We start from the raw sequence: 133,576 nt of genomic DNA, 5'->3' as shown, positions 1-133,576 counted from the left end.
CCTGGGGCTCGGCCGGGCCCCTCCGAGGCTTCCTGCTCCCCGCCGGCCCCTCGGGGAGGGTCTGCCCAAGCACCACCCTGCGCGGCCGCGGGCCCCGGGCCTCCAATCACAGGCCCCGCCGCCCGGCCCGGCCCGGCCTAGCTCGGGGGGCGCCCGGGCTGCGCCCCCTCCTGCGGGCTCCGGCCGGCGCGGGCCCGGCGGCATCACCCGGGCGCGGGGCGGGCGCGCCCGGTCTGCCAGAGGGCGCCCCGGGGCGGCCGCGGCCCGGCCCGGCCCAGGACAGGGCCAGGAGGGCCCGCCGGGCCCGGCCCCGGGAGCAGCCCCTCAGCATGGCTCCTCGGCAAGGCCTGCGGTCCGTGATGCTGAGGGCCCGCGCCACTCACCGTGGGGCACCACGCAGCGTCCCGCTCCCTCCTCCCCTCCCTCCTCCCTCCTCCCTCCCTTTCTGCTTTTTGCAAGACAATTGCGGCTCCGCGGCTTGCCCAGGGCCACACAGCCAGTTGCTTACTGAGTGTCTGATTGCGGATTTGAACTCAGGGCCTCCTGACTCCAGGGCCATCCGCTGCACCAACTAGCTGCCCTGGCTCATCCTTTCTTTTTTGTTTCTTTTTAGATTTTGCAAGGCAGTGGGCTTACGTGGCTCGCCCGAGGCCACACGGCTAGGTCATTACTAAGTGCCTGAGGCCGGATTGGAACCCAGCTCCTCCTGACTCCAAGGCCGGTGCCCTATCCACTGCCACCTAGCCGCCCCTCATCATTTCTTAAAGTAAAATCGTGTTCCATCGCACTCAAATACCACATCAGTCTTCAATTGATGACCATCCCCTTTATTTCCAATTCTCTGCCATTATAAAAAAAATAACAAAATATTTTGCAAATATAGGTCCCTTCTCCCTTTACCATCTCTTTAGGATACAGAGTTAGTAGTGCCACTTCCGGCAGGATATGCACAGTCGTCAGTTCCAAATGGCTCTCTAGATTGGTTAGCTCAGTCCAAAACTCCACCAACCATGCCTTAGTGTCCTAACACTTAGACTTCTCCTTTTTTGTCCTATCAGCCAGTGTGCTAGAGGAGAGGTCGTATCTCAGAGTTGTTTTCATTTGCATTTCTCCAATCAAAAGTCATATAGAACATTCTCCACAAGACTCCAGAGAGCTTTAACCCTTCATCTGAACGCTGCTTGTTTATAGTCACTGACCATCAGTTGGGGAATCAACTTGGATTCTCACAGATTTAACCCAGTCCCCCATCACTTGACTAAGAAGATGTCTTTGAGAGAAAGCTGCTGTAAGTTTTTCAAAGCTTCCTGCTTTCCTCCTGATGGTTTTGTTTGTGCAGGACTTTTACAATTTAATATAATCAAAATTATCCATTTATATCTTCTAATGCTTTCTATCACTTGGTTTACCACAAATTCTAAACTTCTCCATCTATCTGTCAGGGAAACTAGTCTGTAGGCCTAATTTCTTGATGGTATTGCCCTTTATATGTAAATAATATACCTGATTTGATCTTTTCTTTAAATATGGTAGATATTGTTTATATCTACTGTTTGTCATTTTCTTTTCTAGTTTCCCCAGCAGTTTTTGTCAAAAAGTGAATTCTTGGGGGTGGCTAGGTGGTGCAGTGGATAGGTCCCCGGCCCTGGAGTCAGGAGGACCTGAGTTCAAATTTGGCCTCAGACACTTAATAATGACCTAGCTGTGTGGCCTTGGGCAAGCCACTTAACCCCATTCCCCGCCCCTAAAAAGGGGGTGGGGAATTCTTGTCTAAAAAGAATAGGTCTTTGAGTTTAGCAAACAAGAAATTCCAATAGTCACTTATTACTCTGTATTTTTACCTATTATGTATCACTGCTCCGACATTCTATTCCTAAACCAGTAATAGCTTGTTTGAAGATTACAGCTTTATAAAAGCTTAAAATCTGACATGTTTAAGCCATCTTCCTTCACATTTTCCCAGTCACTCCCTTTTTTTAACCCTTTGTTCTTCCAGATGAATTTTTAAATGGTTTTTCTAGATCTATATATTTTGTTGGTAATTTGATCAGTATGGATTAACCATATTTACTTAGGTTGGATTGTCATTTTTTTTCCTGCATAGCAACCCCAAGCAATTGATATTTTTCCCTGTTCTTTGAAATTGTTTTTGAGTGAAAAGTGCTTTGTAATTGTGTTCCTATAGCTCCTGAGTTTTTCATAGCAGATGGACGTCCAAGCATTTCATAGTGCTGCCCTGAAATGGGTTCACCCCAAGAGAGATGGCTGAAACTTGGAAAGTATTTTGGTTCCACTAGGTCTGGTGAGCTTGAGTCTGGGGAAGCTTCTACAGAGTTGAGCAGCATAGACCCCTGAGTGATGGGTAGCTTTGTGCCAATCTCAAAAGCTTGTCACCAAAGTGTACCACAGTGACGACTCATCCATCAAGAGACAGGTTAGACTATCACCCCCCAAATCACCCTAATGATGATTAGATTATCTAGAGATAGGTTTGGACATAGCAGGTGGCCACCAATTTGTTACCAAAAATCTTATTCGGGCATTTTTCCTGGTATTTCCTGCAGTGTGGTGGCACCTCACTGATAGGGGAAGGAATCACATCCACAAGACCAGGGACTCCAACAGCATCCAGATCTTATTGTAATATCCTGGACCATGGGATGATATCAGTTAGGAAAAAGGCAATGCAAAGGTTGTCTTTGCACAACACTTCCCATAATGAAAATGATGTGCAAAGTATGGCATCATGCATTTGATGTCATGGTTTTCCTTGACTGTGAAGGAAAACAATAATTACATATAGTTCAATTCTTATTTCACTTTTTTCACAGAATGTGCATATTTAGCTTAGAAAGGATAAGTCTGTGTTCAGTCCAGCGCCTAATAGATGCCAATGTTTGCTATGAGGGTGCTTCCAGGAAGTTTTATTGGGTTTTGGTAAGCAGAAGACAGTGTTTGGGATAACATGTTCAAGTCTTCAATAGAAGATGACCATAGGGGTGGCTAGGTGGTGCAGTGGATAGAGCACCGTCCTGGAGTCAGAAGTCCCTGAGTTCAAATCCGTCCTCAGACACTTAATAATTATCTAGCTGTGTGGCCTTGGGCAAGCCACTTAGCCCCATTTACCTTGCAAAAACCTAAACAACAGCAAAAAGATGGCCATTGCTGTTGCTGTTTCCAACTCCATTCCTCCCAAGGACACCCTGTCATGTCTAGTAATTTAAACCTGCTCAGGAACATGAACTGAATTATAAACTTGTCCTCTTTTAGTACATTGATGACAAGTTTCTTCAGGTCTTCATAAAATTTTTCCTTAACTTCATCTCTTTTCTTCATGGTGGGAACATAGGCACTAATGATAGTAGTATGGCATTTTTCTAGAAGGCAATGTCATTTTCATGAGCCTATCATTCATTCCTTCGGTAGACAAGAATGTTGACTAGATTAGTTTAGATTGCAAAACCTACCCTACAAGCAAAGCTTAGAGAGATGCAAAATTCTTGACTTAGTAAGAAGACAGATGAAATTCAATTGTATGCAGAGAGTAACAAACCAAAATGCTTTTACGATGCCCTGAAAGCTTTTTATGGGCCAAAGACTTATGGTACACCTCAACTACTTCAGTGCTGATGGAAGCACATTAAGTAACAATAGGGACTTGATCCTAGGGAGATGGGCTGAACACTTTTCTTAATAGACCATCATCCATCAATGCAAAAGCCATTGAGAGTTTACTTCAAGTTGAAGTCAGTCCCTAGCTGAAGTTCCAAATGAAGAAGAGGTTTTGACTGCTATTATGTTCCTTTGAAGTGTCAAAGCACCTGGTGGTTCTATTCCAGTTGAGATCTGCAAGGTGGAGAGTCCATTGCTCATCCATAAACTGACTGAAATTCTCCAGGTTATATGGCATGGTCATTCCCCCAAGAATTAAAAGATGCCTCCATTGCCCATCTCATTAAAGGTAAAGGGAATAGAATGTCCTGTGACAATCATCAGGCTATTTCTTTTAGTTACTGCTGGTAAAATTCTTGCCAGTCCTAAATAGGCTGATCCCTTCACCTTGGAAGATGGTCACATCCCAGAAAACCAGCGTGGCTTCACAAGGTAGAGGAACAGTCGATACGGTGTTTGCTACCCAACAACTCTAGGAAAAATGCCAGGAACAGAACAGAGGTCTCTATACACCATATCTAGATCTGATTGAGGCCTTTGATACTGGAGGATTTATGAAAAATTATGTCAAAATCTGGTTGCCCGGATAAGTTCATCAGTATTGCATATCAAATTCATGATGGCATTCATGCACAGGTTCTGGATAGTGGATGATGCTCTCCACATTTCCCAGTCCCCAGTGGAATAAAACAAGGAGGTGTCATTGCTCCCATACTTTTAAGTATGATGTTTTCAGCCATGTTTATCAAATGGCTTCAATGAGGATGAACATGGCCTCAAGGTCATCTACTACCCTGATGGCAAATTCTTTAACTTGAAAAGGCTACAAGTCAAGACCAAAGTGGAGGGAGTGATGGAGCATGATCTTCTGTTTGCAGATGATTGTGAACTCAATGAAGTCTCTGAAGCTGAGATGCACAAAGTACGGATTGATTCTCTGCTGATTTTGCTCATTTTGGTCTAGCAATGAACAACCAGGAAACACAGGTGCTCCATCAGTCAGCATCACACCATCCATATGGTGGAACCAACTATTACAACAAGTGGAGAACTTTTGAGTACTGTAAACAAGTTCACTTACCTTGGCAATGTTTTGTTTTTTTTCCCAAGGAGGTACACATTGACCATGAGGTGCACACACGTATTGCCAGAGTTTAGTGCAGTTATTTGGGAGGCTCCAAAAGAAAGTGTGGGAGAGAAGAGTATTATATTGTCTACCAAACTGAAGATCTACAGAGTCATTGACCTCATTATATGCTGTGAAACCTGGACAGTCTACCAATGGCCATGTCAGGAAATGGAATCGTTTCTATTTAAACTGTCTTAAGAAGATTCTGAAGAGGGGCAGCTAGGTGGCATAGTGGATAAAGCACCTGCCCTGGAGTCAGGAGTACCTGGGTTCAAATCCGGCCTCAGACACTTAATAATGACCTAGCTGTGTGGCCTTGGGCAAGCCACTTAACCCTGTTTGCCTTGCAAAAACCTAAAAAAAAAAAAGACTCTGAAGATCACCTGGCAGAAGATACAGTCACTCAAGCCCTTTCTCAAGCTAAACTGCCTAGCATTCCAACATTATTACAACTAGCACAACTATGATGGACTGGACATATTGTTAGAACGCCAGACATAGGCTTGCCAAAAAAACTATTTTATAAAGAACTCACACAGGAAAAGCAGGGGTCAGAAGTGATCCTAAGACACCTAGAAGATTTCATTGAAGGACACCAAGCCCTGGACTTAGGAGGACTGAGTTGAAATCTGGCATTAGACACTTAATTACCTAGCTGTGTGACCTTGGGCAAATCACTTATCCCCATTACCTTACAAAAACAAAACAAAACAAAACAAAGAAATCATGAGGGATGTGATTTCAGAAAAGCCTGAAAAGACTTGCATGAATTGATGCTGAGTGAAATGAGCAGAACCAAAGAACATTTTACACATAGACAAGAAGGGGTGAAGGTCAACCATGATGGACTTCTTCATTTCAGTAACATACTAATCAAAGACAATGTTAAAAGACTTGTGATGGAAAATGCATTTGTATCAAGAGAAGGAAATGTGAAGTTTAAATGAAGACCAAAGGTGATTATCCTCAATTTTTGAAAGTTGTCTTATGTATTAAGACATTTTTTTCTCATATTTTCTTTCTCCCATTTGGATCTGATTCTTTTTTCACAAAATGATCAATATGCATGCTTAGAATAGTTACAAATATAGAGCCTGTATCAGATTGCCTTCTGTCATGGGAAGGGAGGTGAGGGGGGAAGGAGGGAGAAAAATTCAAAACTCAAAACCTTGCAAAAAAAAAAGGATTGGTAAAAACTACAATTGCATGAAAAGAAATACTTTGAACAGAATTGATGTCATTTGGCAGTTTTGCTTGTTATTAGTCCATAACATTGTTCTGATGGACATAGAAATGTTTCTCAGAGTTAAAGCCTTTCTATATTGATTACATTCATAAGGTTTCTCCCCAGTGTGGATTGTCTGATGTTCAGGAAGATGGACCCTCGGAGCAAAAGTCATTCTATATTCATTACATTCATAAGGTTTCTCTCCAGTGTGAATTCTCTGATGTCCAATAAGATTGGTCCTCTGAGTAAAAGCCTTTCCACATTGATTACATTCATAAAGTTTCTATCCAGTGTGGATTCTCTTATGTTCATTAAGATGGACTCTCTGAGCAAAAGCCATTCCACATTCATTACATACATAAGGTTTCTCTCCAGTGTGGATTCTCAGATGTCGGGTAAGACTGAACCTCTGAGTAAAAGCTTTTCCACAATGATTACATTTATAAGGTTTCTCCCCAGTGTGGATTCTCTGATGTTCAGTAAGATGGACCCTCTGAGCGAAAGCTATTCCACAGTCATTACATTCATAAGGTTTCTCTCCAGTGTGGATTCTTAGATGTCGAATAATATTGAACCTCTGAATAAAAGCCTTTCCACACTGAATGCATTCATAAGGTTTCTCCCCAGTGTGGATTCTCTGATGTTCAGTAAGATGGACCCTCTGAGCAAAAGTCATTCCACATTCATTACATTTGTAAGGTTTCTCTCCAGTGTGGATTCTCTGATGTTTAGTAAGACAAGCCCTCTGAGTAAAAGCCTTTCCACACTGATTACATTCAAAAGGTTTCTCTCTAGCATGGATTCTCTGATGTGCAATAAGGTTGCCCTTACATATAAAAGCCTTTCCACAGTGTTTACATTCATAAGGTTTCTCTCTAGTTTGGATTCTCTCATGTATAGCACAGAATTCTTCCCAGGTAAAGTAATAGGGACTGTCATTTATGACTCTTTGCTTGTGAATTCCTTCCAAAAAGAGGCTCAGCTTTCCAGTAGTCTCCTTCATTTCAGGTCTGATCTGTTTTTCTAAAAGAAACAAATATACTCAGACACAATACACACATATCAATATTCCCTGCCATTGGTGGAACCTAAACTCATTTACTTTTTTTTTCTTTGAGGTAAGGAAAAATAAAACTTCAGCTTTATGTAGGCAGGATCAATTATTTTCAGATGCCTGTAGCTCACATCCAAAGAATGATTTAAGATTTGCACACAAAATCGCAGTGTATACTGAAAATAAACAGATGACACAGGAAAGGCCAAAATTCTCATGACATTCACAACTCGGGCCATTGAGCTCAGAAATGACCTCGTGACTTGAACCACATCCCAGCAGCTGAGACTACAACACAAACTCTGTCAATGGACATGTTCTGTTCACAGCACTCAACAAATTAAATCCACTTTCAGTCTTTCCATTTCCCTTTCATTGGCTGCATTTTCAATCTTTTCATTATAACCACAATAATACTGGGTACACATATGCTAAATATTCAAATTATTTCATGATGCACTCTATCTAAATGCATAATGTAATTTATCCCATGATTATTTTTAATCTTTTTTTTGTTTCTATTTCAGTTTCTGAGATTACCTGCAGAATGTCAACATTGTTTTTGGTATTTACCTGAATCATAAGATGGGATATCCACAACTTCTTTCTTTTTTTAAAAAAACATCTTTAAATGGTCCTGCTCCCTAAAGAAAAATTGAAATCTTCTAAAAAAACACAATTTACAAAATTCATGGAATCTCCTTTATGTGAAAATATGTCTGGAAGAGGAATTTGAGTTAATCGCCCTTTTGTAAGGAAGTTGACAGCATGCTTCTCAATTAGTTCTCTTGCAGCTCCTCCCATTTAGAGGTTCACACACCCCTTGAAGGATTGAGACAATGGCCCAAGATAGTTGAATTAAAGGCTTGTCAATGGGAAGTGAAGCAATAAACATATTATTGGGCTATTTATTCTCTGGGACAAGTGTATCTATATTTGAACCTTAACATAAGTGTTTCTGTATTGATTCCAAAGTATCATGATCTGGAAGATACATTTTTTGTGATATGTAGTGATTACATCAAAATCTGACTGTTTCTGATAAAATACAACATTTTCTTTTACATTCTCAATGATTATCAAGTTATTTCTAAACTTCAAGGAAGGTTGAATATTCATGTACAAATGATCACAGTCATGTAACGACCCTTGAAATGCTAAGTTTGTTTTCTAATTTGAACTTATCTATGTGACTCTTTTCCTTTGTAGAGAATTCTCAAAGGAATTAGTAGGCAATATGAGTTAATCATTCAGTAGAGTTTCAGGGAAAGGGCAACCAGTTTATCATTAGAAGAAAAACAAAACTGCATCTGAAGAAATTCTACCCTTTCAAAAATTGTTTTGTAAATGTGTTTTTAAAACCAATATTTGCTACTGACCTGCCAGTATAGTTGTCAAGAACACTGCTTCTCAAGAGTCAACAGAAAAAATAAATCATTTTAAAGCATTTAGCCATTCACTTTGAGTGGTCTGAGAGTTGAAAAAAGATGAATTTCCATACCTCAGAGGGAGTAGGCTCAATACTAAGTCCATTTTTCCATTTCATGTGTTTGACATTTTCATGACATTCTCTTTAAAAATTAAAATGGAACTGGTGATGAAGTGAATATAATTGTTTTTTAGTGTATATATAAACTATTAAAAAAACAAAAAAGAACAAGATATTTGCAATTGACCTTCAAATACATTGGTCAAGGATACCACTTGTCATTAGGCAATAGAAAAATAAATCTTTTTATTGGCAATAAAGCAATTCATTTTGATTAATTATAGAGTTTAAAAATTCCATCCCTCATTGGGAGCTTGCTCAATTTTCCATCCATTTTCTACTTCATACATGTGTGAAAATTTTCAACATATTCTCTTTAAAATTCAGAATACTACTGATAGAGATGTGGATAGATTGCAGGACCTTGAATCATGAAGATTTGAGTTCTGATTCCAAATCAGAAATTTCCTAGTTCTATTACCCTATAAAAGTCACAGGACCTCTGCTAACCTCAGTTTCTCTAGCTGTAAAATGGTCATATAAATAGCACTAGCTCCTAGTATTCTTTTTTTTTTTTTAGGTTTTTGCAGGGTTAAGTGGCTTGCCCAAGGCCACACAGCTAAGTAATTATTAAGTGTCTGAGACCAGATTTGAACCCAAGTACTCCTGACTCCAAGGCCGGTGCTTGATCCACTCTGCCACCTAGCTGCCCCAACTCCTAGGATTCTTATGATAAAATGAGACAATATTTATAGAGTAGTTACTATAAAAATGCTAATTATTTTTGTTTTATTTTTATTATTTCCTCCCCATTTCTGCTCTCCTTCTTAAACTATTGTTATCCTCACTCTTTATAGGCCCTTATTTTCCTGTTGCACTATATGAATTTCTATCCATGAACATTCTCCTTTCAGTACATCAATTCTTGTTGGTAAACTGGACTCTGAACTCTGTGACAATTGGTCTGGGGGCAGCTAGGTGATGTAGTGGATCAAGCACCAGCCCTGGAGTGAAAAGGACCTGAGTTCAATGCCAGCTTTAGATACTTCATACTTACTAGCTGTGTGACCTCAGGCAAGTCACTTAACCCCAGTGTCCCACAAAAAGCTTGTTAGCCTCATATCTTGGCACAGTGTCTAAAAATAGAAGGTAGATTACAGCATATTTTCCAGATCTTTTCACTCCTCCCTAAACCTCTATAAGCTTGCTTCTACCGTTCTTACCACTGAATAATTATTTATCAAAGGTCATCTTTTTCTTCTCATCTCATATAAATCAGATAAACCTTCTCCTTTTTAACCTCTATATTAGATGAAAATATTATTCTTCTGCTTGATAAAGAAAATCCCTTTACTTGTGTACATGATCTCATTTTAACCCTCCAATTGCCCTATATCTAGGTAAAATGATTCTATACACATTTCTAGGTTTGTTCTCTGTAAGCAGATAGCATCTTCCCTAATTTGCCCTTTATAATCAATTTGGATAATTATGATACTCGTAGTCTAGCTGCTTCTCTCATTGATTGACTGAAAGAAATCTCTCAAAAATTACAAACAATCACAAAAATAGCCGAAACTCAAAGACCATCCCAAAATCCTAATAGTTCTTGACTTCTCTGCGGGCTTTGGCACTTTTCTTTATTCTTCTTTCTCTAGATGTGAGGGACATTACTCTCTACTGGTGCAACTTCTACCATATCAAAGGGAACCTCTCATTCTTTCCCCAAAAAACTTCTATATTCTTAACACTTTATCTAAGATCTCCTAAAAGTCCAGGCTCAGAAATGGAGCCCTATGCTACCTCATTAGCTCCCACACATACAATCTGTTGGAAACTTCTCTTGATTTTTCCTCTCTGCCTTCTTTCACATCTGTTGCTCTCTCAATACTATTGCTTTCGTGATTGAGACTCTAGTCAAACTCACAGCTGAGATATTCTAAGAGCCTGATGCTTGGTCCAGCTGCCCCAGTCCAATCTTTCCTTCACCCAGTTGTCAAATTCTTCCCAAAGCTCTCATGTGATATCACCATCTATTCAACAATAGCTTTGGAGCAAAAGGATGAGATATAAAGCCCCATCTAGAACTGTTAATGCACTGAATCACCAACCTGTCTCCTACTCTGCCAATCTTCTTTCACCCTGTTTCCATCATTTATGCTACAGTTCAGTGATATGGTCCACTTCTAGACTCTTGTCATTCCTGGAATGCTCTCCTTGGTTTCCCTGCTGTCCCATCTAGAGACTACTTTATACAATGTCTTTTCTCATTCTAATTAAATTTATGTCCTATGGGTAGTTAAGTAGTACAGGGGATAGAGCACAGGGCCTAGAGTGAGGAGAAATTGAGTTCAAATTCAGAATCAGAATCTAGATCCTTATAACTTGTATGAACTTAGGCAAGTCACTAAACTTGTTCACCAAAGTAACAACAAAAAATTGTGGCCTAATCTCTCTTGAGCAACTCCAATTGTCCATTGTGAATTTCTCCATAGTTGTTGGACTGTTCTCTTTTTCCAGCAGACAATGAGCCTTATGGGAGCAGATAAAGTCCCTTGCATCTATTTATGAATTTGGTGCTTTGCATGGGGCATCATAAGCACTTAGATGTTTGTTGATTTGTAGGAAGTCTAGGAAAGAATTCAGATGGGATAAACAACCACCTTTTGCACTTACAGAAGTCATCTCTGCCCCCAAATTTAAAATAGTGACTTCTTTTAGGATTATAGATGGACTCTTGAGAGTTGACTAGGCCATGGAATCAAACTCCCTCATTTATACAGAAAGAAATTGAGGTTCAGTGGTTCAGTGAGTGCCCCAGGAAGCTACTGCTATGAAATATGTGAAAAACAATCCCAAAGCAGGTCTTCACATCCCCAAATGTAGCACTGGCTTGATTATAACTCATAGAAACCTCTTATAATCAGAGCTCTCATCCAGCTGCTTCCACCGCACTCACCTGGGCAGCGGGTCCTCAGGTCTTCTTGCTGTAACATCCATGGCACTTCCTTTTGTTCAAAATAAGAGATCACATCTTGATTGGTAACTGGAAGTCCTGGGAAGAAAAATCAGTTAGGAATGAAGAAAAACCCTTGCAATTTAGTTTTATCTTTGAAAAGGAGTATATATAGGGTTGTTGCATTTTTTGAGAATCACTCCATTTTGTTAATAGTAATAATGCAAATAACCCCCAATAGGATGTATTGTTCTGAAAGACAGCCAAACCCACTGCCCCCAAGTCATTTTTTTTTATTTTTTATTTTTTTTTAGATTTTTGCAAGGCAAACGGGGTTAAGTGGCTTGCCCAAGGCCACACAGCTAGGTAATAAGTGTCTGAGGCCGGATTTGAACCCAGGTACTCCTGACTCCGGGGCTGGTACTTTAGCCACTCCGCCACCTAGCCACACCCCCCAAGTCATTCTTTCAAGTTTCACAGGGTTATTGATCAAGACTGATCTTGAGTCCCAGAAGCAGGGACTTGAGGAACCAACTTTCCCCTATTGTCTACCCTGAGACTCACTCCTAGAAACATGTAGAATTGTAAAACTCAAATAATAACTTTAATAAAAATAAATTAAAAAAAAAAGAAATCTGTTTCCTATTCCTCAGGGGAGTCTTTGCCTGCTAAGATGTAATTCTGTTGCTGGCAAATTCAAGAAACCTTTCTTCTTCCAATTCTCTTTCTTGGCCTGTCTGTTCTTTCTGGCCATTCTTGGAGGTTGTAAGAAGGAACTACAGGGTGTTGGTCCCCAGGACTCCTGAAGGACAGTCTCAGAGCATTTATTGTTTGAGTTCTGGGGAGAGGTGGGAAAGAGCATCATGGAACCCTGGAATCAGGAAATTTGATCTTGGGGAAAGTTCTTCACAGAATGATGAACACCTCATAACTTTTCCATTATTGAGAAATTAGAGGCAGCTGATAGAGCAGTGAAGAGAGCCCTAGGACTCAAGTGAGAAAAGCCAGACTCTAAATCCAACCTTAGACAGTTACTAGCTATGTGCCCTGAAAAACATTTCACCTCCATTTGTCTCAGTTTCCTCAATTATTAAATGGGGATATTATGACCTAATAATTTTTTGCAAGGCAATGGGGTTAAGTGGCATGCCCAAGGCCACACAGTTAGGTAATTCTTAAATGTCTGAGGCCAGATTCGAACTCAGGTCCTCCTGACTCCAGGGCTAGTGCTCTATCCACTGAGCCACCTAGCTGCTCCATATTATGATCTAATTTGAAAGGTTATTATTAGGATGAAATGACATATTGTAAAGAAAGCACTTGGCATATCAGCTGGCCAATAGAAAAAAATAAATGCTTGTTTCCTTCCCTTCATTTCCCACTCTCTGTCCTAGATTTTAGAGGCAATATGAAGGAAGATTAAGGACAAATTTGCTGTACAGAGGAAACTGAACTGTAAGTTACATATTTATGCTTATTAATAAGGAAAATTTTTCAAATACTAGACTTATCCAACAGAGAAATTGTTGCAATGGAAAGCTGCCTGAAGAATTTTCAGAGATTTGGCGGGCAAAACTCAAGTCCCAGTAGACTTTAAACTGAACTGTCTCTGAGACTGGTTCCACATCAGGGATGCTTCCAAAATGATTTGATCTTTGACCTGAAGCTACCTAGAACTGGTAAGAGATAGCTTCAGAAAGAACAAAACAGAATCTCAGGTTCCTGTAACAGAATGTAAAGTCATTTTACAGGAATGTCAGCCTTCTGAAAGACCCAGTAACTTGACCACAGGAGACCTGCACTTTTCTCTCTTTAAATCGATCTAACCTTCCACAGAAAGGAATGAAGATATTCCCATTGATTGCAGACTCAATGATACAAGTTCTACCAAGAAGTATCCTCACCCATAGAGAGCAGGTTCCGGGCATTCTCCAGCATGACCTCCTTGTACAACTGCTTCTGACGAGGGTCCAAGAGGCTCCACTCCTCCTGGGTGAAGTCCACAGCCACATCCTTGAATGTCACCAACTCCTAGACCATCAAGATCATCAAATGGAGATTTGAAAGACTCCTCAGAATTAGAGTCCAGTCCCCCCAGATTCTAAGGGGAAACTGAAGCACAGAAAGGGATTTGCCCAGAGGTCACACCCTATATGAAAGCCCGAGTCAGCTCTAGGATTCGCAGTCATTAAGAAATGGATGGACTTATGAGAAATGATTTTATGTATTCAGTGAAAATCAAGCTGATTTCAGAAATGTCTTACAATGAAATGTATTTCCCTTTGGCATTAGGGGAAAAGTTTGTGTTCTCTCTGTGAGGAGGTAGGTGAATCTGTGGAGGAGAAAGGAAAAGGATGAAAGGAAATGTCTTCCTTATAAGATCACACAGGAGATGTAGTTTGGGATGATGGCAATGTAATTCAGAAAATTTCCAGGCTCTCCAGATTTCCTCCACAAACTGACAGAAAATCACCAAGAAAAGAAAGTACAGTTGCAACTATAGAAATGAAATCAGAATCTGGAATGAGGTGAGTTTTAAAAAGTATTTTTTTTCCTGCAGCCATTATGATGGTAATCTAGAAAAATTCCAAAAATTCAACTAAAAACAATAAGTTTTTCAAAGTAGCAGGATTTAGAGTAAATCCACATAAATCATCAACATTCCTTTACATCATAAACAAAACCCTGTGAGAAGAGATAATAAAAACTATTCTATTTTAAATAACTCCAGATCTTATGTGTTATAGTGAATAGAGCATCAGTCCTGTAGTCAGGAGGACTTGAGTTCAGATCCACTTCAAACACTTAGCACTTACTGTTCCTCACATATAGGAGTATCAGTCATCCTGATTCAGATCTGGTCTTTGGGCCCGGGTGGCTATGGGAGAGAAATTGAGGCTGCTGACTTAGCAAAGCATCCCCTCAGTCAAAATCAAATTCACTTGTTCGTCATGACATCACCTCCCTGATGTCATGGGCTTCTTTGAGAAGGACTGGCAACCATCAACAAGACCTTATAATAAATGGGGGTTTGCCAGTTAACATAAGTCCAAGACTTCTTAAATAAAATTATAAAAACAAACTTGATACAAATAAAATAGTTTTCAGTCATTGAAAAGATATTCCCAATGGTATTGACAAGACTAATATAATAATTTTTCCAAAAATGATTTATAAATTCAATGCCCTCCCAATTAAATTGCCAAATACATGTTTTAATGAATTAGGAAAAAGTTTATTAAAATTCATTTGGAAAAACAAAAAATCAGGAATACTAAAAGACATAATGAAACAAAAAGTTTAAAGGAAGTTGGTTTAGCAAAGTGTCCCCTTGAATCTGTATTATAAAGCAATAATTATCAAAGTAATGTCATGCATGCTAAAAAAATAGAACAGTAAATCAGAAGAATTTCATAGGCAAAAAGAAATTTATAGTAGCAAATAGTCTTAACAAAGTTGAGAAGAGGAAAGACTTTAGATTTTGGAATAAGAATTCATTATTGGGTCAAATTTGTTGGGAAAACATTGTGGCAGAAACTGTACACAAACCAATATTTCAGACCACGCTCAATGAATACATGATATGAAGAGAGTCACTACATGAAAATTAGAAATGTAAAGAATATATTACTGGGGCAGCTAGGTGGCACAGTAGATAGAGCACCAGCTCTGGAGTCAGGAGCGCCTGAGTTCAAATTTGACTTCAGACACTTAATAATTACCTAGCTGTGTGGCCTTGGGCAAGCCACTTAATCTCCATTGCCTTGTAAAAAAAAAAAACCTAAATAAAATAAGTAAATATTACTTATCAGACACAAAGATTGATAAACAATTTATAAATTAAAAAAGGAAAAAGGAAAATTAGGTATAAAACAGATACATTTGATTATATTAAATTAAAATGTTTCTGGACAAATTAATCAAATATAGCCAGGATCTGATGGAAAGCAGAAAATTGGAGGGAAACTTTTATAGACTGTTTATCAGGTAAAGGTCTCCTATAAAAAAAATATAGAAATCTTGGGGGAGCAGCTAGGTGGTGCAGTGGATAGAGCACTGGCCCTGGAGTCAGGAGAACCTGAGTTCAAACCCCAGCTCAAACACTTACAATTACCTATCTGTGTGACCTTGAGCAAATCACTTAACCCCATTGGCTTACAAAAAGAAAAAAAAATATAGAACTCTTGTTAAAGGATGGAAGTGGCAGTTTTTGAATGATAAAATTCAAGCCTTTTATAATCATATAAAATACCATATTTTTCCATGTATAAGACATACCTTAATTTTGGGACCTGAAATTTGAAAAAAAAATGTATTACATAAAGTTATTGAACTCAAGTTTTATTCATCATAAAATTCATACAATTCCTCATCACTGTCCAAACTCCCATACATTAGCTTGCCCTATCTGTGTTTGATGGTGAATTACTATCTTAGGAGAGGCTCTGACTGCTCTCCTACCTGTGCTCTGGTCTGTGGTTGACCATAAGGTCTCCCTGGGCTAGTGTGAAGAGTGGACGCATTCTAGATGAACCTTTGTCCTTCTTTGTAATCAGTCACCTCTTTTTCTTCAGTAGTTCTTGCCTCCAGCATAATCTTTGTGGACATAGCAATTTGAATGGCCCTTTGCTCTTTCATCCATACCTTCAATTCCCTCTCTAACTCAGGCCATTTGGCCAACTTGCCTCTCATGGCCTTCTTCTGCCATGGTGTTTTCAGTTGGGTTTCTCCTTCCTGTAGCCAGTCTCAGAGTGTTTCCTCAGATGGAGGAGGACCAGACTGACATTCAGCAGCACAATTTCCATTCACTTTGGCAAACTGAATCATTTTGAACTTGAATTCAGCATTTCTGGCAGAACATGGTAAAACATAACCTAATATACTGGTAGCAAATGTGGAACAATGAACGCAAAGACAACAAATGGGAAAAAAGTGGGAAAAGCAAGTCAAAAAATCTCCAACCACTCTGTAAGACACTCCCAGGTTTTAGACCTCAAATTTTTTGAAAAAGAGTGCATGGGAAATATGATCATCTAAATCCTTAATAATTAGATTAATGCAAATTAAAACAACCTTGAGATATCATTTTGTGCCTATCAGATTAGCTAAAAGAATAGAAGGGAAAAGTGACAAATGTTCCAGAGCATTTGGAAAAATTGGGGGGGGGACAAAAAGAAAAAGAAATTAAAAAAAGAAAAATTGGGATGCTAATAGTGTTGGTGAAATTGTAAAATGGTCCAACCATTGTAGAGAGCAATCTGGAATTTCGTCCAAATAGTTTTAAATCTACCTTATTCTTCAACCCAGCAGTATCACCACTATTTCTGTTTCCAAAAAATGATTTAACATAAAAGAAAACCACCTGTTTGTGCTAAAATTTTGTAGAAGCTCTCTTTGTGGTGGCAAAGAACTGGAAATTGTAGGGAGATCCAGTCCTTGGGGAATGGTTGAATAAATTATAGTCTATGAGTTGTGACAGAATCCTGCTGTGCTTTATGAAATGATTTTAGAAAAACACGGAAAGACTTGCATGAAATAATGAAATGAGATGAGCAGAGCCAAGAGATCACAAAACAGAGCAACAGCAATGCTGTTTTAGGAATGACCTTGAGCAAAAAAGTTACTTTTTCCTAGTATAAATATCCAAGATAATATAAATGACATACATATAAAGAAATAATCTGAGAGAAGAGAAAGAATGTGTACCTAACTATCTTCAAGAGTAATTTGGAACTAACGCCAAACTGCTAAAAATTGTGCAGACCCTTTGACCTAGCAATAATACGGCTCGTTCTAAATGTTTCGAGCTGCTCTTTTTGTGGTGGCAAAGAATTGGGAAAGAGGAGGATATCCATCAATTGAGGAATGGAAAAATAACTGTGTTCTATGATTGGGATAGAATATTACTGTGCTCTAAGAAATGACAAGCAGGATGACATGTACAAAATGACTGATAGGGTAATGGTTTACATGACAGCACATAGATAGCCCCTATCAGATTGCTTGCCATTTCAGAGAGGGTAGTGAGGAAGGAGGAGGGGGATGACTGCAGAACTTAGCAAACTGTTTCAAAATATAAATTTGGGAAATAATATGTTTTCAAAAATGAAATTGTAAAAGAGAATCCTGAGAAGTGTTGTGTGACCTGAGGCTTCAGGACACGAACAGAACCCAGAGCACAATTTCTACTCTGAGGTCAGTACCACGAAGGACAAGAGCTGGTTCTGCCCTCTGGGCTCCATCAGTTGATACAAAGAAACCAGGAAGAAGTGGGGATGGGGGTAAGGTGAAGTGTGTGCGTGTGCGTGTGTGCATGTGTCTTCATGTATGTGTGAGCGAGTACTACTATCTAGGCAGGCATGGAGAAGAGGACAAGATCACTAGGAAATAATTATTCATGAATGATATAGTCCTTGAAAGTGAATTGTAATAACAGAGAATTTAAAACCAAACAGGGAAGGCACCCATTTCAGGTATGGGGGCTCAGTTCTCAAGAACCCGAGGACCAACTGAATGAGTTTAAACAGCCGAATAAGAGAGCAGAGCAGTATGGTTACTCCTGTGTTCAATTTCATAATTACTTTTTGTAAAGGACGTGATCCATGAGGAAGACATTGCCAAATGTCCTAGAACATTCCCAATGTCTATGGAATTGGATTGGTAACTCCTCTTGGTCTAGCCTGGGGACACACTGAACTCACCTGAGGTTGGGTGCTGAGTCTCCCACAGGCCATTCCCTCTGAATCCAGGCACACTCTGTAGGCAGCAAAATAATCAAAGTGGCTCCTTTTTTCAGGTTCCTCCATCTTAGGGGCAGCTACATGGCACAGTGGAGTCAGGACAGGAGTTCAAATCCAACCTCAGAGATTTACTAGCTTATGTGACCTTGGGCAAGTCACTTAATCCCATTGCCTTAAATAGATAAATTTTTTTTAAAAGTTTCTCCATCTTGTTCTTGATCTTAACCTACCTTGGGAACATGCTTCCCCCACATTTTGTGGATGCAAAAATGTAGCTACAAAGTTCTTACTTACAGGGCTCATACCTAACCAAGAAAGGTTTTAATTCTATGCCTTTTAATAACCCTGGAAAGCTTCTCCCTTTGGTGAATTTTAAAAAACATCTACCCCACCCATAACATTAGCCCCAGGCTGCCTATCTTTGTTTGCTATTTTTGAACCTTTATAATAAAACTGTTCTTAGTTCCTACTTTGACTTCTAGATTTTCCATAGTATCTTCTTGGGCCAGGCCTTGGTCCTCTGGATACTGGGCTAGGGAGGTGTAGGATCCCAGAGACAGAGAGTTTTTCCCTTCTCTTCCTGGAGACTAACAGGGATTTATAAGGGGCAGATCCCCAAGAGTTTCAAAGGGCCAGGCTCTGCCCTCAGGGTTGGGATTCCAACCTACAAAGGAAGGGAGGCAGGCAGATGGGGGGGGGGGGGGGGCAGGCATTGCAAAGAAGATGGTCTAAAAAGGAAGTCTACTTCCCTCCCTCCTCTCAATCCTTCCCTTCACCTTCCCCCTTTGCCCATCCTCCTACAGACCCAGAATCCATAAAGGGATTGGCATCCAAGTTAGCAAGAGTCCAGGCAGAACCTTTAAGTGTCCTGGGACAGAGCTCTCCCTCCAACTGCCCCTCTGTCTTCCCCAAATCTTCTCTTCCCAGCTAACACACCTAGTTTCTGACCAACAGACTAGATAGGAACAAAGCTAGGAAAGTCTGAAGATGGGAAACTTCAGGAATGGAGCCTTCAGGGAATGGCCAGGGTGGGCAGCGGTATGAAAGGGGAAGCAGAGGTGGAGAGGTTCAGGTTCAGACCTACCTGAGACATGCAAGCACAGAACTGGCTTCCGAGAGGCAGTGAGATATATGCTCCAAGTGAAGAAAAAAAATTTGAGCTCCAGGGAAAGCAGAGCAGTTTTAGTTCAAAGACTTCCTGCTTCACACCAGCCCTCTTTGGGAGGGTCTTCCTAAGTACTATCCTGTGCAGCCCCTGAGGCCCCAGATCCTCCAATCACATCCAGGGCAAGGGCTCCAGGACCCTGACCTAAGCCTTACCCTGCAATTTATTTCATTGGTTAGGGGTAAAGACCTAAGCATATAGCAATATGGCTTCATGTTATTCCATTCCCATCATAAATAAGACCAATTTCACAGCATCAGTAATATGAAGTCTAGAGATTGCAGGTTTCATGACAAACTCATGTCAGTCATTCAGTAATTCAGACTGAAAAATAGATAAGACTAAGATGAGAGAAGTTAAACAGACAAATTGATTGAAAATAAGTTTTTCAGGATCAGGAACTCTGGAAATTATATGTATTTATGAAAGTGTAAAAGGTGATTTCTCTATTTGAATAATATTTTATCTTCCCTACTATATGTGAAAAATTTAATATTGTTGTTTCTTAAATTTTTAATTCAAAATTATCTTCCTAACTCCCTCCCTTCCAACTTCCCTGAAGCAGTAAACATTTTTACACAGCCTACACATAGGCAATCCTACAATACATATTTCCATATAAGTCATGTTTTGAAAGAAGACACAGACCAAAAAAACAAGATTCATGAAATCATCCAATGAAAAATAGTATATATTGATCTACATTGAGACTCCCATCAGTTCCATCTCTGAAAATTGATAGCAGCTTTCATCATGTTATCTTTGGTATTGTCTTGGATGTTCATGATGCTAAGGAGTGATTAATTCAGAGTTGCACATGATACAATATTGCAGTTATTATACAGAATGTTCTCTTTTTTCTCACTTCAGTTTGTATCAGTTCATGGAAGTCTTTTCAGGTTTTTGCTGCAATCATTCTGCTCATCATTTCTTAAAGTAAATAGTATTCCAGGGGCGGCTAGGTGGCGCAGTGGATAGAGCACCGGCCCTGGAGTCAGGAGGACCTGAGTTCAAATGTGGCCTCAGATACTTAATAATCACCTAGTTGTGTGGCCTTGGTCAAGCCACTTAACCCTGTTTGCCTTGCAAAATCCTAAAAAAAGAAAAGTTTTCCAATGTACTCATATACCACAACTTGTTTAGCCATTCATCAAGTGATGACCATACCCTTAATTTCCAATTCTTGGCCACCACAAAAAGAATTATTATATTTTAGAAATATAGGTCCCTTCTCCCTTATTATCTCTTTAGGATACAGATTTAGTAGTGCCACTTCTGGAAGGATATTCACAGTTTGGAGTTCAAATTACTCTTTTTTTTTTAGATTTTTGCAAGGCAATGGGGTTAAGCTAGGTAATGATTAAGTGTCTGAGGCGGCATTTGAACTCAGGTCCTCCTGACTCCAGGGCTGGTGCTCTATCCACTGCGCCACCTAGCCGCCCCCAAAGTACTCTCCAGAATGGTTAGATCAGTTCAAAACTCCTTGAACAATGCATTAGTGTCCTAATTTACTGACACCTTCTCTCTTAACATTTTGCTTTTCTTTTGCCATTTAAGCCAATCTGATAGATGTGAAGTGGTATCTCAGAGTCCTTTTAATTTGCATTTTTCTAATCCATAGTCATTTACAGGATATTCCCCAAGACTAAAGATAGCTTTAATCCTTCATCTGAAAGCTACTTGTTTATATTCATTGACCATTTATCAATTGAGTAATGATTTGTATACTTATGTATTTGACACAATTTTCCATACATTTGAGTAATAATATTTCTATGAGAGAAATTTGTAATGTCTTTCAAAGCTTTCTGCATTTCTCCTAATGATTTTGCTTATGCAAAACTTTTACAATTTAATATAATCAAAATTATCCATTTTATATCGCCCAAGCTTTCTACCACTTGATCTGCCAGTTAAATTCTTAACCTCTTCGTATTTCTGTAAGCCCAATTTATTTATGGTCTCATCCTATATATATATTTAAATCAGATGAATTTTTAAGTTATTTTCTAGCTCGCTCTCTGTCTCTGTGTGTGTGTGTGTGTGTGTGTGTGTGTAATTTGATTAGTATTTCATGGATTAGGCTTTTTCATTTAGGTTGAAATGCCATTTTATCATGTAGCTACCACAAGCAATTGATATTTTTCCCCATTGTTTAGAACCGTTTTGAGTGAAAAGTGCTTTGTAATTGAATTCCTATAGCTCCTGGGTTTATCTTGGCAGATAGACTTCCAAATGTTTCATAGTGCTGCTCTGCAATGGGTTCAGCTGAAGAGAGAAGACTGCAGTTTGGAAAGTACTGTTGTTCCACTAGGTGTGGTGAGCTTGAGTCTGGAGGCAATGGAGCAACATAGACCCCTAAGTTACAAGGACGCTTTGTGTCCTACACTCACAAGCTTGCCATCAAAGTATACCATAGTGATGATTGGTCTATCATGAGACAGGCTAGTTTTATCTACTGGCTAAATCCTAAAATCCTAAACCCTAAAATCACCCAAGTGACAATTAGACCATCCAGAGACAAGTTTGGATAAAGCAAGATGACACCAATTTGTCACTAGAAAATCTTATTCTAGCATTTTCTCTGGCATTTCCTGAAATGTGGTGGCACCTCCCTGAAATGGAAAAGAATCACATCCATAAGGCCAGGGACTCCCACATCATCCCGGTCTTCCAGTATTGGCCTGGACCATGCGGTGATATCAGCTCTAAAAAAAAGCAATGATAGGGGCAGCTAGGTGGCGCAGTGGATAGAGCACAGGCCCTGGAGTTAGGAGGACCTGAGTTCAAATTTGACCTCAGACAATAATTACCTAGCTGTGTAGCCTTGGGCAAGCCACTTAATCCCATTTGCCTTGCAAAAACTAAAAAAAAAAAAAAAAAAAAAAAAAAAGGCAATGAAATAGGTTGTATTTGCACAGCACTCCCCTCACTACAGTGAAAATAATGTGCAAATCATGTCATCGTTTATTTAATGTCATAGCTTTCCTTGATTATGAATTATTATGCATATTTATTATGCATAATTATTTCAATGTCATTCTTCTTTCTATTGTTTATTAGTAGACTTTGTTGATAATACATAGAAATGCTGATGATTTCTGTAAATTTATTTTTTATCCTGAAACTTTGCTAAAGTTTTAACGCGCCACCTGGCCATACCTACAATTATTACTATTATTTTTTTAATTTTAATTTTTTCTCTCCCCCTTTACTTTATCGCTCAAACGAGTCAATATTTTGTGGGGGAAGGGGTATTCTGTTTACTCTTAAACAAGAATATTTTATTAATGTATAAAAAAATTATTTGTACAAAAAGAGAATAAATAAATATTTTTAAAAATGGTTATCTCTAATCTTTTTATTTGGTTCTCTAGGATTCTTTAAGGCCATCGTCATTTCAAGGGGCATCTAAGTGATATAGTAGATAAAGCACTGGCCTTGGAGTCAGAAGTACCTGGGTTCAAATCCTTTCTCAAACACTTAATAATTACCTAGCTGTGTGGCCTTGGGCAAGCCACTTAACCCCATTTGCCTTGCAAAGAAAGAAACCCTAAAAAAAAAGAATTAGTGTTTTTTGGTCAAAAGCTTTTCTTCATCTGTAGAGATAACCATATGATTTATGTTGGTTTTATTATTTATATGGTCAATTAAACTAAGAGTTTTATTCCTGTATTCCCAGTTTAAATACCTTGTAGTCATACTGTATGATTCTTGTTGTATATTGTTCTGATTTCCTTGTTACTGTTTTATTTGAAATGCATTATAAAAAATTTATTTAAAATTTAAAATGACTATTTTAGATTAAAATTATAATAAAATTTTTACATCAATATTGGTCTAAAGTTTTCTTTTTGCTCTTTCTGATTTATGAATCAGCATTATATTTGTATCATTATAGTAATTTGATAGCATTTTTTCCTTTGTCTAATTGTGCAAATAGTTTATATATTCTATTTAATTGTTTTTATCTATTTATATATTTGGTGGAATTCTCTTTTGAATCCATTTGACCCAGGAGATTGTTTTCCTTAGGGAGTTCATTGATAGCTTGTTCAATTTATTTTTTATCTAAGATGGTGTTGTTTAAGAAAACACCATATATATATATATATATATATTCAAACATTTAACTGAGATTTTCAGCTTTATTGTCACACAGTTGTTTAAAATAGTTCCTAAAATTATTTTCATTTCTTCTTTATTAGTGGTTATTTTATCCTTTTTATTATTAGTACTAATTATTTGGTTGTATCTTTTCTTAATCAAATGTACCAATGATTTCTTTTATTGTTTCTTTAAATAAATCCCATTTTTAGTTTATTTCTCAGATCAATAGTTTTTAGCTTTTCAATTTTATTAATCTCTTCCTTGATTTTTCAAGTTGTCTGATTTAGTGTTTAGTTGGAGATTTTTAAGTTGTTCATTTTGTAGTTTTTTTTAGCTGCATGCCTACTTCTTTGATCTGCACTTCACCCCCTTCTATTGATGTAAGCAGAAACTTTACCAATAAATGATTTTTTTCTGTATCAATACATTTGGATATATTTTCTCATTGTTGTCATTCTCTTCTTAAATTATTGATTTTTCCATATTATTTGTTCTTTATTCAGTCATTAGTATTAGATAATTTTGTCTCCAATTAATTTTTAATTCATCTTCCCATGGCCCCTTATTGAATGTAATTTTTATTTCATTATGTTCTGAAAAGGAAACATTTAATATTTATGGTTTTAATTGGGAGAGTATTTTTTCAATTTTTTTAAAATTTATGAGGCAAAGGGGTCAAGGGACTTGACCAAGATCACACAGCTAGTAGCTATCATGTGTCTGAAGTTGGATTTGTACTTAGATCCTCCAGACTCCAGGGCCATTGTTCTATACACTGAACCAACTAGCAGCTCCCTGAATGGGAGATTTTTATGTTTTGATGCAAGGCTAAATTTCAGAAGGTACCATGTACTTCTCAGAAAAAAGCATGTTCCTTTCTTTGCCAATTCATTTTCCTCCAAAGTAGATTATTTCTAACTTTTCTGAGGTTCAGTTGACCTCCTTACTTTCTCTCTTGCTTGTTTTCCTTAGAATTATTTATTTATTTCTGAGAGGGGAAAGTTGGTATTCAGGATGAAAAAAGACAATAAAACTATACTAGTGAAAGGCCATTTGCCTTCTTAAAAATTTTAGATACTATACTACTCAGAGCCTATTTCTTTAGTACTGATGCCTATGATGCATTTTAAGAAGATGCAGTTTCCTTTCTTTTTCATTTAATTAGATTTATATTTGTTTTTGCTGGGTCTGGGATTGTGTTTGATATCCCTGTTTTTAATTTTGTTTGTTTTATTACTTCAGCTAAAGCATAAGATTCCCCTCCAGTTCCTAATCATTATTTTATGTGTCTCTTTCCTGCAAACTACATATTATAGGAGTCTGGCTTTTAATCTACTCTGCTATTTGCTTCTGTTTTATGGATGAGCTCATCCCTTTCACATTCACAGTTATGATTACCAACAATGTGTTCTATTTTTCCCTTGCTTATCTCTCTCTCTCTCTAATTTTATTCTTTTTCTCTTTGTCAGTGTTTTGCTTCTGACCATTGCCTCTGCAATTGAAATTTAAGGTCAACTCAAACCCCAGTATATATAGAATACAAAGAAACAAGATTTTCACTTATTTCCCCTATTTTTTTTAGGTTGTTTTTTTTTTTTTTGCAAGGCAAATGGGGTTAAGTAGCTTGCCCAAGGCCACAGAGCTAGGTAATTATTAAGTGTCTGAGACTGGATTTGAACCCAGATACTCCTGACTCCAGGGCCAGTGCTTTATCCACTGTGCCACCTAGCCACCCCAATTTTCACTTATTTACAGGTGATAATATCAGAGGACATGATTATAATCTATATCTACTTGATTACAAGACAAATCATATATCCACTTCTCTGTATTGTTTCTCTTGCTAAGTATAATGATTTTAATGAGGTATATCTAAGGGGAGAATTCCCAAAATGACTCATAAAATCCAAGAATTAGAAGATGTCTTAAAGGCAGTTGAGGTCAATCCACTGACTATAACCTGAATTTATCCCATCATTCCTTTGATTCAATACTCTCAAGTATTTTGACTATTAAAATATATCCAAATGCACTACTGTGGGAAATGTGAATTGATCCAACCATTTTGTAGTGTTTTTTGGAAGGTTGATTAAAATGATATGAAACTGTGCATACCCTTTGATCCAGCAACAGTATTCAAAGTCTCTATCCCAATAAGATCAAAGAAAATAGAAAGGGATCTATTTATACCAGGATATTTATAGCAACTCTTTTTGGGATGACAAAACCCAGAAAACTGTAGTTAAAGCCCTTCAATTGGGGAATGGCTGAACAAGTTGGGGTATACAAGAATAATGGAATAGAACTCCACTAAAAATAATGACTAGGAGGGGTGAGGTCAGGAAAAAAAAGTTGGAAAAACGTTCATGAACTGATACAAAGTGAAACGAACAGAGCAAGTAGAACATTTGAGACAATCACAGTGATATTTTACAATGAAGACTGTGAATGACTTAGCTAGTCAATTTGCATGAGGCAGGCTTGTGCGAAGTCATAATTCTCTCTCTCTCTTCTAGTGTCATTTGAGGCCAGTGATGTCAAAATGACAGATGATGGATCAGGAGCTAGTGGATGACCTTAGCATCTTCAGTGTCTAACCAAATGCTGTGTCCTCCACAGCATCTGCTTCAACTAAATGAATTGCAGGAAGATATTGACAGCAAAACTCTACTGGTGGGAGACCCAAACTCCCTCTCTCAGAATTAGATCAATCTAACTATAAAATGAACAAGATGGAAGTTAAGGAGGTTAATAGAATGTTAGAAAACTTAGACATGATAGACTTTTGGAGAAAACTGATTGGTGATAGAAAGGAATATACCTTTTTTGCTGCAGTACATGGTACCTACACAAAAACTGACCATTTTTAGGGCATACAAAGTTCATAATGATGCAGAAACACAGAAATATTGAATACTTCCTTTTCAGACCATAATGCAATAAAAACCACATGCAATAATAGGCCATGGAGAGATAGACCTAAAACTAATTGGAAACAAAATAACCTCATTTTAAAGAATGAATGGATCAAACAACAAATCATAAAAAGAATTAATGATTTCAACTAACACAATGACAATAACAAGACAATATAGCAAAACTTAAGGGATATAGCTAAAGCAGTTATTGGGGAATGTATTATAACTAAATGTTTACATGAATAAAATAAAAAAGAGGAAACCAATGAACTGAGTATGGAATTAAAAACATTATACAAAATACAAACTAAAAATCCCCAATTAAACATTAAATTAGAAATTCTAAAAATTAAAGGAGAAATTAATAAAATCAAAAGCAAGAAAACTATTGAACTAATAAATAAAACCAATAGTTGATTTTATGGGAAAAAATAAAATAGATGAACCTCTGGTTAATTTGATTTTTAGAAAAAGGAGAAAACCAAATTACTAGAGAAAGGAGTAATGAACAATGAGAGGTACTTTACTAACAGAAGACTTCATGAAGTGCATCATAATCTTGGAAGGAAGAAGATTATTATAGATGAAAATGAGGATCTCCAGGAGAGAGACATCCAGGGATAAGTGTACAATAACCTGTCTGAGGAATAGGAAGCATTCCAGATTTATTTCCACAGTACCTGCTAGCAGGTGAATTCTAAGTGTTTAAGCATCAAGATTTGATCTCTCCTCACCTTTTCCATTTTAATGTAGGGACTGAGAAAAGCTAAAAATTAAAAAAGAGTAAATTACTATCAAGAATTTAGTCAACCAGTCCCGAAGTAACAGATGAGAACATTTTGTATTCAAGTCAATATGTTTAAAAATATTTACAATGCAGATGGCACATTGGATAGAGCACTGGCCTTAGAGTCAGGAGGATGGGAGTTTGAATCTGACCTCAGGCACTTCACTCTTACTAGCTGTATGACCTTGGGCAAGTCACTTAACCCTGATTGCCTCACATCCAGGGCCATCTCCAGTTTTGTTGATTCATATCTGGCCACTGGACCCAGATGGCTCTGGAGGAGAAAGTGAGGCTGATGACTTAACATACGTGTGTTCTTGGCATCACCTCTCCTGATGACATGGTTTTCTTCAAAAATGAAAGACAAATACGATCAATCTATAAATGAACCTAAAACAATTAAATAACAAATAAAACCTGCAGTGGCTCCATGGATAGAACACCAGTCCTGGAGTTTGGAGTTCAAATCCTCAAAACCTGAGTTCAAATGCAGCATCAGATACTTAATAATTACCTAGCTGTGTGACCTTGGGCAAGTCACTGAATCCCATCACATTAAAAAAAATAAAATTTTTAGAAAAAAATGCATATGCATATGTGAGGTGGCTAGGTTGTGCAGTGGATACAGCACTGGCCCTGGAGTCAGGAGTACCTAGGTTCAAATTTGACCTCAAACACTTAGTAATTACCTAGCTGTGTGGCCTTGGGCAAGCCACTTAACCCCATTGCCTTGCAAAAAACCTAAAAAAAAAAAGAAAAAAGAAAAATATGTATATGCAGGTGGATGAATGTTGAAAAACTTTCATGACATGTAATTGGAACAATATCAATTTAAGAAAAAATAAAAGACTTGTATACACAGTTGAAATTGCTGCGACACCCTCCATGACATGCCAGTAGAGAGCAGTCAAATTGTCATATTACAGGGACACTGCATAACTAGACATTTTAGTCTAAACTTTTCACTGCTGGTGGCATGTGTTTTTTCCCTACCTTGACCGTACCACAAGGCACTAATACCCTTATATTCAAGCAACAGAAACAGATCAGGAGAGGAATAGAAGATGTCCATGTACACATTATGTCCACTATTTTCAAACTTGGTCATCTGAATGGGTCATTTGTGAAGTCAATGGTAAGTCAATGGAAAATAGCATTGTTTTTGATTTCTTGCAGTGGGCAGGAATGGCTGTAATTCTCCAGGAAAACTTCCCTGATGTTTTAGAAGCCCAGGATAAAAATAGAAATTGAAAAAATGCACTGATCATCTCCTATAAGAAATCTCAAAATAAAAACTGCCAGGAATATTCTAGTCAAATTTCAGAATCTCCAAGTCAAGGAGAAAATATTACAAGCAGCCAGAAAGAAACAATTCAAATGATGAGGAGTAACACTCAGGATAACACAAGATTTAGCAAGTTCTGCATTAAGGGATCAAAGAACTTGGAACATGAGCTATGCAGGAAAGCAAAAGAGCTTTATTTGCAACCAAGAATCATCTATGCAGCAAAACAAAAATATATATATTCTTTCAGGGGAAAAGATAGACATTTAATAAAATTAGGGACTTTCAAACTTTTCTAATGAAACAACCAGAATTGAATAGAAAATCTGATCTTCAAATAAAAGACTCAAATGATGTATTATAAAGGAAAACAGAAAAGACAAATTATGAGGGGGTTTAATGATGTTGAACTGCTTATATTCATGCCTGGGAAGATGATACTAACTCATATGAGTTTTCTCATTTATTAGGGCAGTTAGAAGAAGCATATATGGACAAGGTACAGGTGGGAGTTGAATTTCAAGGGATAATATATTAAAAAGATGGAGTTAATGGGTGATACAAATGTACTGAGAGAAAGGGGGAGATAGAATGGGATAAGTTATTTCACATAAAAGAGGTTAGAAAAAGCATTTGTGGTGAAGTAGAAGAGGGGTAAGGTGAGGGAGAACTGAGTGATTTAACATCAGAATGGAAATCACATACACATTCAATTAGGTGGTGAAATCTACCTTACCCTAGAGGAACGAAGGAGGAGAATGGCATGGGAGAAAGGGGATGGACATAATAAAAGGGGGGGGTGGCTAGGTGGTGGCCAGGTGGCCTAGTGGATAAAGCCTTGGAGTCAGGAGTACCTGAGTTCAAATCCGGTCTTAGACACTTCATAATTACCTAGCTGTGTGGCCTTGGGCAAGTCACTTAACTCCATTTGCCTTGCAAAAACCTAAAAACAAAAAAAAAGGGAGGGAAGATTGTGGGAGTGGTTAGTTAAATGCAAAACATTTCTGAGGAGGGACAGGGTGAAAGGGGAGAGAATAGAATAAATGGAGATGAAGGGAATAAGTCAGCTAATAGTAACTCTGGGAAAAAATGTTCAAACAAGTTTCTCTGATAAAGAACTCATTTTTCAAACATAGAGAACTGAGCCAGATTTACAAAAATTAAGAGCTATTCCCAATTGAAAAATGATGAAACACTAGGAACAGAACAGAATCCCACAATATACTGCTTAAAAGAAACTCATTTGAAGCTGAGATATACACACAAAGTAAAAGTAAAAAGTTGGAAAAGAATATACTATGCTTCAATTGAAGTGAAAAAAGGAGTAGCAATCCTTATCTCAGACAAAACAGTTTCAAAAACAGAGATCTCATTAAAAGAGATAAAGAAGGAAACTACACCCTCCTAAAAGTTATCATAGATAAGTAATTTCAGTACTAAACTTGCTTGTACTGTGTGAGCTAGCTTCAAAATTCTTAGAGGGAAAGCTGCAAGAAGACATAGACAACAAAACTCTCCTGGTGGGGGACCTCAACCTCTCTCTCTCTCTCTCTTTCTCAGAAATAGATGAATCTAAGCATATGTAAAAGAAAGAGTTACAAACTGAACAGATTTTTAATAAAGTTGGCTTGAATCTGTCCCCATAATAACATGCTCACTCTGTCTTATATTTAAGTGAGGATTTAATGATTACTATACTTATAACCTGAGAGATGTACAATTTTATATATTACATGCATATAAGTGTACATATATATGAAGGAATATATCAGTATAGATAAAAGAAAGGAAAGATAACTGTTAAAGAAGAGAAAAGATAGGAACTAAGGAAAAGAGTTACCAAGTGTGAGGAGGCTCCAACATCTGGAAATCTTGCTGACTGGGCAGTCCAGTCATAAGCCTGACTACAATCATTTTCTCCAGGTGTCTTGTGGCAAACACCCAGGGACAGGCTAGGTCCCCAGGTGTGGACCCAAAACATGTTTTTCAGGAATGTTCCTTAGCACTCCCTGCCCCAGAACATGCTTTGATCAATCATGATTCAGTTCATTGTGCTAAGGAAGTTCCTTCTCCTTGGACCAAATAAAAAGGAAGGAAGTTAAGTTGGTTAATAGAATGTTACAAAACTTAGATATGATAGACCTCTGGAGGAAAACGAATGAGGATAGAGAGTAGTATACTTTTTTCGGTGGTTCATGGCATCTACACAAAAACTGACCCTATTTTGGGGTATAAAAACCTCATAATCAAATGAAGAAAGGCAGGAAATAATGAATGCATTACTTTCAGATGAGAATGTAATAAAAATCATGTGCAATAAAGGACGAGAGAGAGAGAGAGAGAGAGAGAGAGAGAGAGAGAGAGAGATCTAAACCTAATTGGAAACTAAATAACCTAAATATAAAGAATGACTGGATCAAACAACACATGACAGAAAGAATTAAAGATTTCATCTAAGACAATGAAAATAATGAAACAAAATATCAAAACTTGTGGGATACAGTTATCTTCAATTTTTGAAAGTTGTCTTATATATTGAGACATTTTTTTCCTCTCTGTTTTCTTTCTTCAGTTGGGATCCTATTCTTCTCTCCCAACATAATCTATATAAATCTGTTTAGCATGGTTATAAATGTAGAGCCTATATCATATTGATTCTGTCATGGGAAGAAGGGAAGGGATGGAAGGAGAAAAATGCAAAATTCAAAACATTCAAAAAAAAAAGACCATTGCATGTAGTTGGAAAAAAAATATTTAAAAAAGTAAAAGAAATGCATTGAAAAGAATTGATGGTTTTTGGTACTGGTTAATGACAGAGTGGTGGATCAGTGCAATAGACTGGGTGAGAAAGAAACAGAAGTAAATGAATATCATAATATTCTGTTTGATAATCCTAAGATTCCAGTTTATGGGATAAGAATTCATTCTTTGATGAAAATTGAAGGGAAAACTTGAAGAGAGTATGGCAGAAACTAGGGATAGGCCAGATTTAGACATAAAAGGTAATATAATATGCCAATTAAGAGAATACAGAATAGTCTACCTGTCAGATCCATGAAAGAGGAGCAGTTGATAACAAAAGATAAAATTATAAAAAACAAACTGGATAATTTTGATCACATTAAATTAAGTTTTGCACAAAGAAAACCACTGCAATCAAGATTACAAGGAATGTCCTAAGAAACAATTTATATAATTAATAAATGGTCAAAGGATATGGAAAGACAATTCTCAGACAAAGAAATCAAAGTTATAATTTTAGATCTGGTGTTAGGTCATCTTCCATTGCATTTTTTTCATCAATTCCCTTGAGATTCTTGAAATTTTATTCCTCCATATGAATTGAGTTACTATTTTTTCCTAGTTTACTAATGTAATTTTTTTGTAAGTTTGATTGGTATAGCACTAAATAAGTAATTTAATTTAGGTAGAATTATCAATTAATTAGATAGAATTAATTTGTGAGAAAAGTGTTTTATAGTTGTTTTCATCAAATTTCTTAGTCTGCCTTGGCAAGTAGACTCCCAAGTATTTTATGTTTTCTGAAGTTGTGTAAAATGGGATTTCACTTTCTTTCTCTTGCTGCTGTCTTGTTAGTTACATATAGAAATGCTGAATATTGATATGTATTTATTTCATATTGTGTGACTTTGCTAAAGTTGCAACCAAATTACAAGGAATATAGTAAGTTAAGAAACAATTTATATAACTGTTTATGACAAGGGATTCATTTCTAAAATATAAAGAGAACTAATTCAAATTTATAAAAAAAATCAAGTCATTCTTCAATTAATAAATGGTCAAAGGATATGGAAAAGCAATTCTCAAAGAAATCATAGCTATCTATAATCACATGAAAAATTACTCTAAATCAATGATTTGAGAAATGCAAATAAAAACATCTTTTAAATATCACCTCATACCATTCAAATTGACTAATATGACTAGTAAGGAAAATGGTCAATGTTTTCAAGGAATGTTGGAAAACTGCAACACTAACATATTGTTGATGGAGTTGTGAATTGATCCAACCTTTCTGGAGAGCAATTTGGAATTATGACCAAAGGGCAATAGCAATTCCACTCCTGGAGCTGTATTCTGAAGAGATCTTGAAAAATGCCACCTGTACAAAAATATTCATAGAGGCTCTTTAAAAAGTGACAAAGATTTGTAAATTGAAGGGATGATCATTAAATGGAGAATGGTGAATAAAATGTAGTATGTGTATGTGATGAAACACTATTGTTCTTTAAGAAATCTTGAGGGATATGACTTCAGAAAAGCCTATAAAGATGATGCTGAGTGAAATAAGCAGAACCAAAGATCATTCTACCATCTAACAACATCATGGAGTGATGGTCAACCATGTTGGACTTTTTCATTTCCACAACACACTAATCAAAGACAATTTTAAAAGACTTCTGATGGCAAATACCATCAGCATCCAGAGAAGAAACTATGAAGTTTAAATGAGGGCCAAAGGTTATTGTCTTCAATTTTTTGAAAGGTGTCTTAAGTATTGAGACCTTTTCTTTTTCTATTTTCTTTCTTCCAGTTGAATCTGATTCTTCTCTCCCAAAATGGTCAATATGGATTTATGTTCAACATGTTCATAAATGTGGAGCCTATACCAGATTGTCTACTGTCATGGGAAGGGACAGAGAAAGAAAAATGCAAAACTCAAAACCTTGCCAAAAAAATGATTGATGAAAAGTATCATTGCATGTAGTTGGAAAAACAAAATCTTAAAAAAAAGAAAAGAAATGCATTGAATGCAATTGATGTCATTTGGCAATTTTGTTTATTTTCAGTCTATAACATTGTTCTGATGTACAATAAGAAAGTTCCTCTGAGTAAAAGCCTTTCCACATTGATTACTTTCATAAAGCTTTTCTCCAATGTGGATTCTCTGATGTTCAGTGAGAAGAGCCCTCCAAATGAAAGCCTTTCCTCATTGATTTCATTCAAAAAGTTTCTCTCTAGTGTGGATTCTCTGATGTTTATTAAGACAAGCCTTCTGATTAAAAACCTTTCAACACTGATTATATTGATAAGATTTCTCTCCAGTGTGGATTCTTGGCTTCTAATAAGACTGGAACTCTGAGCAAAAGCCTTTCCACACTGAATACATTTGTAAGGTTTTACACCAGTGTGGATTTTCTGATGTTCAGTAAGATGTGCCCTCCAAATAAACTCCTCACTGACTACATTCACAAGGTTTCTCCCCAGTGTGGATTCTTTGGTGGTCAGTAAGATGGACCCTCTTGGTAAAAGCCTTTTCAATTTGATTACATTCATAAGATTTGTCTCCAATGTGGATTCTATGATGTCCAGCAAAGCTGCCCTTCCTTGCAAAAGCCTCTCCACAGTGCTTGCATTCATAAAGTTTATCTCTACTTTGGATTTTCTCCTACGCAAGGACAGGATTCACTCCGGGTGAAGTCACAGGGACTGTCATTTATGACTCACTGCTTGTGTGTTTCTTTCTAGTAGTCTCCTTCATTTCAAATCTTATCTCTTCCTCTAAAAGAAACAACTATCCTCAGACACTACACATGTTTATATTCATATTCCCTCCTCCCCACTGGTAGAACCTAAACTCATTTACTTTTTTTATTTTGGTTATTACTTTATGTGGACAGAATCAATCATTTTTAGATGCCTAAGGCTCATATCCAAAGATTGATTTAATTTACAAAGAGTGGCACACATATTCATGGTGGATACTGAATATAAACAGATGACACAGGAAGGGCCAGCATTCTCATGACATTCACAACTTGGGCCATGAACTCAGAATGGCCTCATGATTGGCCCAAAAGCTGAGACTACAACACAAGCCCTATCAGTGGACATGCTCCATTCACAGCACTCAACAAATTAAATCCACTTTTAGTCTTTCCATTTTCCTTCCATTGTCTGCATTTTCAACTCTTTCATTATAACTATAATGACTTTGGGTACACATATGCTAAATATTCAAATTATTTCATGATCCATCCTACCTGAATGCACAAAGTAATTTCTCTGATGATCAATTTTAATCTTTTTTGTTTCTGTTTCAATTTCTGAGGTCCCATGCAGAATATCAACATTGTTTTTGGTATTTACCTGAGCCATAAGGTGGAATAATCATTGTTTCTTTCTTTTTAAAAAAAATCTCTTGAAATTGCTGTACACTGTTAAAATAAAATTGAAATCTTCTAAAAAAACAATTTACAAAATGCTTGGAATTTCCTACGTATGAACATGTGTCTCATAGAGGAAATGAGTTAATCATCCTTTTGTAAGGAAGTTGACAGCCTGCTTCACAATTTGTCCTCTTGCTGCTCTTCCCCCTTTAGAGGTTCACATGTGCCTTGAAGGATTGACATGGTAATCCAAGGGATTTGAGTTCAAAATTTATCAATTTCAACTGAAGCATAAAATAATTGTCCAGTGGGGCGATTTCTCCTCTGGGACAACAAGTGTCTGTGTATTTATATCTTAGCACAGGTATTTCTGCACTGATTCCAAAGTATCATGAACAGGAAGAAAAGTGCAACATTTTCTTTTACATCCTCAACTACACCAAATTATTTCCAGACTTTCAGGAAGATGCTCACAGTTCATGTGCTCAGTCATGCAAAGTCCCTCAATGGCTCACATTCATACAAAGTCACAGTCATACAAAGACCCTCAAGCACATCACCAGGGGAATTCTCTCATTCCTAGCTTACCTTGTAATCATATTTTAACAAACTTATACCTACCAGATCGAAATTACTTGGACTTGCAGGTTAATGGAAAACCATGGTCATTGGCATGCTCAGAATAGGCCATCATGAAAACATTATGGTCTTCCACATCTTTCCTTTGATAGGAGACCTTAATGTAATACCCCCCTCAGCTATCAAATGGGAATAATAATATGGCCTAACTTAAAAAGTTATTATTAGAATGATGTAACATATTGAAAAGAAAGCACTTAACATAGCAGCTGGCAAAAAACAGCTGAAAACAATTGCTTACTTCCTTCCCTTTTCCCACTATGAAGGAAGATTAAGGACTTTTAGAAGGGAGTCTGGACTAGGCAAATAGATGAGGGACTTTTAAGGGAGTGGGCAAAATAAGAAATAAGAAGATAAGCATAGAAGATAATAGGGAGAGGGTGAAGAGAAAAGATGAATAGTAACAAAAGGAAAATAGTAACCACAACATGGAGGGAAATTCTTACATACATTTATAACATTGAAAGTGAATAGGATAATTTCACTTATAAAATGGAAAAAGATGTCAGAATGGATTAAAAATCAGATTGTAACTATATATTGTTTCCAAGAAACACATTTCAAAATGAGAGATATATACATAAAGTTAAAGAGAAAGGATGGAGTATGTATGTTTAAGCTGATGCCGAAAAAAATAAGGAAAGCATTAATAACTGTCACGATTTCATATAAACGGTAGCATAGACAAATAAGCTGAGTCAATATGGACAGTTGGACAGCATCTAAATTTTAATAGACTTTTTCATTAAAACCAACTCTTAGTTTGATTTATGAGATCAATGGTTTCTTGCTTTCAATTTTATTAATCTCTCCCTTGATTTTCAGAATTTTTAATTTAGTATTTAATTGGAAATCTTTGATTTGTTCTTCTAGCTTTATTAGTTGCATACCCAATTCATTGATCTCTTTATTTTATTCATATAGGCATTTAGAAATATAAAATTTCACCTCAAAATTGTCTTGGCTGCATCCCATAACTTTTGGTATGTCTCATTAATATAATTTTCTTGGAGATAATTATTTATTATTTCTATTATTTGCTGTTTGATCCACTTATTATGTAAGATCAGGTTATTTGGTTTCCAGTTAGATTTTGGTTTATCTTTCCATGACCCTTCTGCCTTTCTGCATTTGATTATAAGTTTTTTTTGTGCCCTAGTTACATGGTCAATTTTAGTATAGGTGCCATGTACTACTGAGACAAGGGTATACTCTTTTCTATTCCCATTAAGTTTTCTCCAGAGGTCCATCATATCTGTTTTCTAAGATTTCATTCACCTTCTTAACTTCCTTCTTATTTATTTAGTGGTTAGATTTATCTAGTTCTGAGAGAGGAAGGTTGAGGTCCCCCATAATTAAAGTTTTGCTGTCTACCTCTTCTGGTAATTCACTCAGCTTTTACTCTGGGAATTTAGATGCTAAACCAGGTGCTCTCTTTTGTGAATAAAAAAAAGTCAACCCCACCTACAGTCTTAGTCCCAGGCAGAGTCTGTCTTTGTGCTCTTTCCTTGAGTGATTGCTATTTTTTTTTAGGTATTTTGCAAAGCTTGCCCAAGGCCACACAGCTAGGTAATTATTAAGTGTCTGAAGTTGGATTTGAACCCAGGTATTCATGACTCCAGGGCCCGTGTTCTATCCACTGCACCACCTAGCCACCCCTATTTTTAAACCTTTATAATAAAACTGTTCTAATTTATTTCCTACTTTAAGGTCTGGATTTGTCCCAATACCTGCTTGGATCAGTCCTTGGTATTCTGCAGACTGGCCTAGGGAGAGAGAAGGATCCCAGAGAGGGAGAGGCCTTTCCTTTCTCTTCCAGGAGACCAGCCTACAAGGGGCCAGGTCCCACAAAATTTCAAAGGGCCAGGCCCTGCTCTGCCCTTAGGGCTGAGATTCCAACCTATGGGGAAAGGCAGAAGGGAGGGTGAGGTATAGCAAAGATGGCCTAAAAAAGGAAGTCTACTTCCCTCCCTCCTCTTAAATTCTTCCCTTCCACCTCCTCTACCCATTCTCCTACAGACCCAGGAAATGCCAGTTGGTATGAGACCAGGTAGAGCCTCAATGACTTCTGGATCAGGGCACTGCCTCCAACTGCTCCTCTGCCTTTCCCACATCTCTACTGTCCAGTTAATACACACCTCATCTGGACAACAGACCAGACAGAAATAAGACTAGAAAATTTGAGGATGGAAAGCTTCAGGAATGAAGCCTCCAATGAATGGGCAGAGGAAACCTGAGGCTAAGATTCATCCTGAGAACTCAGAAAGAAATTGAGGCAGGGAAGCAGGAGACCTGGGTAAGGGCAGGGCAGAAGGAGGGTCTTGGAGATAAGACATTCTAACAGAGCTCAAGGCAAGGAGATCAGGGACTGGGGAAACAGGATTATGGTGTTCTGATGTCTAACTAGGAAGAAGAGTGGATTCCTGGGATCCCCTGGGAGAGACTCAGCTAGAAAACTGGAGATAGGGAGTTATATGTCTGGGATCTGATGAGGAAGCAGCCCAAGAGTTCAGATGAGGAGGGGAGTAGGAAAGCACTTTGGTAATTGTGTGCAAGGTGGGGTCCTGGGGGATGGAAAGCAAGAGTCCAGAATTCTCCAAGGATTCTGGGTTTGAAGGAAGGATAAATGAATATGTAACCAATAGATGGAGACCAAGATGTGAGGAATATAGGGGTATTTGGGTTGCACAAGAATGTGAAGAGAGAATTGTTAGTTTACATTACAAAGACTGGGGTCTACTGGTATTGTTTGCCTTAGGGCAAGTGCTGAGTTAAAATTTTAAGATTTAGCCTCAATCTGATCAAAAACTGAGATTAGGGGCAGCTAGGTGATGCAGTGGATAGAGCAAGGGCCCTGGAGTCAGGAGTACTTGAGTTCAAATTTGCCCTCAGATACTTGATAATGACCTAGCTGTGTGGCCTTGGGCAAGCCACTTAACTCCATTTGCCTTGCAAAAACCTAAAAAAAACCTCAACAAAAAAACCTGTGATTAGTCTGGGTTTGGCCCACCTAGTTTGAAATGAATCTAGGGTCTTTGACCTTCTCCTTAGAGCATGCTCAAGGAATTAGCTGTTCTTATTTATTACTATAATGAGCAGGGAGTGGAAAACCAATGGGGACCAACGTACCAATTTGATTGTGACACCCAACCAATGATTGGCATGAAAGGGCAGGAACAAAGCCTTTCAAACTGCATAGAAGACCTAACATTTTGGGGATTCCTTGCCCCTCTTCTACCTTGAGAGAGGCGTGCCCTTTTTTTTTAAGATGTCTTAATAAAAAACCATTTTAATCACTGGCCATTTATAAGGGAGACAGGACACCTGGGTCCTGATAGGAAGGCTGCAATCATGACTCCTAGATTCTTATGGGCAAAGTCTCAAGTATGGAAAAGTGTGACTTAATCTTGCATGGAGGTATGGTGAACCAGGAAGTCTGAGAAGGGATCAGCACTGTAGAAAAGAATTGGGGGGATGGAGGGGGGGGACTCATACTGCAACCAGTTTTGAGAGGGAGGTTGCTACAGGCAGACCTGGTGGACTCACCCTGAAATCAGATGAGAATTAGACCCAATGGCAAGAGTAGTGAGCAAAGGCCAGGAAACATGAGGGGGGCAAGGAGGAAGAAAGGGGAGGTAGAGGTGGAGAGGTTCTGGTTGACCTACTTGGGACATGCAAGCACAGAATGGGCTTCCAGGTGGCAGAGAGGTCTCAGCACCAAAGAAAGAAAAATCTGAGCTCCAAGGGAAGCAGCAGTTTCAGTTCAAAGACATCCTGCTTCTCACCAGCCCACACTGGGAGGGTCTTCCTGGTCCCAGAATGTAGTCCCTGAGACCTCAGATTCTCTAATCACCACCAGGGTCAGGACTCCAGGACCCTGATTGCCTCTCCTCCCTAAGCTCTGCCCTTCAATGTATTCCCTTGGTTGGGGGGGAAGGTGTAAGCATCTGGCAACATGCTATTCCATTTCTATAATAAGTTCAGTCAATTCCACAATATGAATAATGTGAAATATAGTGATTAGAACAGGTATCATGACCAGCTCATGTCAGTCATTCAATAATTCAGACAGAAAAATAAATCAAAGAGAAGATCCAGAAATAGATAAATTATGTTTCTCAGGCTCAGGTACTCTGGAAATTATACATATTTATAAAAGTGCAAAAGGAGATTTCTCTTTCTGAGTAGTATTTTATCTTCCCTACTATATATGAAAAATGTAACATTGTTTTTAAAGTTTGAATTCAAAATCATCTCTCTAACTCCCTTCCTTCCAACTTCCCTGAAGAAGTAAACTTTTTGTTCCCATAATCTACACATAGACAATCCTGCAAAACACATTTCCAAATAAGTCATGTTTCAAAAGAAGTCATAAGGGGCGGCTATGTGGTGCAGTGGATAGAGCATGGCCCTGGAGTCAGGAGTATCAGAGTTCAAATGTGGCCTTAGACACTTAATAATTACCTAGCTGTGTGGCCTTGGGCAAATCACTTAACCTCATTGCCTTGCAAAAACCTAACAAAAACAAAACAAACAAACAAACAAAAAAAGAAGGCAGCAAAAAAAAATCATGAAAACATCAAGTGAAAAATAGCATGTATTGATGTACATTCAGACTCCCATCAGTTGTCTCTGAAAATAGCACTTCCATGATTCCTTGGTTATTATCTTGGAGCTCCATAAGGCTAAGGACTGACGTCTGATGTCGTCACTCAGTTGTACATAATACAATATTGCAGTCATTTATAGAATATTGTTTTTCTCACTTCACTTTGCATCAGATGTTCATGGAAACCTTTTTCAAGTTTTTACTGAGAGCATTCTGCTCATTTCTTAGAGCAAAATACACCACAACTTGTTTAGTCATTCATCAGCTGTCGACATCCCCTTAATTTCCAATTCTTTGCCACCTCTAAATTAACTATATTTTGCATATATAGGTCCCTTTTCCCTTCTTTCTCTTTAGGATACAGATTTAGTAGGGCCACTTCTGGAAAGATGGGCATAATTTCTAGCTGTATGACCTTAAGTCACTTAACCCCATTGCCTTGTAAAAACAACATTAGAGTATTTTTTTTACAAGACTATAGAGAGCTTTAATTCTTTATCTGAAAACTGTCCATTTACCATTTATCAGTTGGGGAAGGACTTGTATTCTTATAGATTTGACAGTTCTACATATATTGGAGTAATAAGATTTCTCTGAAACATGCTAGAAGTTTTTCAAATCTGCCTTTTTTGTGCAAAACTTTTACAATTTCATATAATTTCAGATAATCATCCCCTAATGATTTCTATCACTTGCTTTACCAAATTCTTGACTTTTCCATATATGGGACAGGTAAACTATTCTGTAAGGCCAATTCATCTATGGTAACTCACTTTATATTTACATCATCTACCCAGTTTGATCATTTCTTTGACTACTGTAATGCCTTTTTACCTATTAGACATCACAGTTCCAACATTTGATTCCTTAGTAACACACTATTTGATTATAGCTTTATACTACAGCATGAAATCTGATCTGTCTTGTCATCTTTCTTCACATTTTTCCCCATGAATTCCCATGATTTTTTGTTCTTTCAGATGATTTTAAAAATTATTTTTCTAGCTCTATATTTTCCTTTTTATAATTTGATCAGTGTGTAATGGATTAAGCATAATTATTTAGGTTAAATTGTCATTTTATCATATAATAATTTGGCAATTAATTGGTCATTTGGCGTAAGAGGAAATAAATAAGAATTTAAAGATGACTTTCAGGTTGTGAAGAAAAATAGGGAAATATTGAATGGGGGAAGGGTTAAAAAGATAATGATGATGATTTTATGCCTCTTCTATAAGATCCATCATAGAGTAACCAATCATGTCTACCATATGCCATTTTATTACTTCCTGGGAAACTCACAATTTTAATTTTCTCAATAGGAGTCTGTTCATCTATAACTCACATTTAGAAATTATTGGAAACAAGAGATTGATTTATACAGAAGCTATGTGTCTGAGATCTTTGTCCACAATGAAAAATTTCTCACATGCTATATATCCTTGTTTTCTTCTCATTGCCAATTTTGGAAATTTGGGGAAATGTTTTTCTGTAAGAAAAAACACAGAAAAGACTTCCATGAAATAATGAAAATTGAAATGAATGGAACCAGGAGAACACTGAGCACAGGAACAGTGTGATCTTGTTCAAAGAATAGCTGTGAACAAATAAAAAATTCTCAGTATTATAAATATCCAAATTGATAAATAGAATTATGCATAGCATAGTTAGGTGTATACGTGTATGCACACACACACACATGTGTGTTCAATAGTTCAGGATGGGGAAAGCAAGAGGAAAAGGGGACAGTTTGGAATATAAAATATAAGAAATAAATTTAAGGAAAAATTATTCTAGATTAAAATATAATTTTGAACTATTTTAGAATTATTCATGGTAAGGATTTCAGTTAAAAGGGCCAGAGCTAGAGGTGTTCATTCCTATCATAAAATGATATTTGAAATCATGTAGGATATCTCAAAAGCCAAAGCTCAGTTAATAACTTCTATCTCATAAAACTACATTAAAAATTTGAGGACATCTTACACAATATCAGAAAACTGACCCCTCCCCTCCAAAAAATAGTGATAGAGAATGCATTTCAGACATAAACCAGTTACCATTGCAATTGTTGCTTCAGGATGACTAATATGACTTTCATCTGTTGTTTCTGACCATAAGAGAAAACTTAGTGGATTGTCAGACCTTTAGTGGATGAGTTAGAACATTTAAGTAACAGAAATAAGTGCATTTTCCAATGAGTCCTTCCCCTACCAGAAATACCCCACATGAATCTTTCCATCTCTTTTTATGAAAATGCTCTGATTGCTTAAAGAGGCTTTATTTTAACATTAGAATGTCTCCTTTTATATTCCTGTAATATGTCATTTGTATGGATCTCCAATTCACTTTAAAAAATTTGGACAGTGAAGACTTTGTAGTTGATTAGTCAATTGGTGGTCAATCCTAGACTGACAAACCAAACACATCACTATGTTAACGGCATTCTGCTAATTTCTAGGGACGTAAGTGATAGATTATGCCCAAAAGGAGTATACACTAATAAAACACCAACATGTAATGGGAAGTTAAAGATATAATGCATACCACATGGGAAGGAGATGACCAGAACATGTGGAAATCATATTCTGACAAAGATAAATGAAATAGCTATCGTATGTGAGTCGGGAACCCACAAGCAGGGTTCGGGTTGCAATAGTAAAGAGAAAAAGGGGATATCTCAGTAAGGGTGAAGATGAATTCTGAGGTCTAGGCAGTCATTCAGGAAGTGGGGACATAAGCATTACAATGTTCTTTCATATTGTCGTGAAGATTGAAAGAATGAATTTGAAGCATGATCCATATAGTGCTATAAAATATTATATAATTATTATGACCGCAAAATTAAACTCAGTAATTGTTCATCTAGAAAAATAGTCATGAATTTTCAAGAACAAGTCATGCCAGATCAAAATTTTTTTTTGCCCAGTTAAATGAGAGTTCAACAATATTTGAGCCCACTTTGATATACTCTTTCATATTATTGTATTATTAAAAACTTAGGTAACCATAAAAACAAGACAAAATAAATTTGTAATAATTATGCATATTTATAAAACATTAAGGACAAGACAAAGGAATGTGCATTGGATGATAGGTACATGCAGACCTGGGTAAACGGCAGAAGAAAAAAAAAAGACAATTACTTGGAAGAAGAGTCTTGGGATTTGCTTTTTTGGATATTTGCTTGATGCAGGGTTCTTTATCATTTTGATCAATGATTTGGTTAAAGACATAGATGGCTACTTTACCTTTAAAAATTTTCCTTTTTTAAAAGAATTCTTTTTACAGTCTTTCTTAACCATTTCTTTTTCTCTTTGCTTTAGGTGGCTATACAAAAATTACCCACAAGCCCTGACCATCCTGTTTGCTGTAGAGGACATCAACAAGAACCTAACCCATTGCCCAATCTGACTCTGGGAATCCCACCTTTACTATACCTACCACAGGGTTGAGAGGACCTTGGAGAGATCCCTGCATTGGTAGGGAAGGACCAGTTCATCCCTTCAATTGGAAAAAGTAAATAAATAAAATATATTTTTAAAAAAAATGCATTGAACAGAATTAATGTCATATGGCAATCTTGTTTGCTTTCAATCTAAAACATTGTTCTGCTGTATAGTAAGAAGTTGCCTCTGAGTAAAAACCTTTTCACATTGGTGACATTCTTAACATTTCTCTCCAGTGTGAATTCTCTGATGGACAGTAAGATGGGCCCTTCCTCTAAGAGCCTTTCCAGTGATTATATTCCTAAGGTTTCTCTTCAGTGTGGATTCTCTGATGTTTCCTAAGACCTGCCCTCCAAGAAAAAATCTTTCCACATTGATCACATTCATAAGGTTTCTTTCCAGTGTGGATTCTCTGATGTAAAGTAAGAGTCTCCTTCCTTGCAAAAGTCTTTCCACATTGATTACATTCATAAGGTCTTTCTCCAGTGTGAATTCTCTCATGGGCAGTAAGACAGGGCCTCCGAATAAAGGCCTTTTCACATTGATTACATTTGTATAATCTCTCTCCAGTGTGGATTCTGTGATGATCAATAAGACCAATGCTCTGAGTAAAAGCCTTTCCACACTGATTACATTCATAAGGTCTCTCTCCTGTGTGGATTCTCTGATGTGCAGTAAGATTGTGTTTCCATGTAAAAGCCTTTCCACATTGATTACATTCAAAAGGTTTCAGTCCAAGGTGGATTCTCTGATGTGTATTAAGATGACTCTTTGCGATGAAAGCTTTTTCACATTTATTACACTCATAAGGTTTCTCTCCAGTGTGGATTCTCTGATGTAAAGTAAGACTTTGCTTCCATGGAAAAGCTTTACCACACTGATTACATTCATAAGGTTTCTCTCCAGTGTGAATTCTCTGATGTGCATTAAGTTGGGCTTTCTGAGTAAAAGCCCTTCCACACTGACTGCATTCATAAGGTTTCTCTCCAGTGTGGATTCTCTGATGTTCAATAAAAGCATATCTATGAGCAAAAGTCTTTCCACATTGATAACATTCATAAGGTTTCACTCTAATTTGAATTCTCGCGAGTGCAGCACAGTATTCTCTCCATGTGAAGTCACGAGGACTGTCATTTATGACTCTTTGCTTGTGAGTTTCTTCCACAGAAAGGCTCAGCTTTCCAGTAGTCTTCATTTCAAGTCTGATCATTTTTTCTGAAAGAAACAAAAACGTTCAGACACTACAGAGTTCTAGTCCCTTCCCACCATTGGTAGAATCTACATTCATTTACTTTTCATTTCCCCAGGGAAAGAAAAAACCAACTTCAACCTTATGTGGGCAGAATCAGTCATTTAGATGCCAGTGGCTCACATCCAAAGAAGGGTTATACACAATATCAAGGTGGATAACAACAATAAACGGGTGACGCCAGCAGTGTCAGCATTCTCATGACACTTAAGCTTGGGCCATGGGCTCAGAATAGCCTCAGGACTTGACCCACATCCCAGCAGCTGACACTAGAACACAAGATGGGCATGCTCTGTTCAAAATGCTCAACAAATTGAATCCACCTTTGGGTCTTTCCATTGTTCTTTCATTATCTGCATTTTCAAGTCTTTCATTCTAACCACAAGGACATATGTTGCAAAAATATTAAGTATTCAAATTATTTCATGAACCACCCTCCCTGGTGATCACGTTTAATCTTTTTTTTTTTTTTTTCTGTTTCAGTATCTGAGGTCCCATGCAGAATATAGACATTGTTTTTGGTATTTACCCCAAGCATATGCCAGGATAACCACGACATCTTTCTTTTTAAAAAAAAATCTTTAAATGTCCCTGCTCCTAAAGTAAAAGTGAAATCTTCTAAAAAGCACAACTTAAAAAATGCATGGGATATCCTATATCTGAAAATGTGCCTCCTGGAGGAATAGAGGTAAGTATCTTTTTGTAAGGAAGTTGACAGTGTGCTTCACAATTAGTCCTCTTGCAACTCTTTCCCTTTGAACTCAGGTACTTCCGACTCCAGGACCGGTGCTTTATCCACTGCACCACCTAGCCGCCCTGCAACTCTTTCCCTTTGGAGGGTCACGCATCTCTTGAAGGACTGAGACACAATGATCCAAGGGATACGAGTTAAAAACTTGTTAATGGTAATTGAAGCAGTAACTGTTCAGTTGGGCTACAGAGGTATTTGTCCTCTGTGACAAGTCTGTTTATTTGAACCTTAATAGATTTGTTTCTACAGTGATTCCAAACTATTATGAGCATGAAGACACTGCTTCTTAGTGATTATGTGGTGATCATACCAAACTCTGTTTTATGCATCATTTCTTTTTTTTTATTTTTATTTTTTAGGTGTTTTTTTTTTTTTGCAAGGCAATGGGGTTAAGTGGCTTGCCCAAGGCCATATAACCAGGTAATTATTAAGTGTCTGAGGCCAGATTTGAACTCAGGTACTCCTGACTCCAGGGCCGGTGCTCTATCCACTACGCCACCTAGCTGCCCCCATTTCCTTTTACAGTCTCAATTATACCAAATTATTTCTAAATTTCCAGGAAGGTTGAACATTTATGTGCAACTGCTCACAGTCATGCAAAGACCCTCAATGGCTATCTTCACTTCAGAAGAATATTCTCATTTCCAATTGACCTTGTAATCGCATCTTATCAAACCTGTACTCACCAGATCAAAATCACTTGAGTGTGCAAACTTGCAGGAGTAATGGCAGACTAATGGAAAACCATGGTCCTAGACATGCACAGGAGAGGCCATCAGGAAAACTATGGCCCTCCACAATTTTCCTATGAAAAAGACCTTAATGTGATGCCCATTGAAATACTAAGGTGGTTTTCTAGGTGGAATTTATCCTCTGTTTATATAACTCTTCTATGTGAGAATTCATAAAGGAATTAGTTGGCATATGAATTAATCCTTCAGTAGAGTTTCAGGGAAAGGGTAGCCAGTTTATCAGTAGTAGAAAAACAAAACTTAAAGGAATAATTCTATTCTTTCCAAGTTGTTTTGTAAAAAAAATGATATTTTTATGAAACAATATTTGCAATTGACCCACATATACATTTCTCAAGTCTACTGCTTTTCATGAGCCAACAGATAAATAAATCATTTTAAAAGCAAGTCATTCACTTTGAGGTCTGAGAGCTTTAAAAAATGGATTTCCATCCCTTATAGGGAGCACATCCAATACTACATTCATTTATAAGTCCACTGCTTGTCATGAACCAACAGAAAATAAAACATTTTAATTAGTCATTCACTTGGAGTGGTTGGAAAGTTTGAAATGATGGATTTTCATCCCTCAGAGGGAGCATGTCTGGTACTATGTTCATTTCCACCTCATATGTATGAATATTTTCATCATATAATCTTTAAAAGTCAGAAAGAAAATAGGAGTGAAATAGATATAATTGTTGTTTTGTGTGTAAATGTTATATATATATATATATATATTTATATTTATATATATATATATATGTACACACACACACATATATATAAAACAAACAAGATATTTGCAATTGGCCTGCAAATACATTGGCCAAATATGCTACTTATCTAGCCAATAGAAAAATAAATCTTTTTATCAGTAAGCAAGCAATTAATTGTGACGAATTTGAGCTTAAGAAAATGTATCCCTCAATAGGAGCAATTTTCTATCCATTCCCCCCCTCATTTATTTGTGAAGATTTTCACCATTTTCTCTTTAAAAATCAGAATACAACTGATGTTGCATTGGAGAGCATGCAGGACCTTGAATCATGAAGATCCCAGTTCCTGTCCCAAGTCAGAAACAGCTAGTCCTGACTCTAGGAAAGTCATAGGACCTCTGCTTGCCTCAGTTTCTCTGTCTGTAAAATGGGCATGATAGCACTCACTTCTGAGGATAAAATGAGAATATTTCTGCAGTAGGTACTGTAAAAATGCTAACCAATTGTTTATATTGTGATTATTTCCTCCCCACGTCTTCTCTCCTTCTTAAATGATTATTATCCTCCCCCTTGTAAACCCTTATTTCCAATTTCTCTACATGAATGTCTATTCATGAACATGTCCTTTTCTGTACATAACTTTTCTTGGGAAACTAGATTCTAGGCTCTATGACAGCTGACATAGGGGCAGCTGGGTGACGCAGTGGATAGAGCATCTGCCCTTGAGTCAGGAGGACCAGAGTTCAAACCTAGTCTCAGACATTTCAAACTTACCAGCTGTATTACTTTGGACAAGTCACTTAACCCCATTATCCCATAAAAAACATCCTAGCCTCATGGTTTAGCATAGCAACTAAAGTAGAAGGTGTTTTACAGCACTTCTTCCAGATCTTTGAATTCCTTCTACCCACCCCACCACCCTATTAAAAGCTTGCTTCTACCACCCCTACCACTGAAAAACACTGGATATTTATCAAGGGTCATCTTATACTTCTCCTCTCAAATGAATAAGATAAACTTTCTTCTCCTTTTTGACCTCTAGATCAGATGGCTAAATTATTTTTCCTTGATAAAGAAAATCCCTTTACTCATACACATAATCCCATTTCAACCCTTCAATTGCCCTATTTCTATAAAAAATGATTTTATAAAATTTTCTATTTATCAGTTTCTTCTCTATATTTAAATAACATCTTTTTCATTTGCCCTTTATATTCAATTTGGGTAATTATAATGGTCAAGAAAAAAAAAGGAAAAAAGAAACTCTTTGCAGTCTAGCTCCTGATTTCATTATTTGACTGAATCCCATCTCTCAAAAATTACAAATAACCACAAAATCGCTTAATTTGAAAGGTCATCCCCTAATCCTAATAGGTCTTGACTTCTCTGCAGTCTTTGGCACTTTTGTTTATCTTCGCTTCTCTAGATATGAGTGGCATTACTCTCTTCTGGTGCTACCACATCCATAGGGAAAACCATTCTTTAGCCCCAAACTTCCCATCTTCTTATATTCTTTTTTTTTTTTAAATTTAAGGCAATGGGGCTAAGTGACTCACCCAAAGTCACATAGCTAGGTAATTAGTGTCTGAGGCTGGATTTGAACTCAGGTCCTCCTAACTCCAAGGCTGGTGCTTTATCCACTGTGCCACCTAGCTGTCCCTTCTTATATTCTTAATGCTGTATCAAAGGCAGCTCCCAAAAGTCCAGGCTCAGAAATGAAGTCCCATGTCCTTCTCATTAGCTCCCACACATTCCCTCTCCTGACACACAAACATACAATCTGAATCAAACTCCTCTTGATTTTTCCTCTCTGCCTTCTTTCACATCTATCTGTTTCTCTTTCAACATTGTCCTTGTCTTGGTTCGGACCCTTGACATTCTCACAGCTGAGATGTTTGTAAGAGCCTGATGGTCCAGCTGCCCCAGTCCTATCACTCCTCCAGCCAGTGGCAAATTCTTTCCAAAGCTCTCCTTTGAGCATGTTACCACCCACTCAACAATATTCCAAAGCAAAAGGATCAAATAAAAAATCCTATCTACAGCTTTTAAAGCACTGAATCACCAATCTGTCTCCAACTCTGCCAACCTTCTTTCACCCTATTCCCACCATATAGGCTACAGCTCAGTGATGTGGGCCTCCCTTCTCTTCAGGGAACAGGATCCACTTCTAGACTCTGGGTTTCCCTTGCCATTTCTGTTGCCTAGAATGCTCTCCTGGTTCCCCTGATGGCCTACCTAGAGATCACCTTCTATGATAAGACTTTACTAGTTCTACTTAAATTAGGGGTGGTTAGGTAGTGAAGTGGATAGAGGACAGGTCCCAGAATCAGGAGAAACTGAGTTCAAATCCAGAATCAGAGGACTGATACTTTCTAGTTTTATGATATTGGCCAAGTCACTAAACTTGCCCACTAAAACAACAACAAAAATGATGGTCTAATCTCACTAGATTTGCTCCAATGTATCTTGTCCATAGTGAGTTTCTACATAGTTGCTGGACTGTTCTCATTCCCCAACAGACAAGGGAGCAGATAAAAGTTTCTTGTCTCTATTTATGTCCTTGGTGCTTTGCACAGGGCCTGGAACATCATAGGTGCTTAGATGTTTGCTGATTTGAAGAAAGTCTAGGAAAGAGTTCAGTTGGGATAATCTAAGCCCCTTTTGTATTTTCAGAAGAAGTCCCTGCCCCCAAATTCAAAATGCCTACTTTTAGCATCATCGATTGACTCCTGGAGCTGAATAAGCCATGGAATCCAACTCCTTCATATTGCAGATGAAGAAACTAAAGTCAGAGGTTTAGTGACAGGCCCAAGATGGCCCTGCTATGAAATAACTGAAAAAAATCCCAAAGCAGGACTTCACGTCTCCAAAGGTTAGCACGGGTTCAATAATAACACACAGAAGTCTCCTGTAATCAGGGCTCTCATCGACTTACTGCTTCACCTCACTCACCTGGACAGTAGGTCCTCAGGTCTTCTTCCTGCAGCATCCATGGAGCTTCCTTTTGTTCAGAATAAGAGATCACATCTTGTTTGGTAACTGGAATTCCTGGGAAGAATCAATTAGGAATGAGATGAAAAGAAACTTGAAATTTAGGTTTATTTTTTTTGGAAAGGAGTGTAAATAGAGTTGCCACATTTTGAGAACCACCTCATTCTGTTAGTACATAGGAATCTGTCCTCAACCATTAGTGCCTGTAATGCAAAAGTCCCAATAGGACATATGCTGTAGAAAATGGCCAAACCCAACTCAAGTTCAAAAGGGTTTTTAAGACCAGTTTTTGAATCCCAGAAACAGGAACCTTGAGGAACCAGCTTTCTCCTGTTGCCTCCCTGAGACTCACTCATAGAAACATGCAGAAACCCATTTACTATTGCTCTGGAGAGTCTTTGCCTCTTCAGTTGAGATTCCCCTGCTGGCAAATTTGAGAAACCCTTCTTGATCTAGTTCTCTTTCTTGGCCTGTCTATTGTTTTTGACAATTCTTGAAGCATGTAAGAAGGACCTACAGGGTGGTCCCTGGGACTCCTGAAGGACAGAGCATTTATTTTGAGTTCTGGGGAGAGGTAGAAAAGGATGCTATGCAACCAGGTTGGAATCAGGAAATTCAATCTTGGAGAACCTTCTTCACAGGATAAACTCATCACACCTTTTCCATTATTGTGAAATTAGAGGCAACTGAAAGTGCAGTGAGGAGAGCCCTGGACCTCAAGTGAGGAAAGCCAGAGGCTAAATCCAACCTTAGACAGTTACTAGCTATGGGTCCCTAGACAAACATTTAACCTCTATTTGCCTCAGTTTCCTCAATTATCAAAATGGGGATAATTATATGGTCTAACTTGAAAAGTTGTTATCAGGGTGAAGTGATATATTGTAAAGACATAGAAGTTGGCCAACAACAGTTGAAAACAAATGGTTATTTTCTTCCCTTCTTTTCCTATTATCTGTTCTAGAATTTGGGGGCAATCTGAAGGAAGAGTAAGGCCAAACTGTCTGTGCTATGGCAAACTGTGAGCTGTAAGCTATGGATTGATACTTATTGAAAAGGAAAATATTCCAAATGCTAGACCCATCTGACAGAGTAAGACTTGCAATGAAAAACTGCCTGAAGAGTGTTCAGAGATTGGCCTGGCAAACCTCGTGCCCAGGTAGATAATAAACCGAACTATCTCTGAGATTGGTTCCACATCAGAGATGCTTCCAAAATGATATCTTTGTCCTGAAGCTACCTAGAACTGGTACGCAATAGCTTCAGGAGGAATGATGCAGAATCTCAGGCTCCTACTCCAAAATGCAAAGATATTTTACAGGCAAGCAAGCCTTCTCTCTCTAAATTGATCAAACCTTCCACAGAAGGGAATAAAGATGTTTCCATTGATTGCAGACTCGGTGGTACCGGGGAAGCATCCTCACCCACAGAGAGCAGGTTCTGAACATTCTCCAGCATGACCTCCTTGTACAACTGCTTCTGAGGATGATCCAAGAGGCTCCACTCCTCTGAGGTGAAGTCCACAGCCACATCCTTGAATGTCACCAACTCCTAGACCATCAAGATCATCAAATAGAGAATTGAAAGACTCCTCAGAATTAAAGAGCTCAGTCCTCATCAATTCCAGGAGTAAACTGAAGCACAGAAAGGGATTTACCCAGAGTTCATACCCTGTATAAGAGGTAGAGTCAGCTCTAGGACTCACAGTCATTAAGAAATTGATGGGATTTTGAGAAAGCATTTTATGTGATCAATGAGAATAAAACTGTGAAATGTCTTACAATGTGTAATCAGGGAGAAAATTTGCTATCTATTTATGATATGGTAAGTGATTTTGTGGAGGAGAAAGGGAAAGGGTGATAGGAAATTTTTTCTTTATAAGACCACATAGGAGTGAAGTTTGGGATGATGATGGTAGAAGTCAGAAATTTCCAGGCTCTCAAGATTTTCTCCACAAATTGATAGAAAATCACCAAGAAATAAAGGTAGAACAAGCAAAAATTGAGAAAAAAAATCAGAATATGGAATGAGGTGATTTTAAAAAAAGTTTTTTATGTTGTCATTATGATGATAATCTTGGAAAAGTCCAAAGATTCAATTAAAAGAATATCTTGGGGCAGCTATGTGGTACAGTGGATAGAGCATCAACCTTGGAGTCAGGAGTCCCTGAGTTCAAATCTGACCTCAGACACTTAATAATGACCTAGCTATATGGCCTTGGGCAAGTCACTCAACACCATTGTCTTGCAAAAACCTGAAAACAGGGGGAGGCTAGGTGGCGCAGTGGATAGAGCACTGGCCCTGAAGTCAGGAGTACCTGAGTTCAAATCAAGCCTCAGACATTTAATAATTACCTGAGTGGCCTTGGGCAAGCCACTTAACCCCACTGCCTTGCAAAAAAACAAACCAAAAAACCCCCTAAAAACAAAATAACAACAACAAAAAAAGAATATCTTTTCAAAGTAACAGGATATAAAGTAAATCTATATAAATCATCAGCTTTCCTTTATGTCATGAACAAAACTCTGGGAGAAGAGTTAATAAAAAATGCTCTATTTTAAATAACTCTAGATCTTATGTGATGTAGTGAATTGAGCAGCAACTGTGGAAGACTTGGAGTTCAACTCCAGAATCAGATACTTAGCACTCACTGTTTGACCCTGGGTAAGTCATTTATTTAATCCTGATTGCTTCACATAAAGGACCATATCCAGTCATCCTGATTCAGATCTGGTCACTGGGGCCAGATGGCTATGGGAGAGAAATCAAGGCTGGTAACTTAGCAAAACACCCCCTCAGTCAAAATCAAATTCACTTGCTTGTCATGACATCTCCTCCCTGATACCATGATCATCTTTGAGAAGGAAGGACAAACAATAAAAGCTTACAATAAATGGGGATATGGAGGCTAACATAAGCCTAGGACTTTTTAAATAAAATTATGGAAAAACTTTTTAAACAAATAAAATAGGTCTCAATAATTGAAAAGATGTTCTTTATGACACTGACAGGACTAATATAAGAAACGTAATTTTTTTCCAAAATAATTTATAAATTCAATGCTCTCCCAATTAAATTGCCAAATGCATATTTTACTGAAATAGGTAAAATTATCTTAACTCATTTGGAAAAACAAGAACATTGAGATTATTAAAAGAAATAATGAAAAAGTATAAGGAAAGCTGGTATAGCAAGGTATCCCCTTGAGTCTGTATTATAAAGCAGTAATTATCAAAATGATGCCATATTGCTAAAAAAATGGAAAGGTAAATCAGCAGAATTGAGTAGATAAAAAAATTATGGTAGAAATAGTCATAATAACCATGGAGTTGACTTTAGATTTTGGGATAAGAATTCATTATTTGGTCAAATTTTTGGGGAAAGCATTTTGGCAGAAACTGGACATGGATCAATATTTCACACCAAAGTCAAAATGGACACATGACCAAGATATTTAGAGTTTCTACAAGAAAATTAAAAGACCAAAGAATATATTGCTTATCAGACATAAGGATTGGTAAACAATTTGTAAATTAAAAAGGGAGAGAGAGCAAAGTTAGGTATAAAAAGGATAAATATGATTACATTAAATTAAAAAGTTTCTGGACAAATTAATCCAATATAGCCAGGATCTGAAGGAAAGCAGAAAATTGGAGGGCAACTGTTATAGACTGTTAATCAGGAAGGTTTCCTATAAAAAAATAAAGAACGTTGTGAAATCTATAAAAATATGAGTCATCCCTCAATTGATAAATTGTTCAAGGATGCAAGTGGGCAGTTTTCGAATGATAAAATTCAAATAGTTTATAATCATATAAAATACTCTAAATCCTTATAGAGAAATGCAAATGAACACAACTTTGAGACATCATTTTATGCCTATCAGATCAGCTAAAAGACTAGAAGGGGAAAGTGACAAATACTGGGGAGCATTTGGAAAAATGGGGACACTAATTCATCGTTGTTGATATTGTCCAACGGTCCAGCGATTTTAGAGAGAAATTTGGAATTATGTCCAAACAATTTTACATCTACCTTATTCTTTGACACAACAATACCACCATTACTTCTATTTCCAAAGGTGATTGAACATAAAGGAAAACCCCAATCTGTGCTAAAATTTTATAAAAATTCTCTTGTGAAGGGAAAGACCTGGAAATTTCGGGGATGCCCCTCAATTGGGGAATGGCCAAACAAGTTGTAGTGTATGAATTGTGATGGAATCCTGCTGCGCTATGTGAAGTGATGAGCTCTAGGATTTTAGAAAAATCTGGAAAGGATTGCATAAAATAATGAAGTGAAATGAGCGGAAGCAAGAGGATACTGAATACAATGATAGCAATATCGTTTTAGGAATGACCTTGAACAAATAGGTTACTTTTTTTCTATTATAAAAACCCAAGATATTATAAATGACATGAAGAATGGATACAATAATTGTATCTAGCCATCTTTTTTTTAACTTTTTTTTTTTTTTTAGATTTTTCAAGGCAATGGGATTGTGGCTTGCCCAAGGCCACACAGCTAGGTACTTACCCCTGACTCCAGGGCCGGTGCTCTATCCACTGCTCCACTTAGGTGCCCCAGTACCTAGCCATCTTGAAGAGGAATTTGGAGCTAACTCTAAACTGCAAGAAATTGTGCACTCTTTGACCTAGCAATATCCCTAAGGTCCCTAAAGACATTCAAGAAAGGGGAAATGATTGATTTGTACAAAAATATTTCTAGCAGCTCTTTTTGTGGGGGTTAAGAATTGGAAAAGGAGAAGATACTCATCAATTGGGAACGGAAAAATAACTGTGGTATATGGGTGTGATGGAATATTATTGTGCTAAAAATGGCAAGCAGGATGACTTACGTACAAAATGACTTAAAAGAAATTGTTTTACATGATTGCACACATATAACCATTTTGAATATATATATACATATACACACCAGATTATTTATCATTTCAGAGAGGGTAGTGACGAGGGAGGGAGGTAGACCAGAGAACTCAAAAGTTGAAAAAGTGTTTCAAAATTGTTTCAAAATTGAAATTTGGGAAATATATTTTCCACAAAGAAATTGGAAAAGAGAATCCTGAGAAGCACCGTGTGACCTGAGGCACAAGGACCTGAGAAGCACCCAGATGTCTAGGAAGTTATTATTCGTGATGTGGCAGAACTTGCAAGTTCCTTGTAATCATGGAGAACTTAACAACAGACAGGGAGGGCACCAATTTCAGGTGGGGGGGCTCAGTGCAGAAAATCCCGAGGGCCGCATGGATCAGTTGAAACCACAGAAGAAGAGAGCAGGGCAGAGGCGTGACTCCTGGCTTCTGTTTCATGATTACTTTTTGGGAAAGAAACCATCCCCAAGGAAGGCATTATCAAGCTCCCATGCCCCAAGTCTATAGAAGTGGATTGGGGTGCTCCCCTGGGGCTAGTCTGGGGTCAGACTGTACTCACCTGAGGTGGGGGGCTGGCTGAGGCTCCCAGGGCCCATTCCCTCAGAGTCCAGGCTGCCTATGTATGTAGCAGCAAATTAAGCAAAATGACACCATTATAGTAAGTCCCTCTATCTTAGCTTGGTCTTTCCCTCCCTTGGGGTCCTACCTCCCCCCACCCCACATACACACACACACACACACACACACATTTTGTGAACTCACAAGACTAACGGCCAAAACCTTTACTACAAGAACTCACACCAAAAGGGAAAGGTTGGAATTCTCTGCCTTTCTAATGCCCAGGAGCCAGCTTGGAGCCAGGGAAAGCTCCCCTTCTGTGTGGGCCCAGGCTGCCGGCCTTTGTTCTCACTCTCTGGGTGATTGCTAGTTTTGAATCTTTTTGTTTTTTTTGTTTTTTAGATTTTGCTAGGCAGTGGGGCTAAGTGGCTTGCCCAGGGCCACACAGCCAGGTCATTATGAAGCGTCTGAGGCCAGATCTGAACCCAGGTCCTCCTGCCTCCAGGGCCGGGGCTCTATGCACGGTGCCACCTAGCGGCCCCACTGGTTTGGGATCTTGTTAATAAAACTTGTTATCTCCTACTTTGGGGTCCGGATTTGAGCCGGTACCTGCTTGGGCCGGGCCTTGGGCCTCCGCAGCCTGACCTGGGAGGGAGGAGCCCAGAGGGGAGAGGGCTTTCCAAGGGCCCGGGTCCCCAGGAGGCTCCCAGGGCCAGGCCCTGTCCTGGGGGGGAGGCCAGCAGGCCGCAGCGAGGGTCAGGCTAGGCAAGGAGGATAGAAAAAGGAAGGCCATTTCCCTCCCTCCTCTTCATGCTTCCCTTCTAGCCCCTCCGCTGCCCAGCCCCCTCCAGGCCCAGGAGGCAGAAGGGGTTGGAGTGGGGTCAGGCTGTGCCCGGGGGCTCTCCCTCCACCTGCTCCTCGCCCCCCCCCAGCTGGCACACTTTATCTGGCCAACAGACAGGAGCACGGCCGGGGAAGTTGAGGTTGGGAGGAATGGGCAGGCAAGCTGGAGGCTGGGAGCCAGACTCTAGCATTCACCTGTGGGCTCAGAGAGGAGGCAGGGAAGGAGGAGGGCCTGGGGGCCAGGACCTTCTACCAGAGCTCTTGGCAGGGCCAGGGCTGCACGGGACAGTGTGGGAGAGCAGACGGACTGTGTCCTTCAGTCCAGCTGGGAGGCTGGAGATGGGGAGCCACGGGTGGGAGGTCTGAGGCGGAAGCAGCCCAAGGGGGGCAGGAAAGAGCTTTGGTAGTGGTGTGCAAAGTGGGCTTCTGGGGGCGGGGAGGCCAGCCACCTGGCTTCTGGAGGGCGGGACGAACCAACTTCACCAGAAGATGAGGACAGGAAAACGGGCGCCTGGCTCCTGCTAGCAAGGGTGCTGCTGCTGCACTCCTGTGGGCCAGGTCTTAAGTCGGGGAAGTGTGACTAATCTTGCATGGAGAGTCTGGGAAAGCCAGGCTTGAGAGGGAAGGGCCGCCCCAGGCCCCGGAGGACTAGAGGAGAATGAGAGCTAAAGGCCAGAGCAGCCAGAAGAGGCCGGGAAACCTGGGGGGAGCAGGGGGAGGGAAGGGGAGGCAGAGGCCGGGAGGCTCAGGCTCACACCTACCTGCGACATGCAAGCACAGGACAGGTTTCCCGGAAGTAGGGAGGGCTCGGCACCCAGGGAAGAAAGAAAAATTGGAGCTCCAGGGAAAATAGAGCATTCTCAGTTCAAAGACTTCCTGCTTCCCGCCAGCCCTCTCTGGGAGGGCCCTCCTAGTCCCAGAAGCACCACCCAGCGCAGGCCTGAGGCCTCAGATCCTCCAATCACAGGCAGGGGACTGCAGACCCCTGACACCCTCTCCTCCCTAAACCCTGCCCTCCATCACCTGAAATCCCTATTCCACTGCAGTGACCCTTCTTCTGGAAGGCAGGGCTGGCACCTCACTGATGCGGAAACGACTCACATCCATGAGACCAGGGACTCCCACAGCACAGCATCCAGGTCTTCTGGCGATGGCCTGGACCATGGGGAGAGATCAGGTCTGAAAAAGGTAAGGAACAGGCTGTCTCTTCACCACACTCCCCACACTATAATGAAAATGATGCGCAAACCCTGTCGTCCTTCATTTGATGTCACGGGTTTCCTTGATCGTGAAGGACGATATCTTCTAACTTTGATGCCGTTCTCTGTATATTTTAGAAATGAGACTTTTATCAGAACTTCTCCTTGTGAAGATTGCTTCCCAGGTTTCTGCTTTCTGATTTAGGAGGCGTTCATTTTATTAGTGCAAAAACGTTTTTTGTTGTTTTAGCTTTTGCAAGGCAATGGGTTTACGTGACTTTCCTCACTATAATGAAAACGACGTGTAAATTATGTCGTCATTCATCTGATGTCATGGCTTTCCTCGACTATGAAGGACAGCAATAATTATATATAGCTATTTTCTTATTTCACTTCTTTTTTGGTTTTTGCAAGGCAGTGGGGTTAAGTGACTTGCTCAAGATCACACGGCTAAGCAATTATTAAGTGTCTGAGGCCAAATTTGAACTCAGGTCCTCCTGATTCCAGGGCTGGGGCTCCATCCACTGTGCCACCTAGCTGCCCCCCCCCAACTTTTAAATTTAATAGAGTCAAAACCATTTATTTTGCAATTTATAACATACTCTTTTCTTACATTTTCCCCAAGACCTTAGAGAGCTTTAATTCTTCATCCAAAACCTGCTTGTTTATATCCACTGACTGTCTACCAACTGGGAAATGACTTGTATTCTTAGAGCTTTGACTCCGTTCTCCACACATTTGAGTAATAAGATTTTTCTGAGAGAAATTTGCTGCAAGTTTTTCAAAGTTTTCTGCATTAATAAATGTGTCCATAGATCCAACAGAGTATTTCTTGGCCAATTAATGTATCTATGGTATTGCACTTTCTGTCTAAATCCTATGTCCATTTTGACCTTATTTTGGTGCAGGATGTGAGTTGCCTGATCCACTGGACCCATTACTCTCTCTCTCTCTCTCTTTTTTTTAGGTTTTCCAAAGGCAAATGGGGTTAAGTGACTTGCCCAAGGTCTCATAACTAGGTAATTATTAAGTGTCTGAGGTCGGATCGGAACTCAGGTCCTCCTGACTCCAGGGCAGTGCTCTGTCCACTGCTCCACCTAGCTGTCCCTTGGTGGCAATTTTAGATAGCCACAACTTAACATGTTAAGGAAAGCTTCATTTATTCCAGGCTTTCTAGAATTTTTCAAAATGGAAATAGTGTTTTTTGATCAAAAATTTTTCTTCATCTATTGAGACAATCATTTGATTTCAGTTGGTTTTATTCTTCATATGGTCAGTTAACTGTGTTTCCCTTTGATTGAACCAGACCCTGTATTCCCAGTATGACCTTATAGTCATACGGTATGATTCTTGCTATATATTGTTCTGATCTCCTTGTTAGTATTTTAAAAAAAAATTTTTGCATCAATATTGCAACAATATTTGTATTAATATGGTTTTTCCTCTGGTTTTGCTCTTTCAGCTTGATAAATCACCATTATATTTGTAGCATTATATCAATTTGTTTGTATTCTTTCTTTGTCCAATTTTCCAAATAGTAATCATAATAATCAACTTAATTATTTTTATAAGTTTGTTGGAATTCTATTGTGCATCCATTTGGCCGAAATGAATTTTTTCCTTACCGAGTTCATTGAAGACTTATTCTATTTATTTTTTTAAGATGGTCTTTTAACAATCTATTTCATCATCTATTAATATATAACATTGTATTTTTGTATATATTTATACATTTAACTGAGACTGTCAGGTTTATGGTCACATAATTGGTTAAAATAGTTCCTAAAATTATTTTCATTTCTTCTTTATTAGTGGTTATTTGTCTTTCTTTTAATAATCAAATATTCTGGGGCAGCTAGGTGGCACAGTGGATAGAGCACCGGCCCTGGAGTCAGGAGGACCTGGGTTCAAATCTGGTCTCAGACACTTAATAATGACCTAGCTGTGTGGCCTTGGGCAAGTCACTTAACCCCACTGCCTTGCAAAAACCTAAAAAACAACAACAAAAACAACAACAAATAATCAAACATTCCAATAATTTAATTATTTTTAAAAATTAAGATCATTTTTGGTTTATTTCTCAGCTCAATATTTTTTCTTTCAGATTTATTACTCTCTTCCTTGATTTTTCAGTATGTCCAGCTTGGTGTTTAATCGGAGATTTTTATGTTATTCTTTTTGCAGTTTTTTTAGTTGCATGCCCGCTTGTTTGATCTGCTTTCCCCTCTTTTTTATTGATGAAAGCATAAACTCCCCCTCTAAATGTTTTTTGGTCTTCATCAATAATTTTGAGTATATTTTCTCATTGTTGTCATTCACTTTTCTTAAACTATTGATTTTACTATATGATTTATTCTTTGGTTCATTCAATCATTAGTATTAGACAATTTTGGATCCAATTAAATTTTAATCTACCTTTACGTGGCCCCATATTGAATATAATTTTGATTTCATTATGATCTAAAAAGGATACATTTAATATATTTGGTTTTAACTGGCAAAGCATTTTTTTCAATTTATTTATTTATTAGTAAGGGAAAGGGGTTAAGTGACTTGCCCAAGGTCACACAGCTAGTAAGTATCAAGTGTCCGGGGTTGGATTTGAATTTTAGTCATTCAGACTTCAGGATCACCTCTTTATTCAATGCACCACTTAGTTGTCCCCTGATTGGGAGATTTGTATGTTCTGATGCAGGGCTAATTTTTGTATAGGTACCATGAACAAGGCGGGTTTTTTCCTATGCCCATTCATTTTCCTCCAGAGTATATCATATCTCACTTGCTGAAGTTCTGCTGACCACCTTACCTTCTTTCTTGCTTGTTTTTCTTAGAATTGTTTACTTCCGAGAAGGGGGGAAAGTTGAGGTCTTTCCCTAGTATAGTTTTTTTGGTCTATTTCCTCCAAATACGATTTGGCTTCTAAAAATTTTAGATACTATACCAGTTGGAGCCTATCTCCATACAACTGATGTTACATCATTGGCTAGGATACATTTTAGGAAGAAGTAGTTTCCTTCCTTTGTTGTTTAACTAGATCTATTTTTGTTTTGGCTTTGGCTGCAGTTGTGATTGATACCCCTGTTATTAATTTTGCTTTGTTTTTTTACTTCAGCTGAGGCATGATAGATTCTCCTCCAACTTCTAACCATTATTTTATATGTCTCTCTGCTGCAAACAACACATAATCCTCATTGCTATTGGCTTCTGTTTTATGGATAAACTCATCTCTTCCACATTCACAGTTATGATTACTAACAATGTGTCCTATTTTTCCCTCATTTGTTCTGTCTTTCTCTGTCTCTGTCTCTATGTCTCTCTCTCTCTCTCTCTCTCTCTCTCTCTCTCTCTCTCTCTCTCTCTCTCTGTCTCACTCTCTGTCTCTGTCTGTCTGTCTCTCTCTGTCTCTTTCTCTCTCTCTTTCTAATTTTAGTCTATCTCTTTTTGCTTGTGTTTTACTTCTAACCACCACCTCTGCAACTGAAGGAAGATATTTAAGCTTAAACCATAAGCCCAGTCTATACTGATTACCAAGGTGCAAGATAATCCCTTATTTACAGGTGGTGAGATCAGAGGACATGATTACAATCCTTATATGCTTAATTCCAAGGCAAATTCTGCATCCTCGTCTCCATAATGTTTCCCTTGCTAAGTATACTGATTTTCATGATATGTCAGAGGAGAGAGATTCCAAAATGACTCATAAAATCCAAGAATGAGAAGATGTCTTAAAGGCATTTGCCGTCAATCCCATGACTATAATCTGAAATGAGCCCATCATTCCTCAGATAAAATACTCTCTAGTAACTTTTTTCTTTTTCTTTTTTTTTTTGTTTTTTTGTTTTTAGGTTTTTGCAAGGCAAATGGGGTTAAGTGGCTTGCCCAAGGCCACACAGCAGGGTAATTATTAGGTGTCTGAGATCAGATTTGAACCCAGGTACTCCTGACTCCAAGGCCCGTGCTTTATCCACTACGCCACCTAGACACCCTTTCTAGTAAATTTTTGACCATTAAAATATATCCAAATGCTCTGGGAGATGTGAATAGATCCAATCACTCAGTAGTGTTATTTGGAATGATGCTTAAAGGCTATGAAACTGTGCATAGCCCTTAATCCAGCAAGAGCAGTACTAAGGCTCTATCCCCAAGAGGTCAAAGTAAAGGGAAAGGGAGTCATTTATTCCAGGATATTTATTGCAACTCTTTTTGGAATGACAGAAACCTGGAAATTGAGGGAATGCCCATCAATTTAAGAATAGCTGAACAAATTGTGGTAAGTGCATAATGGAATATGATCATAAGAAATGACCAGCTGGTTGAGTTCAGGAAAAGAACACTTTGGAAATACCTTCCTGAACGGGTGCCAAGTGAAGTGATCAGAACCAGCAGAACATTTTAGACAGTCACAGGGATAGTTTACATTGAAGACTGTGAATGACTTAGCTAATCAATTGAAGTGAGGCAGACATGTGCAAAGTCCTCAATCTCACTCTCTTCTAGAGTCATGTGAGGCCAGTGATGTGGAGATGACAGAGGATGGCTCAGGGGGCAGTGGATGATGTTGGCATCTGTAATGTCAAACCAAACTCTAAGTGCTCCACAGCACCTACTTCTGCTGCCTTCCTGACCATTGGAACAACTTCTCATTTACACATTCTACTAGGGGAAGTCTTCATGTGTTTTGGGTGCACACCTCTTTACTCACTGTGAGAAATGTAGGGTGTTGGTCTTCACAGGGTGTGGAGGGGAGCCTTAGGGAATCCATTGCAAGTGGGGAATGGCCCAGCCAATCACAAGACTGGAAGAGTCTTCCTAATCCCATTCCAGGGATAACCAACCCCAAAGGTCAAGTGTGACCTAAGGATCTTGACCTAATGCTACTGAGTTTGTACAATTAGGTAATTGAATATTAACCCAGCATAGCATATCATGCCTTGGATGATGTGTGGGGGGATCATAGTAGGGGCATATCATGGATTGGGTGGACCTTTTAGATTGTAACTCAAACTCTGAGAGCCTATGGACATCCAAGAGGGAGGGGAAAGAGTTTCTGAGGACAATAAATTACCTGAATCCTGAGACTAAGGCGTGCCTCATGCCTAGGAGTGAAGTACCTGTATCATGTAAGGTGTATCTTGTAAGGTTTGTGAATAAAATGTACATTTTCTCTCACTCTAGCAGGTTTTTCTTTTCATTCATTTATAACACTGCTTTTTTGTTGTTTCTTAGTCTTTGGCTGTAGCACATTCTAGAAGGGCTTGGAGCCACAGGCCACAAGATTTCCACTTAAAGTAGAGAGCAACCCCCAAAAGTTCTTGGCATCCCTCACACCAGTTCTCTTTGTTTTTTTATAGGTTTTTGCAAGGCAAATGGCGTTAAGTGGCTTGCCCAAGGCCACACACCTAGGTAGGTAATTATTAAGTGTCTGAGGCCTGATTTTAACTTAGGTACTCCTGACTCCAGGGCTAAGTGCTCTATTCACTGTGCCACCTAGTCTCTTTGAACACATTCTACAAGCCCCAATATTCATAAATGATGCAAATCCTTTCTTCCTGACTCCTGGTCAAGCAGTTGATGTTGTAGTATAATTAGTTGCCTCTAGGTAATTAATAAATGTTTTATAATGTCATTTCATCTTCTCTTCTAGCCTCCTAATTTTAGGGATGAGAAAACTGAGGCCTGGAGAAATGAAAGGACTTGTCATGGTATAGCATAATGTTGAATTTAAAATCAGTTTGTCCTGAATTCAAATCTCTGGCATCTCGTATTTATATAGAAATGAACTAGCTTTGTGAGTCTGCTTCCTTACCTGGAAAATGGTAATAATGCATATTTTCCCATCACTGAACATAAGGCAACTGAAAATCTCAAATGGGAGGATGTAAGAAATGTCTGCCAATTTAAAAGTGCCATGAAAGATCATCACCACCATCACCACTGTCAACATCACCACTGTCACCATCACCACATCCCTTCTCTTCATCTTTCTCTTCTTCCTCCTCTCCTTCTTCTCCACCCCTTCCCCTCTCTCTGTTCCTCCTTACCACCCCCCTCAACCTTCTCACTCACCTCACCAACATCCTGTTATTGCTGTCAAATGATAACAATAGAATTCAAATAAAATACACGATAAAATATAGAACCCTTTCTCCCTCAACAGAAATTCAGTTCATGAGATCTTTCACAAGATTCGTCCTCTGCATGACAGGGGACTGACTATAAGTAACACTTATAGAGTCAGTTCAGTTTTACAAAGTATTTTGGAAATGTCTCTCTTCATCCCCATAACAGGTCTTCTCTAAGAGAGGTTTTATAGATGAGAAAACTCTCCCAAGCATGCAAAAAAAAAAAAAAAAAAAAAAAGATGTGTGACAGTATTTGAAAACAGTTCTTCCTAAGTAAAGATCAATGCTATGAGGCTCCTGGTGAAGTTAAACAGTAGGTGCAGAATCAATGTCCAGGACTGATGACTTCAAAGCAAATTCTCTCAGCAATACATTGGACTTTCTCATGACCCCAGATCCAACCACCCACCTTATGGAAATACCCATCTCTGTACATGTATTATATCAATAGGTCTCCTATCTAAGAGTCTATGCTGAACACTGAGCCAATGCCCTTTTTTCGCCTCCAGGGTAATTGGTTTTTCCTTTGCATTTTTAAAGTCTTGTGGTGTGTCTTGTTCCGAGCAGCTGTTTAATAAATGATTACTTAGAGCAAACTGTCCTTTCAAAAAATGGTTCACATAAAAGGTTTTCAAAATAGAATTCACTGTTTTATCTTTTTCTTTAATAATTAATAAAGCATTTTGTATGTATATTTTCATCATATATATTTAGGTGTATGAATGTGCAGATACACATATCTATACCCAAAAATATAAGTTCATAGAACTAGGTGGCACAACAGATAGCCTTAGACCCTGGAGACTCATCATCCTGAGTTGAGATCTACCTTCTATCTTTTGTTTTTAATTTTTTTAAAATTTATTTAAGTCAATGGCATGAAGTGACTTGCCCAAGGTTACACAGCTAGTTAATTATTAAGTGTCTGAGATTGGATTTAATTCAGGTCTTCCTGATTCCAGGGCTGGTGCTCTGTCCATGGAGCCATCTAGCTGCCCCTACCTTTCAGGTTTTGCTAGTTGTGTGATGCTGTAAGTCACTTAATCCTGTTTACTTCAGTTTCTTAAATGACCCAGAGTAGGAAAGAGTGATTCACTCTGTTATCTTTACTAAGGTAATACCAAAGGAATTCACTGAGACAGAAATGGCCGAAAACATACACACATCAATAGCTACATATTTGCCTATGCACACGGGTATATTCAAATCCTTATATGTAGAGAAAGAGCTTTCAGTTTTCCAAAGTACTCTATATTAATTACTTAATTTCATCACCAACCTGGGAGGTAGATTGTAGTGATATTAGTATCCCCATTTATTGATGAAAAAATTACTTGTTTATGATTACATTTGAGAGTAAGAGTCAAAGGCAAGATTTGACCTCAGGTCTCTCCTAATTATCTACTGAATAAGGAAGGTAGGCTGGATGGAAGGGGAGTGAAGAGATGTTGATTTGGGAAACAAACAATCGTTCAATTTGGTGAAACATTTAGAATAGAAAAAAGGATAATATGAGAGCCAAATAGAAAGCAAGCTTGCAGCCTAGTCAGCTCATCATAATTCTTTTATATGACTTTTAAAAAATGAATTTGGGTTTTTCAATCTTAAAGATAGGTATAAACATACAATCATACACCCACTGGATTTTCATCGTTTTAAACTGCAATTTGCATAAACGTTTCAAGGTCAAAGCAGTGTGCCTATCAGGAATTTTAAGAAAGCATTATAATCTTCTGATTTGATTTAGATTATGTCCTTTGGTCTTGACTTGGAGCCTTTTCAAGGCCAAGGGTTTAACATCAGATTTTTTGTGTTTTGATCACAGTTTGGAATGCCCCACCTCCTGCAATAATGAAACCAGGATTGGGGAAAAAGATAATTATTTTATAAGTTTTTAAAATTTTATTTAAGGAAGTGGGGTAAAGAGTGACTTACCCAAGGTCACACAGCTAGGCAATTATTAAGTATATGAGGCTGGATTTGAACTCACTGACTCCAGGGCCAGTGTTCTCTCCACTACGTCACCTAGCTACCGGACAAACAGATAATTTTTAGGGCATTTTTCCTAATCCCTTCCTCATACTAGGAAGTGAACGGGGTGATTCTTAAAATACTACTCAGACATCTAGGAGTTACTGAATCCCATCGTTAAATCCAAAAAGAGGACAATCATATGATCTGGGATGCCATTGTCTAGGGTTGTGACTATAGTTTCCATGCTATAGCGTACATGCTACTTCATCACTTAGCTGCCACCACAACAGGACTTTGAGAAAAGTAAAAATGGTAAAATGGTATGTTTATATCTTTTAATTCTAGAACAAACTGGATTTAAATGAGGCAGAGTTGGATGAAGCCAATCTCTCTCTCTCTCTCTCTCTCTCTCTCTCTCTCTCTCTCTCTCTCTCTTCAAAACTCATCACTGTCCAGTGGCAAGGCAGAGTCAAGCCAACGGATGATGGCTCTAGATGTGGTGCATGTCCTTGGTATCTTTTTTTGTTTTTGCAAGGCAATGGGGTTAAGTGGCTTCCCCAAGGCCACACAGCTAGGTAATTAGTAAGTGTTTGAGGTCAGATTTGAACTGAGTTACTCCTGACTCCAAGACCAGTGCTCTTATCCACTGCTGCACCTGGCTGCCCTATGTCCTTGGTATCTTCAATGTCTTACCAATTTACCAATGACCATGGTGAATAAATTGTGAGATATATATATATATATATGTATATATATATATATACATATATGTATGTATATACACATATATATGTATATACATATGTTCTAGAAGAAATCATGAGGGTTGTGATTTCAGAAAAGCCTGGAAAGATGATGCTGAGTGAAATGGCAGAACCAAAGAACATTCTACATACTAACAACAACATGTGGTGATGGCCAACCATGATATAATTCTTCATTTCAGCAATACACTGATCAAGGACAATTTTTAAAGACTTGTGATAGAAAATACCATCTATTTCCAGAGAAGGAAATGGAGTTGAAATGAAGACCAAAAGCTATTATCTTCAGTTTTTGAAAGTTGTTTTATGCATTAAGACATTTTTTTCTCTCTGTTTTCTGTCTTACATTTGGATCTGATTCTTCTCTCACAATATGATCAATGTGGATCTGTGTTTAGCACGGTTATAAACATAAAGTTATGTCATATTGCCTTCTGTCATGGGAAGGGAGGAGAGGAAGAATGCAGAGAGAAAAATGGAAAACTCAAAACTTTACAAAAAAATTGATTGGTAAAACTACCATTGCATGTGGTTGGAAAACACTTTGATTATGTTCATAAGGCTTCCCTCCAGTGTGGATTCTGTGATGGTGAGAAAGGGATAGGAATATAAATATCTGTGGTGCCTGAGTATATTTTTTCTTTCACTGGCCCTGGAGTCAGGAGGATCTGAGTTCAAACCCAACCTCAGACAGTTAATAATTGCATAGTTGTGTGATCTTGGGCAAGTCACTTGACACCATTGCCTTAAATAAATAAAATTTTTAAAAAAGGATAATATAAAAATGCATGGGATTTCCTATATCTGAAACTGTGTCTCATAGAGAAATTTGAGTTAATCATCCTTTTCTAAGGAAGTTGACAGCATGCTTCACAATTTGTCCTCTTGCAGCTCTTCCCATTCAGAGGTCCACACATCTCTAGAAGGATTGAGATAGTGGTCCAAAGTGATCCAAAATTTGTGCTAACAATTTGACTCTATCAACTGAATCAGTAAATAATTGGCCAATTGGTCTATTTATCCTCTGGGACAACAGATGTGAGCATATTTGAACCTTAACATACGTGTTTCTGCATTGATTCCAAAGTCACATGATCAGGAAGATACTGTTTTTGTTCTCATTCTCAACTATATTGAATTATGTCCAAAATTCCAGGAAGGTTGGACATTCATGTGCAAGTGCTCACAGTCATGCAAAGACCCAGTGGCTATCTTCTCACTTCACCAGAGGAATTCTCTCATTTCTTACTGACCAGGTAATCACATCTTATCAAACCTATAATCAACAGATCAAAATTACTTGGGTTTGCAGACTTTCAGGAGTAATGACTGGCCAATGGAAAGTCATGCACATTCGAGGCCAAAAGGAAAACATGATGGCCCTCTGGAACTTTCCTATGAAAAGAGACCTTAAAGTGATACACACCGAAATGCTAACATTGTTTTCTAATTTGTTTATGTTCTAAGTGTTTATCCTATTCTTTGTGGAAAATTCTCAAGGAAATTAGTTGGCAACATGAGTTTATCATTCAGTAGAGTTTCAGGGAATGGAGAGCCATATCAGTATTGCTGCTGAAGAAATTTTATCATTTCAAAGGTTGTTTTATAAATAGACATTAGTTCTCTTTAAAATCAGTATTTGCAATAGACCCGCAAGGACATTTGTCATGAACACGGCTTGTCATGAGCCAACAGAAAAAGAAATCAATTTAAAAGTAAGTAGCAATTCACTCTGAGGCAGAGTTTAAAAAGTAAGAGTTTAGGGAGGGGGTGTTGCTGTAGGAGGGTAAACACACTGAAGGGGGCGGCATTCAGAAACAAAATACTGGGGAATATGGAGAAAGGGGAAAAATACAGAGGGAAGATAGCATGGAGGACAATAAAGAATTAGTAATTATAACTTTGAATGTGAATGAGATGACCTCTCACTTAAAAATGTAAGTGAATAGTGGAGTGGATGAAAAACCAGAATCCTACAATATGCTGCTTACAAGAAACTCATTTGTAGCAGAGAGATACATATAGCATAAAGGTAAAAGGTTGGAGCAAAATATATTTTGCTTCAGCTGATGTGAAAATTGTTCTCTTGTTCTGTAATCTTGTTAGCTCTTATACTTTATTTTTCTTCCTTAAGGATATGATTTGTCTTCTATCATTCAAGTTGGACAAATGGAAATAATATAAAAACTAACAGACTGCCTTCTGTGGGGGGTGGGGGAAGGGAAGCAAGATTAGGGGAAAAATTGTAAAATAAAAGAAATGAAATCTTTAAAATAAAAAAAAGAACTGTGCTTAACATTAAAACTTTTATCTTTAGTGTTATAAGACTAGTGTTTATCTTATTGTCTAAATAAACTTTAGAACTTTAAAAAGTAGCAATTGTATAAAAGTATTTTATTTATTTATTGTTTTTTAGTGTTTGTAAGGCAATGGGGCTAAGTGGCTAGCTCAAAGCTACACAGCTAGGTAATATTAAGTGTCTGAGGCCGGATTTGAACTCAGGTACTCCTGACTCCTGGACCAGTGCTCTATCCACTGTACCACCTAGCTGACCCATAAAAGTATATTTTAATGTAATATTGAACAAAATATTCTTAGCATTGTCCTAAAAATGTAATTGGGAAAAATAAAATATATTTACAATAAAGTGGCAGTTTAATACTAAGTCTATTTTTCATTTCATATGATTGAGCATTTCCCTCACAATCTCTATTAAAATTAGAATGGGAACTGGTACTACAGTGAATAGAATTGGTTTTTGGTTTATAAATATTATTTAAGAAAAAAGCAAAAAGAACCGCAAGTTAATATTTCCAATTGATCTGCTAGTATTTAGGCCAAGCATATTACTTGTCATAAGTCAATTGAAAAATAAATCTTTTTCATAGTAATTAAGCCATTCATTTTTGACTAGTTAGAAAGTTTAAAAAATCCATCCCGCATTGGGAGCTGGCTCAACTCTCCATCCATTTTCCACCTCATACACATGTCAAGATTTTCAACACATTCTCTTTTAAAAGGAGAATGCAACTGAGTGTTGTGGATAGAAGGCAGGAGCTTGAATCCTGAAGATTTGAGTTCTGATCCCAAATCAGAAATTTCCTAAGCTTTGACCCTAGGAAAGTTAGAAGACCTCTGCTTGCCTCAGTTTCTCTAGCACTAACCCCCCCTAAGGATTCTTATGAGAATAAAATGAGACAATATTTACACAGTAGTTCCTGTAGAAATGCTAGTTATTTTGCTTTTATTTTCATTATTTCCTCCCCACTTCTGCTCTCCTTATATTAAGTCCCCCTCATTCCTTAGGTCCCTTATTTCCCATTGCCCTACATGAATTTCCATTGCTGAACACCGTTTTCTGTGTTTTAGCTCTTGTTGGTAAACTAGCTTCTGAGTTCTTTGACAACTGATCTAGGGGTAGCTAGGTGATGCAGTGGAGAGAGGACCAGCTCAAATCCAGCCTCAGACCCTTGACAATGTATGACCTTGTGCAAGTCACTTCACCCCCAAACCATGCAAGCGTCATGTCATAGGACAGTGTCAATAGTAGAAGATAGATTACAGCAGGTTTTCCAGATCTTTCATTCCTCCCCAAACTTCCTTTAAACTTGTTTCTACTTCTCCTACCAATGAAAAAGCTGGCTATTACTCATGGGCCATCTTTCCTTCTCACATAAATCAAATGGACTCTCTTCTCCATGTTGAATTCCAAAGCAGATGAAAAGATTCTTCTTTTTTTTTGTTGTTGTTGTTGTTTTTAGGTTTTTTGCAAGGCAATGGGGTTAAGTGGCTTGCCCAAGGCCACACAGCTGGGTCATTATTAAGTGTCTGAGGCTGAATCAGGTCCTCCTGATTCCAGGGCCGGTGCTCTATCCACTGTGCCACCTAGTTGCCCCCTAAGATTATTCTTCTGTCTGATAAAGAAAATCCCTTTCCTTGTACACAGAATCTCAATTCAACCCTTCAATGCCAATATCTATGGCACCTGAATCTATACCTAATTCTATTTATCAGTTCATTCTCTGTATGAAAATAGCATTTTTCTTATTTGCCCTTTATAGTTAATTTGGGTAATTAGAAAAATCAAGGTAGAGGAAAAAAATGAAAATCACTGCAATCCAGCTCCTGATTTCATTGTTTGACTGAAATACATCTTTCAAAACTTACAAATAAACCCCCAAAACACTGAAATTCAAAGTCACCCCCACATCCTATTAGTTCTTGACTTCTCTGCAGGCTTTGGCACTTTTCCTTATTCTTCCTTCTCTAGATGTGAGGGACATGACTCTCTACTGGTGCTACTTCTACCATATCAAAAGGAACCTCATTCTCTTCCCCCAAACTTCCCATCTGCTCATATTCTTTTTTATTTACTTACTTACTTATTTATTTATTTTAAATTTATTTTTTATTCTCATTTTGTACAAATTTTTTTTAAATTAATAAAATATACTTGTTTACAAGTAAACAAAATACCCCTCCCCCCTTGAATATAGATAGACTTGCTTGGGCGAAAAAGTAAAGGGGAGAGAAAAAAAATTAAAAAAAATAATAGTAACAATTGTAGGTATGGCCAGGTGGCGCAATGGATGAAGCACCAGCCCTGGAGCCACTAGCACCCAAGTCCACATCCAGCCTCGTAAACCCAATAATCACCCAGCCATGTGATATGCAAGCTACCTGATCCCCACTGCCCTGCAAAAACCAAAAATAAGAAAAGAAAAAAGACCCAAAATAAAATAAAATAGTAATAATAGTAGGGGTGGCTGGGTGGCAGATAGAGCATTGGCCCTTCAGCCAGGAATAACTAGGTCTGAATCTGGCCCCAGACATCCAAAGATCACCCCGCTATGTGGCCTCAGGCAGACCACCCAGCCCCACTTGCCCTGCCCCCTCCCCCAAATAATAACAACAAGAAATGTGCTTCAGTCTTTGTTCCAACACCATCAACTCTGTCACGGGTGGATCACATTCTTTATGGTAAGTCCATCACAAAAGTTACTTCCATATTTTTCCAGTGTTGCCATTGCTGATCGCAACTCCCTCCTTTCTTATTTCTCCACTACCATGTACTATATTTTCTCTCTCCTTTCACTCTGACTCTGTTGTAGGGTCGCTGAGTGGCACAGCAGACAGATCCCTGGTCCTGGGGCCAAGAAGCCCTGAGCCCCCATACCACCCCTTAGGCCTAGCATCCACCTGGCCCTATGGTCCTGGGCAGCCCTTCCAATCCCAGCCCCTTGCAAGAACCAAAAAAGAAAATGTGTTATATCTGACCACTGTCCCCCCATGGTCTATCCTCTCCTCCTTTATTCACATCTCCACCCCTTCCCCCTGCTCCCCCCTCCTTCTTACTCTAGTTGTCTATATCCCATGGAGCATATTTGCTGTTTCCTCTCCTAGCCATCTCTGATGAGAGCAAAGGTTCCCTCATTCCCCCTTGCCTTGCCCCTTCCATATCATTGCAATAGCTCATTGTAATAAAAAAAAATCTTATTATGTGAAATATCTTGGACTATTCCCCCTCTCCTTTTTCTTTCTCCCATTCCATTTCCCTTTTTTTCCTATTGACTCCATTTTTACACCATATTTTATCTTCGAATTCAGCTTTCTCCTGTGCTTCAACTATAAAAGCACCCTCTACCTGCTCTATTAACTGAGATGGTTCATATGAATATTATCAGTATCATTTTTCTATACATGCAGTTCATCCTCATTAAGTCCCTCATATTCCCCCCTCTCCTCCAATCTCCATGCTTCACCTGAGTCCTGTATCTGAAGATCAAACCTTCTGTTCAGCTCTGGTCATTCCAAAAGGAACCTTTGAAATCCCCTGGTTCATTGAAAGTCCATCTTTTTCCCTGGAAGAGGACATTCAGCCTTGCTGGGTAGTTCATTCTTGGCTGCATTCTAAGCTCTTTTGCCTTCCGGTATAATGTATTCCAAGCCCTAGGAGCTTCCAATGTAGTTGCTGCTAAGTCCTGTGTGATCCTGACTGCAGCTCCATGATATTTGAACTGTGTCCTTCTGGCTGCTTGTAATATTTTCTCTTTGACTTGGGAGTTCTGGAACTTGGCTATAATATTCCTGGGGGTTGGTTTTTTGGGATCTCTTTCTCGGGGGGATCGGTGGATTCTCTCCATTTCTATTTTGCCCTCTGCTTCTAGAATATCAGGGCAATTTTCCTGTAGTAATTGAAGATGATGTCAAGGCTCTTCTCCTGATCATGACTTTCAGGTATTCCAATGATTTTTAAATTATCTTTCCTAAGTCTGTTTTCCGTGTCAGTTGTTTTTTCAATGAGATATTTCATATTTTCTTCTAATTTTTCATTTTTTTGGTTTTGAAGTATTGATTCCTGATTTCTGGTAAATTCATCAATCTCCCTGAATTCTATTCTTTGTCTGAAGGATTTGTTTTCCTCAGAGAGTTTTCTTATCTCTTTTTCCATCTGGCCAATTTTGCTCTTTAAAGCATTCTTCTCCTCAATAACGTTTTGAACTGTTTTATCCATTTGACCTAAGCTGGTTTTTAGCATGCTATTTTCTTCAGCATTTTTTTGGATTTCCTTGACTAAGCTGCTGACTTCATTTTCATGTTTTTCCTGCATCTCTCTCCTTTCTTTTCCCAGTTTTCTTCCAACTCCCTCATTTGATTTTCAAAGTCTTTTTTGAGCTCTGTTATAGCCTGAGCCCAATTTCTGTTTTTCTTGGAGTCTTTAGATGCAGGAGCTTGTGCTTCCTCATCTTCAGACTGAGTATTTTGATCCTTCTTGGGCTCATTTGCAAAATATTTCTCAATAGTCTTCCTCTTGTTTCTTTGCTTGTTCATTTTCCCAGCCTAAGCCTGTTTTTTGGGGTGCTTCCTGAGCTTTTGGGACACTCCCACAAGGGTCTCAGTGTGTGAGGTTCTGTCCTCCCTCCTGGTCTGTGAATGACCATAAGCTCCCACCTCTGTCACAGGGCCGAGGTAGGGGGGCCCTGTTGTTCTATTGGGGGGCCTAGACTGGGATCAGGATCTGAATGTGGTCAGAGCCCCAGAGTCCTGTTCCAGGGGCAGAGGACAGAGCTGGGCAGTCTCTCTCTCTTCACTCCCCTCCCTCAGCTCAGTGGGCTCATGCCCTGGGGGCTCCTGCTTACCGGCTCCGCCTGCTTCTGTTTCTGGGTCTGGGCTGCAGAAAGACCAGGTTGCTGGCTGTGTGCCCTGAGGGCTGGGCTCCACGTGCTCACTCTGGCAGAGGTCCCCTGCTGTTCCCCCACTTTGTGCCGATGCTCCCCGGGGTGCAGCTCAGGAGACTCCCCTGCTGCTGTGGGCTGTGGCTCCCAGAGCCCTGGGACTGCCTCTGGGAGGCTGAAGTTCTTTGCTCTGTCATGCCACCCCTGTGGCGGGCGCCCCTCCGACCCCGGGGAGCAGAGCCTTTCTGCTCTTTTCCAGGTTACCTTGAGTAGGAGAACTGCCTCACTGGGTCCCTTTGTGGGTTCTGTTTCTGGACAGTTTAGTTAGAGTCCATAGTTTATGAGTTTTTATCAGAGAGCTCCTAAGACTAGATCCCTTCATGTTGCCATCTTGGCTCCGCCCCTCTGCTCATATTCTTAATGCTTTATCTAAGGCTGCTCCCAAAAGTCCAGGCTCAGAAATGGAGCCCCATGTCCTCCTGATAAGCTCCCACACATTCTTGCTCCTGACCCACATATGTATGCAGTTTGTTACAAACTCCTCTTGATTTTGCCTCTCTGCCTTCTTTCACATGTATCTGGTCCTCTCTCAACCCTGACACCTTCTTGATTCAGACCTTAGTCAGCCTCACAGCTTAGATGTTGTCAGATCCTGCTGGTTGGTGCAGCTGCCCCAGTTCTAGCATTCATCTACCCAGTTGGCAATTCTTTCCAAAGCTCTCCTTTGATCCTGTTACCACCTACTCAACATTAACTCCATAGCAAAAGGATTAAATATAAAACCCTATTGAAAGTTAATAGAGCATTGTACCACCAACTCTTCTTTCACCCAATTCCCACCAAATATGCTACAGTTCAGGGATATGGACCTCCTTCTTGTCCATGTAGATTGTGAAGACCACATTCTTTATTAATGAGGGTAGGTCAGTGTGTGTGTGTGTGGGGGTGGGGTGGGGAATTGTGTTAGGATAAATGTGATTCTTGGGTCTTTTGCTTTTTCCTCAATCTCTGTAATTGATTGGGGTCTGTTCCTCAAGAAACAAAACATTCTCTTCATACCTTGAGAGAGCTCTGAAATTTATTTAAGTGACAATTGTCCCACACAGTTTGGGGGCTCCTCCAGGATTGCATGCCCATTGGGGACCTTGGCCTTTCAGGATTCGGCAAAAAGGTGCCCCTGCCCCAGTTCTGGCAGTTTGCCATTTTCTGGGAAGCCTTGGTATCCCCCTTGTGCAAGTGACCTGAAGTGGCGAGAATTGGTAGAAAGAGAATAGTAAAGAACCTGATTGGCCAGTGAGAATGAAGAACAGTCATTAACTCTGTGCAAAGACCCAAAAAGAGGGTAAGCCTAGACCTTGGAATCTGAAGGCACTAGATTCCTGGGGGGTCCATCTGGGAGACTGAAGGTTGGGGTGATCCCTTCCGGTTTGGGCAGAAGAGATTTGGATCTAAAGGCACTTGATCCTGAGAGGTCTCTGTCAATATTTAAAATGGTAAGGGCCCTGTCCTAAGCCTTCCGCCATGGTAAATCAGGTAAAGAAGACTAAAATATAACAGGAAATTAAGAAGAAAATGATTGAGTATTGTCCTGAAGGAACACATTTCGTTTGCCTTTGGGAGGCAGAGAGTGTCAGACTAGAGGCTGAAATCTCCCCTCTCGGCGTTCCTGAGACGTCTTGAATTTGCCATTGGCCTGTGTATCGAAATTGTCAGTTTGGAACATTCTGGTGTGTGCTATGTGATCTGTTTTTGTGCCTTGTCTATCTTCATGTGTTTAGATTGTCTATTTACTTGTGTGATTTGTTAAACATGGGAAAGGGGAGTCAGCAAGTTCTCCTAAAGAGTTCCTTGGGCAGCCTCATTGTGTTATTTTGGATTTTTAGGCAGTATTCCTCTAACTCTCCCTGGCTCTCCCCTTGAACCTTCTTTTGCCTGTGTTACAATGGATAATATCATCCCTCCCTCCTCACCCCTGTGTTGTCTCCTGAGCACTGAAAAAAGGGATTGTTATTTTGATTAAAAAGGAATGTATTATGGTGTTAAATTGACTGAGGCCAAACTACTCACCCTGTTATTCTACCATTATAAGGCCCCCCCTTCTCTGTTTATGTTCCCTTCTCTTCCCAGTTCTCTGTGATTCTGTGGTCTTTTCCCCTAATCTCTTTTAGAAAAAGGACTAAGGGGGCGGCTAGGTGGTGTAGTGGATAAAGCACGGGCCTTGGAGTCAGGAGTACCTGGGTTCAAATCCAGCCTCAGACACTTAATAATTACCTAGCTGTGTGGCCTTGGGCAAGCCACTTAACCCCATTTGCCTTTCAAAAACCTAAAAAAAAGGACTAAGAGAGAGAGTTACTTCAGGAAGAATTAGTTAAATAAGTGTTAAATGGGACCTTATTTTGATGTTTAAGAAATAGAAGACAGCGAATATTCTCATAATGTAGGTTACTACAGAAAATTATGGTACATATAAGGATTTAAGAATAGAACATCAACTGTCCCCCCACAAAGGATTGTTCCTCCATAAAAGTTATTCAGCTTACTCTATTTCAAGAAGGGGAGTGAACAAGGAATATTCTGATTAGGCTAAGGGATTTTTGGATGACTGTTTGCCTTCTTTAGAGTCTTAGCAGTCATAATCCAGAAATGTTAAATATTAAAACCTTGGAATGGGAAATGTATTGTGAAAAATGGAATCCCATCTGTGGTTTATACAGCTGTATAAGCTATGTGACTCTAGTTCAGGACAGTATGAAGTTAATTCAAGAAAAGCCAATGAAAAGGAATGGTGGAAGAGTATATTAAGCTGTATAGTCTGGGTCAGAGGTTCTGAAAGTACTGGGAAGGACATCCAGACATAGAGACAATGGGAATTGGTTGAAGCAAGTAGGCTGAAGGTGTGAGCCGGTTTGACTTTGTACACCAAAGATGGATTTTGGGAACTTTGTAAAGTGGTTTACAAAGGAGGAGAAGGAAGTGGTTGTGTAGCAGCCCCCTGTAGAAATCAAGCCCCTCTCTCACTGAGCCAGTGGTAGCTGTGCTAGGTGTGCAGAGTTAAAGAAAGGGGAGGGTCTGGGAGACAAGGTTTTCTAAAAGAGTTCATGGCAAGGACATCATAGACATTGGTGTGACAGAGGGTTCCAGGTGAACACTGAGTCTGGGAAAGCAGGATGAAGTCTTATTAGAAGCAGAGGATGACTCCTGGTATTCACTGGGATAGCATAGGCCAGCTCCTTATGGAGCCACATATCTGGAATCTGATGGTGAAGCAGCCCAGGAGCCACGAGTTCAGACGAGGAGGAGGGAGGACAGGACAGAGCACTAGAAACTTCGCAAGGTGGGATACTGGGAGAGGGAAGGCAAGAAACCTGGTTCTTCCAAGGGGCCTGATCAAAAGGCAGGCCAAATGAATTCCTATCCAAAAGGTGAGAACAGGGAAACGGGACTCTTCGGTCCTGATAGGAAGGCTACAATCAGGACTCCTGGATTTCTATGAGCAAGTCTCAAGTCTGGGAAAGTGTGATCTAATGGTACATGGGGGGGAGTGTTAGCCAAGTAGTATGAAAAATGATTAGAACTCTGGAAAAGAATGAGAGAGATGGGGATCCTGTTTGAGAGGGAGGGTTGCCCCAGGAAGGTCTGGAGAACTCTCACCATGAGGTCAGGTGAGGAGATGTAGACTCAATCACAAGAGCAGCCAGCAGAGGCCAAGAAACATGGGGGGGGTGGGATGCGGGAGGAGATGGAGCGGTTCTGGCTCTGGCCTACCTGGGATATGCAAGCACAGAACTATCCTCTAGGAAGTAGAGATGTCTTAGCTCCAAGAAAAGAAATAAAAGTCTGAGTTCCAGGCAAGGAAGAGAGACTGCCTGCTTCCCACCAGCCCATATTGGGAGGGTCTTCCTAGTCCCAGAAGCAGTGCTCAGTACAGCACTTGAGGCCCCAGATCCTCCCATCACAGTCAGGGCCAGGACTTCAGGGTCTCACTCCTTCTCCCTCCCTAAATCTTGTCTGATTTCTTGTGAATGATCCCTTCTTCTGGAAGACAGGCAGTCTACAAATCTGTTAAATGAAATGGTTTATGAGCACTGATTTATTCGGTTGCTTAGGGCTGGAGGTGTGAGCATAGGACATATGCTCCTATTCCTATCCTAAATAAGGTCAATTTCACAATATCAGCAATAATCTGAAATATCGTTGGGATACCAGGTATCATGACATACTCATGCCAGTCATTCAATAATTCAGGCAGAAAAATAGATGACAAAGATAGATGAGAGATAGAAGATACAGAAACAGACAAATTGATAGCAAATAAGTTTTTTAGGATCAGAAACTTTAACAATTACACACATTTAAGGAGTAAAAGTAGATTTCTCTTTTTGAATAATATTTTATCTTCCCTCTTATTTGTATAAAATTTAACATTCTTGTTTTTTAATTTTGAATTCAAAATTTCCTCCCCTCCAACTTTCCTGAAGCAGTAAACAATTTTACCTAAGCTACAATATGCAGTTCTACAAAACATATTTCTATATTAGTTTTGTTCAGAAAGAAGTCAGACCAAAAGAAGAAAGTCATGAAAAAAAGCAAGTGACAAATAGCACCTACTGATGTACATTCAGACTCCCAGCAATTCTTTCTCTAAAATTAGATAGCATTTTTCATTATTATTGCTTTGTTAACGTTTTGGAGCTCCATAATGCTATGAATTAATATCACTCCCAGTTCAACATGCTACACTATTGCAGTTATTGTATAGACTGTTCTCTTGGTTGTTTTCACTTCACTTTGCATCAGGTCATGAAAGCTTTTTCTGGTTTCTGACAGTAACGTTGTATTACATTGTATTCATATACTACAATGTGTTTAGTTATTCATCAGTTGGTAATCATATCCATAATTTTTAATTATTTACCACCAAAAAAGAAGTGCTATTAATATTCTGTACATATAAGTCCCTTCTCCTGTTTTTATCTCTTTAGAATTTAGATTTAGTAGTGACACTTCAGGAAGGATACATGCAGTTTTGAGGTCCAAATTGCTCTCCAGAATGTTTAGAAATTCAGAACTCCACTGACAAAACAAAAGTTCCCAATTTACCCACATCGTCTCTAACACTTACACTGTTCCTTTTTTGGGTCACGATATCCAGTCTGATAGATGTGAAATAATACCTTAGAGTTGTTTTAATTTGCATTTTTCTTATGAATCATCACTTAGAGCATTTTTTACAAAACTATAGATAACTTTAATTCTTTTTCTGATTCACTCTGTCATCTTCCTTACCAATTTGCCCAGTTTTATTCATTCCTATTAAAAACACTAGCAAGCATAGTAATAAATGGAACTTTCCTTAAAATTATAAGAGTTATCTATCTAAAATCATTAACAAGCATTATCTGGAACAGGGATAAAGCTTGAAATGTTCCCAATAAAATCAGGGGTTGATCATTATCGCTATTATTATTTCCTATCGTATTAGATATATTATGAATATTGCGATCAGCCAGACAAAACTAAGAATAACCAATCTTTGCAAATGATATAATGGTATACTTAGAGAATCAAATAAAAATAGTTACAATAATGAACACCTTAATAAAGTTACAGGATACAGAATGAATCATCGGCATTTCTATATATACTAACAAAGTCCTGTAGCAAGAGCCATAAAGAGAAATTAGACTTAAAATCAAAATGCTTGTAGCTATATTAAGTACATGACAGTTTACATGCCAAGTTAAACATGGGAATTCCATGAATCCAAGTACAAAACACTTTTCACACAAATAAAATCAGATCTAAACAACTGGAAAAATATTGATTGTTCATTGCAAGGTTGAGCCAATATCACAAAAATAATAATTCTACCTAAATTAATCAATTAATTCAGTACCAGAGCAAAATGCCAAATATTTCTTTTATAGCAATAGAAAAATAACAAATCTCATCTGGCAGAACAAAAACTCCAGTATATTCAGGGAATCAATGAAAGGACAAAATGCAATGGAAGGTGGTGGACTAAGAAATAATATTGTGAATGATGAAAACACAGTACATAATAGTAAATGACCATAATAATTCACGGTTTGACACATCCAAAGATTGAATCTTTTGTAATTAGAGCTCACTATTTGACAAAAACTTCTGGGAAAGCTGGAAAACACTATGTAGAAACTAGGTAAAGATGGCTATATCACCCCATGTACCAAGATAAGCACAAAATGGGTTCGTGACTTAGACATTAAGGGTGATAGCATAAACAATTAGTAGAGCCAAGAGTTTTTTGCTTGTCAGAACTAATGGAAGAAGGGGGAGTAATTTTCTTGTATTAAATAAAGAATTTTGTACAGCAAAGCAACTATTATTAGAAGAAAATCAGAAACCTGCAAGAGGATACAAAGATGTTTATTTATAACAAGTTTTCTCTGATAAAAGTCCCCTTTCAAAAATATAAAGAAAACTGAGTCAAATTCATAAAAATACAATTTATTCTCTGATTGACAGATGGTTAAAGGATTGAACAGGGCTTTTTCAGACATATCAAAGCAGTCTATCACCATATAACATGCTCTAAATCACTATAGATTAGATTTATATGCACATTAGGAGAATTCTGAGATACAACTTCAGAACTGGAAAATTGTGACACTCAATCCTCTCTTGTTGTATTTGTGAAATGATAGAACCATTATGTAGAGAAATCTTGGAAAATGTCCAAGGGGTCAAATTCCATAGCTCCCAATTCAAGGAGAAAATATTACAAGTAGAGAGAAAGAAAGAATTTCAAATATCATGGAGCCACAGCTGGGAAGATATAAATTTTAGTAGCTGCTATATTAAAGGATCAAAGGACTTGGAATATAATATTCCAGAGGGCAAAGGAGCTAAGATTACAGCCCAAAATTTCCTACCCAGCAAAATTTATAATCTGTAAAGGGGAAAATTAATATTCACTGAATTAGACTTTCAGATTTTATTTTAGTTTTTTGCAAGGCAAATGGGGTTAAGTGGCTTGCCCAAGGCCACACAGCTAGGTAATTATTAAGTGTCTGTGACCAGATTTGAACCCAGGTACTCCTGACTCCAAGGCCGGTGCTTTATCCACTACGCCACCTAGCTGCCCCTACTTTCAGATATTTCTGATGAAAAGACCTGAATTGAAATTTCACCTCAGACACTTAACAATCACCTACCTGTGTGACCTTAGGCAAGTCATTTAACCCCATTGCCTTTGTAAAAAATAGTGAAATAGATATATACACATATCTTTAGAGAGAGATAGATTTGTATATATACAGAATTAAATCAAATATATAAAAATACAAGTCACTCCTCAATTGATTAATGGTCAAAAGAGTTGAACAGGAGGGGCAGCTAGTTGATACAATGGAGAGAACAAAGGTCCTGGAATCAGGGGGATCTGAGTTGAAATCCAGCCTCAGATATTGCAATGAGCTGTGTGACCCTGGACAAGTCATTCCACCTCATTTCCCTGCATCCAGGCCATTGCCTGTTATCCTGATCCATAACTGGGCACTGAATTGAGATGACTACAAAGGAGAAAATGAGACCGGTGACTGAAGAATGGAACCCCCTCACTCAAATCCAATTCAGATGGATGTGATGGCATCCCTAATGTCATGGTCCTCTGAGAAAGAAGAACAATGGGCAGCTAGGATAAAGCACCAGCTCTGAAGTCAGGAGAACTTGATTTCAAATCTGGGCTCAGACACTTGATACTTACTAGCTGTGTGGCCCTGGACATGTCACTTAATCCTAGTACCCACAAAAATAAATCAAAGAAAAAAAGGAAAACAGAATGAAGGACAAAACCAATAACAACAATCAAAGCTATACAGTTGTATGAAAAATGGTATAAAATCCCTATTAGTAAGAGAAAAAAACAAAAGTAGCTCTTTGGTTCCATCCTAGCCCTATCAGATTGATTAATATTACTTAAAAACGGAAATGACAGAAAAAGGAAGGCTTGTGGGAAAATTGATTCACTATGCATTGTTGCTAGATTTGTGAATTGATTCATTCATTCTGGGAAGTTGGAACAATGTCCAAAGGAATATAAAATGATGTACATCCAACAATACCACTATTGGATATGCATTCCAATGAGTATCATATATAAATATATACCTACATATGTATATAAATATACACAAACTTACACACACATATATGTATATACACATACTAAAAGCTCTTTATATAAAAAAAATCTCTATAGTAGCCATTTTTGTGATGGTAAAGAATTGGAAACTGAGGGGGATGCTTATCAATTAGGAAATGGCTGAACAACTTGTGGTATATGATTGCAATGGAATTTCATTATACTGTAAGAAATTTTGAGCAGGATGATTTCAGAAAAACCTGAACAGAACCAGGAAGCTATTTTATGCAGCAACAGCAATGTCATTCAATAAACAACTTTGAATAACCACTGTTTTCAGCAATATAATGATCCAATAACATTCGATAGGACTTTTGATGAAAAATGCTCTTCACCTCCACAGAAATAATTGATAGATCAAAGCACACTTACATACTTACTTTAATTTTCATGAGTTTTTAGTTTGTATTTTCTTTTACAACATGACTTACATGGAAAATATGATTTGAATGACCTGTATATGTATAAGGTACAACAAATAGCTTCCTTTACAAGGTGGGAGGAAGAAAGAGAGAAAGAGAATTTGGGTCTCAAATGAATGCTAAAAATTGTTTTTATAGGTTACTGAGCAAAACCAAATATTAATGAACTAAAAAAAAAGATTGCCTTATGAATGCTTAGTTGAAAGTTTTTGAGGTTGGGTCGTCATTTCAATAGTATCCATCTGGGTGAGACCTCTTTGGGGATTTTCTTGGCAAAGATAAGTGGTTTGACATTTCTTTCTCCAGCTTATTTTACAGATGAAGAACTGAGACAATCCGAGTTAAATGACTTGCCCAGGGTCCCAAAGCTCATAAGAGTCTGAGATAAAATTAGACCTCATAAAAATTAGTCTTTGTAGCCTCAGACCTGGAACTCTATATTCTAGGTCAACTAGCAGGTAAATCTAGGGTGTAAAGTTTCATGAAGTTCTTGAACTAGAAGAAGCTTCCCATCAGTTTTGTTTGTGAGAGGAATACACATTTGAGACTTCAGTGGTATGATCATATATAGTCACAACGACTCAAGATAATGTATTGTTGAATTTGTTCCTGAAGGTGTTATGTTTGAGATTGTAATTAATACAGGTGAAATGAGATTAACTCGGAGAACTTCTGAGTGACTGGAGGTCAAGCTAGGGAAAAGTTCAGATTTAGGGAAAATAGCAATGGGAATAAATGGAATGAGAAGAAATTTCAAAATAACAAAAAAGCAAATGATAACTTCAGGAGAGAATTTGAGAAATCAGTCAGTAATGCACTCTTTGTCAGAGGAGTTGCAAAGTGATTCAGTCATTCAGGAAAACAATTTGAAAATATGTTCACTGGGATATAAAACTGTATACATCCTTTGGTTCAGAAATACATATACACATTATCTATATATATCTATATTTATATCTATATATATCCCAAACAAATCAAAGTAAAAGGAAGATGAGTCAATGAGTCATATGTAGAAAATATTGATAGCAAAACTTTTTGATATGACAAAGAACTAGACACTGAAGTTATGTTCATGTATTGGGGAAGGACCAAGTAAATTAATATGAAAGAACACTATTGTCCTATAAGAAATGTTGAAGTGGGGCAGCTAGGTGGTGCAGTGGATAGAGCACTGGCACTGGAGTCAGGAGTACCTGAGTTCAAATCTAGCCTCAAACACTTAATAATTGTGGCCTTGGGCCACATAACTTAACCCCATTGCCATTCCACAAAAAAATAACAATTTAGGGGTGGCTAGGTGGTATAGTGGATAAAGCACCCGACCTGGAGTCAGGAGTACCTGGGTTCAAATCCGGTCTCAGACACTTAATAATTACCTAGCTGTGTGGCCTTGGGCAAGCCACTTAACCCCATTTACCAAATAAAATCAGATCTAAACAACTGGAAAAATATTGATTGTTCATTGCAAGGTTGAGCCAATATCACAAAAATAATAATTCTACCTAAATTAATCAATTAATTCAGTACCAGAGCAAAATGCCAAATATTTCTTTTATAGCAATAGAAAAATAACAAATCTCATCTGGCAGAACAAAAACTCCAGTATATTCAGGGAATCAATGAAAGGACAAAATGCAATGGAAGGTGGGTGGACTAAGAAATAATATTGTGAATGATGAAAACACAGTACATAATAGTAAATGACCATAATAATTCACGGTTTGACACATCCAAAGACTCCATCTTTTGTAATTAGAGCTCACTATTTGACAAAAACATCTGGGAAAACTGGAAAACACTATGTAGAAACTAGGTAAAGATGGCTATATCACCCCATGTACCAAGATAAGCACAAAATGGGTTCGTGACTTAGACATTAGGGTGATAGCATAAACAATTAGTAGAGCCAAGAGTTTTTTGCTTGTCAGAACTAATGGAAGAAGGGGGAGTAATTTTCTTGTATTAAATAAAGAATTTTGTACAGCAAAGCAACTATTATTAGAAGAAAATCAGAAACCTGCAAGAGGATACAAAGATGTTTATTTATAACAAGTTTTCTCTGATAAAAGTCCCCTTTCAAAAATATAAAGAAAACTGAGTCAAATTCATAAAAATACAATTTATTCTCTGATTGACAGATGGTTAAAGGATTGAACAGGGCTTTTTCAGACATATCAAAGCAGTCTATCACCATATAACATGCTCTAAATCACTATAGATTAGATTTATATGCACATTAGGAGAATTCTGAGATACAACTTCAGAACTGGAAAATTGTGACACTCAATCCTCTCTTGTTGTATTTGTGAAATGATAGAACCATTATGTAGAGAAATCTTGGAAAATGTCCAAGGGGTCAAATTCCATAGCTCCCAATTCAAGGAGAAAATATTACAAGTAGAGAGAAAGAAAGAATTTCAAATATCATGGAGCCACAGCTGGGAAGATATAAATTTTAGTAGCTGCTATATTAAAGGATCAAAGGACTTGGAATATAATATTCCAGAGGGCAAAGGAGCTAAGATTACAGCCCAAAATTTCCTACCCAGCAAAATTTATAATCTGTAAAGGGGAAAATTAATATTCACTGAATTAGACTTTCAGATTTTATTTTAGTTTTTTGCAAGGCAAATGGGGTTAAGTGGCTTGCCCAAGGCCACACAGCTAGGTAATTATTAAGTGTCTGTGACCAGATTTGAACCCAGGTACTCCTGACTCCAAGGCCGGTGCTTTATCCACTACGCACACCTAGCTGCCCCTACTTTCAGATATTTCTGATGAAAAGACCTGAATTGAAATTTCACCTCAGACACTTAACAATCACCTACCTGTGTGACCTTAGGCAAGTCATTTAACCCCATTGCCTTTGTAAAAAATAGTGAAATAGATATATACACATATCTTTAGAGGACAGGACAGAGCACTAGAAACTTCGCAAGGTGGGATACTGGGAGAGGGAAGGCAAGAAACCTGGTTCTTCCAAGGGGCCTGATCAAAAGGCAGGCCAAATGAATTCCTATCCAAAAGGTGAGAACAGGGAAACGGGACTCTTCGGTCCTGATAGGAAGGCTACAATCAGGACTCCTGGATTTCTATGAGCAAGTCTCAAGTCTGGGAAAGTGTGATCTAATGGTACATGGGGGGGAGTGTTAGCCAAGTAGTATGAAAAATGATTAGAACTCTGGAAAAGAATGAGCGGGATGGGGATCCTGTAGCCAGGTTTGAGAGGGACGGTTGCCCCAGGAAGGTCTGGAGAACTCTCACCATGAGGTCAGGTGAGGAGATTTAGACTCAATCACAAGGGCAGCCAGCAGAGGCCAAGAAACATGGGGGGGGGTGGGGGGATGCGGGAGGAGATGGAGCGGTTCTGGCTCTGGCCTACCTGGGATATGCAAGCACAGAACTGGCCTCTAGGAAGTAGAGATGTCTTAGCTCCAAGAAAAGAAATAAAAGTCTGAGTTCCAGGCAAGGAAGAGAGACTGCCTGCTTCCCACCAGCCCTTATTGGGAGGGTCTTCCTAGTCCCAGAAGCAGTGCTCAGTACAGCACTTAAGACCCCAGATCCTCCCATCACAGCCAGGGCCAGGACTTCAGGGTCTCACTCCTTCTCCCTCCCTAAATCTTGTCTGATTTCTTGTGAATGATCCCTTCTTCTGGAAGACAGGGAGTCTACAAATCTGTTAAATGAAATGGTTTATGGGAACTGATTTATTCGGTTGCTTAGGGCTGGAGGTGTGAGCATAGGACATATGCTCCTATTCCTATCCTAAATAAGGTCAATTTCACAATATCAGCAATAATCTGAAATATCGTTGGGATACCAGGTATCATGACAAACTCATGCCAGTCATTCAATAATTCAGGCAGAAAAATAGATGACAAAGATAGATGAGAGATAGAAGATACAGAAACAGACAAATTGATAGGAAATAAGTTTTTTAGGATCAGGAACTTTAACAATTACACACATTTAAGGAGTAAAAGTAGATTTCTCTTTTTGAATAATATTTTATCTTCCCTCTTATTTGTATAAAATTTAACATTCTTGTTTTTTAATTTTGAATTCAAAATTTCCTCCCCTCCAACTTTCCTGAAGCAGTAAACAATTTTACCTAAGCTACAGTATGCAGTTCTACAAAACATATTTCTATATTAGTTTTGTTCAGAAAGAAGTCAGACCAAGAGAAGAAAGTCATGAAAAAAAGCAAGTGACAAATAGCACCTATTGATGTACATTCAGACTCCCAGCAATTCTTTCTCTAAAATTAGATAGCATTTTTCATTATTATTGCTTTGTTAACGTTTTGGAGCTCCATAACGCTATGAATTAATGGCACTCCCAGTTAACCATGCTACACTATTGCAGTTATTGTATAGACTGTTCTCTTGGCTGTTTTCACTTCACTTTGCATCAGGTCATGAAAGCTTTTTCTGGTTTCTGACAGTAACGTTATAGTGCATTGTATTCATATGCTACAATGTGTTTAGTTATTCATCAGTTGGTAATCATATCCATAATTTTTAATTATTTACCACCAAAAAAGAAGTGCTATTAATATTCTGTACATATAAGTCCCTTCTCCTGTTTTTATCTCTTTAGAATTTAGATTTAGTAGTGACACTTCGGGAAGGATACACACAGTTTTGAATTCCAAATTGCTCTCCAGAATGTTTGAACAATTCAGAACTCCACTGACAAAACAAAAGTTCCTAATTTACCCACATCGTCTCTAACACTTACACTGTTCCTTTTTTGGGTCACGATATCCAGTCTGATAGATGTGAAATAATACCTTAGAGTTGTTTTAATTTGCATTTTTCTTATGAATCATCACTTAGAGCATTTTTTACAAAACTATAGATAACTTTAATTCTTTTTCTGATCCACTCTATCATCTTCCTTACCGGTTTGCCCAGTTTTATTCATTCCTATTAAAAACACTAGCAAGCATAGTAATAAATGGAACTTTCCTTAAAATTATGAGTTATCTATCTAAAATCATTAACAAGCATTATCTAGAACAGGGATAAAGCTTGAAATGTTCCCAATAAAATCAGGGGTTGATCATTATCGCTATTATTATTTCCTATCATATTAGATATATTATGAATATTGCGATCAGCAAGACAAAACTAAGAATAACCAATCTTTGCAAATGATATAATGGTATACTTAGAGAATCAAATAAAAATAGTTACAATAATGAACACCTTAATAAAGTTACAGGATACAGAATGAATCATCGGCATTTCTATATATACTAACAAAGTCCTGTAGCAAGAGCCATAAAGAGAAATTAGACTTAAAATCAAAATGCTTGTAGCTATATTAAGTACATGACAGTTTACATGCCAAGTTAAACATGGGAATTCCATGAATCCAAGTACAAAACACTTTTCACACAAATAAAATCAGATCTAAACAACGGGAAAGATATTGATTGTTCATTGCAAGGTTGAGCCAATATCACAAAAATAATAATTCTACCTAAATTAATCAATTAATTCAGTACCAGAGCAAAATGCCAAATATTTCTTTAATAGCAATAGAAAAATAACAAATCTCATCTGGCAGAACAAAAACTCAAGTATATTCAGGGAATCAATGAAAGGACAAAATGCAATGGAAGGTGGTGGACTAAGAAATAATATTGTGAATGATGAAAACACAGTACATAATAGTAAATGACCATAATAATTTATTGTTCAATAAATCCAAAGATTCAATCTTTTGTAATTAGAGCTCACTATTTGACAAAAACTCCTGGGAAAACTGGAAACCACTATGTAGAAACTAGGTAAAGATGGCTATATCACCCCATGTACCAAGATAAGCACAAAATGGGTTCGTGACTTAGACATTAAGGGTGATAGCATAAACAATTAGTAGAGCCAAGAGTTTTTTGCTTGTCAGAACTAATGGAAGAAGGGGGAGTAATTTTCTTGTATTAAATAAAGAATTTTGTACAGCAAAGCAACTATTATTAGAAGAAAATCAGAAACCTGCAAGAGGATACAAAGATGTTTATTTATAACAAGTTTTCTCTGATAAAAGTCCCCTTTCAAAAATATAAAGAAAACTGAGTCAAATTCATAAAAATACAATTTATTCTCTGATTGACAGATGGTTAAAGGATTGAACAGGGGTTTTTCAGACATATCAAAGCAGTCTATCACCATATAACATGCTCTAAATCACTATAGATTAGATTTATATGCACATTAGGAGAATTCTGAGATACAACCTCAGAACTGGAAAATTGTGACACTTAATCCTCTCTTATTGTATTTGTGAAATGATAGAACCATTATGTAGAGAAATCTTGGAAAATGTCCAAGGGGTCAAATTCCATAGCTCCCAATTCAAGGAGAAAATATTACAAGTAGAGAGAAAGAAAGAATTTCAAATATCATGGAGCCACAGCTGGGAAGATATAAATTTTAGTAGCTGCTATATTAAAGGATCAAAGGACTTGGAATATAATATTCCAGAGGGCATAGGAGCTAAGATTACAGCCCAAAATTTCCTACCCAGCAAAATTTATAATCTGTAAAGGGGAAAATTAATATTCACTGAATTAGACTTTCAGATTTTATTTTAGTTTTTTGCAAGGCAAATGGGGTTAAGTGGCTTGCCCAAGGCCACACAGCTAGGTAATTATTAAGTGTCTGTGACCAGATTTGAACCCAGGTACTCCTGACTCCAAGGCTGGTGCTTTATCCACTATGCCACCTAGCTGCCCCTACTTTCAGATATTTCTGATGAAAAGACCTGAATTGAAATTTCACCTCAGACACTTAACAATCACCTACCTGTGTGACCTTAGGCAAGTCATTTAACCCCATTGCCTTTGTAAAAAATAGTGAAATAGATATATACACATATCTTTAGAGAGAGATAGATTTGTATATATACAGAATTAAATCAAATATATAAAAATACAAGTCACTCCTCAATTGATTAATGGTCAAAAGAGTTGAACAGGAGGGGCAGCTAGTTGATACAATGGAGAGAACAAAGGTCCTGGAATCAGGGGGATCTGAGTTGAAATCCAGCCTCAGATATTGCAATGAGCTGTGTGACCCTGGACAAGTCATTCCACCTCATTTCCCTGCATCCAGGCCATTGCCTGTTATCCTGATCCATAACTGGGCACTGAATTGAGATGACTACAAAGGAGAAAATGAGACCGGTGACTGAAGAATGGAACCCCCTCATTGAAATCCATTTCAGATGGATGTGATGGCATCCCTAATGTCATGGTCCTCTGAGAAAGAAGAACAATGGGCAGCTAGGATAAAGCACCAACTCTGAAGTCAGGAGAATTTGGTTTCAAATTTGGCCTCAGACACTTGATACTTACTCGCTGTGTGACCTTGGACAAGTCACTTAATCCTAGTACGCACAAAAAAAAAATCAAAGAAAAAAAGGAAAACAGAATGAAGGACAAAACCAATAACAACAATCAAAGCTATACAGTTGTATGAAAAATGGTATAAAATCCCTATTAGTAAGAGAAAAAAACAAAAAAACCCTTTGGTTCCATCCTAGCCCTATCAGATTGATTAATATTACTTAAAAAAAGGAAATGACAGAAAAAGGAAGGCTTGTGGGAAAATTGATTCACTATGCATTGTTGGTAGATTTGTGAATTGATTCATTCATTCTGGGAAGTTGGAACAATGTCCAAAGGGATATAAAATGATGTATATCCAACAATACCACTATTGGATATGCATTCAAATGAGTATCATATATAAATATATACCTACATATGTATATAAATATACACAAACTTACACACACATATATGTATATACACATACTAAAAGCTCTTTATATAAAAAAAAATCTCTATAGTAGCCATTTTTGTGATGGTAAAGAATTGGAAACTGAGGGGGATGCTTATCAATTAGGAAATGGCTGAACAACTTGTGGTATATGATTGCAATGGAATTTCATTATACTGTAAGAAATTTTGAGCAGGATGATTTCAGAAAAACCTGAACAGAACCAGGAAGCTATTTTATGCAGCAACAGCAATGTCATTCAATAAACAACTTTGAATAACCACTGTTTTCAGCAATATAATGATCCAATAAAATTCGATAGGACTTTTGATGAAAAATGCTCTTCACCTCCACAGAAATAATTGATAGATCAAAGCACACTTGCATACTTACTTTAATTTTCATGAGTTTTTAGTTTGTATTTTCTTTTACAACATGACTTACATGGAAAATATGATTTGAATGACCTGTATATGTATAAGGTACAACAAATAGCTTCCTTTACAAGGTGGGAGGAAGAAAGAGAGAAAGAGAATTTGGGTCTCAAATGAATGCTAAAAATTGTTTTTATAGGTTACTGAGCAAAACCAAATATTAATGAACTAAAAAAAAAGATTGCCTTATGAATGCTTAGTTGAAAGTTTTTGAGGTTGGGTTGTCATTTCAATAGTATCCATCTGGGTGAGACCTCTTTGGGGATTTTCTTGGCAAAGATAAGTGGTTTGACATTTCTTTCTCCAGCTTATTTTACAGATGAAGAACTGAGACAATCTGAGTTAAATGACTTGCCCAGGGTCCCAAAGCTCATAAGAGTCTGAGATAAAATTAGACCTCATAAAAATTAGTCTTTGTAGCCTCAGACCTGGAACTCTATATTCTAGGTCAACTAGCAGGTAAATCTAGGGTGTAAAGTTTCATGAACTTCTTGAACTAGAAGAAGCTTCCCATCAGTTTTATTTGTGAGAGGAATACACATTTGAGACTTCAGTGGTATGATCATATATAGTCACGACTCAAGATAATGTATTGTTGAATTTGTTCCTGAAGGTGTTAAGTTTGAGATTGTAATTAATACAGGTGAAATGAGATTAACTCGGAGAACTTCTGAGTGACTGGAGGTCAAGCTAGGGAAAAGTTCAGATTTAGGGAAAATAGCAATGGGAATAAATGGAATGAGAAGAAATTTCAAAATAACAAAAAAGCAAATGATAACTTCAGGAGAGAATTTGAGAAATCAGTCAGTAATGCACTCTTTGTCAGAGGAGTTGCAAAGTGATTCAGTCATTCAGGAAAACAATTTGAAAATATGTTCACTGGGATATAAAACTGTATACATCCTTTGGTTCAGAAATACATATACACATTATCTATATAAATATCTATCTCTATCTCTATCTCTATCTCTATCTCTATCTCTATATCTATATCTATATCCCAAACAAATCAAAGTAAAAGGAAAATGAGTCAATGAGTCATATGTAGAAAATATTGATAGCAAATCTTTTTTGATATGACAAATTTTTTGATATGACAAAGAACTAGACACTGAGGATATGTTCATGTATTGGGCATGGTCCAAGTAAATTAATATGAAAGAATACTATTGTGCTATAAGAAATGTTGAAGGGGACAGTTTTAGATAAACCAGGAAAAATATTTAGAAATGGATGCAAAGTGAAGTGAGAAGAACCATGAGAACAATATCCACACTAGCAGCAATATATTTAAAACATTACCAATCAAAAGATAAACTTAAAAACTCTGCTCAATGCAACAACTCCCCAAATTCCAAAGAACATATTATAAAAAAAAAACCTATCCACTTCCAGATAGGACATGGATACACTCAACAAAGATTGAAGCAAATTTTTTCTCTTTATTTTTTTCCTTTGGGGGGATCATATCTAATGTGAAAATATATCTTCCATTATTTCACATGTAAAATAGGTATAGTTTTTACCCTTTCAGTGGGAGAGGGAAGGCTGGAGAATTTGAACCTGAAAATAAAAATAAGCTTTAAACATGTAAAAAATAAATTTGCATTGCATGAACATGAGGGGGAAAGCATTTGAGTTTCTGGAAGATGAAGGGTGATAATATTTTCTTTTTGTGAAGTGCAGTTGAAGGATAGAGCATGTTATTGACGAACCAGGCAATGGTGGGAAGATCAAAAGTAATGCTGAAATCAAATAGGATAGAGGTGTATTCAGTTATGAAGGAGGGAATATGTTCAATGTGAGTATTATATTATCTAATATCCAGGAAAGTCTGAGTTGACTGAAGGAATTTTGGATAGTGTGAACATGAAGGAGTGAAGTGACTGAAGGATAGATGTTGACAGACAGTCCAGAAGCAATAATGCAGAGTAAAATATGTTTTGAATCTTTCACTGCAACAAATGCATTAAGTAAAAGGAGCGGGGGCATGACAGAATGGGTAGCCGGTACTGGAAACTGTGATGGATAAAACAGATTCATCTTTTCTTTTTTATTAAAGATATTATTTGAATTTTACAATTTTTCCCCAATCTTGCTTCCCTCCCCCACACCCACCTCACAGATAGCACTCCTTCAGTCCTTACTTAAAACAGATTCATCTTGAGGGAGGCGGTCTTCATAAGTATTGGAACATGAAAGAAGTGAGAAGTTAAGAGGTTTAAGACAAAAAGAAGTTTGTTAATTAGGCAGCAAGCATTCCAAAGAACATAGTATATAGAAGGGAGCATTAATATTTAAACATGAAAATAGTAGAATATGGGTTGCATTTTTAGGTGAATTGGAATTAGAAAGGAGATAGCTGATAATTGAGGATTCGATATTAATTGTTAAGTAGCGAGTTTAGGATAATTGGGATTGTTAAAATAAAAGAAGGTGGTAGTGTCCAAAACAATTAATAATAGTCAAGGCTGTACATCAGTCAATGATTTGTCTACCAAAGAAGGCAGGTCCTTAGAAATGTCAATGTGATTCTTCAAATCTCACTTGATGAAAAGTAATGGTTTCCCTGTCTTCTGAAGACTGAGGAAACTCAGCTGAGGCAGGTCCAAAAAGAAGGAGGCCCAATGTGGAACTCAAGATCCTAGACAACAGGCAAGAGGTGCAGTGTCCATAGCCACAACTACTCTAGTATACTTACCCTTAAAAGTGATTATTTCTCTGGTAGGAATTAGGAGGCAATGATCCAGAATGGATCCTGGCCCTAGAATCCACTTTACTTTTGACACCTTCCTGGGTGTTTCTGTCTGGCCTCAGCAGGATCACATAACACTTGGGAATAAAGATGCAGCCCAGTAACCCAGCACTGGAGACAAGGATGGAGAAGATCTCCACAACCACCATGGCCTTGCCCTTGGTGCTCTGGTATGTGGGGAGGAAGGAGACCCAGACACTGCAGAACAGCAACATGCTGAATGTGATGAACTTGGCTTCATTGAAGGTGTCAGGAAGATTCCTGGCCAGGAAGGCCACTGTGAAGCTGCCCAGGGCTAGGAAGCCCATGTACCCCAGGACAGAGTAGAAGCCAATGACAGAACCCTCGTTGCAGCCAATGACGATCTGTTCTCGTTCAGAATGTGTATCTCTGTCAGGGAAAGGGGGAGCGATTCCCAACCAGAGGCCACAGAGAATCACTTGAATTGCAGAACAGATAATGACAACAGAGTTGGACATTCTGGATTGCACCCACATTCTCCCCCTGCTCCCTGGAGTTGTAAGCCTGAAAGCCAGGACTACTATGGTGGTTTTGGCCAAAATGGAGGACACAGCTACAGTGAACACAATCCCAAATATTGTTTGTCTAAGGAGGCAGGTGGCTGAAGTGGGATGGCCAATAAACAGCAAGGAGCACAGGAAACAGAAATGGAGAGAGACGAGGAGAGTATAGCTGAGAGCTCGGTTGTTGGCCTTCACGATGGGGGTTTCTTTAAACTTCACAAATACACAGAGAACCAGGGATGTTATTAGACAAAAGAAAAGAGCCACACAGATTAGAGTCATTCCCAGAGGTTCAGAAATATGCAGGAATGTGACAGTCTTGGGAAGGCATTGATTTCTTTCCTTATTTGGATATTCCTCTTCTGGGCACTTCTCACATTTCTTCATATCTGCAAAGGCAAATATGTATTTATGATTGTACATTCAACAAATTATCATCATTCTCATGGAAAATATGTTCAGTTGGGCAAGGTGGTAATCCTTACTTCTCAAGGTATACCATTTCCTTATTTAGATCACAAGAAAGGGTTAAAAATCCACATGTATGAAAATATTTACAGCACCTCTTTTCAAAACTGCAAAAAATTAGAAATGAGGTAATACCTGTCATTGGTAAATGTCTGAACAATTTAAGGTATATAAATGTAATGAAGTACCATGATTCTGTGAGAAACCATGAGGGATGGGACTTCAGAACAGACTGGAAAGACTTGCATCAACTGATACTGAGGGAAGTGAGCAGAACCCCAATATTGTGCACATGAACGGCAACACTGTACGATGACCAACTACGGTGAACTTACGATAGTCAAAAACTGGAAAATAACAATCATATCCAGTGAAGAAACATGGAGCCTGAATGCGGACTAAACCTTACTATTTTCAATTTAATTGCGTGTTCCTTTTTATTTTTAGGGTTTTTTTTGTAAGGCAAACAGGTTTAAGTGGCTTGCCTGAGGCCACACAGCTAGGTAATTATTAAGTTTCTGAGACCGGATTTGAACCCAGGTACTCCTCACTCCAGGGCAGTGCTTTATCCACTATGCCCACCCAGCTGCCCCTATTTTCAATTTTTAAAATTTGTGTTATATTTCTCCCACCCCTTTATGTTTTTTTTCCTTTTTGTTCTGATTCTTCTTTCATAACATGAATAATATGGAGACATGTTTAATGTAGTTACATATATATAGCCTATATTACATTGGTTTCTGTCAGGGAGAGGGAGAGAAACAAGAGGGAGGGAGAAAACTATGGAACTTAAAAAAACCTTACCAAAAAAATGATTGTTGAAAACTATATTTGCATGTATTTGGAAAAATAAATTAATTTTTAAAAAATGTCTCTTTCTGAGCAGAATCAGAAAAACACTGTAAACTCTAACAGCAACATGGTGGAGATGATCAACCTTGATGGCCTCGCTCATTCCATCAGTGCAACAAGCAGGAACCATTTGGGGCGCTCTGAAAAGGAGAATACCATCTGTGGCCAGAGAAACAATGGTGGAGTTTGAGCAAAGATTAAGGACTATTACCTTTAATTAAATTAAAAACCTGATATCTTATTGTCTGATTTTGTTATCTCTTATACTTAAGGATATGGTTTCTCTCTCATCACATTCAATTTGGATCAGTGTATACTATGGAAACAATGTGAAGACTGGCAGATTGCCTTCTGTCGGGGGTGGGGGAGGGAAGTAAGATTTGGGGAAAAGTTGTAAAACTCAAAATAGATAAAACCTTAATTTAGGGGCAGCTAGGTGGCGTAGTGGATAAAGCACCAGCCTTGTAGTCAGGAGTACCTGGGTTCAAATCTGGCCTCAGACACTTAATAATGACCTAGCTGCGTGGCCTTGGGCAAGCCACTTTACCCCATTGCCTTGGAAAAACCTAAATTAAAAAATCTGTTTCTCTCCTGGGAGATGGTCACTGATAAGTAACTAAGGGTTCAATCCAGGCTTACTGTTCCTATAGTCATTATGTTTTAAAGTTGATTTCATTCTTCCAGCATTCACCTTCTCCAACTGAATACAAACTTTTCCTTTGATTCTATTGTTCAAGGACAGTGATGTAGAAAGTGAAGGTGTTACATACTTGTTCTCTCAGTCTTTTCTGAATGGATTTTGTTATTGCAATAACTCTGGCTATAGATGGTCTGAGAGCTTTTCCAGGTAGCAAACTACAATTCAATAAGTAACTGGCTACCATGGCAAGGGTATTTGAATTGCAAGCACAAAGCATGAAGCAATACTTACTCATAAGGTCTTTACATTCTAACAGAATGTACATAATGGTACAACTTTTTTATTAGTCATTTTTTTTTAGGTTTTTGTAAGGCAATGGGGTAAAGTGGCTTGCCCAAGGCCACGCAGCTAGGTCATTATTAAATGACTGAGGTCGAATTTGAACCTAGTACTTCTGACTCCCGGGCCTGTGCTCTATCCACTGTGCCCGCCTAGCTGCCCCACTAGCTGACCCTTTTATTAGTCTTTATGATGATATCCAGTGAATGTATAGACTTACACTCTTCTGTGTGTAAGAATAAAGATCAAATAAACAAATAAGCTCAATCTCACACCCTTCATATTAAGTGATATTACTCTCTGCTCTGAATTTTTTCACCTGTTCTATCATGTACCTCATCTATACACTTGTGGGCAATGAATGAACATTTTCCAGATATGACAAGAAATGTTCAGGGGCTCTGCAATTTCAGGGTGCTAGCTGGCATCAGAAGGACTAATTCTTGGTATTGGTACAGGAGAGACACTTCTAGTTAAACTTCAAATATTCAATAGATTGTCCATTTTATATCTTTGGGACTTTAGTCCCCAGACAATAGTAACCCCTGAATAAATGTCTATGATCTTGCTTAACTAATATGAATTCTCTAGAGTCTGTGTTTCCCTCAAAATATCCTGAACATTTCCCATATAATTATCCTATTGTTTTCTGTGATGAAAATAGATTTCCTAATACCACAACAGGTTGCTCAGCCAAGACCTGATGTAATTCAGGTACTAGCACCAGAGGTCATTTTTCACAGAATTACCAAATCTTCCTAAGTTCACTTCTACATGATGGAAAGCATTGTACTTCAGGTCAAAATGCAGGCTTATAATGGAGGAATAGATATCTTCTCTTCTCCCATCCAGAACTGATTCCATCCTTCTCTCTAGGATGACTGGTTACTTCCCCTGTTCCTTTTCACCCTGTACCACCTCTCTCTGCCAATTCCCTGAGTACTAACATCAAAGAAGAATATATGCTTTCCTGTGGTTAAGAGAAGGAAAAGAAATTGTAATTGGTTTAACATTGAACAAACTGTCCGTCTGTTCTGTGGAAAAGAAAAACAGATGCAACAGACAGACTTTAACTCTATGTGAAGGGAGCTGACAGTTCTGTATGTCTAGCCCTGCTGAATGACAAACATTGAATAATGGAAAATTATTGAAAGTTTTCTTACTCCAATCTTCTTAAGCACTGCGGGGAAATTTCCCCATTTATGCATTTATCAATTCCAGACAATTGATTCCCCATGTACTGAAGAGGACCCTCACAACACTAAAATTCTTTAAATCAGTAATACAATAACCACCTTAGGAGCCTTTGTCATGTGAAGTCCTATTTACGTACAGAGGCAAAGAATGATCTAATATGTTCACTTTAAATTAATTTCACTGTTCTATTGTTGAAGTCATAAATATTGTACTTTGGAGTGAGACTCTTGCATTGATTATAATCATAATTGGGTACTAGACTAGTAAGGTTACAAAATCAATGACCCATAGAACCCAGTCCACACTGACTCTGAAAAGCAGGGTAAGGTCTCCTGTGACAAGGGTCTCAGAGAGAATACAGAGACTCACATATGATTCATGATATACTTTCCTTTCCAAATGATTTCTTGAAATACAGTTTTCAATATTGCAAGAGTTAGAGATGACAAAACACCACCAATTTGGCATCAATTTCCTCTGAGAATAATTCCCCCAAATGCACATTAGTCTAGAGTTTCTCAGACATATAGCATCCAAGGTGTTCAGATGGTCAGTTCTGGCATATCAGAAATATTTTTCAGAGAACATACTCCCTCACACTTTGGCTAATAATCCCATGGCACTTGAAAACCTAACAAGACCAAGTAATTATGTTTTACAGACAGGTAAGATATAATATCTACTTTTTGATTTTGTAGGTTTCATTTTGAATAGTAAAGTCATCTGGGACTCCATGCTCTAATCCTTTATGCAAGTCACTTGTCCTTAGTTCCGACCTTTTACTTGACTCAGCTTGTCCCAGTCTATCCTGTTCCTTAGCCAGTGAGAGAGCTGTTATGTGACCATAGAGCCGAACACAATGCATATTCTGTCCAGTGGGTGCTGGAGGAAAGCTACCTGGGGATACGTACTTCTTTTACTGGAGATCTCCCCCTCAGGACACAGAGAACAGATGAAACAGCAGATAGGTTCTCCCTCCAAAGGAATTTGTCTGAATCCTGGACCACAGCTCTCACTGCATGTGGCTCTGGGACTCTAGTGACAAAGGAGGAAAATTCAGGTAAGTCATTATTAGAGAGGGAGTGATACTTATTTGGAGGAGAGATGATTCTGTAGGAGAAGCATAGGAATTATTCAACAACCAACAGAAGATGAGCAAGAAGGGCACTGAAAATTGAGACCTGGATGCTAGTTCCATTCCCTCCACTAGTTGTGGAAACCTGATGGAATCTTTTACACTTTGGGAATTTTCATCATTTTTAAAAGGAAGAATTGGAACAAGATGTTAATTTAGGGGCTTTATTCTTCTAGCATTTTGTAACCTCAATGTTTGGTATGTCTTTTTCATGGTTATAGTACTATGCTGATGGAAATACAATAATGAAGGAAATGAAAGTGAAACACCTAAAATAGACTTTATCTGCATGTTAGATTCAGGATACAGATGATTAAAAGATAAGACTGATTTGATTATTCATTTTAATGGAAAGGGTCAATTCTATAATCCTATAGAGAAGTAATCTGTTGGGATCAGAAATGCACTATTTCTGAAATGAACTATCAAATTCATTGCTGAACTCCATAGAAATATATTCTGGTGGTGGAATGAAACGTTATTTTTTTTTATAAATTTTATTTATTTTAGGCAATGGTGTTAAGTGATTTTCCCAAGGTCTCACAGTTTGAGAATTATTAAATGTCTCACATGTGATTTGAACTCAGGTCTTCCTGACTCTTGGGCTGGTGCTCTATCCACTGTGCCACCTAGATGCCCCAAGAAACTTTATTTTTATAAAGTAAGATAATTGTTTGTGTGTCACCACTTAGAAAAAATACTAGGCAGTGGACAAAACACTGGTTTGGGGTCAGAGGGTACTGGACCAATGAGCACCTTTCTCCATTTCTTATTTATATTAAATGATATATTTGAGCAACATGAACGTTAAAGCCCATTCCAACTCTCTCCCCAATAGTGCTAACGATTCCAAATTTAAAATCATACAATGGCTTCCATATATGACATTTTCATCCAGAACACTTCTGTAAAAAGAAATTCCTGGGGGGCGGCTAGGTGACGCAATGGATAGAGCATGGGCCCTGGAGTTAGGAGGACTTGAGTTCAAATCTGGTCTCAGACACTTCATAATGCCGTAGCTGTGTGGCCTTGGGCAAGCCACTTAACCCCATTGCTTGCAAAAACCGAAAGAAAATAATAAAAAAAAAGTAATCACTGGCTAGGGTAAATAATCTACCCATAAAATGGATTATGGAATGTCTTAAATTTGTTCCCATGATGATTTAAATAAGGTTTATATTACAATTGTTTCTTACCTCGGTAAAAGTCCAGCCCCACACTATGGCCTCCTCATCAATGGTGAAATCTTGATCAGTCTTAGAATTGGGGATAAACTGTCCTACTTTCACCAAGGCTTCCTCATCCATATTAAAGGTTATATAGTTCAGAATGTTATATTGAGCCTCAGGGTTTCCTTTCTCATCTACAATCAATGGATCACCAGCACTGTTGTTAAACTGAATATTCTTTAGGAATGAATGGAGCTATAAGAGAAAAGAAATTCCAGTCATTGCCTGGTGTCGGAAATCAGTGATCGCTCAGAATGGAGACCTAGGAGTGGCTCAGGAAGTCAGTCTCTAATCAACAAGCATTTGTTCAGTACCTACTAGTTGGTGTCCTAATACCTCTTCTCTCCCACACTGTTTTTTGGAGTCTGTCAAATACTGAGCTAGCTCTGGTAATGCGTGTGCCAACCTCATTGGCAACGTGAATCTTCCTATAAAGGACACTGCTAAGATGACTGAACTTGTCCACAGTCCTCAAAACTTCTCCATTTGCTGTCATCGAGGGTTCCCCATATGGACGGTGTGGTGCTGGCTGATGGAGCACCTGGGTTTTCTTGGTGTACATTGTCACACCAAAGGGAACACAAGCAGCAGAGAATTGATCCATATTTTGTTGTATCTCAGCTCTGGAGACTGCATTGAGAGCAATCATCTGCAAACAGTAGATCATGGACCAACACTCCCTCCACTTTGGTCTTGGTTTGTGGCCTTTCTGAATAATTTACCATCAGTACTGTAGTTGACCTTGATATTCATCTACAATAAGGGTATTTGATAACATGACTGAAAACATCATGCTAAAAAGGATGGAAGCAAGGATACGGCCATATTTCACTCCACTGGTGACTGGGAAATCTCAAGAGCATCATCCACCATCCAGAACCCAGGAAGGCATATTGTCATGAGACTGACATACAATCCTGATGAATTTCTCTGGGTAACCAAATTTTGACATAATTTTCCTTAAATCCTCATGGTTGATGTGACAGTATCAAAGTCCATGGTCAGAGCTACAAATCTTTTATATAGACCTCTGTTCTGCTCTTGGCAGTTTTCCTGGTCATCGGGCAGCAAACACCATTTCGACTCTTCCTCACCCTGATCACCAAACTAAAAGTCTACAGTCATTGTGCTGACCTCATTACTATATGCCTGTGAAAACTGGCAGCCTCCCAGTGCCATGTTAGGAAACAATCACTTCCATTTGAATTTTTTTAGGAAGTTTCTATAGATTACCTGGCAGAAGATACCAGACACTGAAGTCCTTTTCTTGATCTAAACTGCCTAGCATTCTAACATTACTATGGAGACTGCAACGATGATGGACTGGTCATGTTGATGGAATGGCACATGTCTGCTTGCCAAAATAACTATTTTATGGAGAACTCACACAGGGCTATTGCTCACAAGGGTTGGTCAGAAGAAGGAACACTGGGACAACCTAAGGGTCTCTCTTAATTTTAGAATTGAATGTATAGTCTGGGAGACACTGGCACAGGAATGTCTAGTATGGTGTGCCCTTGTCAAAGAGGGTTCTGTGCTCTACAATGAATGAAGAATTTGAACAACGCAAAGGAAATGTGAGATGCATGTTTGGAGTCCCCATATCAGGTCTTCACATGGATAATTTGTGACTGATCTATGGCAGATCATTCTAGGCTTGTATTGATCTGATTGGCCATAGTCAGACATACTGTAATATGTTTCTAATGTGGTGATGTCATTTTGTTCTTCTTTGATAAGGAAGGACAAGAACCAACCAACTCTTTCACCCAGATATACCACTCATAGTTCTGTTTCCCAAGATGATTAGAGGAAAAGGAAAAGAACCTTTATGTTCAAAACATTTATAGCAGTCTTTTTGTGGTGGGAAAGAACTGAAAATTGAAACGATGTCTGTTAGTTGAAAAATGACTAAACAAATTGTGGTATTAGTTCTCTATTGTTTAAAAAAAGTTATTTATTTAAGGCAATGGGGTTAAGGGTTGCTTGCCCGAGTTCACATAGCTATGCAATTATTATTAAGTGTCTGAGGCTAAATTTGAACTCAGGTCCTCTTGACTCCAGGGCTGGTGTGCTATGTACTGCTCCACCTAGCTGCCCCATTATATGTTCTTGATTTTATATTATTCTACTCTAAAAATTGTTGAGTTCAATGGCTTTAGAAAAGCATGGAAAGACCTTCACAAAATGGTGGACTAAAGTGTGTGAATCAAGAGTACATTCTATACAGTAAGAGCAACATGGTTTTAAGAACAATTTTAAGGGTTCAAGTGATCCAATTATAAATATCCACATTAATCACAAACATCCTATGAAAGGAGATGCTGTTGGGAGCCAGGGTCACTAAGCTGTTTGACACAGTCGCAGCAAGAAGACTCAAGGCAGTCACACTGCCTGATGGAACAACATTTCCTTCTTCAATATATACATAAAAAACACATATATATATATACATATGCATGTATATATACATGTATGCATACATATGTATGTATATATACATGTATGCATACATATGTATGTATATATACATGTATGCATACATATGTATGTATATATACATATGTATATATGTATGTATGTATATATATACATATATATATATATGGATTCCATGTATACCAATATTCATAGGTCTATTATTGATTGCAAAACTTACTCACCCTAATAGTGGAATGACTATAAAGGAAGGATTTCAGAGAAATTCCTTGAATAAAATAGATTGTAAACTCTGTCCAAATTTGACAGGACTGCCTCTCTCTGAGGCATACAAAAGGCTTCAACATTTTGAAATCTCTAGAAAACCTAACACTGGGAATTCTAAGGAGAGTAAGAATATATATATATATATATATATATATATATATATATATATATATATATATATATAATATGGAAAATGGATACAAGATAGATCAGATAGAATTCCAGGGAAATTAATAATTTTGCCCCCTTAACATACACGCGTATATATGAAAATGATGGTGAGAAAACAGTTTGTGCCGGTGACTGATATGTGAACTCCAGCAGCCTTAGTTTCATGGGAAAGAATAAAAAAATCACAGAAACTGTGGTTTTTACCAACAAGGCCTGAAAGAAAAATTGGTTATTGTAATAGTTAATGGGTAGGTGGACAAGCATAAAACCCCTCACTACAGATTGTTAAGCTAGTGTATGGAAAAACATTACTTAAACAAATGATATAAAACACTTTTCATTAAAAGAATTGCTTAATTAATAACTTGAAATGAATTAACAATCATACAATGTAGCAATAAATATGGTAACAGACAAATTGAGGTCATCATGGTCTAAGTAGGGATAAGAAATTAATTAACCATATGATTATTACTTAAACTTGTAATCACATGATTAAAACTTGTAACCATATGAACTATATGATTGATGATGAAAATTGTACACTCTTGTAACCAAGGAAATGATCTCAGCTTGCGTGCTTGATTGAAACATACATGATTCTGAGACTATAAAAATAAATCCAAGCAGCTGACAGTCAGTCATATCCATATTTATATCTAATGGAAGACATTGAAATTGGGGTGCAGGGGAAGGAATTTATATTCCAACTTTGCTGCATATCTGTAAGGGTTTGCAAGTTGTATATAATGAATCTGCAGTTTCAGGTGTCATCTGTTTTTCTATGTCACTTTGCTATGGAAATGCTTGTTTTATTTCTTAAATTCATAAAATGAAATAAATTTTAAGAGGTTAATGACATGAATAGAATTTTAGAAAAATTAGAATTGCTAAGTCATTTGTCAATATTAAATTTGAATAGAAGCATAACTTTTTCTCAATTCTGCAGGCGCTTCTAAAAACTTGTCCATGTATTGGGAATAAACCCCATGAACAAATAAAAAAATGAAAATTATAAAAGCATCATTTTTTTTTGCAAGGCAGTAGGGTTAAGTGGCTTGCCCAAGGCCACACAGCTAGGTCATTATTAAGTGTCTGAGGCCAGATTTGAACTCAGGTAATCATAACTCCATGGCTGGTGCTCTATCCACTGGGCCACCTAGTTGTCCCAGAACCTTCTATAGGAAACCCTATACCTGGATTATAACCCCTCCCCTCTGTTGATTATTTCAAATTTATGCTTTAACTATCTTGTTTGATCACTGTTTTGGGATTGTTATATGCCCCATAAGGCAAAATTACTTGAGATCAGAGAATATCTTTTCCCTTTTTTGCATCTAAGTCCTATACATAACAGATATTTAATGAATATTTGTTGCTCGAATCATTCCCAACTCAAATGTTTGTTGCAAGGTGCCTAGCCCACATACTCTCTCAACGGGCAGTGATGGGCTCACAATGGGAAGCATGCAATTTTAAAGGAACATTACCTGCCATGGATGAGGAAATGAGCTTTCTTCTGTTAATGTGAATCCTTTCAGAGCCATTTCATGGAGAGTCCATGCCACAGCATAGACACCGTTATAAATGGTGTGACTCAAGTGAGACATGGCCATGTCAAAGTAGAACAAAGGTAAAGTCTCCAAGGAATCATTGAGGAAACATTCTTCTTGCTTCAGTTTTTCACGTTCCTCTTTACATTTGAATGCTGAGTTCCAGAATTCCTTCAGTAAAATGTCCTCAGAGTATTTAGCAGGGTTCACTGTCCTGAGAAAATCCTTAAAACCAGGAATTTCACTTATTAGGTATGAAAATGTAAGTGCCCCATGGAAATTATAACCATCAACATATTGGGGTCTCATTGAAATGTCCCAGTGAGAAGTGGTGATCCACACTTTAAAATGGGGGATAAAAGGCAATTGTGAATATCTCAAGATCATTAATGAATCTGTGTCACCATGAATGAAAATCACTCTGGTTGCTGATGCCATGATCCTGGGCATGAAATTCTCCTGTGATTCTGTGTGTCTTCTCTCACTGACAGGAATCTTCTCTGTGAAGGACACACAGACACCATTAGTTGTCATCTCCAGTGTTATGTCCTGAAGGAATTTCTCCCCTCTCAGATCATCTACGGTCACAAGACCTATCCATGTCCATTCAAAGTGCACCATTAATCTGACCATACCTTTATGTAGGGAAGACTCTCTGGGGGCCAGCTGGTAAAGAGAAGGGAACTGAACTTTGTCGCTCAGTGTGGGTTCAAATGGTCCAAAAGTGATCTAGATATGAAATAAATATGGTTAAATCTGAGATCTAAAAAGATATTCTTGTCAAATAAATAATCGTAGGATTGAAACAATCAAATCCAATGTATATCTGATAGTGCAAATAAGTGAGACTCTGTCTTAATTAACTAAAGACCTTGGACTAAGTGTGAGGCATCTTTGAAGTCAATGAATAAAACACAATGAAGCTAAAAAGGAAATTAATTTCAATAGCCCCCAAAAGAGTTCCTGTCTCTAGAAATCATCTGTAGTTTGTCAGGGCAGTTGAAAGGGGAAAGTATCTTCAGAAATTGTAGTGAATGACTTTTCAGCACTTCTCTGAGATTCAAAGGCAAGAATGAGTTCACAAAAAGAAGAGGGAAACAAAGAAGAGTCAAAGACTTTGTAAGTGACTCAGAGCACAAAACTTAGGCTATGGGAAACCCCAAGAAAACATGGACTATTTTCCCTCATAATTACATGACTATCTAAAGAACCTTTAATAAATCTGTTATTTCATTGCACAAACATTTTGAATCAGCTCAATTTCTCCTCACACATGAAGAGTCCAAGAGTGAATTGGAGACAAATACAAATGCAATGTTAGGCAATTTGCTTTTAAACATTTGAATATTTTTATTTTTTATTTTTGCTATTCAATGGGGTTAAGTGACTTGCCCAAGGCCACACAGCTAGGTAATTATTAAGTGTCTGAGAGTGGATTTCAACTCAGGTCATCCTGACTCCAGGGCCAGTGCTCTATCCACTGTGCCACCTAGCTGTCCCATTTAATTTTTTCTAATTGGGGACTTCTCATGATGGCATTTGATTTCATTACATAGTCTGAAATAAACATCCTAAAACTCAAGAGAAAAGAAGCAAATGGACACTTAAATAAGCTAATTGTTTTAATGTTGTAAAAATTATGTAAAAAGCATCTATGCCTATATGTCATCTTCTCTTTCTTAGGAGAAAGTCTGTGGATTCCATAATACACTCTGTTATCAAAAGCATTTTATTTTCCCCAAACCTTTGTATTTACTCAGTTCTCTGAGCCATCTGAAAGACAACTATTGGGAGGGAAGAAAAAATGCGGATTCTTTTATTTTATCTATTCAATAATATGTACCTCCCTAAATAGCACTAGAATATACCTGCATTTCTTGTTTTTGTTCTTTTGTTAGGATAGATTATTGGAAAAATTAATGTCATACTTCCTCTTTGGGTGAGATCTTTATGTAAAAATAAAACGAAGCTAAAGATTATGCAAAATTGAGTGTTTTGATGTTACCAAGAGTATAATTAACACCAAGACAATAATTAAAATGCAAGTGAGTTTGCACTGTTTGAATATTGAACTCAGAATTAGCCAAAATGGTAGTTTTCTCATTGAAAATAGAACGTACATTTAGACAATTAGAAAAAACAATTATACATAAAGATCTGTGATGTATGCTAATGCAATAACTGTGATTCTTAAAATTTTAGGTTACATATGCTTGATTAGAGCTAATATGCCCAACCAGAAAATATTAAGACAGGTTTTTTTTTAAAGAAAGTCATGGCTAACTGGGAAAGGATTAAATTATACACAGAAGAAAAGTTCATTACCACCATACAACTGAAATGCACAGTGTCTGACACCGCCTGAATTTGAGAAATAAATTTTTTGCATCAAGAGAAAGGAATTTATGTTTCCTAGAGAAGGATAACAATATAAAGCTAAACAATTTCTCCCAGAATTTTCATAATTGGAGGCTGGTGTATTATACTTTATACATCATTATAAGTTATCCAAAACAGTTCTCTAAAGCTGAATAAAAAGAACTCACATAGATCTTAGGTCCTTTATAATTCCTTGAAGCTTAAATTAAACATGCTAATTATATATATTTTTAGTTTTTTTCGGTTTTTTTTTGCAAGGCAATGGGGTTAAGTGGTTTGCCCAAGGGCATACAGCTAGGTCATTATTAAGTGGTTGAGGCTGGATTTGAACTCAGATACTCCTGACTCCAGGGCCAGTACTCTATCCACTGTGCAACCTAGCTGGCCACATACCAATTATTGTAAAAGGAATTTATAAATGAATTGTAGGAAACTACAAGCTCTCATCATCATCATCATCATCCTATTTTTGTCTGGAAAAAGACTGTGGATTTCAGGAAACATTCAATAATAGTAAAGTTTTTCATTTTCCCAAACCTCCAAATTCACATCTCTTTTTTTTTTTTTAGGTATTTTTTTTTTTTTGCGAGGCAAATGGGGTTAAGTGGCTTGCCCAAGGCCACACAGCTAGGTAATTATTAAGTGTCTGAGGCTGGATTTGAACTCAGGTCATCCTGACTCCAGGGCCAGTGCTCTATCTATTGTGCCACCTAGCTGTCCCATTTAATTCTTTCTAATTGGGGATTCCTCATGATGGCATTTGAATTTTTTACACTGTCTTAAATAAACACCCTAAAACTCAAGAGAAAATAATCAAATGGACACTTATATAAGCTAATAGTTTCAATGTTGTAAAAAATTACATAAAAAGCATCTCTGCCTATATGTCATCTTCTCTTTTTTAGGAGAAAGTCTGTGGATTCCATAATACACTCTGTTATCAAAAGCATTTTATTTTCCCCAAACTTTTGTATTTACTCGGTTCTCTGAGTCATCTGAAAGACAATTATTGGGTGGAAGAAAAAATGCTGATTCTTTTATTTTATTTGTTTAATAACATGTACCTCCCTAAATAGCACTAGAATATACCTGCATTTCTTGTTTTTGTTCTTTTGTTAGGATAGATTATTGGAAAAATTAACGTCATACTTCCTCTTTGGGTGAGATCTTTATGTAAAAATAAAACAAAGCTAAAAATCATGCAAAATTGCATGTTTTGATGATACCAAGAGTATAATTAACACCAAGACAATAATTAAAATGCAAGTGAATTCGTAGTTTTCTCATTGAAAATAGAATGTACATTTACACATTTAGAAAAAAATTATACATAAAAATCTGTGATGCATGCTAATGCAATAACTGTGATTCTTAAAATTTTAGGTTACACATGCTTGATTAGAGCTAATATGCCCAACTTCAAAATATTAAGACAGGTTTTTTAAAAGAAAGTCATGGCTAACTGGGAAAGGATTAAATTATACACAGAAGAAAAGTTCATTACCACCATACAACTGAAATGCATGGTGTCTGACACTGCCTGAATTTGAGAAATAAAATTTTTGCATCAAAAGAAAGGAATTCAAGTTTCCTAGAGAAGGATAACAATATAAAGCTAAACAATTTCTCCCAGAATTTTCGTAATTGGAGGCTGGTGTATTATACTTTATACATCATTATAAGTTATCTAAAACAGTTCTCTAAAGCTGAATAAAAAGAACTCACATAGATCTTAGGTCCTTTATAATTCCTTGAAGCTTAAATTAAACATGTCAATTATCTTTTCTTAGTGTTTTTGGGTTTGTTTTTTTTTGCGAGGCAATGGGGTTAAGTGGCTTGCCCGAGGCCATACAGCTAGGTCATTATTAAGTGTCTGAGGCCAGATTTGAACTCAGATACTCCTGACTCCAGGGCCAGTACTCTATCCACTGTGCAACCTAGCTGGCCACATACCAATTATTGTAAAAGGAATTTATAAATGAATTGTAGGAAACTACAAGCTCTCATCATCATCCTACTTTTGTCTGGTAAAAGACTGTGGATTTCTGGAAACATTCAATAATAGTAAAGATTTTCATTTTCCCAAACCTCCAAATTCACGCCTGGTTCTTTTTTTTTCCGGCTTTTTTTTTTTTTGCAAGGCAAATAGGGTTAAGTGGCTTGCCCAAGGCCACACAAATAGGTTATTATTAAGTGTCTGAGGCTGGATTGGAACCCAGGTATTCCTGACTAAAGGGCTGGTCCTTTATACACTGCGCCACTTAGGCACCCCGTCATGTCTCTTTCTGAGATATCTCAGACAACTGTTATTTGAAGGAAAAGATCTTTTGTTGTTTCTCTTTTTGTGCGAATGTCTTTATGCTGCTTCTCAAAGATATCTGAGTATTTTTCCACTTATTATATTAGATGTCAAGGCAGGATTAATTGTCAGGGTAAATTATTATGCCTTATAGATGACGGTAATTATACTTTTACACAAAAAGCCAAACATGACCTGATGATGTATGCGTATTGTGATGAGGCCAAGATTACGAATAAAATGTATATTTGTTATTTTCAAATGCTTTTTTTGTCATGGAAATTAGCAAAAAACCTTAGAAATAACCTTAATGTAGAGATGTGTAATGTAAACAATGGTTGTAATAATGATTCTTCAAACATTAGCTTATGCATTTAGAGTCAAATACTAAGCCAACTACTTAAGAAATTCATGAGTCACTACAAAACAATACCTCCAATTCCGTTTAAAAATTACATGTCACTACAGCAAGCTCTTTCTATTGTACTGGGCCCATATTGTGCGTGAGAAATGGGGTTTATTACCATCAGAGGACTCAATCGCACAATATTTTTTTCTAACTTGCCAGGTAACTTTAATCTATGAATTTTAAATATCCCAAACTGAACATTTCATATGACTAGACTGCTTATTGATTCATGTATGCATTGTAAGTTAATATATAATTATTTGACTTGGACTATAGATTGTTCAGGCTCCTTATAAAATGGATCTTTTGATCACTGAGAAACAGTAAGCATTTGCTAGCATGAAATCATGTTTAAATAACTTCTTTTTTAAAAAATACAATGCATTAATAAAATGTAACATATGTGATATATGCTGATTTCAACAAACATTTTATAAATGATTTCAAAACATCTTTGTGAGGGGAATGACGAAATCACAGATATTGAGGTGAATACCTTTAGGTAGTTTTGCTCTTGAATGAACAATCATATTTAATGTCTATTGATTGTTTCATAGATATGAGCATGGAACATAATATCCACAGAGTCCCATCTAAGTCCCTCATTGCCCTTTCCTTGTAAATACAGTTATTCAGGCTTCTATGAAGACAAAGAGAAAGTGAACATTCACGATCACAATGTCCTCCAAAACTAGATTTACTAGCAAAGATCATTGAAATGGATGGATTTCAAGTCTAGTAGGAAAAAAAATATCTAAAGGGAACAAATCTTTTAAAGCAGACTGGATTGGCCAGAAGGAGAGAGAAATTGCATTTTTAGTGGGTTATGTGGAACACCCCTTGAAGTTTTTACTTGATCGCAATATTCTAAATTTAAAAACCTAAAAAAGATATTTTCAGTTAATTGCTTCTGATCTCTAGAAAATTGAACTTATGAAGGTCCTTGGAGTGAGATTCTGAGAGACAGTCTGGTGTAATGAATAGAAATCTGGTCTTGGAATCAGTGAGATCTATGAAAAAAAGGATAGTTCTAAGATATAATCCCTATGCCACCCTGAGTTGACCACTTAATCTCTCAGGAATCTAGGAGTTTAAAGTGATGAAACATTGCCTGCCTGCATTGGCTGAGGTTCTCTCCACTGAGCATGCCCTATAACATTGAAATCTAAAAGTATGGCCTCACAAAATATCTTAAGTCTGCCCTACATTGTAAGTTATGGAGAATCTCTCCCACCCTGGGAATCACGAAATTCTCTGCCCTATTAACTTTTTTTATTTTTAGGTTTTTGCAAGGCAATAGGTTTAAGTGGCTTGCCCAAGGCCACACAGCAGCTAGGTCATTATTAAGTGTTTGAGGCCAGATTTGAACTCAGGTACTCCTGACTCCAGCGCCAGTGCTCTATCCACTGTGACACCTAGCCACCTGCCCCTCTGGCCTATTAACTTGAGTGTCCTTGGTCACTCAAGACTCCTAGAAATTTCAACTGATGAATTATTTAGTATTAATTTGACACTTTTTATTATGGCACAGTAGAGAAATTAAAAATTCCCTTTGAACAATCTCACCAAAACAAATACTCTATGGTGTGGGCTGATGAGACATGTCTACCACTTTTCATCATTCTGTTTTGACTGTACCCTGCTCTTTTGCTACTCCACCCATACTTCCAGTATGGTAAAAGACCTAGCCTCTTTCAAACAATAGACACCTGATGTAGATGGTTTTTTTCTCTTAGAACTGATTCATTCCAGCTGACATAGCCTAGGAATCTGATACCCTTACATCTCTATCTTGTTCCTCCAGAAATTTCCCAAAGGAAGAAACAAAGGACAAAGGAAACCTAAGCAGAAGCCTCAGGAAATCTTGGCCACTATCTAAATATCCCTGACTCATTTTTGAATTTGCCACCAAATTTCAAGGAATGAGTATGCTTTTTATTGCATGTAAGACAACATTTTACTAGGGATTGAAGAAAGAAAAAGAGTAAGAATAAAAAAGAAATGCTGGGAACATCTAAAGAGAAATTTACAGCAAAGCGTTGAAGGGGATGGTGTCAATGTCTGTCTTATCTCTGCCATGTTTTAATCTATGCCAACAAGCAGTTCCAAGCATTGAGTGTGTTATATGTTCTCACAATTTAACCTGTCCTCTGATCTCAAAGAAAAAGACTGCAAAAAAACCAAAGTTTCAAAAGTCTTGAGAGAAGACTAATTTCATTTATCTCCATATCTCCAACAGTGCCCACATTGGAAAATGCAGAGATGAAAGATGGATACAAAAGCTAGAAATAAAAATTTTTATTCAAAAATTTTCTTTTGATAATTTCCAAATTATAATTTGAATGTTTTAGTAACATTTTTGATAAGTAAACTTTGCAAAATCTTAAGAACTGTTTTATTAATGATGAAATTCACCAAAGTTTAGTAAAGGGTTAAGACAAGAACTCAGGGAAACAGCTGAAGAGAAATTGAAGTAAAATTCCTATGAATTTAAATAATTCCATAATTCAGAATTTAAGATGAAATCACATTTGCTAAGCCCAAAACAGTTTCAGTTAGTCCTTCTCTGAGTCTAAAGTTTTAGGGTGTCTTCTGTGTAATTGATTTTAACTTTAGTGTAGATTAAAAGTATGTTTAAATATTGTACTGAAAAATACATTTTAAAATGAAAAGGACATTTATTACAATTAAAGATTCATTTGCAACAAAATTCATCTCAAAACCCTCAAGAATCTTAAAGAAATAATGAGAAAAAAATCTGAAAGACAGTATCTAGCAGTGCCATATCTCAAGCCCTATTATAAAGTAATAATTTTCAAACAATCTAGTTCTGACTAAGAAACTAAGTGGTGGATCGATGGAATAGATTGGGTACAGATTACATTATAGTAAATGGCCCTCACAGCCTAGTATATTAAGCCCAAAGATGCAACAATTGGATCCACAACTCAATATTTTGCCCAAATCTATTGGGAAAACTGGAAAGGCAAATGGCATTAAGTGGGTTGCCCAAGGCTACACAGCTAGGCAATTAAGTGTTTGAGGTGGGATTTGAACTCAGGTCCTCCTCACTCCAAGGCCAGTGCTCTATCCAATGCACCATCTAGCCGCCACAAAAGATACTTCTAATGCAAGATACTGTTGAGCATTTGACAATAAAGCAAATTTTCTCATAGATCATAAAGGATAATAATCTGCTTTACTATGAAAAATCCTGAAGGCGGTATCAACTGATTAGGGGAGGCTCCATCACATCTCTATCAGTCTCAATAAACATCAAAGGATTTGGATAATGGTACTGCGGGAAAAGACTTGTTTAATTTTTATTTCATTCATCCAATGTGATGTTTATAATCACTTCCCTGCAATCATAGTCTCATCATCACTTTTCTGAATTAAGTATTTTTTAAAAGAAACCATAACCTGAGTGATAACAGTGGGCTCTGAACTTGTAAAAATTGAGTTTTTAAATGATCATATCTGATTATGCAGCTATATTTGCTTCAGTGGGATCTAAAAATTAAATATGGGCCATTTGAATTTCTATTTCAAAATCATGAGAAAATCATCTCCTCTTTGATGAGAAAAGATTGATGGATACACTGATTTGATAGCTTTCAGTACTGAAAAATATCACAAACTCTGCAAAAGGAGAAAACTATTAGGAGCTAAAATCCTTCATCATCAAAGATAAAGGGCTTATGACTTTATGCACTCAAGTGACAACACTCAAATGAAAGCCGCTTTTGGTCAATAGACTATGAATTCTGGAATCATCATTGGGTTCTGGCTGATCCCCCTGGTCATTGCCAAATAAACTCCTCTTTGAAACAGGTGGGTGATCGTTTCTGGAGCATTCAAAGGCAAAGGGAACTGATGAGGATAACTGGGAAGGATAGCTTCTCCAAACATCCACTCATTAATTTGAACCTGGGTCCCTCTGCAGTGAAACACCAGGAGGAATCTCGAATTCAGCAGTTCTGCTGAGTGAGTTGTATTTAGCTTTATTTAACTCTCACTTCTAAAAACTATGAGACTGTAACCAACTCTCATTGACCCAAAGATCTCAAAGGCACCGGAAGAACCTTGGCTTCTGGAAGCCTTTGAGAACCCAAATCTGGGCAGTATTGCAATTAATTGGTTTTATGTAATAAAAACTCATACTAAAGAATAAAGAAAAATTCACCAAAATGAAAATGAAGTCTTGGCTGTGATTAGGATTTAAATATTCAGAGGAATTAAGCAGTAGAATAAAGAGAAGTGGCCAATCAAAATATCAAAGGGAGTTTCTAAGAGTGCAAAATGTGCACCAAGTTCCCTGAATGAATATCAAAAGGAAGGAAGGAAGAAAGTTTAAGCAAGTAGGAATGAGAGAATGGCTTAGAGAGTGAAAGGAAAGTTGGAATAGTTTTGCCTCGACATGGTGCAGAGAATTTGGAAGCACAGAGCTCTGGAGTTTCTGAAAAAGGAGAATTGAGGAAAGGTTTTGAGCCACCTTAACAAAAAACTAAGAAAATTTTAGAGAAATATCTCTTTGACAAGGACTCCATGTTTCTCTTCCTCAGCCAATAGAAAATCACAAAGGAAATTTCTTGTAACTTTGAAGAGGTGAAGTGCAAATTTAACAAATAAATTTTAACTAATTGGTAGAGAAAATATTGTCCTTTTATTCTGGTTTAAATAGTTATGCTAAAGACCTTTGTAAAAAATTGTACCGAGGGGGTGGCTAGATGGTGCAGGGCACCTGCCCTGAAGTCAGGAGGACCTGAGTTCAAATCCAGCCTCAGACACTTAATAATTACCTAGCTGTGTGGCCCTTGGGCAAGTCACTTAACCCCACTGCCTTGCCAAAAAAAATGCTCTAAATCAGTTTTGATTAGAAAAAGGCAAATTAAGACAACTCTGAAGAACAATCTCAAGCCTATTATAAATAAGAAATGCAAAAATAAATGAGGTAAAATAGGTGCACTAATAAACTGTTACTGGAGGTTTTAATTACTCCAATCATTCTAGAGAATAATTTAGAATTATGCCTAATGAGCTATAATAGTATATATATACTTGTTAGCCCAGAAATGCCACTACTAGGTTTGTAAAAGTGATTGAAAAAAAAGTAAAGGGAATTATGGGTATAAAATATTTGTAGCAGCTCTTTTTGTGGTGTCATACAATTAGAAATTGCAGAGATGCTCATCAATTGGGGAATGACTAAATGAGTAGTAGCATTCAATCATGAAGGAATTAGGCCATAAAAATCAGGAAAAGGGTGACTTCAGGAAAGCCAAGCACAACCTAGATGATGTGGAAAAATGGGACATCATTGCATATATAACACTATTGTAAAGATTTTTTTCATGTAAAAAAATACAGAGTACAAAACCTGACTATTCTGATAAGTACAATTATCCAGGACAATTCCAAAAGACTTATAATAATAAAATCCTTTGTATCTCCAGAGGGAGAATAGATGAATTCCAAGTGCAAATTAAAGTTCAATGTTCCCACTTTAGTTTTCTTGCTTTTGTCTGAAATATGGCTAATATGGAAATACTTGGTGTGATTTCACCTGTGTCAGTGTTGTTTTATTGCTTTCCTACTCAGTGGAAGGAGAGATGGGGTAGAGAAAAATAACTGAGAAATCAAAATGTAAAAAGAAGGTTAACAATAAATGATAAAATATAAAATAAAGAACGAAAATGTTTTGAGGTACCATTAATACTAAGTAAGAGAAGTGGTGGTTTCATAATTATCTGGGAAGATTTGTATGACCTAATAGCAAATGAAGTTAATAGAGCCAGGAAAATGACATAAAATACCAACGTTTCAAAGATAGATGACCTTGAACGTCACAAAACTTAAGAGTTTGCAATAACCAACTATGACTGCAGAGAATGATAACAAATTTTGGGGAAAGCATTACATTGTAGACTGAGTCATGGCTGCATGTACTTCATTAACTGCACCAGGATATGCGCCTACTTCTGAGAGTTCCCTACATTATCTTCCACTGCTTTAAAATTTTCAAATTGAACAGAGTAGATCTGTCTTTAATAATAATAATAAACCAGTTTCCATGTCTCTCCCTGGCTAGAACCAAGGAGCTTTCTCTGAGTCAGGGAAGCATTTGAGACCCTGCCTAAAACAGTTTTAACTTTCCTGAGAGAGGTGAATCATGTTCTTTGCTCTATTCACTGTGGCCTGGAGGACATTCTATAATGATGGATCTCTGAAGTGAAAGCCCAATTAGGCTTTATGAATAATCACCCCTATGACTTCAGACCCTTATATTGGCATGTTTCCATTAAATAGATTGCAGGAGAGTGAAAATCTGTATTAGAAGAATGTTCCTTTTATTAGTGAGTGGTTCCCTTCCTTTCTCATCTCTGATCATTAAAAGTCACTCTCACCATTGCTCCCCAGAACCTCCACTTTCCACCTCAATGCTCGGCATTCTTTCATTGAATATATTCTTTGGGAAAGAAGGATGATAGTAATATTCAGGGACTACTATCCCTTGAGGGTAAAACGCAGATAATGTGATGTAGTGTTAGAACATGGAATTAGTCCAGTCCTGAAATGATCTGGCTTTAGTCCCGGTTCTCCCAGCAATTACATTTGAGACTTTGGCTAAGCTACTTCACCCTCTGATCCCCAGGGCCTTTCTCTGGATAATTGGGAACTAGACCTGCAAAATAGCCAAGATCCCTTCAGATGACAGGAGTCCTGTGACCCTGCTTTTGTTCTTGCTATACTGTATAGGGGAAGGCAGTGTCCAAGCCACGGGCCCAACTCTCACAAATGGAGGTTTTCAAAATTGTATCGCTGAGATCCTTGGTGTCGGACTTTCCAGGTAAGGCAGAATTTTTACAGATGCACGTGAGCACCTTCTCTGAAATGTGTAAAATCTGAGAGTTGCTTAGAAGACTTTGTCAGGGTCACACAGCCTATCTACGTGAAAGAGGACGTGTTTTTAACTTTGTCCGGACTCCACTCTCATTCATGGATCTGTGGAAGCCCCAGAAAGTGTCAGGCTCAATGTGACTCACCTGGGGATACTTGTAGAGCTCGAGCAGGGTCCCCATCTGGACAGACAGAGCTGAAGTGGCTCCCCCAATCACAGCCACAGCCTTCTGTCCCCCGCAACTGTAGTTAGGGATGAGCTGGCCCTGCCCAGACAGCCACCTCAGGGAGCTCTCCAAGGTCCTCTCATCACTGTGATAGGTGTTGTACAGGTGGAATCCCAGGGTGAGGTTGGGCAACAGGTGAGGGTCCTTATTGATCTCCTCTACAGCAAACATCAGGGTCAGAGCTTGTTGGTAATTTTTGTGTAGCCATCTAGAGCGGGGAGAGTCAGAAACCATCACCAAAACCTGGGAAAACACTTTTAAGGAAAGAGGATGTTTCACCCCGGGAAGGTGCAATGTATGGTCTGGATCTCCTTTTGACTAGATTAGAAACAGCCTTCTCTGGTCCTGTATTGCTTCTCTCTTGGGATACCTAGAATGCTGACGATTAATTGCTTGAATTTCTAGCATGACTTTTTCTACCTCAGTGAATCACTCACTCACTAATTCATTCATTCGGCAATTATCTAATGCACACTCTTCATTTTTGAGTCACAGAGCTTGAGATTGTTTTTTGTTTCTTTCTTTTTTTTTTTTAGGTTTTTTTTGGTAAGGTAATGGGGTTAAGTGGCTTGCCCAAGGCCATATGCCTAGGTAATTATTAAGTGTCTGAGACCGGATTTGAACCCAGGTACTGCTGACTCCAGGGCTGGTGCTTTATCCACTGAGCCACCTAGCTGCCCCCATGTTTCTTTCTTTTTGCAAGGCAATGTGGTTAAGTGACTTGCCCAAGATCACACAGCCAGCAAATATCATTTGTGTGAGAGTGGATTAGAACTCAGGTGCTCCTGACTCCAAGGCCAGTGTTCTAACCACTGCTCCACCTAGCTGGCCCAGAGCTTGAGATTTTGAAAACAATTCAGAAATCATCTGCTATAACATGTCCTCACAAGGAATATCCAGAATAACATTCCCTACAAAGAATATTATCACTTTTCTTAAGTAATAAATGAAGATGGCCTGGGAAATTAAAGTAATAATAATGATAATGATAATAATAATGATAATAATAATGATAATAATAATAATAATAATAATAATAATAATAATAATAATGTTTTAGCCAGTACGCTCACCCATATCCAGGTAAGTACTCCCATGGTCCCATCTCCCAAAGCCTGGCTCTGCTTATCCCAGATAGAATTCTATCCCTTCTTACTCTCCTCAGACTCCATCCAGGGTGCCAGAAAACTGAAATGTGTCCCTCCTCCTTTCTCATCTTGTAACTTTGTGAGCATCTCCCTGAACCCCCCCCCCAAAAAAACCCCTTTCTTCCTGTAGTTTTTCTATTTCTGCATCCTTTTGGTCATGCCCAGGGCTGCTGGGCATTATGGGCTTGGTAGTTTTGTAGAGTTCTCTTCTGAGAAGCATTTGTGCCAAATCATTTAGCATCTGCACCTCCTCCTCAAGTTTCCTTAGGGAGCATCCTTTCACCCCATTGCCTCACAAAAACAATTAAAAAAGAGAATCTAGAGAGGAAGGGATAAACTGGGAAGCTGGAGCATCAAAGACACTGTCCCCCTTCTCCTGGACACCAGGACTATTAGGGTTTTATCTGGAACCTCATGACTTTCCTGGCAATAAAAGGGGGAGATAAGGGATATTGCTGTCTTTCCTGATGGCTGTTCTGGTTTCTGCCTCTGCCTTGGGACAGGGCCTGACAAGCGTGTTTCCATAAGCTATCCAAACAACCCCCATCCCCAGAATGCCTAGGGTGCAGGCAAGGGAAGCTTGATCGGCCCACAAACCTGCAAGAAAAGGCAGTGAGGAGTATTGACCCTGTGAGAAAGTGAGGAATGCTGACGGGGAGGAGTTACTTTACTAGCAGATGCTCATTAGGAACCTCCCTGGCCTGCAAGCAAGGGGACTTTTGAGTAAAAGTGAGGATTTCCTGAAGAGAGAAATCAGTGTGCAAGGGCACAGAAACATGCCTGAGGGACAGGAAGCCCTCCCAAGATGTCCCCACAGAATCTGCTAGCAGCTGTCAATTAGGTGTCTTAGGGTTAAGATCCAGAGGGTCCCCTCTGCCCTAGGATGTCTCCTCACCTTTGCCTTTTTATAATAGGGACTGAGAACAGCTCAAAACTGAAAAAGAGTAAATCCCTATCAAGAATGTAATCAAGCAGTTCCCAAGTCACACACAAGAAGGTTTCGTCTTCACGTCCATGTGCTCCAAAACGTTTACAATCCAGAAATATTTCCCTGCATATCCCATCTTTCTGTGTTCCAGAAGGTGGCAGGCAACCACAAGGGAATCTTTAGATTTTCTCTTTCCTCTTGCAGTAAGTCAAACTTATTTACTATTAATTGCTTGTTTCCTGGGAATTCGAAACCTCTTGTCCCTTCTCCATTCACACTTGGTATAATTAGAATAAGAGGGAAAACCCAATTCTCCTGTCCCTGTGACCAAACACTGTTTTCTAGGAAAAAACTCTGTCAAAGTCTACATAGAAACAAAACAGAAAGTTCGGTCCACAGTGGTCTTTTGACCTAATGATACATTTGAGGCAATAGCATCTTTAGTGTTTTCTCAACTGCCATCCCTGCAGCATAGAGGATGAATGAACACAGAACAGAAAAGAATTGGAACTGTGTTAAATTATTCAAACAATAGATGCAAACATCAGCATTTCCTTATTTCAGACCACTGGAGATAGAAGCATGGAAGATGGAAAAGAAAGTCACAAAGGGAATGTAAAATGGAGACAAAACTCAAAAGCAACGGAGACACACAGACACAGACATACAGGAGAGTTCAAAATTGTCCCATCCTTAATCTGTCAAAGCCACAGCTGCAGATTCCTTGTCTGACCTGGGACTTGCCAGCTGGCTCTCAGTAAAACTGGACAAGGGTCCCACTGGAAGGAGCAAGTATGTGAGTCGGGTGCATCTGTACAGGTTTTTATTCATTTTCTAAAGTTTCATATTGTTTAGAGTTGGGGTGTCATTGCTAGATACTGGGCTCCTCCGTGTCCTGCAGCTGTGCACAGTCTGAGCAGAGCCAAGACAAAGCTCCAGGTCTCCCCACTGCCTCAAGACCAGCAAGAGATGAGATAGTCATATAGACAGAGACAAAGACAAAGACAAAGACAAAGACACCGAAATAGAAAGACACCAAAGGCAGAGACAAGGAGACAGAGGGAATCCTTTCATTCTTAAGCTCTGAAAAAAAAATCAGATGGATTTAAAATGACCATGAACAACAAAAGTCAGAGAAGAGAGGGAAAGAAGAGACCCCTGATCAGCAGACAGGGGTCCACCTTCCTGCCTGCCCCTCATATGCAGTACTCTGTAATCATCAGCCCTCTGAGAGCCCCAGGCCGGCAGGCACTTACTTATAATCTCGACAGCCCTTGTCAGGTTGACTTCCAAAGGCTCCTGCTCCTTTGACACTACTCACTTCCACTGAATATAAGGGGAGAAAAGCCCCAATCAGAAGATCCCCATTTTGAATGCTACTGGGGCTGATTTGGGGTAAGCAGGGTGAGTTCTCGCTACTGTTTTCAGAGGCTGGCAGCTTCAGCAACAATATCACGACTAGGACTGAAAACAACAAATAAAATTTTCTCTGAACAAGAGGCCACATGTCCCTGAGCAGAAAATAAAGTCCTAAGCCTAGCAGGAGCCAAGAAACTGCTAAAATTGGAGAAAAATCAAACATCTGTGGCTTGTTCCACTGAGAAACCTCCTGGAGCTTCAATGTCTGTTCTGGGGGGAGATGGCAGGTCAAGTCCTTCCTCCAACCCTGAGGAAACACAAGGAGACATTAGCTGTGCCCATGTCAAAGACAAGGACAGTGAATGGGACTAAGGGGGCAACTATAAAGCTTCTCTGGCCCCTAACCTCCACTCTGTCTCTTTTGCTTAGTCACTGACAATGGTGTCCACAGAGACCTGAAGGTCCTTGAGGAGTTCTGGGGACCATCCCAGCCTCGGGGTTCTCCAGCTGGGTCCCTGTGACCAATGTAAAAACACAAGTGGAAAAACATGTTTTGAAATCTCTGACCGTGGTAGCAGTAGAGACTATTAGATAATAGCCCTCATGGTGCAGTTTGTGTGTCCCTGTGTCACCTGAGGGACCACCGAATCCTGGGGCTGGCTGATGCGGCTTCGGATAGTTGGATGTGAATAGACAAGACAAATAAAAGTTCGGAGGAGGACAGCTGGGCTGAGAGTCTATAGGACCCATGGCTGTGACATCCACGGACTTCTGAGTCAGGATCCGCCTCATCCTTGGATGAACTCACATGTCCAGTCTCTTCTCCCTGCTGAGAAATCTGGGAGACTTGGCTTGGGTGGGGGCAGGGGGGGTGGGAAGGACATCAGGGAGGACCTAGTACAACCAGTGTCTAAAAGAATCATTATCTACTATTCTCCCTTTACTGATCCCCATGACTTGAGATCTTGCTAAATATTTTTCCCCCAGAATACTAGTATCATGAGATTCAGAATCACTGGGCACCTTAGAAATAAATTTAAAGTAACCTGTGCTTTTTTAAAAATTTATATTTTTTTACATTTTAAATTCCAAACTGTCTCCTTTCCTCTCTCACTCACCCCATACTAGAGAAGCCCCCATATGACATATATTTATAAATATTTGTAAAATTATTCTGTACAAACTAATGTTTTTCAGTTTTCTCTGGAAGGGATCTTTCTTTCTAGGCACTTTATACTTGATTTGCATATTTATAGTACTCAGAAATATTTGATGGTTTACAATTATTCTTCAAATAATATTGCTCATACTGCTTTTCAGTGTTCTTTTCGTCTCACTTCCCTTTTCTTCTTTTTTTTTTTTAGATTTTTTTTCCTAAGGAAGTGGGGTTATGTGGCTTGGCCAAGGCCACACGGCTATGTAATTATTAAGTGTCTGAGGTCACATCTGAACCCTGGTACTCCTGACTCCAAGCCTGGTTCTCTATTCACTGCGCCATCTAGCTGCCCCCCTTTTCTTTATTTCATCGAAGTTTTTCCATTTTTTTTAAAAAACAACCCTCTCATCATTTTTTTTTTACGTTTTTTCAAGGCAAACAGGGTTAAGTGGCTTGCTCAAGGCCACACAGCTAGGTCATTATTAAATGACTGAGACCAGATTTGAACCCAGGCACTCCTGACTCCAGGGCCGGTGCTTTATCCACTATGCAACCTAGCCACCCCCTTCTCATCATTTCTTACAAAACAGTAATATTCTATTGTGGGGGTCCGGCCTCCGCGGGGTCCTTGGAACCTGACAGGAGGGATAGGGTACGTGAAATGAGTTGAGTCAACAAGGGGGTAAAGGCAGGAGCAGGTTGATTGACTGTCATCTGCTTGGATTTATTTTTAAAGTCTCACAATAATGCATGCATCAAGCAAGGAAGTTAAGACCATTTCCTGAGTTACAAAGGTTTACAATTTTCATCATCAATCATATAATTCATGTGCTTACAAGCTTTAATCACGTGATTACATGTTTAATTAATGGTCATATACTTAATTGATTTCTTATGCCTACTCAGACCATGATGACCTCAACCTATCTCTTACCTTATTTATTACTACATTGTATAATTGTTAATTCATTTAAAGTTATTAATTAAACAATTCTTTTAATGGAAAGTTTTTTATATTTTCTGTGTAAGTAATGTTTTTCTATACACTCCCTTAACAGTCTGTAGTGAGGGTCTTTATGCTTGTCCACCCATCCGTTAACTCTTACAATAACCAATTTTCCTTTCGGGCCTTGTTGGTAGAAACCACAGTTTCTGCGACTTTTTTATTCTTTCCCATTAAACTAAGGCTCCTAGAGTTCACATATTGGTGAAATGTACTACTTTCTCACTATCTTTTTCATATATTCCTGTGTTTGTTAAGTGGGGCAAAACTATTAATTTCCCTGGAATTCTATCGGACCCATCTTGTATCTGTTTTCCCTGTATATATTCTGACATCTCCTTGGAATTCCCAGTGTTGGGTTTTCCAGAGATTTCATAATGTTGAAGTCTTTTGTATGCCTCAGGGAGAAGCAGTCCTATTAAATTTGGACAGAGTTTACAATCTGTTTTATTCAAGGAATTTTTCTGAAATCCTTCCTTTATAGTCATTCCACTATTAGGGTGAGTAAATAGTGCAATCAAAAATAGACCTATAAATATTGGTATACATGGAATCCCTATATATATTGAAGAAAGAAATGTTGTTCCATTGGGCGGTGTGGCCACCTTGTGTCTTCTTGCTGTGACTGTGTCAAACAGCTTAGATACCCTGGCTCCCAACATTCCATCACAATCATATACCACAGCTTATCTACACATTCCCCACTTTATGGACATTTCCTCAAATTCTAGTTCTTTGTAATGATGACAAAGAAGATACATGGATGCATACACACATATATGGGAACACGTATGTTCTTTTCCTTTTTCCCTATTCATCTTGGGAAATATACTTAATAGTGGCATTGCATGGTCAAAATTTGTTCTTTAGTTTTATAACTCTGTGGGCATAATTCCAGACTAATCTCCAAAATGGTTGGATCAGTTTACAGTTCCACCAAAAGTATATTAATGGGAGAAGAGTTCAAGGACAGGCCAATAATGGTAGCATAAAGGCAGAGGTTCCACTGAGCTGTCCCCTCAAACTCCTCCAGGTACTTCTAAATAATGACTCTAAACAAATTCTGGAGTTCAGAAACCACAAGATTCATGCAATTGCTGGATGTGTCTTGTCAGGGATACCACCAGATAGCTGATGCTGTCTGCTAATTATTTTAAACTGGGCATCTCTTAACTATCTCTTCTTGTAGAGTTTTGTTGGTGACTATAGAAATGTGGATGTTTCCTGTAGGTTCATTTCTCCCCTGCTGCTTGGCGAAATTCGTTGTTCCAACTAGTTTTTAATTTAGCTTTTTGCAAGACAAAAGGGTTAAGTGGCTTGCCCAAGGCCACACTGCTAGGTAATTACTAAGTGTCTGAGGCTGGATTTGAATTCAGGTCCTCCTGACTCCTGGGCCAGTGCTCTATCCACTGTGCAACCTGACCACCCCTCCAGTTAGCTTTTTTAGTTGAAACTTAAAAAATTTCCAAGTATATTATCAAACCATCTGCAGTCTTTATGAACACATTGTGCATTCCCTCAGTTTCTTTTCCTTCTCTTATTCTTATTGCCAGGATTTCTACTACAATATGAAACAATGATGTTGATAATGGGCATCCTTGCTGCACTTCTGATTTTACTTGGAAGTTTTCTAGCTTATCCCCAGGAGCAATAACACTTGCTAATGGTTTTAGGGAGATGCTTCTTATCATGGTAAGGCATCATGTCCCAGTAAAACTCCTTCTGGGTAGGCCTCAGATGGCCCCCTCCTCCCATGTTCTATAAGATCACTTTACTACATTTGTTCTCCAGCAGGGATTATCACCCAGATGAACCTGGAGGAGAGGGAAACCTGGAATATGAGATAGGCTCTAGTTCTCAGGGTCCTGGCTTCAGAGAGATCTAAGACTGATCTTTTCCAAGTCCTCACTAGGCCTCAGGGTGTGAGAGGGTCTGAAGCACATAAGAAAACAAGGAGAGGTATTGATTCCATTTGCCAGGACCCAGACCCAATTCTTAGCAGACAGTCCCAAGTCACTGGTGAGTGCCACCCTGGTAGCTGTCTTTTCCCATTAGACTTTAAAGTACTTGAGGAGAATACTTTTGCTTGTATTTTCATCTCGGTATTTAGGGCTCTCTCTCACTATCTCTAAGCACAATGGAATAATGGATTTTATATGAAGGGACTTGAATTTCAAAGCTCATTGTGAACCCATTGCCAGTACTTCCATTTTCTCAGCTGAGATGTGAAGGAATTGATGTACACGGTCTCTTTAATTCTAATTCCATTGCCTCATGATCACAAAATACTTTCCTCTCAGGGAAGCCTTGTGTGGACAAGTCTTTATTACTCCTATTTTACTAAGAGGAAAACTCAGGTGAATTGAAAGGCTCCTGGAGATTAATTTGGGACTCATATCTCTCTCCAGCCTCAGCCCGGGTTCCTGGATGTCCACCTCCTGCCGCCTCCTGCTCTACAGTCCAAATGCAGCTGTTAGCAGGTGGAGGACAGCTTGATCTAGAGAAGGGACTGGAGGCCAGGAGAAGCTGGTGGTTCGTTCTGCTTGGAAGTGTTGCTGCGTGTTCGATTACCCACCTGTGAAGATTCATTATTTTGACCTGGGAATGCAGGAGTAAAAGAAAGGAGAGATTTATTAAAAGAAGTGACAACATAAAAGAAAGTAATAGGAAAGTTAAAAAGAGATTAAGGAAAGACCACATGGATTGCTAGTTAATCTTGGCAGGTCAGCTGCCAGGCTCAGCAGAAACCTGAAAAGAGAGAGAGAGAGAGACAGAGAGAGAGAGAGAGAGAGAGAGAGAGAGAGAGAGACAGACAGACAGACAGAGAGAGGGAGAGGCAGGCAGCCATAAGGATAAGGCTTGGGTGAACCAGGCCACGTGGTGAGACCCATGGAGCTTCATGTGGATCAAGGAAGATCCAGAGAAAGCCACATCCTTCTGGAGGGGAGGCCAGAAGGAGCAAGAGAGCTTGAAGGGGTGGAGCTTCCCATTATATATGCCCTCTGGGGTAGGCTGGGCAGAGGGTGGTGCTTGGGAATGGGCCTATACCTTGGCACCAGGTATCCCCCAATGGCAAACCACACACTGGTTCTTCCTGTCTCAAGATACTTGATCTCCAATTCCAACACACCATTCCCTGCCCGCCAGTGTCCAGGCCAAAGTTAAGTGGAAGGGAAAACAGGGACAAGATGCAGTCAGCCGCGTGTCTAAGGGAGGTAGAAGCTTAAGAGCGGGAACTTCCCCCCATTGAACAGATTGTGTTTCTGCCACATTCACAGTTCTCTCCATCATGAGGACTGGATCTCCAAACTGTAAGGTGTCTCTGAGTCCACCTAGACCAGTTAGAACCCAACTGAGAAGACCTTTAGGACATTTGGGATCAGTGGCATCTAGGTTCAACTTCAAGACTGCCAGTAAGAGGGAACCTGTTCTGCCTGTGTAGTAATTCCAGCTCCCACCTAGGACCCAGACTCTGCCCCCAGAGGGTCTTTCTTCCTCCCCTTAGCAAATGAGCGTTTGGAGTGGTTAATGGTCATTATTTATATGGCAGAGGCTAGAAATGTCCAATATTTTCATGGCGAAGGTATAGGAACCTGGGGTTCCCTGTTCTCAGATGAATGGCCTTCCAGATATTCAACACTGTTTTTATTAATCAGCCTTCTCTGTATAAGGCAGCAAAGCAACCTGGCATCACAGACAGATGGCCAGTATGACAGCCAGGAAGTTCTTACTTCTAGTCATCTTCTGGCTGTGGGACCCTGAGAGCATCACTGGATTTTCTTGATTTCTCTGATTCCAAGGTGTAAATGAATTACTGATCTTTATCCATCACCAAAACCTCCTAAACAATGAGCAAGGCACTGTCAGAAAACAAAATATTTTCTGTTCCCAGGGCACTGATATTCTACAGGAAGGCTTTATCATGTCAGAAATTGGAGGATTGATTGTATGGCCCCTAAGGTTATACTTCCTTACTACCCCACCTCCAATCCATTCCTTTAGGCCCAAGATTGTTCCCTGAGGTTCCAATGCCTAAGGATATGGAATAATTCCATCCTTTTAATTGGGAAGGAAAAGGAACTATTTTTTTCCTGAATCCAATTCTATTCTATCCCATACTTCTTCAGAGCACAATATAGAGTATCCTTCAGGGTTCCTTTATTGCCAACCTCGACTTTGCTACCATGCCCATTCTTCTTTCTCCAGAGAGAGAGAGGGACAGGGGCTGAGTTCTGAGGTGGCCCCAACTCTGGCACTTTCCTGTTTCCAATGAGCAGGATTTGCAGCATCCAAACCAGTTGTGATCTCCCAGGGGAAGCAAGGAGGAAGCACCTTGGATATGGAAGAAGGTCCAAGCAGTAGTTATGTAAAGCGCTCTCTCAGCCACTCTGGCTGGAGAAGCATTTCTTTAGTGAACAGAAAGCTGTGCTCATTGTCTCAGACCAGCAGAGAGGACCTGTCAGCAGGTCCATCCAGAGTCTTCCCATGATTTAGGTCATTTATTCCTGCCCTCCCTCTTTGCCCAATTCTTTCATCCTCAGATCAGGCAGGGCTTCATTGATTTTGGGGCTCCAGCAGTCAGTCATCTTGTCCAATCTCCCTGTTTTATTGATGAGGAAACAGAAGCCTAGTGAGCCAAGGAACTTGCCCAAGATCACACAGGAGCAGGAAGCAGCAGGCGACTACTCCATGGCATGGCACCATACTGCCTCTTGATCTCTTACCAGAGCGGTGTCTGCTGCCTCTTTAACAAGGTTGTTAACTTGAATAAACTAACCACAATGTTCTGGTCATTTCTGATGCTCCTTCTCTGCAGGGGTCCATCCTCAGTGGGGTCCTTGGACCCTGAGAGGAGAGATAGAGTAGGTGAAATGAGTTGTGTCAGCAAGGGGGTAAAGGCAGGAGCAGGTTGACTGAGTGTCATCTGCTTGGATTTATTTTTAAAGTCCCACAATCATGCATGCATCACGCAAGCAAGCTAAGGTCATTTCCTGGGTTACAAAGGTTTACAATATTCATCATCAATCATATAATTCATGTGGGTACAAGTTTTAATCTCGTGATTACAAGTTTAATTAATAATCATATAATTAATTGATTTCTTATCCCTACTCAGACCATGATGACCTCAACCTATCACTTACTTTATTTATTACTACATTGTATAATTGTTAATTCATTTAGAGTTCTTAATTAAGCAATTCTTTTAATGGAAAATTTTTTATATTTTCCGTGTAAGTAATGTTTTTCGATACACTTTCTTAACAATCTATAGTGAGGGTCTTTATGATTGTCCACACATCCATTAACTCTTTTTGTTAGGTTTTGCAAGGCAAACGGGGTTAAGTGGCTTGCCCAAGGCCACAGAGCTAGGTAATTATTAAGTGTCTGAGACCGGATTTGAACCCAGGTACTCCTGACTCCAGGCTGGTGCTTTATCCACTGCCACCTAGCTGCCCCCATTAACTCTTACAATAACCAATTTTTCTTTCAGGCCTTGTTGGTAGAAACCGCACTTTCTGCGACTTTTTTATTCTTTCCCATGAAACTAAGGCTGCTGGACTTCACATATTGGTCACCTGTACTAACTATTTTCTCACCATCTTTTTCATATATTCCTGTGTATGTTAAGGGGGGGCAAAACTATTAATTTTCATGGAATTCTATCTGACCCATCTTGTATCTGTTTTCCCTGTATATATTCTGACATCTTCCTGGAATTCCCAGTGCTGGGTTTTCCAGAGATTTCATAATGTTGAAGCCTTTTGTATGCCTCAGAGAGAGGCAGTCCTGTTAAATTTGGACAGAGTTTACAATCTGTTTTATTCAAGGAATTTCTCTGAAATCCTTCCTTTATAGTCATTCCACTATTAGGGTGAGTAAGTATTGCAATCAATAATAGACCTATAATTATGGGTATACATGGGATCCCTGCATATATTGAAGAAGGAAATTTGGTTCCCTCAGGCAGTGTGGCTGCCTTGAGTCTTATTGCTGTGACTGTGTCAAACAGCTTAGAGACCCTGGCTCCCAACACTTCTCCTGTCTTCCTTGGGTATGTCTTCTATCAGGATCATGTTTCTATTGCTTTCTAATCATGCATGTGTGTCCAGGATGTGTTTGTATGTACAATATGTATGATCCATGTGTGAGTCTAATGTGATTGTGTGGGTTCTATATCACTGCACTTAATTGTTTTTTTTAATTTATTAGCTAAGTCTTTAAACAGCTTGTCAACAGTTACCTTTCTCTCAAAACTACAATTTGTTTTCCAGAAAAATTCGACCTATTTATGACTCCACTAAGCTATAAATCACAGTGTCTGTCTTCCCATAACTCCTCTACCTTTGATTGTGTTCTGCCTTTGCCAATTTGAAGGACACAGTGCTACCCTGTATTGTTTTCATTTGATTTCTCATTGTGACTCATTTGGAATATTCTTTCACAATGCTTTGAAACAATTATGAAGTAACATCTATAAGAGGAATTGGTTACTGCAAAGAATTAGCATCATTTCATCAAGATCAAGGAATGGGAGTGTACCTCTCTTTGGAAAGAGTTAGGAAACGGATGTATGAGGGGAAAGCTATAGCTATAGTTTACTTAGATTTCAGGAAAGCTTTTGACAAAGTATCCTTATTTAAAAATGGAGAAACTATAGCGTAATTTAGTGTATTTGGACTTTACTGGTTAGCCAAATTCAACCAGGTGTTCATTGGACCTGTCCCTGCCCTTAAGGAGCTTATATTCCCTTGGGGGGAATGGAGCATATATATATCCAGAAAAGACGCATTTAAAAAAATTATTTATTAAAGGCAATGGAGTTAAGAATGAATCGTCCAAGGTCATACAGCTAGGCAACTACTAAGTGTCTGAGGCCACATTTGAACTCAGGTCCTCCTGACTCCAGGTTCGGTGCTCTATCCACAGCCCCCCAGCTTTCCCCAAAAGATGCAAAATTAATACAAGATGGTTTTGAGAAGGAAAGAAGTTAGGAAAGGTTTCACATAGAAGCTGGTACTTGAGCTGGGTCTTGCAGGAAGACAGGAATTCCAGGAGGCAGCACAGAGGACGGTTGATGATTCTAGACTTGGAAGGGATCGCAGGTGGTAACTAGTCTCACCTTATTTTCCAAATGAGGCTCAGAGAAGATCGATGACTGCCCCAAAGTCATAGAAGTAATAATAAGCATCAGAGGCAAGATAAGGAGTGTGTCCTCTCATTCTAGAGTCAGTAGTCTTTCACTTCTACCAGGGAAACATTCCAGGCATGAAAAAAGAGCCAGTGTGAAGGCAAGGAAACATGGCACGTGATACCCAGCAGGTGGTCACTGTGGAAGAATGCCTGGTGGACAATAATGTGTATGAAAGCTGGCCAAGAGCTAGACATGGGTGAAGAGTTTTATAAACCACATACATATATTTGATCCAAAAGAGAGAGTCACTGGGTTTAAGGAGTTGGGGGAGGGGTTAGTAAATTCGTCATCCCTTTGATTTAGGAAAATCACTTTTGCCCCTTGTGAGGAGAATGGAAGTCCAATTAAGAGAGGATAAGGTACAATTAGATGTGATTGAAGAAAAGGGGATGGAGGGAGGGAATGGAACAAAATCTGTCATCTAGGGTAAATCAGAATGAGGCATCCAGCCTGGCCTGGGTTAGGATCCTAGGTGAGTGGAAGAATGCTGGGGCTCTCAGAATGAACAGGGAATTGTGACAGCAGAGTATTGGGGAAACGGATGATGAGTTCTGTCTGGGACATAGTGAGCTTGAGGTGCCTTAGCCTGTAAGAAATCCCGTTTGAAATGTCCAGTGGGTGGTTGGTAATGCTGGAGCCCAGGAGAGCAACATCGATGGATGCATAGATCAACCTCAAGATGATAATGGAAGGTGCTGATGAAGTCATCAAGTGTTGGAGAATAAAGAGAAAAGAGAAGCAAGATATAGTCCCAGAAGATACCTACTGTTGGCAGGTATGACACCAGTGAAGATACTGACTCCAGGGCTGGTGCTCTCTCCACTGCACCAACCAGCTGCTCCCTTTTTTGTTTACCTAGATCTATTTTTGTTTTTGCTTTGACTGTGGTTATGATTGATACCCATTATTAATTTTGTTTTGCTACTTCAGCTGAGGCATAATAGATTCTCCTCCAACTTCTAACCATTATTTTATATGTCTCTCTGTTGCAAACGAAATATAATCCTCAGCGCTATTGGTTTCTGTTTTATGGATAAACTCATCTCTTCCACATTCACAGTTATGATTACTAACAATGTGTCCTATTTTCCCTCATTTGTTCTGTCTTTCTCTGTCTCTATGTCTCTCTGTATATCTCTCTGTCTCTGTCTGTCTCTGTCTATCTCTCTCTCTCTCTCTGTCTCTCTCTCTCTCTCTCTCTAATTTTAGTCTTTCTCTTTTTGCTTGTGTTTTACTTCTAACCACCACCTCTGCAATTGAAGGAAGATATTTAAGCTTAAACCATAAGCCCAGTCTATACTTATTACCAAGGTGCAAGATAAACCCTCATTTACAGGTTGTGAGATCAGAGTAAGTGTACTGATTTTCATGATATGTCAGAGGAGAGAGATTCCAAAATGACTCGTAAAATCCAAGAATTACAAGACGTCTTAAAGACGTTTGCGGTCAATCTGATGATTATAATCTGAAATGTGCCCATCATTCCTGTGATAAAATACTCTCTAGTAACTTTTTGACCATTAAAATATATCCAAATCCTCTGGGACATGTGAATAGATCCAATCACTCAGTAGTGTTAATTGGAATGATGCTTAAAGGCTATGAAACTGTGCATAGCCTTTAATCCAGCAAGAGCAGTACTAAGGCTCTATCCCCAAGAGATCAAAGAAAAGGGAAAGGGAGTCATTTATTCCAGGATATTTATTGCAACTCTTTTTGGAATGACAGAAACCTGGAAATTGAGGGAATGCCCATCAATTTAAGAATAGCTGAACAAATTGTGGTAAGTGCATAATGGAATATGATCATAAGAAATGACCAGCAGGTTGAGTTCAGGAAAAGAACACTTTGGAAATACCTTCCTGAACGGGTGCCAAGTGAAGTGATCAGAACCAGCAGAACATTTTAGACAGTCACAGGGATAGTTTACATTGAAGACTGTGAATGACTTAGCTAATCAAGCTAATCAATTGAAGTGAGGCAGACGTGTGCAAAGTCCTCAATCTCACTCTCTTCTAGAGTCATGTGAGACCAGTGATGTAGAGATGACAGAGGATGGCTCAGGGGGCAGTGGATGACCTTGGCATCTGTAATGTCAAACCAAACTCTAAGTGCTCCACAGCACCTACTTCTGCTGCCTTCCTCACCATTGGAAGAACTTCTTCTCATTTACACATTCTACTAGGGGAAGTCTTCATGTGTTTTGGGTGCACACCTCTTTACTCACTGTGAGAAATGTAGGGTGTTGGTCTTCACAGGGTGTGGAGGGGAGCCTTAGGGAATTCATTGCAAGTGGGGAATGGCCCAGCCAATCACAAGACTGGAAGAGTCTTCCTAATCCCATTCCAGGGATAACCGACCCCAAAGTTCAAGAGTGACCAAGAGACCTTGACCTAATGCTACTGAGTTTGCACAATTTGGTAATTGAATATTAACCCGCATACTGCCTGTGATGAATGGGGTTCTTTAGCATAAAATGCCTTGGATGATGTGTGTGGGGGGGATCATATTAGGGGCATATCATGGAATGGGCAGACCTTTTAGATTGTAACTCAAACTCTGAGAGCCTATGAACATCCAAGAAGGAGGGGAAAGAGTTTCTGAGGACAATAAATTACCTGACTCCTGAACTAAGGTGTGCCTCATACCTAATAGTGAGATACCCATATCTTGCAAAGTTCATGAATAAAATGTACAGCTTTCCCTCACTCTAGCAGGTTTTTCTTCTCATTCATTTATAACACTCACCAAAGTCTGCTTTTTGTTGTTTCTTACTCTGTGACTTGCACATTCTAGAAGGGCTTGGAGCCCCAAGCCACAAGATTTCCACTTGAAGTAGAGTAGAGAGCAGCCCCCAAAAGTTCTTGGCATCCCTCACACCAGAGATACTAGTTTGCTTTGTTTGTTTTTTTGTAGGTTTTTGTAAGGCAAATGGAGTTAAGTGACTTGCCCAAGGCCACAAGGCTAGGTATTTATGAAGCCTCTCAACTGGGATTTGAACTCAGGGACCCCTGACTCCAGGGCAGGTGCTCTATCCACTGTGCCACCTAGTCACCCCAACTAGCTCTCCTTGAACACATTCTACAAGCCCCAATATTCATAAATGATGTAAATCCTTTCTTCCTGACTCCTGGTGAAGCAGTTGATGCTGTAGGACAATTAGTTGCCTCTAGGTAATTAATAAATGTTTTATAATGTCATTTCATCTTCTAACCTCCTAATTTCAGGGATGAGAAGACTGAGGCCTGGAGAAATGAGAGGACTTGCCATGGTATAAACAGTCAGAATGTTGAATTTAAAATTTAAAATCAGTTTGTCCTGAATTCAGATCTCTGGTATCTTGTATTTTTATAGAAATGAACTAGCTTTGTGAGTCTGTTTCCTTACCTGGAAAATCGTAATAATGCATACTTTCCCATCACTGAACATAAGGCAACTGAAAATCTCAAATGGGAGGATGTAGCTGTTTAATAAATCATTACTTAGAGGAAACTGTCCTTTCAAAAAATGGTTCACATAAAAGGTTTGCAAAATAGAATTTACTGTTTTATCTTTTTCTTTCATAATTAATAAAGCATTTTTATGTATATTTTCATCATATAGAAATTTAGCTGTATGAATGTGCACACATACATATCTATATGCAAAAATATAAATAAGTTCTTCGAACTAGGTGGCACAACAGATAGTGTTAGACCCTGGAGACTCATCATCCTGAGTTGACATCTACCTTCTATCTTTTGTTTTTAATTTTTTTAAAATTTATTTAAGGCAATGGCATGAAGTGACTTGCCCAAGTCACACAGCTATTATTAAGTGTCTGAGGTTGCATTTGAATCCAGGTCCTCCTGATTCCAGGGCTGGTGCTCTGTCCATGGAGCCACCTAGCTGCCCCTACCTTTCAGGTTTTGCTAGTTGTGTGACCCTGTAACTCACTTAATCCTGTTTACTTCAGTTTCCTAAAATGACCCAGAGTAGGAAATAGTGATTTACTGTATTATCTTTACTAAGGTAATACCAAAGGAATTCACTGAGACAGAAATGGCTGAAAACATACATGCATCAGTAACTACATATTTGCCTATGCACATGGGTATATCTAAATCCTTATAAGTAGAGAAAGAGCTTTCAGTTTTCCAAAGTACTCTATATTAATTACTTAATTTCATCAGCAACCTGGGAGGTAGATTGTGGTGATATTAGTATCCCCATTTATTGATGAAAAAATTATTTGTTCATGGTCACATTTGAGAGAAAGACTCAAAGGCAAGATTTGACTTCGGGTCTCTCCTAATTATTTGCTGAATAAGGAAGGTAGGCTGGATGGAAGGGGAGTGAAGAGATGTTGATTTGGGAAAGAAACAATCCTTCAATTTGGTTCAACATTTAGAATAGATAAAAGGATAATATGAGAGCCAAATAGAAAGCAAGCTTGCAGGCTAGTCAGCTCATCATAATTCTTTTATATGACTTTAAAAATGAATTTGGGTTTTTCAATCTTAAAGATAGGAGGTATAAACATACGATCATACATCCCTGGATTTTCAACCTTTCAAACTGCAATTTGCATAAATGTTTCAAGGTAAAAGCAATGTGCCTATCAGCAATTTTAAGAAAGCATTATAATATGATTTGATTTAGATTATGTCCTTTGGTCTTGACTTGGAGCATTTTCAAGGGGAAGGATTTATCATCAGATTTTTTGTGTTTTGATCACGGTTTGGAATGCCCCACCTCCTGCAATAATGTAACAAGGTTTGGGGAAACAGATAATTTTTTTTATAAGTTTTTAAAATTTAATTTAAGGCAGTGGAGTTAAGAGTGACTTACCCAAGGTCACACAGC

The 133,576-nt window shown here is 38.3% G+C and overlaps 2 protein-coding genes, 1 long non-coding RNA gene and 1 pseudogene across 3 annotated transcripts; 1 reads left to right on the top strand and 3 right to left on the bottom strand.

The window, feature by feature from the left end:
* Window positions 1-5,997: 5,997 nt before the first annotated feature.
* LOC141497052 (uncharacterized) lies at window positions 5,998-7,048 on the bottom strand (annotated as a pseudogene).
* A 34,840-nt stretch (window positions 7,049-41,888) lies between these two features.
* On the bottom strand, window positions 41,889-57,000 carry LOC141497148 (uncharacterized). Its single transcript, XM_074199795.1, has 5 exons — window positions 56,853-57,000; window positions 55,250-55,306; window positions 51,155-51,350; window positions 49,764-49,859; window positions 41,889-44,576 (listed from the first exon to the last, which is right to left on the bottom strand). Exons 1-5 carry the CDS (start codon window positions 56,859-56,861, stop codon window positions 43,663-43,665), a joined length of 1,272 nt encoding a protein of 423 aa, XP_074055896.1. The 5' UTR covers window positions 56,862-57,000; the 3' UTR covers window positions 41,889-43,662.
* On the top strand, window positions 56,790-95,094 carry LOC141497235 (uncharacterized). The gene is made up of 3 exons (XR_012471254.1): window positions 56,790-57,279; window positions 62,642-62,693; window positions 94,793-95,094. It is a non-coding gene; the product is annotated as an uncharacterized LOC141497235 (long non-coding RNA).
* Window positions 92,863-116,128, bottom strand: LOC141497115 (vomeronasal type-2 receptor 26-like). Its single transcript, XM_074199719.1, has 5 exons — window positions 115,862-116,128; window positions 103,666-104,457; window positions 99,266-99,493; window positions 97,846-97,969; window positions 92,863-93,827 (listed from the first exon to the last, which is right to left on the bottom strand). Exons 1-5 carry the CDS (start codon window positions 116,111-116,113, stop codon window positions 92,863-92,865), a joined length of 2,361 nt encoding a protein of 786 aa, XP_074055820.1. The 5' UTR covers window positions 116,114-116,128.
* Between the last annotated feature and the right edge of the window lie 17,448 nt (window positions 116,129-133,576).

The sequence above is a fragment of the Macrotis lagotis genome, chromosome X, assembly GCF_037893015.1.
Source record: "Macrotis lagotis isolate mMagLag1 chromosome X, bilby.v1.9.chrom.fasta, whole genome shotgun sequence".
NCBI classification, from domain to species: domain Eukaryota; kingdom Metazoa; phylum Chordata; class Mammalia; order Peramelemorphia; family Peramelidae; genus Macrotis; species Macrotis lagotis.
Note: the sequence above shows the minus strand (reverse complement) of the source record. Positions and strands in the feature narration are given on the sequence as shown.

Bases quoted from the DNA above. Each gene is read 5' to 3' on its own strand.
- LOC141497115 (XM_074199719.1), bottom strand. From the start codon at position 116,113: ATGTTTGCTGTAGAGGAGATCAATAAGGACCCTCACCTGTTGCCCAAC. The intron at 104,458-115,861 runs GTGAGTCACATT...TTTCATATCTAG, and splicing joins AGCTCTACAAGTATCCCCAG to ATCACTTTTGGACCATTTGA. The intron at 99,494-103,665 runs GTAATGTTCCTT...TTTCTCTTATAG, and splicing joins CATTTCCTCATCCATGGCAG to CTCCATTCATTCCTAAAGAA.
- LOC141497148 (XM_074199795.1), bottom strand. The intron at 51,351-55,249 runs GTGAGTACAGTC...TTGATGGTCTAG, and splicing joins CAGCCAGCCCCCCACCTCAG to GAGTTGGTGACATTCAAGGA. The intron at 49,860-51,154 runs GTTTGATCAATT...GATTCTTCCCAG, and splicing joins TTTATTCCCTTCTGTGGAAG to GAATTCCAGTTACCAAACAA.